Consider the following 144,179-nt stretch of genomic DNA (forward strand, 5'->3'; position numbering starts at 1 on the left):
TTTGTCACCTAAATGTAAACTTAGCCCTGGAATTCATTGGACACAAGTCTCTATGATTCTGAAGAATATCTGCTAAAAACATGATGCATTTACTGACCAGTTTGGCAACACTGTTTTGGTCTGTTTATTTATGCCTGGCACTGACCGTTGACCATGATTGATGGGTTTTGTGGAATTTTTGGATGAGCAACCACTATGGAAGATCTTTACTTGAGTAGTTGGTTGTATTGTATATTCCAAGTAGCTTCATACTGAAACCATAAAAGGCATTGTTAGCTTACTACATTATTAGGAATGGTTTGGTGAAAATGTGGTCAACCAGCCAAGACATGCTTGGTGTCCACATTTTTTTAAGTTTAAGGCTAAAGTTGCTGACAAACACTTGAACTCAATAATCACCCAAATATTTTCTGTATATGCTGACGGTCATGCCAGGAAGCTTATGGGCTCCATGCACCCTCTGAAAAATATTATATTATTGGTCGTCATTCAAAGGCATGTGTTTATGTGTTATTTGTGTTGTTTTGTGTCAGGGAGTTGGTTTAGTTAGTGTGAGTTGGTGGTTACCGTGAGGGTGATGTGTAAGGCTAGTGATTACCTCCCCTGTGAGTTCAGTTCTTTCTATGTGCTTTTCAGCTCTGGTCTTGAACAAAAAGCATTTCTTCTAGTGGAATCATTCCCCCATATGTCTTAATCTCTGCCAGACTGGTGAGGAATGGGGCTTCCACAAGCTCAAGAGCAGTCAGCAAAAGGGACAGATCCTGAAGAAAAACCCAAACAATGGAGGCTCCATGGAGAAGATGGCACAATGAGGCCTGATGACAGGGCCATCATGATGAGAGTTGACAGAGATGCAGGCACGGTGAGGCTCAAGGCCAGTGGCAGCCCAGCGATGCACGATGGCAGAGGCGTTGTGGCAAGGCATCATGCCAGTGCTGGCGAGAGGGAAGCTGGTGAAAGTGAAACCATCAAGGTCTTCGTGGTAGAATGCTATGGTTCTTGCCATCACCCCCAGCTGCATGGGGCTTGATGTGGCGCACTTTGGTAAATTTTGCCAAGCACTGTGCTGGCCAGGATGGTGCTTGTGCCCAGGGTCTTGGCTCAAGCTGGTAGGTCACCGGGGACGATCGACCTTGGTAGGGGAGGCTATGTAGTGATCCTCTGTTTGCTTATTGCTGGCCGCAACACATTCCGGAGGTGTGGCCATGCTCATGGCCATGCCAGGTGCTTGACGGAAGGCACAAACCCTCCGGAACCTTTGTTATCAATGTTTACGTTGTATCTCCAGTTTATAACTAAAGATGAAAAATTTGAACATCAAACATGTCTTTGGTGATCGACTGTATAAAAGCATACAAACGTTACAGATCTCTTATTCAAATCCTTATCTGTTATGCTGTCAGCTGTTTGCGAACATATATTGCAAAGACTTCTGGCCCACTGAACATAATTAGTTTTAGGTTGTGCTTGACCGCAATATCTTCGCTGCCTGTACGATAGAGTCTGACTTTTTTCTGAAAGTTTTGGCTGACTGGTAATTGCGGAGAAGTTGCACTGTATCTTGCATCAGCCCCCTACTACGATATTCTAACGTGGTGCTCTCCTTCCGAAGGCGTAAATATCTTGCCCTGAGGTAGAAACCTAATTTCCATTATCCTTGTAGTGTCTGCCAGTGCCATGCCGGTACCCCCATAAATATATCACGAGAGTGTACCTGCAGTCGCTAGTACACTCTCATGCACAAGGCACAGGGGAGTAAGATTGTTAGCAACTTCCACATTTCTGCATAGTTAGGTGGTGTCACTCATGTTTCATTTAGTATTACACACTGTTACTTGGCCTTTAAATTGTACCAACTGAGAAGAGCACACCCACAGACATACTTAATATTTGGGAACAGTCAATGAGGGACAGACAATGGCAGACACTATGTAACTCACAAAATAAGAGCAACCAGTGGAGCAGACCTTGCTCACTTATCAAACTGGTTAATGCAGATTGGTCACACAATAGCACACCATCTAGATAACAAGAGCTCAGGGATGGATGCTTACAATGGAAGTGAAATTCTGTAGAGAGCCTCATGAATTTTAGAGCAGGTGTAAATGAGGAGAGGATTATGAGGTGCTGGGAGGTTATTTATAGATAGTGCTTTGCAGCCACCATGTGGTCAATATTAGTATTGCAGGGATCAGGAAGAACATTTTTTTCCTGTACATAAAAAAAAGAAAAACGCTCACAAATATGTCCTTCAGTCTCTAATGGTTCACATTTGTGATGCTCTTTGGCTATGACTTCAGCTGACACCACTGGGCGAAGGCCCATACCCCAAGGTTGTTCCAGACTTTTTTGCTGTATCTGTTCCAACTTTCTTTCAGCTCAGAGTTTAGATAATAGTGTGTGTGGAAAAACTAGGATACTGTGACAGAATCATTTTCTGGTACCATATCAAATATTTCCAGTACTTTTACAGTAGATATGTAGATATTTCTGACAAATTATAAAGGTAACATGATATTTACCATTTTCACTAAATTGTCAGATAAAGACGCTGTGCAGGTACATTTTTGTTCATCTGGGTAAAAAATGATGACCTTCAAAGGTACAATAGTTCTCGTAAGGGTCAGCTGGTACCTCAAGGTACCTCAAATTTTTCAGAGGGTAAATGTATGTATTTGTACCTTTTCATAACCTAAAGTTTAAAACAGAACAAGAAAATAAAAGCCTGGAGACGAGACAAGGTGTATGGAGTTAATAGAACTTAAACAATATGATTGTAATGGAATCTGGTACAATTATGTTCCCTGACTAAAGGTGCTGAAGACGTGACCTTGAGGTTAACACCCCAGTGACAAGAGAAGTTCTGTGCCCTGTGACAGTTTAGCACCCTTTTTTTGGAGAGTAAATTTTGTATCCACACCAAAGATTCTGTCTATTGCAAACATACAGATAAAAACACATGTCAGCGTGAGATGTTGTAATGACAAAATGCAAGGCTGTTTGGCTCTTGGAGTTTGCATGTTCTCCATGTGTCTGTGTGAGTTTCCTCTGGGTGTTCCGGTTTCTTCCCACAGTCCAAAGATGCAGCCAGGCCAACCGAAGATGCTAAACTGCCTCTAAGTGTGAATATCTGTGTGTCTGCCCTGTGATGGACTGGTCCAGGGTGTTTTCTGCCTTCTGCCAGGGAGCGCTGGGATAGGTTCCAACACCCCCTGTAACCCAGGAGGATGTGTGTGTGCTTGTGCATGTGTATGGCCATTTGAGGTGACATGCTGGTCAGTCTTACCCCAACATTTTTTAAGGGGAACAAGGGACATGCTAAATTCTTGACCCAACATGACCCACACTGTGGTTGTGTTTTGACTAATTGTGCACTAGTCCAAATAACTGTCATAGTTCTCGTTGACCGGCTCTCAGACTGGGTGAAAGAGTTCTCCTATTATTACAATGTCAAGCCTGTAACAATAGAAGAACCCTTGTTGGTGCTATATAGAACCCTTTTCAAAAAGATTCTATGTAGAACCATCTACTGCATGTTCTCTTCTCTTTCACAATGCAAAGAACCTTTAACCATGCAAAGGGTTCTTTAAGTGTTCATGGTTCTATATAGAACCATATTCTTTACTGAAGAAACCATGAAAAAACACAATTTTTAAGTGTGTATATTTAACTGAAAATAGTACAAACACAACATCAAGTGTTGACATGTAAAATTGTTATTTCTAAAATTTCTTTCAACATCACTCTGTCAGCATTTGGGAACTGAGAAGACCAATTGCTGTAGTTTTAAAGGGGAAAGGTTTCCCATTCTTGCTCAATGTATGATTTCAGCTGCTTAGCAATTCAAGGTCTCCTTTGTCATATATTTTATATATGTTATATATTTTATTTCATAATGTAGCAGATGTTTTCAATGTGTGACAGGTCTGGACAGCAGGCAGGCCGGTTTAGCAGTTGGACTCTCTTCCTACAGACCTATGCTGTTGTAATATGTGCAGAATGTGGTTTGGCATTGTCTTGCCGAGATAAGCATGGCCTTCCTGAAAAAGATGTCTAGATGTCAGCATGTGTTGCCCCAAAGCCTGTACATATCGTTCAGCATTAATGGTGCCTTCACAGATGTGTATGGAGTCAAAAAAGGGTCAAAAAGATTTTGAGCTTGTAAAATGATATTCACAAATGCACAGAAATTTATAGCTGTGTTTGAGCAACTACATACACGTAAATTAAATTAACAAATGCATAAAAATATTTTGAATTTTGTCATGATTGGCCCCTCCCAGTCCTGTCGATGTGCTTGTGTTGTGTTTACTTCACTGTCCTGCCCCCTTGTTTTGTGACTCCGCCCCTGATTGTTTCCACCTGTTTTCCGCCTGTCCCTTGTCATCCCTATGATATATAAGCCCTGTGTTTGCCCTGGTCTGTGCTGGTCTTTGTATGTATGAATTGTGTTGTTTGAAGTATATGTATGGTTTGTATTGGATGTCTTGTATGTACTGTTCCAAGTGTATTGTTTGGATTCTGTGTTTGTTTCATGATGTCCGTCCCGCCTGCTCTCCGTGTTGGCTCCCTGAACCTGGACTGTTTTGACAATGACCCTGGATTTGACCCGAATAAACCTTGCTTTTCTCAGCACATGTGTCCACTTCCTCATCGCTCCAAGTTACAAATTTAGAGAAAGGATTTTTGAATGTGTAAAATCTGAACCGATGAGCTGTTTAGCAGTTTTGTTTTTTATACAATAAGGGGTGTGGCCAGACTCCTCATAAACCAGTTCTGGTTGACCCTGTTTTGACGACAAATTGATGGACCAGCTTGAACTGGTCCAATTAGAAAGTGCGAAAGTCACAACCCTGACTGGTTGTTGTCACTCAAAGTTCTGGTAAGTTGTTGGTACCCTCCTCTAATGGCGCTTCGACTGAGGGCATATGTGGACATATTGTAGTTGATTCTAGCAGTATGTGTACTTGGTAGGTAATACAACAAAGAACTATGGACATTTGGCTTTGCGGGCAGTTATGATAATATAATAATACTGTCAGGCCGGGCCCGAACTCAGAGCATGCACAAAGTCCTGAAAGGATTGCGGGGAGTGGAGAACCGTGAGTGAGTGGGGGACTGCACACCTACCCTGAACACCACCAACAGACGCGAGTGACAGCAGGAGAAGGACGTCAATGATGAGAGGTACATAGGCAAAGTGCGACTCCTGAACTTGACCGCCCAGGTCGAACAAGACGTAAATTAAAATGGCCTGGACTGCAGAGTTAAATGTCCATAGTTCTTTGTTCTATTACCTAACGTACTCATATTGCTAGAATCAGATACCACTATGTCGATATATGCCTATTAGAGGTTAGTACCAACAGCTTACCAAAGCTTTGAGTGATAGCAACCAGTCAGGGTTGTGAGTCAAACTCACTTTCTGATTGGACCAGTTCAAGCTTTCCTATTGGTCCATCAATTTGCCATCAAAACAGGGTCAAAAATCTATACTTCTCAAATGAGCTTCACCAGAGCTGGTTCATAAGGAGTTTGGCCATTTCCTATTCCCCTCATTGTATCAAAAACAAGATTGCTAAACAACAGAGGGCACCTTCAATGAATAGGAGTAAATGGAGCTTAATGGCTAAAAATGAAGAGTGAAAATACTTTCTAATTATTTGCCCAGAACATATCTTTAATTTTAGAAAGCAGAAAGATGTATTTCACTAAAAAAGCTAATAAAACTCACCTGTATGTTTCCTTTTTTCTATAGCAAACAGGTTTTGGGCTAAATTTTCATGCAGTTTTATGGCCTGGCAAAATGTAAATCATTCCATTTACAAATGGCAATCTTTTTTACACATTCAAAAATCCTTTTTATATATTAAAAATATTTTTACGCATTTGTGAATTTGATGTGTATGTAGTCGCTCAAAATCAACTACAAATTTCTGTACATTTGTGAATATTGTTTTACAAGCTCAATCTTTTTTTATCCTTTTTTGGCTCTATAGATGGGCAAGTCACCCATGCCATGTTCACTAATGCACCCCATACCACCACAGATTTGTGGATGGAGCGACGAACTGTGTTCACAGACAACATTTTTCAAAATTGTTCCTGAGAACACTGCTGCACGAAGGCCCGAAGATCACAGCTAGCTACAGCTGTAGTGGTTCTCAGCCTTGTCCTATGCATGTTCTATGAGATTTCTCTGGATTTTCTGAATTTTTTAATGCCATCAAGTACCATACAGGATGAAATCCCCAAGCTCACTGATGTTCTATTTTGAGAAACATTACTCTTGAACTGTTGCACTATTTGCCTACACAATCTTTCACAAAGTGGTGAACCCCTCCAAGCTTTACTTCTGAAAGACTCTGCTGCTCTTTTTATACCCAGTCATGTTACTGACCTTTGACCAATTAACCTAATTAATTGTGAAATGTTCCACAAGTTTTTTAACATTATGCAACTTCACCTCATCTTTTGTTGCACCCGTCCCAACTTTTAAAAAAAAAATGTGGCATAAAATTCAAAATAGTCATATATTTTTCAAAATTCAGTACAATTTCTCAGTTTCAACATTTGATTTGTCATATTTGTACTATTTCTACATAAATGTAGGGTTTAAATGATTTGCACATCATTGAATTCCGTTTTTATTTCATTTTGGCCAGCATCCCAACTTATTCTGAAACAGGCTTATATTTATATGTAGAACTTTACATAAAACTATAGCTGAATATTTTGATAGCCTAAATAAAGATTTCTCAACCTGTGGGTTGAGGACCGCCAGTGGGCTGTGAGGGACCCTGTGATCCACGGGCCTGTACTCTGGGGAAGCAGTAGTTCATAGTGGGCCGGTAACGTCACTTTAAGCAATAAAAACATAAGTGGAAAAAGATTAACGTCCTCATTAATTATTGAATTGTTGAACATTTTCAAATTCTGACCAACAAATGTACAAATAAACACATTGCAGATGTAAGCTAAATAAACGCCTTCAGTTTGAGACAACGCAGCCACGGGCACATGATGCAGACTATTGGCCAGCTAGAGATGGGGAGGTTTCTCAGAGTGCTTTCAAACCCACCTTTGGTGTGGACCTATGAGACTTTTTCTTTAGTACACTCCATGATGGCATCTGTGAATACTCCACCCTGGATACTCAGGTCTGCAACAGACAGATGATATGGTCCAGCAAAGCCACGGGTCTTCGTCAGCTTCCAAGTGAACCCTGGCTCAGTTCACTGCTGGTGGGAATGCATTTAATAAAAAGAAATAATTAATCAATTGAGCTTGCTTTCCTCTTCTTGCTTTCCTCTTCTTCCTGTTTTAATGTCAGACTCTACAAACCCTCAGTTGCTTATATATCATTTCTGCAGGACGAGCTGCTGTAAAATAAAATAATAGTGAAGATATGCATTTGATTTTTGGCTCTTTCATTTAAAGGTATTTTTGGCCAAGCATCAGCGACCTGAGCTGTTAAACTCAAATTGATAAACCAATCCTAAAGAAGCATTACGACGTAAGGTTTATTGTTATGGTTGATTGCGACAATACTAATCCAAAAGCCTGGTGGTGTGCGGTTTGGCTATTTCAAATGAATCACAAAATCCCTCAAAAAAGATATATCTGAAGACCAAATTCAGTGGAGTATTTTCAGGGAAAATGTGATGCACTGCAGCTCCAAATCATAGTCCACATCTACCTTGTACATTTCGATTCTTTTTTCTCCCCGCCCCCCTTTTTGACATCTCTACAAACTTTTTTCAGATGTTATGTTTTTTAACATAACTGCAAATTATGCTTTTTTAAATTAAATATGCTAGAAGGATGCCAAGATTGGCCTTCTCAGCTGCTATAGTTGCAATATTTGTGTAAAACAACAGAGTATTTAAAGCAAAACAGTTTCAAATACCCATTTTACTATGTTTTGTCGGGTTGAGCGCAGCCCAGGTCAAGAATATTTATCACTGAAAGCACACCAGCTTTCCAGCTTTCTCTGGTCTTGAGGTGGGTTTGCTTAGTTTGTCTATTTCAAGGTTTCTGCATAATGTGGACAAAACAGTAATTAAGCTGACCAAGACACTCAACGTTGCCGTGTGAGTTCATTCTGTCTGATAATTACTATAACTAGCATAAGACTACCAACTATAATAGGCTGAATAGATGTCCCTGTTTTTGGTGGTCTATATTTAAGCCTGCGTCGTGTCTCTGATAAAACGTGTCTTTGTTGCAAGGTACGCGCACCTCTTCCGTCTTCATTCACGCAACACTACATGTGGCGAGTGTAATCCGTCCTCATCAAACAGACACAAGTTCAGCTCTATCTCTGCATTACTCAAGACCATCGCTGTAATATTTAATCTGGCGAGTTTTCATCAAGGTTTACACACGGAGGTAACAAGAGGGGACAGTGTCCACAATGTCTGGGATTTTTAAAATGCTGTTAGCTAGAAAAAAAAATACTCAAGTCAAAGCACCGTACACTATATTGACTGTAGGTGCATAAAATAACATTCACAGATGGTTAAAACAGAAGTTAAGAGTGGAAAGACTTTCTTATAATGACTTTGATCCCTTAAAAAACGCTGAACTAACATTATTAACCCACCCACACCCCCATCCAATACTGCCTTCCGGCCCAAGGCCAAAAATCTCACTCTCACATAAATGTAGCTAAAGTTGGCAGAGCTGCGTTTAAAATCAGATCAACCTCAGTGGATCAGCGCGAGCCAGATCTAACTGTCATTTACAATTCATATTTTAACCCATACTCAACTGACCCAGTGGCCAGAATTAACTCCAGCTCATGGTAATGTGTGGTGACGTATTAAAGCTTATCTGCTAACGTTAGCTGGCTAGCTAAGTTGTAACTTGTCAGTCAGGCCGACTCCGCTATGGCGCTAGCCAACTGTCATAGCTGGCATAGTTAGCTAACAGTAGCGGACGGTAACTAAGTAAATGTAATTCATGTCGAAATGAAAGAAGCGCAAAGCCAGAGCACCAATCAGGGCACAGCAGTCACTTTGTTTTGAGCTTGTTTTGACCTGTTGGTCATACTGACCCACTGCAGCACACGGTTCAACATCAGCGCAGCAGCGTAAAATTTTGGGAGAGTCTGTTCAACATAAATGATGAACTAACCTAACTTTGTGTAAATAGAGCACAATATAGAAATATGTCCACATATGCAGTCGTGACTGATCAGGCCCGTAGCCAGGGGGGATCGAAGGGTTCGTTCGACAGTTAGCCAAGTATAAATTATGAGATATTAAAATACTAAAATCTGAATATAAAAAAAACTATTTTAAAATGGTCAGTACCTTTTCCACACATAGCCTGCAATGTCATGAACAACCTCTGAAATATTAGTGCCAGATTCATGCAAATGCAGTGTTGGAGTTCTACCTTGCCTCTAAAAAGGGCCTAACTGTTGAGTTCAATGTTGTTTGTGTACTCTGTAGAGCCAGAAAAGAGCTTTCAAACAGCATCAAAACCATCTGTTTGTAATTTAAATTGACATAATAAAGGTTGAATGTGTAGTGCCCTACCCTCTTACTTAAAACATCCATCCATCCATCCATTTTCTAAGCCGCTTCTCCGTCAGGGTCGCGGGGGGATGCTGGAGCCTATCCCAGCAGTCTTCGGGCGGAAGGCAGGATACACCATGGACAGGTCGCCAGTCCATCGCAGGGCAGACAGACAGACACAGACAGTCACTCACACACAGGGGCAATTTAGCATGTCCAATTGGCCTGACTGCATGTCTTTGGACTGTGGGAGGAAACCGGAGGAAACCCACGCAGACACGGGGAGAACATGCAAACTCCACACAGAGAGGACCCTGGCCGCCCGGTCGGGGAATCGAACCCAGACCCTCCTCGCTGTGAGGCGATAGCGCTACCCACCACGCCACCGTGCCGCCCTACTTAAAATATTCTTAGTCCATTTCTCCCTTTATATTAGTGGCAGATTCATGCAAATGCAGTTCTGGGGTTCTGCATTGCCACTCAAAAGGCACACAAAGTTTGATGAAAATCTGTGTGGGTTGAGTTCCAAAGTGTCCGATTTCCCGTAAAATGACCCTAAAGGAGAGGAAAAACAGACAGACAGTGAAGGCAAGACCCAATTAAAAAATAAAGAAAAAGAAGGCAAGATACAAAAGATGGAGAGGAAAAATAGACAGACAATGAAGAAAAGCAACAGAGACAGACAGCAACAGAGATACAGAGGAGGGAGAGCAACAACAGACCTAGGTGAGCAACAGAGAGAGACAATGAAGTCCCAGCACAGTTGTAGGAAGATTTGAATAACACTTCAATTTATATCATTATTAATTCATGTTTAAGTTTTAATGACCATACCGATAGTGTACCTCATGAAGTAATTCTTATCTATTTATGTCAACAGTAGAGAGACAGGCAATAAAGGACAGCAACATCAGAGACAGACAATGGAGGGCAGCAACAGAGACAATGGAACAAAGCAACAGACAACTGAGGTGAGCAACAGAGACAGACAATGAAGTCACATCACAGATGTAGGAAGTTTGAGTAACACTTACATTTATATCAAATTTATGTTAACAGTGGGGAGCAACAGATAAACAAATAAGGACAGCAACAACAGACTCACAACAAACTTATAATGAATAAAATATGTCTAAATTAAAAGGTTTGAAGTGTGCTCGTGTATTTAGGGGGCATTGGAGTAGAGAGCCAAATGAAGTCCACTTTTGGGGGAAAAAGATCCCCCCCCATCACAATGCTGGCTACGGGCCTGCTGATGCGGCTTTTCTCTGAATTTATACAAACACCATTTTATTTTATAGTAAATTTGTTTTTGCTAGTTTATGTTTATGAACAGAGGCCTACAGATCAACATAGTAAAGGAGCTCATCTGTGATCCTGAGTTTAAACTTAAACTTGTAACTAGGTTGCAAATAAATCTTAAACCGAAGCTTTGCTTGTTTGTAAAAAGTGATTTCAGAGCCACTCGGTTCTTCCTGATGGAAACTGTTTACCTTCAGTGATAATTTTAACAGACATCAGCGTCACTAATTATTCACATTCTATTAAAAGACTGGCGTTACAAGAGTGACACTATAGTATTCTCACCAAAAATTAGTTGATACGTTTTGTTACAGAAATAATAATAATAGGACATTAGTCATAATTAATATTTTAGTACTTTTACTTTCGATACTTAAGTACATTTGAAGGCAAATACTTTTGTACTTTTACTCAAGTGGAGGCCTAAAAGGAGGAACTTCTACTTTTACTGGAGAAATATTTTACCTTGGGTATCTCTACTTTAACTCAGGTACATGATTTGTGTACTTCATCCACCACTGCTAGCTAGATAATTCTACCTTCTGTAGTAAATAGTCACCGTTTTGTTTAAGGTGCAGGCGGATTTGTGTGGTTATTTAGCTATTAAACGCCTGTGTTAACAGCTAAATGTATTAGTGTTACCTACCTGTTTTAGGACAGTGTGTGAGTCTCATCTTGACCCCACAGCTGCTGCTGATTTTAATATTTTGCTATGTAGGCGTTGTTGTCATGGTGGATTTAAGACCTGTGGTTTTAAGCAGTATGGATTGTGCCGAGTAAAGCGCATGTTATACGGCCCCACAAGGGGCGTAAAGTATCTTAACGTTAACCTACATGTCTGAAAAAGCACGGGGGTGCTTTGGCTTTATATGACAGTGTTATTGTTTTTGCATATCTCCCCACCATGAGTGTAGATCACTGACCTAGGGCTGCTTTTTTGGCTGTGTAATACTATGCAAAAACAAGTTTTATGGAAACTTCCAGTTAAACATGGAACCTTTTGAATGAGAGGTTATTGCAGCATCTTAAAACAAACAGATAAATAGTGATCATACAAGTGGAGGTTTATTAGCAACATCAGTGTAAACCAGCTGGTTTAGACAAGGTCACAGGTAGAACGAAATGAATCGTTGAAACGGCTGTTCCGTTCACTAAAAGGATGAATCGGTTCAGTAAACTGAATCAGTTCATTAAACTCCCTGTCAGTGCGGCACGCTGGAGCCCCAAAACCAGAGAACTGCAGAGCCGCAAAACCAGAGCTTCAGCCCCACACTTTCAGCTCCCTGGGCCTCTGTTTAAGAACTAGGCACTTTCAGCACCACAAACTTCCTATCGTTCATGATCACTGAGGATAAATCTCAAACGGCTTCATACTCCCTATGTAGTGCACTACACAAGTCTTCCTGACAACGGCATCCAAACTGTACGTAATATGTAACAAAGAGCCTTTTGAGATTCAGTTACGAGCGCACAATTCCCTACGGTGTGATGTTTTGCGTAGAAGTTCAAATTTCATTGATTTCCATTGATTCATAACTCACATAGTGCACTATGTAGGGACTAAGGAGCCATTTGGGACTCAGCCATAGTGTTTAAGGGTTCTTAGAAACGTTACGCACTGCCTTCCGTGACCAGCATGAAATGAAACGCAGCACGCGGTATCTACTCAGGCTCTCGACCTCTGTGTAACATCCCAACACATCCGCAGCTGAGAGTGCGTGTCTGCACGGAGACCCTTCTCGCCGCTGGAGGGTCTGTTTAAAAGCTCGCCTCGCCCCTGACCACTCCCTCCGTTTCTATGATTACTGCAGCCGTCTCCAGCACTTCAGTGGATCGAGTGGCCGTTAGATGTCTGGGGGAGGAGTTACCTCCTCTAGGTTCATGGGATATGTAGTTCGCCCGAAGAACAACCCAAGCCATATCAGCTGCTTTCACCTGCGCGTTTCACGTTTTTGTGTGTCAGGGTGTGTTTTGCGTGACTCCACCTTAAATGACAGATATAGAGCTTGTGGAGAGGAAAGAATACGAGAAAAATAACTTGCCGTTTCTTTCAGTGCCTCCTTTGGGCGGGACTACGCATCGTGTCAGTGTCAGAATGCTCCCAACCCTTTACTGACCAGACGCCGTGCTGTTGCAACATGTCGGTAGAGACGTGCGGTAAACTCCTCTCGCGTTTAGCCAGAATACGACCCCGTCTTCTTCCTGTTAAGATCGACTGCTCGTATGCGAGAAGGTCTTTCACGTCCGAACTAAAAGGTAACTGTGTCATGACACGAGCAACGTGCTGTAGGCTGGTTTCCTCCACTGTGCCTCATGATACATGTGCTGAACTGAGCGTTTGCAGAATGATCTGTGCTCTGTTATGACTACAGTCTGAAGTGTTTTCAGTGGAATTAAACTGTAGTTGGTCACTGTCGTGTTTCGTATTGCATTGGAAGTAGCAGCAGCATCTATTCAGCACGAATCGGTTTTATGTAGGCTGTATAAACTGTTTACGAGGTTGTGTTTGTTAATCATCCACATAGTACTTTGCCATATAAGGCGGGGCTGCTTGTTTGTGCCGTTTGTGAAGTTCTTATGAAAGTCCAAAGAGTAAAACAAGAACACTAGTGAACAGAGAGACTGGAATTAGTCATTAACAGATATATAACAGATCTTTTTCACCTCTGTGCATGTTTAGGTAGGGAGCAGATACGACCACTAGATGGCGTCAAAGTCTTAGACCTGACCAGGTAAGCTTGGGGATTGAAATTCAATGAGTACGCCAATATTAAAACCTACAAGGCCCTGGTCACCAGTGCTCTTCTTGGAGATCTCCTTTCCTGCAGAGTTATGTTCCATCCTGCGTCTACAGTGCTGCCCTTCCATTCACCCAACACTAATGTATCTGATCTAACCAATGAAAAATGTATGAAGAAGTTAATTAGATGGAGCAGGTGTTGAAGATTGTGGTTGGAACGAGATTTTACAGGAAGATAGATCTCCAGGACCTGAGTTGGTGACACGGTTATAGGGTGAGGGAGCAGTGTGTATATTGGGATTGGATAGGAAATATTAGAGATGATGACCTGTATACATTTTGGTCAAATGCAGAGTACTGGCTGGGCCTTTTGCCACAATGATCCTGGGAGATTTGGGTGCTGAGGTGATCAAAGTGGAGCGACCAGGTGAGTATACGTGAAAGCGGCGAAGGAGAACGGGCAGATCCTCATCAGCACTTCATAGCTCACTGAGAATAAGGACATATTTATTTTATTTAAAACAGTATTGTTTAATTGAATACTGTGAAACATAGCACATGATGCTTATTATGTCTTTGAAAATGTCATTTTCACTTTAATGATAAGGAGGAGCGATGGAAGAATTGGCAGATGGGAGAGTTTTGTCTTTATCTGTAAAAGAGACATAATAGCTATAAAAACCTTCTACAGGCCTTATGAGAGGAAAGATCACAGATGGTACCCGACATCAATGTTTTTTGCACAATTTGCTTGGAACCATATCAGACTGATCTGATTATTAAACAAATGCTGGTATTCTAATATATGAAGGTGACATGTGTAGATGATCATTGACAGACTTGTTTAAACTGTATGTGATACCGATGTTAGCCACTGGAAGGAAGCACTGTGCAAAGTCGTCATATAATTTATCATTAAGGACACTGTGATGAAGTGGTATGGGGACTGTTAGTGTCTATACTGTAAGAGTGTAAAATTAAGTATATAAAACATTAATTAGATGCTCGAACATTTCAGTGTGACTTTCCTCTGAAAGACATTCTGCTAAGAGGTGTCATCTTTGTGTGTATGGCAGGGCCTGGAGATGACACAAGAGCATGGGGGCCTCCGTTTGTGGGTAAAGAGAGTGCTTATTTCCTCAGTGTGAACAGAAATAAAAAGGTAATTGCTAACAGTTTAATAATATTATAGTTTATGTCATATGAAGTGGTTCTAGAGACTCTAGTTAAATATAATTCTCGATTAAGGCAATAATTCATAGTTTACAGTGTTGTTGAATTATTCCTTCATTTAATTTGGGAAATGGCTCAGCATGGCTGGAGCAGAGTGCTACCTGTCACTCCCACATTAGCAGTACATAATGTGCAGCTGATTGATGGAAAAGAGAGACACTGCTGTGTATCACACTCACTGGCCACTTCATTACTCCAGGTCTACACCCTTTGTCCATTTTATCAGCTCCGCTTACCACATAGTAGCACTTTGTAGACACAGAAAATCCAGCTGGCTCTACTTAAAGTTTTAGGCAGCGTGGTAAACATGATGTGAAACACTCCTTATTTTTAATATGTGTGTTTTTAAAAGTTGGTCTGCGTATGTTTTTTCAGTCTGTACTCTGTGTGGAAAGGCCTTACCACACAATTCACCCATGTGCGAATGTACTGACATATCATGTGATGACCCTGCATAAACACGTCCGCAACCCATAGTTTAAGAAATGCTGTACTACATAATACTTTATGGCGTGCAAAATCTGGCTTAACTGTGATGCTGTATATCCCTATGGCAGTAAATTTTGCATTTGTCTTTTCGGTTTATATCACCATTGACACAGTGTCTTTGGCGCTGGTTGTGTGGCTCATTGGTTAGCTTACTGTCAAATTCACACCATTTAATAGTCAGCAGTAAAATTGCACTAGGCCTTTTATTTGTGATTTATGATGCATTTTTTCCAGAGCATTGCTGTTAATCTCAAGGATCCAAGTGGAGCCAAACTTGTAACTGAGGTAAATGTTTAACACTGCTAATGTTGATACAACCTCATATATTGCCCAGTATTTATCCTAAAATGTTTTATGTTGCAAAGTTGTTTGTGCCTTTTTATGCCTGTTGTTTATGCCTGTTTATGCACTTTGTCTTTACTGTCTTTCTGAATCTGTCAGCTAGCCAGATGTTGTGATATTCTGGTGGAGAATTATCTTCCTGGGAAGCTGGAAGAGATGGGATTGGGCTATAAGCATCTGAGTGAAGTAGCCCCTCAACTTATCTACTGTTCCATCACAGGTACCTTTGTTATTTTCTTTTTTTTTTTATTTATTAACAAAAAAGTTATTCTTGAAAGAAAAATGTCAGGAACCTGTTGCTGAAAAGCAACTAGTTTTGGCTTTTCAACACTACTTTTTTAAATTCAGAACCATCAGCCAATTGGGTTTGCACACTGTGGAATTAGACCTTCATATAGACACCCACATACATGCACACTAGTGAACACACACTAGGGGGCACTGAGCACACTTGCCCGGAGCGGTGTGCAGCCCTATCCACGGCACCTGGGGAGCAGTTGCAGATTAGGTGCCTTGCTCAAGGGCGCTTCAGCTTCAATCATAGACTGTCAGCCGAGGGTATTGAACTGGTGACCTTCCGGCCACAGGGCTGGTTCCCTAACCTCCAGCCCACCTGGCTTACATAAACACAGGGACACTGAGGTGGGGTGTAGATTGGGCATGCTTTTTGGCTTGCACATTGCACAGTCAGAATTGTTCTTTGTAAATTGTATTTGTAAACACATCCCAGATGTTCTAATTTCGGCTTTATTGGAAGTCATCCATATTGATGTACTAAACACATTCTGGGCTTGTGAAGAGTGTGATTTGAGTTCAGTATCTGCTTTGTTCTACTTGTAAAGGAGGCAAAGCTTTATTCAAAAATTGCTGTGTTGACACGCAGATTTGTAGTGGATGGGTTTTGTCACTGTAATGGCTGCCGTGAGATTGGTTTCATGTTATTGGGCACCCATAAATCAAGTCAGATAAGCAGAGAGAGATTGTGTTTTCTGTTAACCATTGCATGTACCTCAAATCATACATTCCAAGAGTAGATGCAAAACGGTACACTTCTGAAACAGCCTGGACCCATAGCACCATTTACTTCTTGTGACTCACACTGGGCCTCATTCACCAACCATTCTTGAAGACCTTCCTTCATAAAAATTGTCGGGTAATGTGACCCAGTGTTGTTATTTCCCTGAGATTTTGATTCATTGCAGAAATTCCAACTAGAGTCATCAAACGCACAATCAATGCAATGAGAAAATCAGTGAGTCTTTTGAATGACAGCATTTCACATTTAATAGCTGTAGTTGAGGTCAGTTTAAGTCTTTGGCATGTACATGTGAGAGGGAAATTCTAAACACCTTATTGTAAATGGAGGAAGGGGCCAGATATCTGCTTATGTAGTCACAGTAATTTTTTTTATCATTATTACATGCATGGGAAATATCACATTGCTTTCTTTGCATCAAATGAGTGCTTTCATATAAATTTACCAAAAGCATCACGTTATAATTTCTTATGCAGTGGTTGCTAGCAAGGATAGGCAGGATTGGGATTGGATGAGAAACATATTTACTCATAAACAGTTCAGTGAGAATTAAGTCATCTAGGTACTGGTCAGTTCACTCTGCTGATGTTTGAATAGAACACTAAAAAAGTAACCAGTGCTTGGGCGGGGCTGAGTGTGTATGCTGTGTGATGGGTGGTGTTCAGCCCTGCCAGTTTGACAGAGTGACCTAAACATAAAGTCAGTGTTCAGGTGATGGTTAAAAATAAGGATGGACTCAAAAATGACATCACTGTAGACACAAGTTGGAGCAGGAAAAATGTCAGCAGAACGAGAGCATATTTAACAAGGCAATGAACAACAGAGTATGCAGTACAGTCATATATTTGCATACAGTAATGGTATAATGGGCTTGCCACCAATCAGCTATTTGTTAATTGGTTGTTAAAGCTTTCACTAAACACTGATTGTTGTCGTTTGCAGGTTGGGTTGGTAAATGGTCCAGATCTCTTTTTTATGACATAAGCAGTAGGATGTCTTAGAAATACTGATAATAATGATATCTGTGATGTGCACAGAAAATGCCAATATATTTAAAAAAAATCAAGAATTTAATAACTGCATAAAAATGTATGTGTGTAGACATTTAGTGAATTATTGATGCAAAAAATCTTTAAAAACAAATAAGAAGACTATGGCAGAGTTGACACTGGAATCCGATTGTGATCGCATCTCTCGTGGTGAGTGGTGCATACACATAATTATTCTGTTTTATTTCATTTTTGCTTCTCTTCATGTGAAGGTCACAATTACAGCCAAATTCTTGTGTCCCCCATCCATGAAAAAACCTGGAGGTGGAGCCCATGAGACCTCATTAAATTGTGGATGGTGGACAGTTAAATTAAAGTGATTTACAGCATTCATCTTGCACTGTTTAATTTTTCTCCTTGGGGGAAATTTTTCACTCTTGGCCTTAGTGTGAGACTGAAACCCAGGCAAAATGGTGAGATGAGATCGATGCCTCATCCAGCAATGAACTCAATAACCCAATGAGCCCAAAAACCAAGTGCAGTCGTTTTTAATAGAAAGTATGAGTGCGAGATATTATGTGCATATCCGTCAATGACCACTATCAGTCAGTACTCTAATCTAAATGGCTTAATAACTAGTTTTATGAACAAGTGATGATTAGTATAAGTGTAGATATTAGTGACAGGATCATCATATCTTTAGACAATAGCATTGGCAACAGTTTCAAAGAAAGAACTACACACCGTAATTTTGAGTAGCTTGCAGGCTGAATGTTTATAATGACTGAAAACTACATTTACTAAAGGAGGCAAAATCTGAGCTTACTGTGGACTTACTGTAGATTTCCTAGGCTGGTTTTTGCTGGCTCAGCGAGCACTGTTCATTTGTTCTTTGTGTTTTAGGGTAAATTATTTTTAGGTCAGAACTGCTGATTCTGAGAAATATGACTGGTATGTACCCTATTAAATTGCCTTATGTCACTTTAGTGTTCATTTCAGGACCTTCTTATATTTATATAATTATTTTTATTATTCTGTTTTTCTACAATTAGTGTTTATTTTTACGATTAGTGTTTAGTGTTTTTTTTAGTGTCTATTTAAATTCACAATTTCACAGTTATTTCACAGTTTACCATCTATTTAACATTATTGCTACACCATGGGGTCTGAGAGTGACGCATGTCCTGTACATATTGTAGAATTGACAATAAAGCTGACTTGACTTCACTATTAGCTGTATTTAAGAATATATTGCACTAATGCAACACAACCACAATGGGGACTGAGCTGGATTAAAGACTTTTCTTTTCCGTGAGTTGATGAAAATAAATTCACCACATTTAATTGAGTTTTAGGAGTGATGGGTCTGTTAATTGATGAGGATTGTCTTGGGCAGCAGTTTGTTTTCAGAATCACAGATAGGTGCTTTTTGAAGATTTTGCAGTGGGTTTTATAGTTGTTTATATTAGAAAGCTAGAAACAGCAAAATTTCATAGTTTGAAAGAATCATTTCTTATATGTAAGGTTAGTTGTGTCTTTTCAGTGGAAACAGCAATGACCTTTAAACATTATAAAAATGATTCATTATTTAAGCACATTAAAGGTATTCCATTGTGTCTTAACTGCATTTCCTTAATTGCACTATTGAACTTCACATAACTTAGTTTCAACACCTGCCTCATTAAAATACAAGGAAAATGCCACGGCACTATACAACTACTATTTACAGTACAACTACTTAGGCAATTTTGAAAGTTAGCAACCCCCCCCCCCCCCACTTAAAAAGTTTTGCAATGCCAGATGGAGCGGTCTTCATAATCAGATCAATAATTTTTACCATATTTTTTTTTGACTAATGTCTACACTAATTATGAATTTGAAGGTGTTTTAACGTAAGTGGCCTGGCAGTTACACTTCTCAAGTTTGTTCATTTTTCTCATCACATTTCTACAAAGATCTATTTTTTTTGAGGATTTGCATTATTAAGGCATTTGTGTGTTTTGTTAAGGCTGTTTTTATTTTTTCAAACATTTAAAAGTCGTTTTTTATTTCTGAAAATGTTCTGCAAGTCTACATCTTAAACTGACAGTGGAACCGAGGCATAGCCAGGCCCCAGGTAACCCCCAGCCTCTCCCTTAAGAAAACCTCACTCACAGTCTCCTGTCTTACTGCTTGAGTTAGTAGCATTTTAATTAGTGGATTATTTGGAGCCCACAATCAGGGGTGGAAGAAGCCATTCATTCATGGCTGGTTGACGTGTTGCCTGTACAACTTTAGTGGAATTGTTAATTCACTCCTCACTCTCATGTTATTTGTATCAAACAGCTTCTACATCGCAATGTCTTCATATGATTTACTGTCAGCCCTTTGTTGATTGCTTTAGCCCAAATGGGGCAAGACAGCGCTCTGGTCTGGTGTGAACTATTTTTATTCAGGTCCAGTTTTGGGTACTGAATACTCGTCTACTGATTGCTCATGTAACCATTCAGGTCCCTGTGGGGATCTAAAACCTGTGACTAGGCAGGTTACGTGCAGTTGGAGTGGAGGCATAATTTTCTTGGTGCACTAAAGATGTGGGTCATGAGCAGAGGGTATTAATCAGACATCGACATCACTGTTTTCAGGTCTCTAACTCACCCCCTTCTTTCATGGTTGGTGGCAGGCTCGGCCAGAGAGTGCCCTGGGCCTTTGAATTGGAGAACCTGTTTTCCTTATGTGGTGGCTTCTTCAAGTGCTGCATTTTTCCTGCTGCTCTTGGGGTCAAAGGAGTAAGTGTGCCGATTACTTCACCATCGTGTTCCTCATATCTCATCACATTCTTTACAGATACATGTCTGGTACCTGAGGCTAAACAAATTTCCCATGTGAAGACATGGGTACTGGGAAAGCAAAGTAACAGATTCAAAGTAGGGATGGTGTGGCAGTGGAGAGGTGGCCCACTGATGACTCCCTCACATCCAAGTTCAAGGTGGTCATCTCTTTGATCAAGGACAGGGGCAGCGAATCAAGGTGGGGACACTGAACGCTGGTAAGAGTGGCTCTCTCCAGCAGGCAAGAGAGAGTTCAGTGGTGGGAGAGAGATCCTGGTCCACAGACAGTGACCAAAAGGGCCTTATAAGATGTTATATATGTCTGAACACAAGGCACTACAGTCACAGCTGAACAGACATGGGCAAAAACACCAGTGCTACTGGGTGTGGAAGGAGGCTGAAACCCCTGCTGCACCCCTGTATTGTCTGGAACCTGAGGTGCCTTGTACAGTGGTTGCTGGAGAATGAGAGTTCCATGTCCCTGAGCCCACCCACTATCTCCTGGCCCTTGGTGACTCTGGCTCTCTTTCTCTCCTTCCCCTGCTTCCCAGTGCTCTCTGCTGGATATGCAGGGTTTGCCAGGATACTGTCCCTCCTGCCTTGTCCTTGGCCCGCACCGGTTCTGTTATGGCCCCAAACCGGGTTTATAGGGGTGGGGAGGTCAGCCTGAAGGGGTGGTGCCCATGGCAGAGGGTGAGGACTTCTCCTGGCCAGAATGGCTACAACAGACTGACTCCTGGGCACCACTAGGTGCTCCAGAAAGTACAACAGGAATGCGACTTGTGTAGAAAACACCACCGGGGGCTCTACAGAACACCACAGAAACATTTTTTGGGTCAACAGCATTACTGGGTGATCCAGAGAGCACACCAGAGCCATCACCTGGGACAGCAGTGCTGCTGGGTGCTTTGGAAAGCATGTCAGAGTCACTGCCTGGGTCAGCACTGCCACTAGGTCCTCTGGAAAACACAATAGAGGCGTGTTGTTTTGTGTTGAGTGCTCCAGAGAGCACACCAGAGCTGCCACCTCATGCTGTAATTGTCTGTGTTGACAATGCCACCAAATACTCCAGAGACCGGAACAGAACTGTCGCCTATATCAACAGGGCCATCTGCCGGTTTGGAGTGGGCCAGGGATCCTCCAGCAGTGGCAATGCCATCAGTCAAAAGTGCTACCCATATGTACATAAATATTCTCAATGCTGCTGTTTTTTTTCTTTTCTTTCCAGAGTGTGCACCATTCCCAAATAGTGGTTTTGATCTCATTGTGGTGTGTTTTTTTTTTTTTTTTGTGTGTGTGTGTGTGTTGCCCAAGTGTTCATGGTTTGCTGTGAATTGTGTAAGAGCTCATTATAGCGTGAGGCACACACCACCAGGTCTGCAGTGCACTGAACACTCAGAAATGCACCACTAAATGTGTGAAGCTGTGTTAAGTGTGCTGTGTGTGAGACAGAGGGGAGATGCTACATACTGTTGGTTTCCCTCCTCTGGATGTTTGAGGTCTCCATGGCCCATGGGGACTAAAACCCCCTTATTCACAGAAGCAACCATGCCCTTTCTTTTTCATTTTATTGTTCAGGCTTAATTTCTTTAAAGCAAATTAAAGAGGCTTAAATGGCGTCTGAGAACGCATGTTATTGTCAACACGTGTCTTTCATTAGGCGGGCCCTCACTCTCAAATACGCTGAGGTTTGGGTTAGGATTCCTTTTACGTTGTGTCAGATTTGCCATAGCAGAACCTGGACCGCTTTTAATGAACACTGGCAAAACTGTTTGTTATTGCTTATGCTTTTTGACACAACTATGATGTTTTAGTGTGGTTCTGTTGTAAGCTATAAAGACTATAAGATGCTATAAGAACTAAAATGGGTATTATGAAATAGTGTTGTTTTTGTCGTTTTGCTGTCAAATGTGAGTTTCAGTTGCTGTGTAAGTGTTGACTGGGTAATTAAAGAGCCTGTTAGGCCCTCAGATTTTACAGGATCTGGTGTTACACTGATTACTATTTGTAGTATAATTGTCATAATGGGTGCAGTGGTGGTAGTACTCCAGCTGTGGCATTGCTAGATCTTATATTGTTTATAATGGTGAACAGATAAGAAGGATGGATTTGATAAAATTTGACAACAAAATGATAGACCTTCACCCAAGGTGTTGCAAAATGAGGGATGAACTGATTAGCAGACAAACTGTGCAATTCCACTGATTTTGTCAGTTTTTGTCATGTGATTCAGTTGCTGAGATGTAAACAAAATCAGTCAGAATGATGTTTTTATGTGAAACTGTATGTGGTGAGTTGTACAGACACATACCAGTACTGATTTTTCATCTGTTGAGTTGAGGCAAACGTGTAAATAAAAAAAAATGCATTAATTGTGATGTCAGTTTTTATGAAAATAAAAGGTCTGACTTCTGGCTTGGTGCTATGACACCTTTAGAGGGCAGCAGTGAGCTCAAGCAATGTTTGTCATTCTGTCATCACTTGGGATCATCAACAACTAAGAAGCAAGACAACTAATCAGCCAAATAAATATATATATAATTAGTGTGTAGTGTGCGCACATTACCTATAGTTTATTTTTAACCATTTCATGTAATTCATTTCTGTGAGGTAGTTTTTAGAGGCTTTGGTTCCCATCACCACTACTGTGAACACACACTCTGTGTGTTTGACTGTGTTTACATCTTAACTATTAATTTTGGAGATGGTTTAAAAACTCAACCTATTTCCCCATTAGTTCATTTATAATATAACTTCATTTAGCATTGCTCAGTTCAACTTTGACCTGAGCTGACTGACACATGAATCCAGGTTTGGTCATACATACTATCACATGGCTGTTGTTAGCTTTAAGTTTAAAGCACATGTGTCAGGCTCAAGTCCTCATGGGCCAAAACACTGCAGACTTCAGCACACTGCCTCGTTAAACACACCTGATTTAGCTAAATAGCAAGGCCTTCATGCACTGAGTTCAGAGCGTCAGATGAGAGTGAACGCTGATCTCCACAGCACTTTGGCCCGGAAGGTCCCCAGTTTGTTGTGCCTGTACTAAAGTGTCCCCTGTGTTTCTCAGATTGACCTCTCTGAACACTTTCAAAACTGCCCCAGAAAGTAGTTGAAGATTAGGGAAGGATTCCTGGAAGGCAAACTGCTTTGCTTGTAGTCTATGAGAGTTTATTTTGCTTTGTCAGCCATGGCTTCAGCCTGAGCATTTGTTCTGAATGCCTGTACTGTGGACAGCATGAGAAGGAGCAGCTCGTTTTCCTTCTGCTGTGTTTAGCTTAACTAGCACTGTTGGGGTGGTATGTTTTCCATCTTTTCTTCAGTAAAGCTGATTGGATTCTGGAGGTGCTCAGATTTCATCTGCCTTAATCAGAGTAGTTAATTAATATTCTTGGAATCTCAATGATTGATTAATACAAATGTATTTAAATTATTTTATTAAACCAGGAGTATAGTTTTGACGGCTTATAAAGAGTCAAATTTTCGGTATATTTTCAAGTTTAGCAGCAAAGTATTGACAGTAAACCCTAACTGACTACCCTAACTGTGGTGTTATGCTCTAAAATAACCAACAATGGTAGACTGCGCTTTGTATGTAATTGGAAATTTATAAAACAACACAGGCTCAGATTCTTCAAAAGAGCTAGTTAAATTATACCTAGCAAAATAGTGATGGAAAACAAAGGGGAGAAAAAAATAAACAAAAAGTGACCACACACAATGGTTTAACCAGGGCCACTCAGAATAAACCCATACTCTTGCCAGGGTAGTAAATACAGGCCTAGAACCTTTATCTCTGTAGATTCGATCTCGCAAACCCTACAAGGACTGCTAAAGGAATTCAGTTGGATCAAGATCATTTGACATATCGCTCTGTGGAGTATCTTAGCTGGCTGTTTTCCTTAGTTTATTTCTTATCCTGTGTGCAAGTCCAGATCAAATACACAGAAGTTGTCCAGGAGGGTTGAAGAATGATTTGTGTGCTCACATGAATGAGCGACTTGTACAAGCAACTTGTGTGTGTGTGTGTGTGTGTGTGTGTGTGCGTGCCTATTTTTCAGGCTATGGTCAGACAGGGCCTCAGTCGCACAAGCCTGGATATGACTCTATAGCATCTGCTGTATCTGGGATGATGCACATCACAGGCCCTGAGGTGAGAGCAGTTAATTGTGTGTCAGTCAAACCTACTGTGTCTTCTAGCAGTGGACTGGTGAAAAAAATCGTAGCTGGTCAGCCACTTTGCAGATAACACATGCACTGGTGCTACAGGCCAATGTAGGTAAAAAGTAGTGGAGGGTTATAGCCTAAAATTTACATCATACAAACTCTATGCCTTAACAATCACTCTTACCTCAAAGCGCATCCCATTTTTTAATAGTGCCAAATAGACTTGATTTTGTGGTGTCTGACACTGAATGTCATGCTTTTTCCTTTAGAAGTAAAGCAAAGGTGCAGACATAATTCAGGCTTTATGATTTATGATTGATACAATTCTTTATTGGCGGCACGGTGGCGCGTGGTGGGTAGCGCTGTCGACTCACAGCAAGGAGGGCCTGGGTTCGATTCCACGGCCGGGCGACCAGGGTCCTCTCTGTGTGGAGTTTGCATGTTCTCCCCGTGTCTGAGTGGGTTTCCTCCGGGTTCTCTGGTTTCCTCCCACAGTCCAAAGACATGCAGTCAGGCCAATTGGACATGCTAAATTGCCCCTGTGTGTGAGTGACTGTCTGTGTCTGTCTGTCTGCCCTGCGATGACTTGTCCAGGGTGTGTCCTGCCTCCCGCCCGAAGACCGCTGGGATAGGCTCCAGCACCCCCCGCGACCCTGACGGAGAAGCGGCTTAGAAAATGGATGGATGGATGGATGGATGGACAATTCTTTATCACTATGCATAATTCTTTTGTCCGTTTTTAGTTGAGTTGGGACCACTTTTATGGGACCACTGGAATCAGTTTTTAGGAGAAATATGTCTTTTTTTTTTTAGTTGTTATTTTCCATTTGCCAAAATAACATTGAGGTTCTGTTCAGCTATGCATGACAACCATGAGCTCTGATATGAATGATGAGATCTATTTTTTGATAACAAGATGTCATGATTTTTCATTTGCACAGAAGTCTGATTTGTGAAGCTTGTTCTGTGTTAACTATTTGTGCTGTATATGACATTGTCATTGAATGCACAACTGATGCTTTAGGATGGGGCTCCAGTTAGGCCTGGTGTTGCTATGACGGATCTGGCTACTGGCCTGTATGCTCAGGGAGCTGTGATGGCAGGCCTTCTGCAGAGACAGAAGACTGGACGAGGCCTTCACATCGACTGCAACCTGCTCTCATCTCAGGTGAGTCTTCACACCTCTGTCATGTGTGATATCAGGAGATTAGCCAATGGCTTGTCAAGCCTCAAATAAATTAATTAATCTGATTACCGATTTTTCTATTGACTTTGTCTTTGTTCTCCAGAGAAATGAACTAAACTACATACATTTGAACTAATGAACTAATCTATGTTTTAGAAAAACCTGAAATACAGTGTTAAGATTTAAGAAAAAATCATTCCACCAACACCATTGCTGCCATATATGGGTGCTATATGGCATTGGAGGCCTCTGAAAATGTAGAGCATTTAAATAAATATTCAGCTACATTAGGGTAAGAGGGAACCGAAGTCCCAAGTCTTGGGGTGTTTTGCTTTTTGTTTTTATTTTTTCTTTTGTGTAATTTGGCCTTTATGGGAGGTTTCTGAGTTGGGAAGAATCTCATCTCTCTGAGCATGTGTTTACCATTTGTTTGAAACAAAAAGTGGTGAAAGTTAAGAAGTTTAAATAAATAAGCTATGACTGAATGCACTAAACATTTATCTGGTTGTGTGTTTTTGGTGTTTGTGTAATAAAATTCACGCTGTATTTTTTGATAACAAGATATCATGACTTTTCATTTGGTAGAGATGTGAAATACAGTAAAATGTATTAAATTTGTACATCACAAACGGACACATACTTTGAGGATAATGTGCAGCCAAGATGGTGAAACATAACTTCAATGAAATGGACATAAAATGTTGTGGCACCCTAGGTGGTTTAATTTTTGTTGAAAGGACAAAATGGCTCTTCTTAACATTTGGGTTGCCGAGCCCTAGGATAGACAAACCAATCATGGAAACGCACACCTTGAGGACTTTGTGGTTGCTGTCTGTCCGAGCACCACAAGCAGACAGCTGAGGCGCCAGCACTGTAACTGTAATGCCACAGAAATCAATAGAGTGTGAAGCACCACACAGTTTACATATCCACAGGCAGAAGTGGTCATCACTTGACAGTATGTTGTTGTGATTTTGGGGAATAGTTTACTTTAAAGAAGGGTTTCATTAGGCGCCATGGAAATGTAGGAATCAGAAGGATGACATTGTTGCTGTTGGAGAATATTTTATGTTCTGCTCGTGCCTTTCACACAAACAGAGGACATACAGTTCACCTCTGCTGGAGACAAGTCTTCCACTTCGGTTTTAGAAAGTGTAAAGTCATTGGCTGAACTACTGGGGCAAAATGTAGCCTTTCTGTGTGCAGCTTACCGCAACCAATAGGATTCCTTATTCACTGTTTTTGATTATCTCCTTTGTTTTTTGATTGTGAGGTGCTGAAAATGCAGTTTATGAGTTCATAGATTGGCCTGAAATTTCAGACTTTTCCTGTTAGGTTTTCTCACATTTTCATCACACTGTCAAAACAAATTAAGTTAATGGTTTAACTTCTTGCAGTGGCTCATGGAATGTTATTGTGACACTGCTAGGACTTTATTTAGTGGTGTGAAATATTATTACTATTCTTATTATTATGATTATTATGTGGTCCACTGTAATCTTTGAAATTAAATGACGCTTGCAGTGTCAGATCCGCTACTGGAAAACAACCAAATGAACAAAACAGGAAAATGTAAGACAGACTGACAGGCTCAGGAAAAATAAATAAATATATAATCATATTTCAAAGCTGACCAAGGGCTGACCGCAGCATTGTTTGAGAAAGCACTGAGACTGACTGAATGACAAAGTTCTCATGAAGTCGTTTGTTAAGACTGAGGTCAGATGATGCTTTCTGAGATCTAATGATGAAGTTTGTCTGAAAGGAAGTGGTAAGGTGGAACCTTAAAGGGACTTGATTATTTTCTTGAGAAATCCAGTTTAGGCTAATTTGCAGAACTGACATCTTTTGAAGGGATTGCTATTACAGTGTCCTGAAATGAAGCCGACTGGAAGGCCACCATTCCTCAAATTCGCGTGGCTTTTTTTATTGTTTCCATATAGAAATATATTCTGCGTTCACTAAACACAGACATTTATGCACACACACAGAAGCATACTTCGTCTTCAGAACAACAGAAATCCCTTTGCTCAACCAGACATCTGATTGCATTTAAGTTTGAAGAAATGGGCAAAGAAAATGTCGAAGTACTGCAAAAAGAAATACAACTGTTGTTTAATCTCAGTTTGGATAGAGATATCCATAACACACAAAACTTAGGCTTTCTTCTTTCCTTCTAAATACACTGCAATTTTTTCCAGTAATTTAGACTGAACTAACCCAGCTTTCTAACATAATAAAGACCGTATGGCATTTACTTACACTCGAGCGCTTAGAAAAATAATAATAGAAGAATAATAATCTGTTTAATCCCAGGACTCCAGTAACAATAATCTGTTTCTGTTATGCACAATATTGAACTTATCATTTTTTGCATAACATTTTACATGCACTTCCAAAATCTCAGTCAAGACATTTGAGGAATTTGGGGTAGATTTTTGTGTGCAGTGTAATTATGATAAACAAGATGAAAGAGAGTTTTTCCTGATTCTTTTAGAGAGCCTTCAAACCTGGATCAGCTCCGTGAAATTGCTTTTATGAAATACACCCTTTATCCAGGCACTGATTTTGGTCTTTGTTATATTGTATTTTATCTATTGGTTTAGTTATATTAATCAGTGCAGATAATTTGAGTAGAAATAAGTTGAGTAGTGATTTGCACACATCTCACTTTCACTGTTAAACTCATTGTAACTGGAGCCTTAAGAGGTAATATTGTCATACTCTGAGATAATAACACTAGTCTTACCAATTGTGTAGCGGGATGGTAAATAAGGAAAATCTCATTTAAATAAATAGGGAAAACGACTTTCATTGCTAAATTTCTTTCTTTAATATGACCTCTCTGCCCGTAGCTGTTTATAGTCATTTTTAATAGGAATATGGAAAGAAAGTGCAAATGTTTACTCTTGAGCTGAATTTAGCTTGTTTATCAACTCTGAATCAACTCAAAAGGAGCTAATTACATTAGGACATTTAAATGAAATCTGCCTTTTGAAGTTGTTGCCGGATACTGTGGATTGTATATCGGTCGTGTCTCTGATGTCAAGTCCCGCTAGATTTAAAAAAATTGAAAAAAGAATGTGCTGAAAAGTGTGTGTTCTCTGTTTTCCATGTTCTTGTCGCATTACTGACACGATGCCACTGAACCATTGCATAGAATTACCCAGTGAGAGCCCTCGTCCCTTGGATGATACAAGTTCAAATGAAGGATGTGGTTTCAGCAAACAGTTCCCATAATGCGATTGTTTGTAGCCCTTCTCTTGTGGTTTGTATGAATCTTTCTTGGACTCTTTTCTCCCCTCCCCTTGCTGTTCATGAGTTTTTAATTGTCTGCCCTGTTTTTTAACTTTTTTTTTTGCTTTGTCTGGATCATTGTGCTTGATTTTGAAGCTGGGTGCTTTGAGGGTTGGTACCATGGAGAGAAACCTCTTATATCTGTCTGTTTATTCATTCTGTTGGGTTTTAAAAAGCTCAAGAGGAAGCGTAGGATGCATCGGTTTAATCTGTGGTCCCGCAGGGCTATGGGATCACGCCTGCTGTGGTAAGACCCCTGAGTAGCCCAGGATATGTGACTTGTCCCGTATATACAGCATCTCCCTTTTCCTGCCCCTTGTTCCACATTCCATTCTGCTCCTTGTGACCAGAGTTATCTAACGCTCTTTCCATTTTACGGTGGCCCAGTGCGGTCATCAGTATGACAGATGGAGATAACAGATACAGAAATGGAGCTAGATGGGACAGCATTTATATCTAGAACATCCTTCTATATGGTCTACCATAATGGACTGATTGGAGAAATCACTGAAACCATCTATGTGGAAGTTTCTTGAAAGTTTATATATGATCCTTAAACTCTATGGTGAACTGTTAGTGAACATGATTGATATTTGCTTTGTTGCATTATATGGCGATTTAGTTGTGATAACTGAGCTGCTACGATGTTGGGAGGAAATGGTTGCATAATTAGGACACGGTTAAAAACAAAACAAAACAAGATCCTTGAATTTGAGCAAATCTTGTTTATTTTTGTGGCGGATTTGTTCTTTTCCTGGTACAGAAAGCTGCTCAGATAGTTTTGCTCAGATGTAATGCCAAGTGCAGGCCCAGAGCTCAGAGGAGAAGAACAATATCCGTGATCTGTCACTTTAATTCAACGTTGTGTTTTAACTGGTCCAAAAAAACATGTGTGTAGCAGATTCGTTAAACAGTGGTATCATCATGACGTGCTGCAGTTTCAGATAGACGCCTCATAAAATTTAATTCCCTCTAAACTGAACGAGACGGGCTGAGTACTGCACAAAAAGAGCTGTGAGTGTAATGGGAATGGATGGCTTCTTGACTTTTTGGGAGTCCCCTTGTGAGGTGTGGGGTATTATGGACGTCTGGACGGTTGTCTTGATGTAGTCAGAGTGAAAAGGGTGTGAACTGTTTTCACTTTGCTTGGAAAAAGGACATTCTGTATATCCACATAACTGCTCCCATTGGGAGCAACATTGGATGAAATTAAAAGCAGTTGCGGATCAATGCTAGTCTATTTGAAATGAAAATGTAATAAATATGGACGTTGCTTTGCAGCTTAATAGTAACAAAGGTAATGTGATCTGAATGTAATCTTTTGATTGGTTCAAACCAAAGAGAAAAATGAATATTTTATTGCATAACACTTGCATAATTTTTTCTCACTTGAGGTTTTTCTTGGAAATATACTTGACTGTTACATATTATTTGGCCTTCACAACCTCCTACGGACACAGGTACTGACTTGTGTTATAAGGAAGTTTTAAGTATCCAAATCTTTGTCATCACATCATCCTGGACAAGATTTGTAACAACAAGAAACAGCCTCTCTGTGTTTCTCGCAAAACAAATTAAGATTAAAAAAATAAAAATATAAGCAAGTGACCAGCATTCTTTAAACAAAGAGATGGACAGAATGTTCAACAAAACTCTGAATGTTAGGTGGCCACTTGAACAATGTGATGAATGGCTTTAATACAAGGCTGTGAACCAGACAGGCTAGCTAGTGGAGGTCTGGCCAGCCTTGAGAAAGAGCTGGAGATGGGCCGTGTTACTGGATACTCCATCGTCCCTCGCACTATGTCAAATCATCACAAACCTGCTTTAATCTGTGCAGGTTTTCCGTTTTTCCTTTCAGTGTTCGCGTCCACAGCTTTAAAGAGCTTCAGTTCACATTGCAAAATATTATTTCAGCTGCCTAGGCTCTCTCTTGCTCTCACCTGGGCATCATAAAAACCCTACAGTGCTAAAAAGTAGCTTTTTTTTTATAACCAGACATTTACAAGTTAGTAAATTAAACATGCCTTCATTTCTCTGTGCCGGAGAGGTCAGTGCGAAGTAATTTCCTGAGTACTGAGGTGCTTGTTGTAAGTTTGGATGCAAAAAGATACATATTGCTCTGGATTCCAAGTGTAGCAGCATTTAATACCACAGCTACATGAAACTGCTGTGTCAGCCATGTGAGAGTTCCCTGAAATCACAGAACAGCAGGGTGTAATGAGCCTACTGCCAGATACAGATGTTTAATTCTCTCTCTCTCTCTTTCTCAGGTGGCATGCCTCACTCACATAGCTGCAAACTACCTCAATGCAGGAAAAGAAGCCAGACGATGGGGAACTGCCCATGAAAGTATAGTCCCCTATCAGGTATGAGAAAAATGAGTATACTTTCTATAGCAGGAGTAGCTGCTCAAAACAGATTGCAAATGACTAATTATAACTTTTAAACTGTACTTGGATAAATTTAATTATCACTTCCTGGAAAACGTAATCTTGCTACTCCTCATGGAGACATCTGTATGCACTGGAAAGTACAAGGGAAAACCCAATAGTTCCAATAGTCAGTGCGTAGAAATGAATTGCCAATCACAGTAACATTAGTCAGATAACATGTTGCTGGCTATGCCTGCTTTTGCTCTGAACACACAGGCAGCTTTGCTTTGTTAAAATTATGAACGACTAATGCTGTTTGAAAAATAGAAACTAGCCAGTAAAAACAGCTGCTTTAAATAAAATCTTAACATATTAAGCCTGCAGCTTATGGAGCGGTTCCTTAATCAGCACAAGGATCTTAATCCATCAGTTTCACATTTCCATGATGAGATGTGTCGGCAGATTGCTCGTTGGGTTTATGCCAGCGCTGCTCTCATGTTGTGCTGGTCCCATTCACACAGTTGAAGTTTTACAGTCAGCTGTCCCTGGTAGCACACGTGCATGAATTACTTACGACAAGCACGATATACACAAAATGTATGTTTGAAATGCATTGCATGTAATTAAAAATGTCTAGCGAAAACTAATCGCATTACTGTAATGTGTTTCTTTGTGCCATATCCCCTCTGGTGGTCTTCAGCTGATCAGATTCAAGAAGTTGTTATATCCTTTTTACATTATGTCATCATATCCTCGCTAATATAAAGAATAACACACCAAAACGTCTCTCAGTCAGACTCTGTAAGCTTATGGTGAAATTTGAGTAAGCTGCCTTTAAAGCTAAGAACTGCGAGGAAAAAAATCTGCAGAGCAAAACCATGTTCTAGTTATACTAACCCAAGATAAATGGTGATGTGAGGTCAGATTTACAACTGTAAAACTGTATGTTTTAGTTGGACCCAAACACAGTTTTACAATCTTACAATACTCTTTAAAATACACAGGTATTTGTGTTTTATGATTAATCCCTTTTCACAGTAGACATGAAATGTTTGCTTTTGTTTTGGAGGACTTCCATCAGTTAAACTATGCACCCCCCCACCCCCCTACCCCCTCAGTAACATTGATATCTTAAGTGATACTTTTTTTTTTTTTTTTTTTAGATTAAGTGATACTTTTTTGATCCCCCAACCGGGGAAATTCCACCTCCGCATTTAACCCATCCGTGAAGTGAAACACCACATACACACTAGTGAACACACACACTAGGGGGCAGTGAGCACACTTGCCCGGAGCGGTGGGCAGACCTATCCACGGCGCCCGGGGAGCAGTTGGGGGCTAGGTGTCTTGCTCAGGGACACCTCAGTCATGGACTGTCCTGGGGATTGAACCGGCGACCTTCCGGTCACAGGGCTAGCTCCCTAACCTCCAGCCCACGACTGTCCCCGTCATCCATATTTCCATCTTGATGGAAATATGGATGATGTAGAGAACTATGTTAGCAAGCAATTCAACAATTAGAAAATATTTTCTTGTGTTTAGATGTTATTTATAATGGCAGTTGTACACAGCTGTTTAATGTGAAGAAATTTGCTGTCTTTGTAAATAGATGTGAATTGTTTTCACAGCAGGGGGTTCTCGCCCCTCACCTTTCACCCATTATTGCTTGCTAGCAGCTCAGAGTCACAACCATTCACATTAGTGAAGGTGATAGACAAGCAGAGCTGAGCTCAGTCATTGCCGAGCTATAGAGAACAAAACAGAGGATTGAGGAGCTTTTGGAGCTGAAGGTCCATCTGAACATGAACCACCGTACTTGGCCGGGGCAGTCTGTCCACTTGGACCCAGTACTGAGCCCAGAGGATACATTGTGTAACAAGAAAAATTGGTTTCCTGTCTCAGTCATTTGTTGAGACGTCTCGGTCACATCTCAGCTACTGCTCTGAGTCTTCCTAGTGGCTTGGTCCAAACATGAAACTGAATACGTTGCTCTCCAATGTATTGCTATCTCAAGTGCCTGTGAAACAGGGACTGTGAGGTCATGAGGGTATGTGGTGAAATCTAAAATTTATAGCAAACCAGAGTCTGACTTGTTTTAATTTCCTCCGTTTTGAAACGAGTCAGAAAAGATGGGTCCCTTTAGCTCCTATGTTTGTGTAAAGTGGCGAGTGTTGATTCTACTGGCACAGACTCTAGTACTATAACATTGTTAATTGTGGAATTATTAAGTTAACTCTTTCTCAGATGGATTAGAACTCCAGCATTGACCTGCTGTGGAAATGACTGTGGAAGGATGCACGCATCTAGTAAATGGCTCTTTTTGGGTTCTTTTGGCTTAACATTTAAATGACCCCTTTGGCTGAAGCTTAATCATTGATGACTCATAAGAGAATGTCTATGAAATTGTACTGACGGGGTTCCCCTAGAGCACAAAGACATAGTAGCATTAATCTCTCTTCTCTCTCAGTTTGAATAGGCCTTTTCTACTTATGTAAGGCAGTGGACAGTGGATTCAAACAAGGCCCATATGCTGTAAGTGCTACTAATGCTTAAAACTATATTAATTCCATACGTCTTCATCTTCTGATGGTTCATACTTGTGTATTTATTAGATTGCCACTTAATCATGACCCTAGAAGATGTGTTCCTTGTCTGCTTTCACCTTTCTACAGTAGCCTGGCTTTTACCGTGTGAAATATTTAGTAGCACAGAGTTACTTACTCAGTAGTCATCATTTCTATTATGAACCTTAAGACAGATTAAGTGGTATGTAAGCCTATATTACCTTTCAGCAGTAAAACGAATGTCATTTGACAAGTTTAGCTTTTCTAATCAATTCAGGACCTTTTTTACGACAAAAATTAGATCTTAAAATCTATTCTGTATACATTTCTCATTTCTAACATTTTTACATTATGTGTGATTTCACATTAGCACTAAATTAGCATGAATGTGATTCCTCAGGGATTCGTCCACCAACATGCACTTTATGTGCTTGTTGACTGCTTGCTGGCTGCTTTGGTTGTCCTGCATTACCTGGACCGTTAACTTTTGAATAAGCAAAAACCCTCAGGCAGAGAAGGGATGACAGACTTACAGCGGGCTGCGTGCGTAAGGCTCTCATCTTGGCTGTTTGAGCTGGCGATGGCTGGAGTTTTAGTAGCCTTAGCTAGAGCGTACAAAGGCTGCGGGTTGCTGCTCCATTTTCTCCAGCTGTTCTCTGCCTTTGTTAAGTTTTGAACGGTGCAGGATCACTAGGTACCGTTTATAAACAGAAACTGTTAATAATTCTTGAAATACTTCTTCAGAGTCCTTTTTTGTAGTTCATAATAGTGTGGAATAGTGTGGTCTGGGGGAGTTTTCCTCTGTTCAGCACCATTACGCAGTTGATACACAGCACACGAAATGAAAGGGAACACCCAGTTAACACCACGGATATGTTGGAGCGACAATTTTGACACACCCGTGAAAATAGAGGTTGTAGTATTTCATCCTAGTGTGAGTTTATTGTTTCATCAGTGCCTCTGAAATGTAAAATGTCTTAGTTCTCAGCTCATGAAAACGGAACACTTTTACATCCCTTTGGTCAAAGGAGGAAGAAATATAACATCCTAACTGTTGAACCTTGAGACTAGTTTAGCTGTCAAATATGAATGTAAGAACTAAATGAAATAAAACACTGAACTTTCCCGTTATTGGACAGTCTAATCTGCCAGATGGAGATATACAGAGATTTAAAAGAGCTTTTTACATTTTTCTTGCTGTACCATTAATCATAGTGCGTTACATGGGAATTGCTGTGTAGTAAGTATGGATTTTTCACCCGGGTGTTTCTTTTCAGGATATTAATTTCTTTTTTACTCTATTGTTTTGCTGTAGCTTGCACATTTTGTATTGCACAACTAAATGTTTTAAGGTGCATTGTTTTTACATTCATTTTTAAGCATGCAGTGATATCACTGCTGTCGGAAGAAAAGCTTGTATCTCCATTTTTGTTGTTTTTCAGTTTTTGACATAATTTGAAAATGTCTGTTGCTGTCTACTTTGTATGTGAATTTCATGATGAATGGACCAAAAGAAACGGCCCAAAACGTCTCTGAAAAAAGTCTGGTTCCATTGACTTACATTAAAAGTAAAGTAGGTTTTTTCCTTCTCCTGTAAAGTTACCATTTTGGAGATACGAGGTTTTCTTCTGACAGCAGCGATCTATTTTTAACTTGGGCTTTATACAACATTTTCTTCCAGATTTAGTTCTTACATCTATATTCATTTCTGATATCTGTGTTTATTTATCTTTATTTATCTACTTTTATCACTTCATTCATATAAAATTTCTTGCTCCAAATGAAAAGTTTTTAATTAATATCACAACAAATGCTGTAAATGTGCATTTTTTCAAAAATTCTTTTCTTTTCACCACCCTTTTATTTTAGCAATCTGGTTGCATTCAGTGTTAATACTTTAACAGACACTAGAGGTCAGGTCAAGCACTGCGTTTGAGTTAGACACTGCAATGTTCTTGATATGATCCACTTGTTCTTTTCTGTTTAAGGGCACGTTTTGCCTCAAGGATTAGGCACTGTTATGGAACTTGTTAAAATGTTTTCCTTTTTCTTTAGACTGATTACCTTGTAGGCAACTTTTCACACCATCGCTGACATGCTAGCCCCCAGGCATGATTTGACACTGCTGTAGTATTTTAAGGTCTTGCCATGTGTTCCTATTTTGTCCATAAGACTCCTTTCTGTCCTGTTAGACGAGCGTTTTGTCTGCTGTGTTCTAACATGCCAGGGAGACTCAAAGCCATCACTCATAAGAATAGCTGCAGTGCTGACAGCCCATTCATGTTTGCGCCCACTATTGTGGCCCTACAGCCTCTGTTTGGGTGAAAGGGCAGTAGTGGTTTGGGTGATGGCTGCTCTCTGTAGGCATTGCCTGGGTTCGACCATTAGAGCAGAAGCATGTTGGTTAACCAGGACTTTAATGTAGAGGTCAGACTGCTGCTTCAGGTCCCGTGGCCATGGTCGCTCTGGGACCTCTTACTGGAGTGTACTGGTGGCCTCAAGGAGAGTTCATGCCATTCTAGAACTTTCAGTGACTCGTCAGGGACCTAAAGGCTTATATGCCCTCGTCTGTGCTCAACACAAAGCACATGGAAAGACAAAAGACAAAAGGGTTTATGTGAAATCAATGAACAATGAAAAATGATAAATGCATGTGTTTTATAGTATTTTCAGATTAACCAGATGGCCACTGAAGTCTTAGAAATGTCCTCTGTTGACAGGGCTGCAGAAAATACCACAAAGATATTTGGTATGTGTAAACATTTATAATTTTATTTCTTATAGTTCTTACATAACACTTAGCACATTAGAAAATTATCCCTGTTTACAAAAGTTGGGGTGCATTTCTATTAATGATCTTACCCAATTGGCATATTTTGCTTCTTTAAGCCATTTATTTGTAGATTTCTTAAGTGGGAGTGCCAGTCTTTGATTCCCCTGTTTATGGTGATCTTAAGCACTAAAAAACAGATTCTGGGTCATACTTTATCCTCAAAGATGCTTCGTGATTATTAGCCCAGACGTAACTTGAGGCTAACCCTCTGCAGTGGTGCTGGGTTCAGTTACTTTAGTGGTGGGGTCTCGTGGTGGGTAAGCGGAAAAGATTCCGTTGTACACTAGCCAGAAAATTTGCTCTAGTGGTTTCCTCTGAGACTCTTTTGAGCTTTTTGACGTTAAAAAAAAAAAAAAAACACAGACCGAAACACGCTATGTTCAGCCATCTCTTCTCCCCCAGCTCCAGACCACTGAACTGACTGACAGTGGTCCAACTGCACATGTAACCACCAAGATCAACCCCGGCATTTTAGAAGTGTGAGAGACTCGGATGTAATGCATCATGGCAATGTCAGACTTGTGGAAGACCTCAGCATTGTGGGAACATTTTTGAATCAGTAACCTGGAGGGAGGGATGGAGTGAAAAGTCTAGGCATTTTAGATACTTTACAATGATTAGGTGCAAGAGAGAGTCCATTAAATAGCCCCCCCCCCCCCCCCCCCCTTTTCCATTGGCATTTAGTGAGCACTGATTAACTCATGGTTCCTCACACAAACGAGGGACATTGTTGAAAAGGTAGGAGGTGGAAAATTTAGATTTATGCTGATTGTGAAGCAATAAATAAAATTGAATAAATGTGATTTCTTACAAAAACATTACTTGATCAAATGTTCTCGTTATAACATTCCTTAAATGTTCTTCAATTATTAATAGGATTTGTGATTCCTGACTCTCAAAGAGTCCTGTTTGAGACACAACAATCAACACTGTCCTATTCATCAATTTTGGCAGGACACTTAGGACTTAGAATCACATAGATGAACTATGATTGTATTGCTGTTATTCATTTGATGTGCTGCAAGGCGCCAAGAACAGCTGTGAAAGAGCCGTAAAGAATAATCTTACATATGGCTTTATACTGTTTGTTCATTTACTCATTCACTACTGTATGTTAGGCTCAGTGGCCTGTATTTACATAGAGCTGAGTATCCATATTAAACTCTCTCAACGTTTCCATTGTTCACTGTTCAGCCAGATAACTAGATTTTCTAGCTTGGGCCTACAGCCAGCCTGCTGCCCTCCACTGGCATGTGTTGCCTTTTTTTCATGTTATAGGTCTTGTAGATGAAATAGAAATGAAAGGGCTACAGAACCCCCGCAACCCCCCCCCCCCCCCCCCCCGCCCTTTGTCCAATCTGAGACCATTATTGAGCTGTGTTTGTCAGTCAGGGTCAGTTCAAGGCTGGAGCAGCATGCCAATATTTGTGAAAAAGTTCCAAATGAACTTTGATTAGATTTCATTCAGATAGGAGCTCAACTAGAGTGGATTAATTGTTCTGTCTGTCAGAGATGCTCTTTGGAAAAAAGTAGCAGTGAAGTTCAGGCAGACATTCTTTTCTATGCTTTTCTGGCCAGAATGACAACAACAGCATTAAGTTCTGCTAAGAGAATTTATATATATATATATACATGATAACCATATAACATGCCTGCTATTTCATAAGATTTCCATTGGTTGATATGCAGGAGTGATTCATGACATTTATTGTTCATACAATACTGTGGAAACAGTAAAAAGTCAGCGATCACCCATTACATTCATTTAATTTCCAGTCAGAACCACTGTTAAGTACTATTTATCAGATGGTGACAGTTTTAGTGGTCTGCCAGGTCTTACGCTGTTGTTAAGAGCCCTCTAATTACTATTTAAAGTTTTGGAAACACTTGTTTTTTCCTCTGTCTTTCCTCTTGCTTATACAGAAATGCCTGCTAATGAATAACATGTACTTAATGACTGTTTGGAGTGGAAATTAAATAAATGAAGGGTCTCAGATTTTTGCACAGTGCTGTATAAAAAGCACAAGTTTCAGGTTTTGTTTCAGGAACCTCTTGATAAAGTGTGTTTATATTTTTGCTTTTCTGTCCTCTTCACACTTTAAAAGAAGTATGGCTTTAAAATTTATGTGGAGGGGTTGACGTAAAATCTTTGGATTGTGTGACTTACTCTCAGCAGCCAGCCTCACTGAGCAAGTGCACCCAGCTTTAAAAGGCAGTTGGAAACCATGCTGCACTTTTGCTCCTAGCCGCAGGCTACTTTACATGAACTTGTAGGCGGCCTGGGATGAGAGCGATTGAGGTGTAGTCTTACTCCGCAGGTCAGGCAGGATCCACGCTGTGCCGGGATCTAAGCGTGTGTGAGCGAGTTCAATTGTTGTGGAACACAAGGCTTTCCCTCCCCGCTGCTCCGGGGCATCGGTGCCCGGCTGTGTTGCCTCATGGCCCGTGCTTCATTCCTTCGTTTGAAATCATTTAATCTGATGGGTTACATTTTGTCAAAACACTGTCTCATTAACTGTGGTGTGTGCACTTTGTTCCCCGCTCACCCTTTTGTACTGCCTGTGGGGGCTCCGGCATAAACACACACACTCACACAGACAGACATAGAAAGGGACTTTTCCTAAGTGAGGTTAGAGCCATGAATGCAGGCTTTGTTCAAAGATATGCCACTGTGGCCAGGAGAGAATTCTTAATGTCTTAATTCACCCATGTTAATAGAAGAGTGAATGTTTATTGATTGACTTTGAGGAGGTGGGGATTGGTTTTTTAAGTGTGTTCTGAGAAGGGATTTCTCTTTAAATTCTCCTTATTTTCATTGACAGGCTGTGCATTTAAAGGTTGATATTTTATATTGTTTGCCTGCTTAGAAATTTTGCATTTTTTTAAGTACCTAAACCAGTTGTAATTTGTTTTCCAATTTTATCCTGTAGAAATAAACCTGCTGTTTTTTGTTATTTGACTGATATTGCTTGTGGAGTCCCTGAAGGTTCAGTTTTGGGGCCTTTGGAGTTTACATTTATTTAGGAGTTTACATTTATGGCATTTGGCTGACGCTCTTATCCAGAGCGACTTACAATTTGATCAATTTTAGACAACAAGGCGAAGGTGGTGTTGGGAGTCTTGCCCAAGGACCCTTATTGGTATAGTGTAGGGTGTTTGCCCTGGTGGGAGATTGAACCCCAGTCTACAGCGTTGAAGGCAAAGGTGTTAACCACTACACTAACCAACCACTAACCTTTGCCTTTCTCTTTGTACATGCTACCTCTAGGTGATGTCATTAGGAAACAAGTATACATTTTCATAGCTATAGTGATGACACCCAGTCATACATTTCGAGTCCTCCTAATAATCAAGACACTGTAGACAGACTAACCTGCTTGTTGTCAGGTATTTCTCAGTGGATGTCGCAAATTATTCTGTAGTTAAATCATGGGAAAACAGAAATACTGTTCAATGGTGCAGAAACTCTGAGAAAGCTGCTTTATGAGAGTGGTTTTTTTAGCTTTATATACCAAACCTGGATGTGATCTTAGACTCTGAGCTCTGTTTTATCCCGCATGTAAACACAGTTACTAAAGTAGCTTTTTGTCATTTGAGAGATATTGCTAAAGTTCAGCCTTTTCTATCTCAGAGTGATGTAGTTGCCTTTGCTTTACTGTAATGCTCTTCTTACTGGACTTCCTAAGAAAACAGTACATCCTCTACAACTAGCACAAAATGCAGCAGCACAGATCCCAACAAAAACAAAAAGAGAGATCATATCTGTCCTGTTTTGAAGGAACTACACTGGCTACCTGAATCATTCGGGATAGATTTTAAAGTTAGTCTCCTAGTTTTTAAGGCTCTAAATAACCCAGTATCCACTTACATTACAGAGTGTCTGTTTATGTTCCAACACGAGATCTTAGATCTGCACATATTGACTTTCTGCAAACGCCTTCTGTAAAATACAGAAAACACAGAGAGGCCTCGTTCAGTTATTCTGCTTCTAAACTGTTCCACCTTTTAAGAAGCATCTGAAAACATATCTCTTCAACTTTGAGTTGCCACCAGCATGAAAAGTTCTCTATAGATAAAGATGTTTTTATTATTACTATTATATACATAAGAAATCTCTGAGGACTTGTCTTGTTCTAAAAGCAGTTCAGATTTAAATGTACAAAACAAAGTTTTAAGTTTGAACTGAAATCCTCAGGGACATTGATGATGATACTTCAGCCACTCCTTTCAGATGCATGGATCCTTTGAAAGGCCGCAGTGATGCATTTGCTTCTCAAGAGTAAATATTTTCCCTCACTATAGTCTTTTTGCAGTGACAACACTCTTTTGTCACTTCAGTCTGAATGGCCAGTGTTAAAAAAAACCTGGTGTTAGGTGGAATGGGCAGTCATATTTTACAGTTTTTGTAGTTTGAACATTAAAAAGCATGAAATTAAAACATGCTGTGTTTGCAGCTTAGATTAGTTTCCAGTTATAGACTGGCCTGAAGAGTGAATAGTACATTTTGATTCAACAATGTTTGCATAGTACATCAAACCATGTTATTTAGTCAATGCAAGGAATTTAGTTGTTCCGTGATAAGAATCCTTTGAAATTTATACTGTAGTTTGTTGTGTACACCACCTCTGTGCCTGTTCATCCAAGCCAGGTGATGGATTACAAGCTCAAGCACATCTTCATGCTACCACATTCAGCCACATTCACAGAGAGCCCACATTCACGGGGGGGCCAAAAGTCCGACAACACATTGAAAATATGGGACATTTTATTTATTTCAACCTGGAAATAAACAGCTTCTGCACAGCAGCTCCAAAGTGCCAATTTCTATTGGTAATGCTTTTCTATGGAGATTATACAAGCTTTATTTGTGCAGTTGAATGCAATTGTTCACAATTGATGCATCTTAAAGTTCCTGAATAAACAAATTAGAAGAGATGTCTGGATACGTTTGGACATAGTATAAGTTCCCAGTTCCCTGCCTGTTTAGAAAAGGCTGGTTGGTTCATGAAACTGTCCAGTGTAATGTGATGACATTTCTTATTGTAAAATGTTTAAATGGGAGGGAAAAAAAAATTCATAATATTCTGCTTTTGTATTTTCACAGGGCTTTCAAACAAAAGATGGCTACCTTATCGTGGCTTCTGGAAATGACCAGCAATTTTTTAAAGTGTGCAAAGTAAGCATGACCCGTTGCATCTTTCAAATCGTGTAATTTTATGATGTTAGAATAAAAATATATGCCTATTTATGCAAGCCTTTGTTTATTTCAAATATCAACATTAAATATCTATTTTAATTTGTTTATCACTCCTTTACATTTCTGACTACATCCCTCTCTGTTTACTGTGTCCACATCCAGGTCCTGGGCATGAATGACCTGGCAGAAAATCCAAAGTACAAAACCAACACATTACGAGTGCAGCACCGCAAAGAGCTGCTGCATCTTCTGTCTGAGAGGTAAGCTGACTCTCTTAATAATTGCAAAAATGACAACCGCACAGTGGCCCAGAGAATGATGACCACAGGCATTCCTCCTGTCAAGCCAGAAATATAGTGAAACCCAGAAAGTGGCCAGATGTTCCGCCTCCCTCCTTTTGGAGCACTGGTGATGCTCATTAGGCTGTATCTGTGTTTCCTCTCAAAGGTCAGAGTGTCAGAGCTGGGGAAGTAGGCTGACGTTCCAGACACAGGCATGTCATCAGCTATAAGAGTCAGCTCATGTTGAATAACCTGCAGCCCCGGCCTCTCTGCCGACTGCTACAGCAGAGCAGGCTGTACACTCAAAGCAGTACAGAGCCAGACAGTAACTAAATGACTAAAAGTCTGGCAGCTAAGTGGTTGCCAGGCTTTGCAACCAGGCATCAGGGTTTTTTTTTTTGATGGGCAAAAGTTCCTATGTGGTCACGATTTTTAAAGCCAAAATGGCACGCTGGGGTAATTAAGAAGTTATGCGGGTGCCATTTAGTCCTTGTAACCATTCAAAAAAATGTGCTAAACCACCTGAGTATCTTATATTTTACAAGGCGTCTCTGCTGACAGTGGCTTAAATGAGTAATGGGGTTTAAATGAACAGGGTTGAGTTTTTAGAATTAGCAAATGCACGAAAAGTTATTAACTAGCATCAATACTGATACCATGAGGCTGCTAAAAGAGACAGCAATGTTTAATGCAGAAACTCAACTTGCTTTGAAAGAGCTTTTTGTTTACATGTTAACCCTCCTGAAATAATAATAATATAATAATAATAATAATAATTATAATAATTATAATAATTTTACCCTTGTGATGGGGATTTACCTGTGATGATTGCCTTAAGCTAACGGCTGTTGTATTTTACAGCAGCTGTCTAGATTGATTGCAGACAGTCTTTACTTTGGATGTTGTCTCCTTCAGTGAAGATTTAAACTCAAAAACATTTCTCTGAATATTATTGGAATTATTGTGAGCTTATCTAAATTCCCAGCTTACTTTAATAAGGACAAAATTTCATTTTGTTCAGTTCAGCCACAGAGAGCCTGTTAAAATCCCTAAAAGAGAGTCTGCTGAATCAGTGACTAACACAGAACTTTGGAGTTTGTGATACGTTGCTGTTTTATGCTGTCTTGTAAATCAGAGACATCCGAGTGTGAAGCGACACAGGTGATGGTCAAAGGGAGCCTTTGAGAGCTCAGTGGGCATGGCTATTTGAGTAAGAAAGGGACAAGCTGTTGAATCCCATGCCTTCTCTTATAGACACCAAAATTGCAGCGATTTCCCATTTCACAGTTGTTTGTATGGCAGATACAATGACAGTATTTTTGGTTTATTTGTTTCAGTTCATAATTCATAATTTCAATTCATAATTTCTATGCTTTAGTTACCAGGATTTTTCAAATCAAAGGAATTTTCAAACTTGCCCCATTGGTCAGTATCATGGTAACGTTTGAAATAAAGAAAAAAAGAATGAGAAAATAGTTTTCTTCTTTCCATGATCTTTCAGGAATTCAAATAATGCAAAGTGACTTATACAATTTACTAATTAATGTATTTCCATAACAAGCTTTGCACTTTTCATAACTTATAATAGATGACTCATTGAAAGGGATGCTTCAAGCTTGTGGATGTTAAATGGATTCACACATTAATGCAAAAATGATGCAGTTTAAAAATATTTTAATGGTTTTAAAGCTCCACTTACCATATAGGAGCACTTTGCAGTTCTACAGTTACAGACTGTAATCCATCTGTTTCTCTGCATACTTTGTTAGACCCCTTTCACCCTTCTACTGTGGTGCTCCTGTATTTGTGAGACTTGGGCTACCACTGTTGATCTGAGAAAGTGGTTCTAAATTATGTTTTTCTTTGAATTTCTTTGGTTTTGTTTGGACACTGATGAACATGTATGTCAGTTTCAGTTTGTGGCATAATTTGAAAACGCCTGTTGCCGTTTACATTCTGCATAAATTTCATGAAGAATGGACTAAAAGAAGTGCCCCAGAATGACTTGGAAAAAATGACATTGAAAGTAAAGTAGGTTTTTTCATTCTCCTGTAAAGATGCCATTTTGGAGATACGAGGTTTTCTTCTGACAACAGCGATATATGGTTTGTAATATAATTTCTTGTTTTCCCCCAAAAATACCAGGATAGTCTTCCTCCCATACTTTGACAGAATGATGTTTGGTCATAAGTTTGACATGTTGACATTATCTGTTGGTCACTTTGTGGATTGGTTTCTGAATAAGTTGTTTGTAGTTTTGACTACATGGTTTCAAAATTTCATTTGTTTCACCGTATCTGCATGCAGACAATCTGTGGCTACACCAAAACATGGAAACACAATCTTGCCCTGATCAGACTATGCATCAGAATTACTTTACCACACATTTTATTTAAACAGGAATAGAATCATATTTTTGTTATTTTTTATTAGTGTTACACATTACAGATGGTTCCCACTTGGGCTACAATGCTTATCACTGCTGCTGGGAAGAACATTTTTCAGATTTTGGCACAGTTTGAAAATGCCTATTGCTCTTTACATTGTATGTAAATTTCATGATGAAAGAACCTTAAAGAAAGACTCCTAAACCTAAAGAAATGGCTCAAAATGACGGCAAAAATATATTTTTATATATGTTTCCGTTCACTTACATTAAAAGTAAAGTAGGTTTTTTCCTTTTCCTGTAAAGTTACCATTTTGGAGATATGAGGTTTCCTTTCGACAACAGTGATATACAGCAAATGTTGATAAACTTAATTCAGTTTAAAAATACAGAACTGTAAAGCCATCCAAATAACCTGTACTAATTAGCATTGCAACCTGCGTGCCTAGGCCATCACACACTTTCATCAGCTGTTACTGTGTACTGTTGGCTACCTTGGAAATAAGGGAAAAACTGCTTTAATACAAATAGAAGTGCAGTACATGAAGATGAGCAGTGGGATAGATCAAAATGATGTATTGACATATCAGTATATCTTTCCGCATATATCTTCAAGTGTGGGTGGGTGGTTGGTTGTGTGGGTGGGTGGTTGGTTGGTTGTGGGTGTGTGTGTGTGAGTGCATAAGCGTTTGAGCATGTGGTTTGGGTGAATGTGTGTACGATGCCAGCGCTGCAGGGCTGAAATGCGCAGGTACTTGATGTGCCAGGGCCACATATGCATCGCATTTCAGGGCATGCTGTTGTGTCTATGCCTTTCTTGTTTTCTGTTGTTTTGTAAAGCATGTCATTAGTGGGCTGTCTGTTCTCTGTTCCCCTAGGTTCCTGGAGGAGTCCACTGCCGAGTGGCTTAGACGGTTTGAAGGCACTGGAGTTCCCTGCGGCCCCATCAACACTATCCAGCAGGTGTTCTCTGACCCACAGGTCATCCTCTCTCATACTCAACCTCCATAGACAGTGGCACTGTCACTCACACTCTGTTCATATCCAAACAGATCAAAGATCCTCAAAAACAAATGTCAGTAATTATTTTTTAATACACTGTACTGAGCAAAATTACATTATAATTTTTATTTTTTTATTCACTAATAGAGCTTAATACGTTAAATGCAATTGTATATCATTGTGTTAGCTTAACCGTTCACATCCAATCGTACCAGCACACCACATCAATGTCACATCAATGCAAAGAATGATCCACCCAAATAATACCTGCTTTGTGGTGGTCCTGTGGGTTCATGACCACTGAAGAACAGGGTAAAGGGGGCTTACAAATTATGCACAGAAACAGGTGGACTACAATCTATAATCATAGAACTACATGTATATGGTAAGCAGAGCTAATAAAGTGGACAATGAGTGTAGGTCCAAGGAGCTGTACTTACTGAAATGGCCGGACAGTGTATTTGTAGTTACTTTCCCGCACCTTTTTCAGGTAATCGGTACTTTACTAAGTATTATGATGTATGGTTTGGAGACTGTGGCTCTGTCTAAAAGACAGGAGGCTGAGCTGGAGGTGGCGGAGATGAAGATGCTGAGATTTTCGTTGGGAGTGACAAGGATGGACAAGTTTAGAAATAAGCAGATCAGAGGGACAGGGAAGGTGGAGTGGTTTGGAGATAAAGCCAGAGAGGCCAGGTTGAGATGGTTTGGACATGTGTTGAGGAGGAATAGTGGATATATTGGACAAAGAATGTTGGATATGGAGCTGCCAGGTAGAAGGAGAAGAGGTAGACCTCAGAGAAGGTTTATGGATGTAGTGAAGGTGGACATGGAGATGGTTGGTATAAAAGTAGAGGAGGCAGTGGATAGGGCAAGATGGAGGCAGATGATCCGCTGTGGCGACCCCTAAAGGGAGCAGCCGAAAGAAGAAGAAGGTACTTTACTAAGTATAATCAGATTCTCTGGTGATCGAATTGAGTGAATAAATTGAATGGTTGGGGTAAAATAAAAAGAAAAGCAACCAAAGGTTTTTTTTTCCATCATATAACAACATATCAGTTATAGAACATTTTGAAAACAACCTTACTACCCAGATAAACACTGTTGAAGATTTTTCTAATATTTTTGCACATTACTTCATTCACTTTGAACAGTTTAGTGTTGAGTTCCTCACAAACATTATAGCACAGAGATCACTGTAAAATATCAGAGTGAGTGTCACTTTAAACTTGTCTAATAGCCACAGTCTTAACCCTGCGGCATTTTTGGGAAACTGAGCAGACATTAAAAGAGTGTCTGCTGCCACTTTCCATTATTGCAGTGATTAGTGAAGCAGGGGTAGTGGAAGTAAGAGGGGCCAGGTCGAGTTTTTCACTCACATTAGTTGTTAATAGAATCAAAACAATGAAATGTTACTGGGTATGCACTGCCCCAGGGGATGTAACTGGGCACCACTGGAATGTGAACCTGTTAGATATAGGGGCTCCTTACACAAAATGATGATTTAATGGAAAACACATGTTGTTAAGGAAAGTGAATTTGCAGGTTTCATTGCAGTTGTGAGGACTCATTGGCGAGTTGGGACGCACCCCTAAAGCTGAGAGATAAAAATGAGGGGGGTGGACTTATTTTGACGGGGTGGGGCTTATTTCTGTCTTGCCTGTAACAGTTAACTAAACGTTGTCCTGTAGCACTTCCACATTCAGCTTCCTTCATTTAGGATGCATAAGCACATAACTGCTGCTGCAGGTGTGCATGAATGCTGTATTATTACAGGTAAATGGGAAAAGAAAGGATAGTGAAATGTGGAATAAACAGAATATTGGAAAAATCAGGCCCAACTGAAATGAACATTTTGTCACAGATACCAATACCAGTTTTAAGGAGCAGAAGTCCAGATAATCGCTAATATTGATCAATATAATGTAAATTTTTTACTAACTAATAGTGTTTGTCATTTGTCAGCTGTGAATTATAAAATAAGAATCAGTTGACATCTTTAATGAAGATGGGATGTTGTCCTATCAGTGTGCTAAAGCTTAGGTTTTGGTTAGTTTTACATGCTGTTTTAACCATGATAGTATTTTGTGTTTATTAGTTCAGCTTGTGTTGCTATGAGAAACGGGAACAACTTGTGACTCCCAGTATACACTGTAAACAGAAAATTTTACAAAACTAAAATTTTCAACCCTAGAATTTCAACAGAATGTCAGACACAGATTTTTGTTCAGCTAACTTACTGTTACGAGTTCAAACACAAAATTCCAGAAAGTAGCCAGAATGATGAAGCATTCAGATATAGGACCAGCGGATGGTTCCTCAAGAGAGAGCAAGCAGACCTGACACTATTGATGCCTTTTTGAGTTCTCAGTGTACACATTTGGCACAGTTATATCCTCTAACCTGGGTGACTCGACTATGAGTCTGAACTTTGAATAGTCATGGAAGAAAAAAAAAATAGTAAATTATTTTTTGGGGATAAGCAAATTGTCTTCTTGAGAGTCCAGGACAGAGCAAGAATTACTTAGTCATCAGTGATTCTAGTCAAATTGTGCATGTGTGAATCTCACATGTACAGAGGGAACATTCTCTACAAATGAGTTATGGAAAACATCAGTGGCATGTCCCACTTGTGATGGGTATATTCCTGGTTCTAGTTATGCTGCCAGAGTTAGCCAGGTCTAAGTCATAGGAGGTCTGTCCCTAAAGTATCAAATACATTTTTTTTTTTTCTATTTGAGCTACTGGACTCCACACATCCACCAACGCCGCAGTCGTACTTGATGTTATATCAGTGTAGGATCTTATGCTACTTCTTAATTTTTGAATCTGGCCTGATTCCCTCAGCAATCAAATAACTTTTTTCTTACAGTTCTGATAATCTCATAACCCTATGCGATACCCCAGAAACCAATAATTTAATATTTTAGAAAAATCCCAACCTACCTATGATATTTCAATCATATTTAGCATAAATAGCAGTACTGCTCAATGATCAACATGCCATCCCTGGCATGAAGTCTCACTGAGATATGCTATTAGTGCATATAATGTTAAAGTAATATAATGTTAAAAACCAAAGTGATTTTTGTTTATTTATTTGTTTGTTGATTTTTACAATTACAAGCAACCTCTATCCACCTCACTGGACTATTATGCCGTACACCACAGGCTGTGTCTGTATGGAGTGATGTATCACTAGAAACACTCAGTGGAATTCTGGTACTTGCCAATAATGTCTACATCTGGTCATGTCTGTAGGAGTCCCCTTCGGTCTTTCACTCCCAACGCCAACACACTCAAGGAAGAATAGCTCTGTGGAGAGATCAGCAAATCAACACTAGCTTCAGGGGCAGGGAGGAAATTAGCCAGCGGACGTGAAGAGCAGTCTGAGTTGACAGTCCAGAGGACAGACCACACCAGTGGCAGACAGAAAACCAGATGGAGAACATGAGTGAGAGGAGATGGGGGGGTTAAGAGGTGAGGAAGAGAGAGTGAGATGGAAAGACTGTGGACGAGAGGAGCAAGGTGAAGACAAATGAGGAAAGCAGACAACTCTATTCAGGGCAGAAATGAAGGTTCAGGTCATGTTTTCCTAGAAAGCAGAGTATTTGTCTGGCTTGATGAACTGACCCACTACATTATCATAATGGACACTTGTCTTCCCCCATGCACCTTTTTCCCCCAGATACTTCCTCTTCAACTGGATGGTTAGAAACTTCAGGCTTTAGAAATCCCTACTATATGTCAGCTTTTTAGACAGCCTATAACTCAGGGTGCTTCCTTTCTGTCTCCTTTACATCTTCTCCCTTTGAAGGCAGAGGTGATTAAGTATCTTCCTTGAAATTTGTGTGTCACATCAGGTTTCTTGGCTTGTTTTAGAACCCCAAACATACCTTAGAGCCTCCACAGATGTGGATAAATAACAATGCGTGTGACAATGCGAACCTGCATGTTTAGATAAGGGCAACTTCTTTAGATATTTGCAATATTTCAGTCAGGAAACAGTGTAAGACTTTGTTTCACTTTTAACAGATGCACAAAGAGTGGCTAAATGCCTCTGATAGAATGGCATACCTTGAACATTTATGATCGGGTTTCACTGTATTTTTCTTCAGCATCTAGAATGTTCTAGTATGTCTGATACTGCACACAAGCCGTTATGGTCTACCTTCATGAATAACTTGTTTCTGGTAAAAGGGCAGGTGTAGGTATCAGTTATATGAACCGTCATCTTTGCATAATCAGAAAAATTCTGAACCAAATCATTATGGCCTTTTAAAGTTTACTTTTGAGCATCTAGAACACTGGTGGGGAACTGATTTTCTTGCTCTAACACACCAGCTAAACCTTGAAATTAGTTGATAATCTGAGTCAGGTGTGCTAGAGTAGGAAAATCACCAAATGGTGCAAGAACCTGGCCATCCAGGACTGGGATCCCAACCCCTGATCTAGAGGAAAGTTGCCTGGAATTGAGCACAAGGAATTTCAACACTCGCTTTATGAGATTCATCTCTTTGAGGCCTGTTTGGACTTGGTCAAATACTTTTAGCTTGATCTGATGCCAAGTTCAACTAAGTTGCTTATGTGTTTGTAGAAACCCAAAGCCATGTCTTCTTCTTACACACCCCTCATGCTATGACGACCAAAAAGGATTCAGTTTTGAATCTGTGAAATAAACCTTAACATTGCTTCATGAAAACTGCTCCCAAGAATGATTTCCAGTGACGCTCGCTCATATTGCAATTACATTTTCCTCTGTGTTTGGCATGTGCAGTGTATCACATTGCTTATCCATCTCCATAAATCACAGTGGTGACAGTGAGGTTATGTTTTGGTCTGGTGCTGCAGTTGGTGTTTCCTGGCCTCTGAATCGTCTATCAGTGTCTTGACTTCAGAAAGCCAGTGGCTGTTCACAAATGAGCAGGTTATCGTCCATCTGTTAGCCAAGCTGCACACCTGGATCCGGTCCTCAGAAATATTAATATTAATGTTGATGTTTCCAATGCACTGTTGCACAGATGTTGGACTTGAATGAAATAGCTAGCAGATGTGAAAATGGATGAATGTTAGGTATTCTCACGGACAGAAAGAAGGCCCATATTCCTTTCCAGAGCTTCTAGTAGTTGATAACTAGATGCCTATTACTGCAATGTATATGAGAGAGAGAGAGAGAGAGAGAGAGAGAGAGAGAGAGAGAGCGAGAGCTTAAACAGGGATCTTTGTTTGCTCAAATTTTTCAAGTCAGTTTTATTTTAGGGAAGTTCTGTTTACAGTTGACTTTTTACAGTTGATAGTACCCAAGTTTCTGTCCAGCCATCAAATTAAATTCAAGCTAGGAACTGAAATGTCACAATAAGTTAGGCAGACAAAATTGCATCCATCAGTTTTGTACAAGACAATAAAACTCTACATTATACTCGTTAAAAACATTTCTATAGAGATATATAGGCAAAATGCACAAAGAACATTTTAATGTTAAGCAGCTTCTCATTGCTTAGTTTAATTGCTATATTTTACATTATAAGAGTGAAAAGGTTTAACTCTCTGACAAATTTAATGGGTCAAGAAATGTCCAGTAATCAGCACCAGGAACCTGTGTATTTATATTGTTGTGTATTTATATTGTGATATGACATTTACTTGGTATATGCATTTATATCTTAATTTTTTTATTTCATTTGCCAAAACATGCACAAAAATATGTGGATGGAAACCTAGCTGTTGTCCCAAATCGGCATTCCAGAAATCCAGAGCAGTTCTTTTAGAGAGTAAGAGAAAAATGAAAAGAAACTGAGACCCAAAAAGGAATCCTTTCTGCCCTGGACCTCAAAGGATAATAGAATAATAGTACCAATAATACAGGTATATATTGTCAGCAGCATAATTATTGATAAAGTTGAGTAATAAAGTTTATACAAACCTGTCTTTGTTGTTATTTAGCTCAGTCTCCAGCTGAAAAAATCCAAAGCTGTGGTCTCCAAACCTGGTCCTAAGGCGCCTTCCAGCAGTGTCTAGTTCCAACCACAATCTGCCACATCTTCTCCAGGTAATTAACTTCTTCAGAAGTTCCTGATTGGCTGGATTGGATGTATTAGTATTGGGGGGAGGAGTAGGAGCATAGCTCTCCAAGGCCAGGCTTGGAGACCACTGATCTAAAGCCCATCTAGAGTAAAATCTAACCTTTATTTTAAGTCAATTTAGTCTAAGACAAGAAAAACCTTTATCAAGAAGTAATGTATCATGATGAATGGCACCCATGTTGATTCTTATGAACAAAACTAAATCAGGACCTCTTCAGTAGTCATGTGTGATCAACTAGGGAAGATGAGAAAAATACACAAATAAAATGAAGTAAAGTGCAGTGACCTTCAAGAATCAAGCGATGTTTATGTGTAAAAAAGCTATGTGCTTGAAAATGCCCATATCTGTGAGGCAGTAATTAGCAGTTTAACACAGTGATCTGTAGCAATTCGTTTTATTCAACTCAAAAATTACACTGATTGAAAGAATTGTTCATTCAGAGTATTTATTTAAGTTGAATAAAATTAGTTAATTTACTTGTTACCACATGAAGTAATATTTTCAGTTTGATCTGACCAGCTGTTTTTGTATAGTGTTATACGTGGCATCATGGACTCCATAAAGTACCAGCAGATTTTAAGTGAAAACTGACCACCTCTGCCCAAAAGCTTAAACTAGATTGTAGTGATGGGGTGAGCCACATTTTTTTTCAGTTCTGATCCAATTCCAATACTTAACTGGCAGTACAGACACAGATTGATATATAAGAACTATTTTTACTTTAATATTATCGTTATTATTGTTGGTATTGTGTTTACGGTGTAAACACTAAGCATATCTGTAATGGAGGTTGCAGCTGAACTGCTGGTGTGTGACCCCCTGCACTTTTTCACTTGATGCAGTCCATATTTTTCCCCCAGTGTACAGTGAGACTTATAAGAGACACTGAGCTCACATCTGAGGTTCAAGTGTCAGCTGTGAAGCTCATGGCTTTAACATCTAACTGCGCCGCTAACTGTGATGACACCCAGTTGTCCAGTTCGGGTATAGCCGTCTCTGAAATGTATTGGTTGGAGGTTATACCTGGGCTTTAAGTGCTCCAACGGGCTGAATAATCCGACATTTTCCACTACAGATAGCGGTTGGTCATTGAGTATAATTAAGTTAAGCAATTCTCTGTGATCCCTTTAGCCTTTGGGTTGTCTGCTGGAAACTTATCGCGTTTCTGGAAAGCATCAGCGAGAGTAGCAGCGTCTTCCTGTCTGTTAGCCAGATCACGTGAAACCTCTTCAAGCGATTAAACTGGATGCATTGTGTGACGCGGCCGTACTTCCACACTGGCCTTACACGTGTCAAAGTAGCGGCCTTGCTTTTCAGCAATTTCAGACTAAAATATCTACAAACAACATTTTAGTGAAACAACTAACCTAATGTTATTTGTTCAATCAGTTACAGTCTGAAGTTGCCACGGTTTTATAGTAAGATGTGGAATGGAATCTGTATAGTGTTCAGGGTCCAGTGCAAGGCAATTGAGGGAGATCTAAAGATTCTAAGGAGTGGTCTCAGACACAACATAGTAATTGTTGGTGGTCCTGTAATTGTGACATGAGTAGTGTTTTGTTTTTTTGTTTAGTTTTTTTTTAAATCAGGATTTTTGTAGAGTAAATTGAAATTAGCTAAAGGTTAATTTTTAAAAAATATTTTCAATGTAATTGAGGAAATTAAACTTTTTTTTCTTTTTTTCTTAGTACTTTGTACTTTTTAATTACCTTTTTACTCATGTTTGCCAAAGGTGCCAGTAATTATTGATTTCACCGTTATAGTATTATAATAATAATAATAAAAAAATCTTGTTATTTGGACCCTCAGTAAAAGCAATGGTTCTAGCTACTTTCATCTTGAATCTCCTATCAGAGCCTCAGTTTATCTTTTCCAATAAATCACTTTGTGTTGATTTTTTTTTTTCCTCATTTCCATAACACAGTGGCTATTATATGGCTAAACTAACATTTTTTTTCATTTAAACAGTTTTGCTTGCCTTAACATTTGCTTTGATACACATGCAGCAAACTGACATGAATAACCTTTTATAAATAGCCTGCATGAAAGGGCGTTGCTTTTTGCCAGCAAACATAACTTCTACAGCAAGCAATTTTCAGCACTTTGAATGATTGCCAAAGGTCTTAAAGCCTGTAAGTTTTCTCCCGTACGCTCATCTTTAGCCAACAAGAGGGGAGCCTTTAGACGTATCCAGCTGCACACAATAACAGATAATTACTGACCTTGGTGGTGTCTCACGGCAGACTTTTCCACCAACCGTTTACAAGCAAAGGGATGTTTCCGGGCCCCGCGGACCTTCAAATGCACCCAAATGAGCCAACAGCCAAGCAGCCGAATTTAAACAGATGTTGCAGGCACCGCTGACTTCCACAGGTTGCAATGCTCTTATTGTTCTCTATAGTTCAGGCCTGATTTTGACCCCAGTGATGGCTTTATCTATGTCCAGTAAGGGATTGTTTTTCGGTGCAGTATCTGCATGGCCAACCTTTTCCATCTTGGCTTTTTTATAGGCTCATTTTCATTTGCATAGATTGTCTTCTTGTTTGTGTTGATTTTACTGCTTGTTCCCAGCTTCTGTTTGCTTTGAGTTTAAGTGGTCAGCATGTTATTTTCTGTAGATCTGTCTCTCCTTTGAGTGAAGCACAGCACAGTACTGCATGCATAAAAATCAGGGATTGGTAAATTCTCTTCGCTAGTATTTTGCACTGGACCCTCCTGACATGCAAATGTGTATCCGTGTCACAGAGTGTAGACGTGACTTATGGTAATGTACTCTGAGAGCTAGCTACAGTATTAATTTGTTGGCCAAAGATATCGGGCCCAGGTCCATTCTTGTGGTCTTGAGCTTCTCTGAAAATGATAATCCCATTTTTTGGAACCAGATTAGTTCACTTGTCATACATTTCTTTGGATCCCAGTGCTCAGGACACCAAGCCTCCCCGATCCACACTACCCTCACACATTTACACTCATTCAGACCCATAGTGACTCTGACAGCTGGAAACTGGGAAAGATCTTGATGGGCTGCTGGGCTTTTCTGTCTGTGTCATCGTCAATAACAGAGAATTATGGATGGGATTAGAGAAGAGAGATGCAGAGGAGAGAAGGGTGACAAATCGATTGGAATCATTGATTGATGGTTGCAACGATGTGCGACAGGTTTTCTCATCAGTTCTGTTTGAAAATATTCAGTGTTCAGCTGACTCTTCTAATCCCTGTCATATTTCTCTTTACACAAACAAAATAAGCTATAGCCAAATGATACTAGAAGAAGGTTGTTCTGGTTCAAGAGCTTTACGGTGGATACATTTCAGAAAAATAACCTGAATGACTTTCCTCCTCTGGGTGTTAGTTTTCCGAGGTTGTGGTTGTTCTTGGACTAAGCGGTACACTTTGGGGAATGCAGCACAAACATAAAGCAACGAGAGGCTACATGAGTGTTAGAGAAGGGTCTGGTGTGAATTAGCGTGGAATTCCCAAATAATCGATTTTCCCAAAAGACCGAATCCAAAATCTACCTGACCGTAATGCTGTTGTATTGTGTTACTTTCTGTGAACTGGCTTATAGATAAGATTTCTAAATACTTAACATGTGGGATTAGGACTGATGAGAGTGTGTGAATCTGCTGAAGTCATCTACACAGAGCATCATTAATGGTTTAATTATATGCTTTAGTTGTATTTTGTGTCTAATAACTTGTATTTTTGACTTGACGTGTAAAAGCATTGGAGTCCTATTATTTGAAATTTTGCCTGAATGTTAGTTGTATGTACTTTGAGTTTAAATCAGTTTTAATCGATGCGCCATCCCTCTCTAACCTTTTAATCCCTCTATTTTCTCGACCATTCTCTTTTCTACATCCATGTGTTCCTCTTTTGTGAGTCACCATACTGACTGCGTGACAGCAGACACTTGGGGCTTTTGCTCCGACTGTCTGGGGAAGGAGCTCTTCAGCACTTCCTGGAGAGGAAAAGAGAGGATGAGGGAATGAAAAGAACGAAGAGGGAAATCGTGAAGGGGTGATTTCTCTCGTGAACACTTCAGCAGGACCCACCCAGTGGTCATAGTCAATTAGCCTGAGCAGCTGCTGGATGGAATCAGCTGATGTAAAAGTGATACATAAGGTTTTGCTTGTCGGGCTCTGCTATGCAGAGGCTGAAAGACCAACGTCTTTTGTAGGCTTCACCAGAACAGCAATCACAGGCTTCGAAAACTTGTTGGTATTTTTTATTCTTTTTTTAATGAGTATTCAAATGCTTGTTTTCAAACTCACACTAAATAATAATAATGTTTGAGGTGTTTTTATTTATTTTTCTTATGGAATATGTATGCTTCCATTTTTTCAGTGTTTTAGTTCAGACTGCCTGACACATTTCTTTCTTCAGTCACAAGATGAGCCTTTTCACCCAGACGTATTTTTTACGCATCAGGTTTTCTTCACTTGGGAAAATGTAGAAGCAAAAATTTTGTAGAAATCCAGTCAAAACATACACTGCCACTCTCTATAGCACCCACTGTAGAAGCTTTTAGACATTCATTTTGCATTTATTGTACATTCAACTAAGTATCCATTACATTCATCTTGATTTTTCCCTAGACCTTAACCCTAACTTTAACCTAAACCTAACTCTCATCCTGGACCTAATCCTAACCCTAAAACTGTTGAGTATCAACAGTGTGATAATTATTTGAACATGTATAGGTTATCTGTAGGGCAAGGGACTAACTTAATAAAGTGGGATCAAAATAATAATTTACTAAAATGACTTAATTGGCCGAGCAGTTGCAGAGTAGCTCCTGTGCTGTACTAGTAGTGTGAAACTTTCCAGTGTGTCACATGGACAGCAGCGTAGTTTCAATTGGAATCAATTTATGATGCATTCAACCAAACCAGCTATGATTCGTTTATTTTCAACATTTTCCATGTATTGAGAACAGTTGTATCTGGCATTATTCCTCCTAGATTCCTGAAGGCCACTGCTAATGTTTAGACAGACACATTCAACACCACACTGTCACAGGCCACTGTCCCACTCAGGTCTAAAAGCTCCACCATAATAGCAGTCCCCAGAAAACCTGAGGTGCCCTACCTGAATGACTATTGGCCCCTAGCCCTCATCTCAATTGCCATGAAATGCCTGGAGAAACTGGTACTGAGGTATTTAAACAATCTGATGGACCCTGTACAGTTTTCTTATCACTCTAATAGATTAGTGGATAATGCAAAGTTTCATGGAGTACAAATCGCTCTTCAACACCTGGTATATCACAGCTGTGTCCACCTGTTGCTCCTAGACTACTGTTTGGCATTCAGCACCATCAGATCAACTAAGCATGCAACAACACTGAAAGGTTTAGACCTGCTAACCTTAGGTAACCGAATTCTAGATTTTGTAATGGATAAGCCACAGGTAATGAAAGTGGGGAAAAGAACCTCAGCAGTACTAACAGTCAGCGCAGGTATGCCACACAGCTGCTGCGTAAGTCCCAGAATCTTTTCACACTATACTCATGACTGCCAACAACACTGGGTCTCATTTAAAATAGTGACGGGTCTTCATGCTGGCATCTAGCTGGCAGCTACCTGAGAACATACAGCCAGGACAATGACTTCATCACTGAGTGTGTTGACATGCGCTTAATAATCAGATCATAAAAGTATTTCTTCAGTTATCTGATTCATCATGTGATCATGGTAACGGTATACTCCAATATCTTAGATTGGAGTAAGGCCTACAAATCCTATTAAGAAATCCAGTAGAGCGCTGGATTTTAGCTGTGTAATCAGATTTTTTTAATACATGTAAACGCTTACTCTGATTTATTTTGGTTTTCTCAGTCATGAGACCACTGTACCAGAAGTAATAAGCAGTGTTTAACACAACACCAGTGAGATGGCAACAAAACACTTGTGGAATAACGCTAAAACCAATTACATGCTTGACGAAATCAATGATAAAATATCGCTGTTGTCAGAACAAAAATTTCCAAAGTGGTAACTTTACAGGAGAAGGAAAAAACCTACTTTACTATTGATGTAAGTCCATCAAAACCAGATTTTTTTATAAGTACTTCTAGGCCATTTCTTTTGATCTACTCTTCAAGAAATTTAGACACAATGTAAAGAGCAACAGACATTTTCAAATTATGTAAAAGAACTTAAAAAAATGAAATGGAGAGGTTTTCTTCCGACAGCAGCGATATTTTTCATCTTCTAGATAATGTATATTCATATTTTCTACTAAAGTTACTTAATGGTTAATATAATAAAGCTGTGGCATGATGCTGAGTTTTACATTTTGTTTGTCACGTCCTTTTGTTTATGTCACGTTCTTCTGTGAGTTTATTGGCTGGTTGCAAAACATCAAATGTAATTACTGCCTGACTGCTGTAGACCCGAAGTTTTTCCCAGTATCTCATTGCCCAATTGCATGTAAATGGAGTACTGACAAAATCTAATTTTCTTCAGTTATCAGATTATTAAGTGCATGTAAGCACAATGAATGACTCCAAGACAAAAGAACTTAATGTACACTATTGACACAGAAATAGAACGGGCCAAAACTGCAAGCTTTCTGGTTCTACAAATGTCCAACATCCCTAGCTGGACAGCAAATAACAGCAACTTTGTGAAGAAGGCACAACATTCGTACTTTCTACAGTGCCTTAAAAAGAACAGACTCTACAAAGTAGTGCTCATTAGTTTTTACAGCGGAACCATAGAGAGCATTCTGGCTGGTGGGATTATGATGTGTTTCGATAACACCTCGCAAAAAGACAAACAAGCCCTTGAGAAAATAGTTAAGACGGCTCAGAGGATCATCAGAGTAGAACTCGCGACTGTAGGGACACTGGACGCAGAGTGCTCTAGGAACAGAGCCCACGCTATCCTCTGTGATTCCTCACATCCGGGTCATAATCTGTTCACCTGGCACAACACCAAATACAGTCTCAGATGTCACCGACCCAAGAGCATCATAACACAACACAACAGACTTACTAACGGTTTCTACCCCAGGACAGTCTGCCTCGTTCTTTAATGACATGCAAAGAAACTATGTCACAGACTTTAAGCCTCACAGATGCCATCCACTTACACACGATCACACATAAAACCATAAACACCTGCTAATACATTATGTTCGCACCTATACAAACTGTTTAACCTTGTATGTAGTTTTTCCTGTATAGACACATAACACGTAATCAGTCTTTGAGTCTATCCGTCCAGGTTCTGTAAATCTTGTCTATCATAAACATATTCACTCCCTGTCAAAGTGCTATATTTATTTGTGTAGTCCTGGGCTCTGGTGTAATGTCACCACCTACCTCACTCATTTTTCCACTAAATCTTTTAATATATACTTAACTATTTATTACATTTACCACATTTCTTCATGACTGAGGGACAATTCTCTCTGCACCACTGTAGTTTACGCCCTGTTGCCCTGTTTATCATTGTATGTGTTTAACTGAGAACGGTATAAGAATTTCAACACACCTGTGCTGTACATGGCAATAAAGGCATCTTCAAATCTTAAATCTTGAAATCTAAAGGCTTTGGCTAATGAAGTGTAGTTTAGGCTACAGTTTTTTGTGGCTTAAATAAAGACAAAGCTTGAACGCTAAATAGGAAAACAAATACCATCGTAACAATCCAGTAGCTGAGTATTGAAATTATTTGGGCCAGCCCAAGTCATAACAGTTCCTCCATTCTTGGCATAGAGTAAGACACAATGATATTCCATTCAACATTTTAGTCAGTTTCACATGATTAACCCCCCGCCCCCCGAGGGAGATACACAACTTGTCCACAATTATTTGTCATCATCTGTAGCACTTCGTTCAAACCATAAAGGGCTTCATAAATAATTAACAAGCTTTAGTCATTTATGTTAGAACAAAAGAAACACTACACTGTGTAGTGGTGTAGCCCTCCAGGATGGGAGCTGCACCCCTGATTTCGTCTCAGCATGCTAAAATTTTTATTTCAGGTTTTGTTTTAAATTATATGAGCACAGCGGGTGTCTACAGTGCACTAGGAGAGGTACAGTGAACATAAAATGGCTATAAATGTGAGATCACATCATGACCCTAAAGTACCAACTGATGCCAGTGCAGTAGTTAAAGGGTCATTGAAAGTGGGCCCATTGCGGCACACTATTGGCTCTCAGTAACCTCACTTCCCAGGCCTGTGTGTTTATTTCCTCTCTGAAGGAAACATTCAAACTTGGGAGATGGGTTGAAAGCAACTGCTGATATATTGTGATGGCTACACAATATGGAATAATTTATGCCCCCCTCCTTGAGGGAGGACGTTTATGTGTCCAGGTGGCCCCCAAACCTTTCCCGCATCCCATATGGAGGGAATGAGGGTGGAGGAAACGGCAAAACTGATCTGGAAGTCGAATTTGTGTGTCTTTGTAGTGCGATAAATGTCAGTGCATGTCCAGCATGCGCTAACCCCTGAGTGCGGTTTCCTCTCTGACCACAGGACCTTTGGACGTGTCCGTGCTCTTTCTAATGATTTTGAGGGTTCTTGTCTCATCTGTTATGTGTCCTCCAGCTTCACAACCTCTCACGCCCCGCACCACCCCACCCCAGCCGACCTTACAGAGTAGATGAAGGCCCTGTTTTAATGATTCTGGGTGCTGGCGCTGACTAGCACAGCTGTGCATGGCTGCTTCATGATGAGCTACAGGTGGAGATCTTCAGCAATCGGTCTCTCTCTCTTTTTCTCTCTCTCAGTATTTCTGGCAGCTTCTCACTGTGAAAGCCCACCAGATCTTCCTGTTTCTCATTCAGATACTTTATTAACGAAGAGGGGTTGTGTGGACGTGCTTCTTCAGAAAGGCCAGGGGGAAGAAAGACTTATCCCTGTTCTTCTGAAGGTCTGGGAGTGGAAGGGAGTGATTTAGGAGTTTCCTTCTTCTTCCCTGTCCCACATGGCACCATGGGCTACAGGACGTAAAGAGCAGAGAAGAGGGGCCTGTCACACTGCTCTGTAGCATCCAGGGACGCGTAGGTGAGTTGTGGGTGCAGCACCTTCAGCTTGATGGAAAAACTCAGTGACCCTTCTGCAAAGCATTAATTTGTACAACAACAAGGTGCTATGTTGTAAAAAAGTCTTATTCATCTGATCATTACATTATTTCAACCATTATATATCACTATCAGAACCAGAAACAGGGTGCAAATAATTACAACATTGATTCAGCGAGTTTAAATGTAGCATAAGACAGTGGCCTTGGAAGCTTAATGATAACCAGACTGCATGTCTTAAACCTTAAAGAAATCAAATATGTTGCCCCAGCAGGGCTTAAGATACCTCATGCTGACAAATTATAGGTGATTTTTGTATGATGTTGTTTTTGTCATGAGAAATGAGAAAGGTATCAGAGAAATCCAGCATTTTCATCCCTTTGGGGATTTGTGGTTCTAAGCAGTTCAGAAGTTCAGAAACACTGCGCAGATTGCAATCTGTTTTCTCACTACTCTCAGACATTGACTTTCCTTGTAATCTTTCAGTACCTTTGAAGCCTGTAACTCATGTTGACAGTGACATTGAGTTAAACTTTTTTTTTAGAGGGAATAGAGATGTCTTTTCCCAAAGGAGTGCTGCCTTTGCTGTCATTTGATGCATGCTGTGACTCATCCACATCTTATACAGATCTCAGCGTAGCACACCCATCCACGTTTGCCTCTTTGCCATATGGATGGATGTGCTGAGTGTTTTTGAGCTTCGCTGTTTACAGCCCATGAACACGCAATCTAGTTTGGCTTGGGTGTTCATGGGAGTTGTCCTTGAATGACCTTCAGTCGATGCTGCCCCGCCACTGCATTTTTATTTCTCATGACTGTTTCTCAGGGCACCTGGGAAACATTTGCATCCGTCGACAAACATCTGCTGAAGCCTTTATCTTTTCATCCTCATAATCTCAATCTCTCTCTCTCTCTCTCTCTCTCTCTCTCTCTCTCTCTCTCTCTCTCTCTCTCTCTCTCTCTCTTCTCTCTCTCTCTCTCTCTCTCTCTCTCTCTTCTCTCTCTCTCTCTCTCTCTTCTCTCTCTCTCTCTCTCTCTCTCTTCTCTCTCTCTCTCTCTCTCTCTCTCTTTGACTCTCTCTCTTTGACTCTCTCTCTTTGTTCTCATGCAGATTTGCAATTTTCACATCAAAAGAGCCAGATCTCTTTGTGGGAATGTTTCAGAGATGTTGTGTTTGACCCGTCATCATCATCACATCCCCTTCTGAGTGTCACTTTGGCATTTTGTCTGGAGTTTTTATCTGGTTCATTTAAAATGCATCTCATAGTAAGTAATACTGACACATGTTTGCTCTTGTGAGTTGGTGTTGTGATTGGCTATTGTTTAAAGTTCTTTGATACCATTACTAATATCATGACATAACTTTGATATTGATAACAGAACAACACTTTTTTGATACAATATTTGAATAAGAACTCAATTTAAATGTAATATTATACAATAGAACCTGCAGTCGTATGCAGAAGTTTGGGTGCCCTGGTCAATCTTGCACTAAATTAATTTGCCATTTATCCATTTATCCTTACAATAAACAATTGGTAAAACCCATAATGCCAGCTCATCACCTACTAAGTGCTTAACTGTTATATCCTCATTAGAAGCAAATGTGTTGTGTGTTTGGCCCAGGAAGGGAATGAAGGGGGAAAACATTATTTCAGCTTTGTTTTCAGTATATTTTATGTATGCAAGGTATATAAGCTGTATGTCCAAAATGTCCACACACCCCTTCTAAATAGCAAATTCAGCTACTTTAAGGTGCGCTCATTGCTGACGCAGGTATTCAGTTGCACACTCAGCTAATATTTCTGTAGAAAAGCATTTCCAGTAGAATGGAATGCTCTACAGCAGCAGCATGTGAGGGTAAGGTCACCATGTCCAGTGTCAGTCTTCATAGTTATTAATCAGCTTTAGCTGAAATATGGTCTCAAAACATGATCTCATTTTCAACTTTTGGTCCAGTTGGACTATTACAAAAAGTTTGAGGTTAAGAAAAAGCTGCAATTAAAGCCTGTGATATCAGCCTTGCCCAACCATAAGCTCCTCATAGTAGTCGTAGTGGGAGCGGAGGAATGTCTGTGCACATGAGATGTAAACAAATATCTGATTAAATCATTTTGTCTTACAGAAAAGGACACCCGTATATATTTCTAGAAAGATGTATTTAAAAAGCCATATTTGTGTTGCTTGCTAGGTTAACAAGGTAGCAAAAAATGGAGACAGGCTATTGAAGTGGATTTACTTCAGTTTTTCTCTGTGAGTTTCCTTAGAGCGATCATGGTGGTATTTCCAGTATTTTTTTACCCTTCAGATATGGGGAGATGCAGTCTCACCTTCTGTCCATAGAGGTCTCCTTTGCACTGGAATCCAGCCTGATTTGGAGAGCGCCTGTCGCTTTAGTGCAGATCCTGCTGTGAACTTCAGAGGAAAACTAAAAATAATTCATAGATTTTTTTTTTTCTTTCTTAAAACATGTCCTTTACACACAAGGTCAAACCTGTTACAGTAAGTGAATGGAAAGATTAATTTGAAGCCTAATTAAAACTGATTGTTTGGTGCCAGTGTACTAAATAAAACCAAGCTGCCACAAAACCTCTGGACACTAGTGTTATAACACACTGTTGATTTTCCAGTGAGGAAGAAAGACCCCCCGTGTATTTGAGTCCAGGCAGTGAGGTGAAGCATGTGAGTTTGCCTTGTGGCTCAGCAGTGGCCTGTTGGTCAGTCTTTGGCCAGTTTCTGGACACTACCCTCTGAGAGGCCATTGTTAACCAATTATGTGCAATCAAACTCAATGAGCTTGCACTCATGCAGTTTGACCTGCGGCCCAGAGATTTTGAGATTCCAGACACTAGAGCCTAGAACATTACACTACTGAGAAAGAATGAAAATTGAAGATACTGTTTGTAATGTTTTATAAGAGTTTGAGCCTTTGAAGGTATCACTGTGGAAAACTGAGAGGGATTAACGATCAAATTGTTTTGGATAGAGCCTGTGGTCCACTAAAACTATGCTCCAAAAAGGCCTTTAACAATGTTATCTTGAGAGCTGTTGCCTTTCTGCTCCAGGTGTGCTCAGTGTCAACTTCTTAAAAGGCCTCTTTGTATCATAAGTTCATTGAATAGTAATGTATTTTGAAAGGCCTTTATTGAACATGAATACAGTGAAGAATAGGATTAGGCAGTATAGCGATATTTATAGGTAACTGTCACTCTTATTAAGAATGCTAAGATTTATGAATATGCACGTTTATGCAAATTGTATACGCCCCCTTTCTTTTGGATTTACAAATCCCACTCCTGCCAACTAAAGCTACCCTGCACGCGGTGCTTTTTGCCTTTGGTGAATAGGCAGGGGCACATTTGGAGATTTCACAACCAACAATTTGTAAATCTCAACAACAACTAATCAATGTTGAACAGTAAAGTGGAGTTGGCTATGATAGTGCTAACTTAGGAGGTTGATAACTTGGCTCAACACAGCAGAGGTTAGATTCTGCCTTTCTGTCACTGCAAAACCAGTCGCTTTATTCACTCAGATCCACTCAGGTCTATGAAACCGTTTAGCCTGCTCACCAAACTAACACTAGAGTTTACTGCTGACAAGGGCAGTGTAGTGGAGTCAAGAGTAGCTTAGCATGTTTGCTTCCTCACATTGTGCTCCAAATGTTTCAATGGAGCATTTTATTGAAATCAAACCTGTGGTATATGCTAACGCACCACTCCCTGTTACCTGGACAGACAGTACTGTGCAAGTTTAGCCAGAATTCCATCATATTTTACAGTTTATTAGATCAATGTGGACACCATCGCAAGTCTAAATATCACATTCTTATATCTATTTATTGGACCATGATTGGTTCATTCCATGAATCACTTTTTATGGAAGTGCTGTGGAACCCTAAGTTTTCAATGGCCAAAAACTTTGGCATAACACATTTGACACACAGACCAACCTACATAATCATAGTAGGCCATCCAAAATAAGTTAACAATTTAAAAAACAGTTTTTTGTTTGCAGGGAATGTTTAAAGGAAACTGACCACCTGCGTGTTTCATTTCAAAGATAGCATACTTAGGACTGTTCAACTGGACTTATTGCAGTTTAGTATGTAAAATGTTTTCAAAATGTGGCACTTTTTTCCTATTCCAGTTTATCAAACCTCAGAGAAATAAACTATTGTGATGCATATCATGTACAAAAAGTGTCTTGAAGTAATATGATGTTATATTTTTTATCATATTGCCCACCCCTAATAAAGAATCCAAAATTGTAGATAGTATAACTACATATCGCTGTTGTCAGAGGAAAACCTTGTATCTCCAAAATGGGAACTTTACAGGAGAAGGAAAAAACCTACTCTACTTTTAATGCAAGTCAGTGGAACCAGATGTCTTTCCAAGCCATTTTGGGCTGTTTCTGTTGGTCTGTTCTTCAGGAAATTTACACACAATGTAAAGAACAACAGGCATTTTCAAATTTTGTCAAAAACTGAAAAACGACAAAAACGGAGATACAAGGTTTTCTTCCGACAGCAGCGACATGCAGAGCTCACGAATGATGGAGACTGCCTCTTCAGATGAGTTAATGAGCTAACACAAGAGCTACTCAGTGCAGTGGCCGATGATGTGTGCACATGTTCATTTATCGAGGTAACACTGAGAACAGAGAAATGTCTTTTAATTGCTTCTGGACCCATCTAAATGGTTCCCATCAAGCCAAGAAGCCACTGAAAAACAACTAGTACTGATAGATTCTGGTACTGATGACTGTAATATGTACAACTTTGCTGAACCAGATAAATTGCTGTATGCTTACGTGTGCACACAAGTTTATCTACATTCTAGTGTTCATTTCTATTTTTAACTGTTTTACACAAAAAAATTACTTTCCTTCAGTTGTTAAATATGTTTTTGTTACTAGTTATATTAATGTAAATACTTATTTGATATTGGAAATAAATTAAATTGATTTTCATACGCACCTGACATGGTTTACCAGTGACTATTAAAGCTAGGCTTTGGTCTTAACAGGAGCAAAAATGCCTCTGTGATCATTTTTACTTCTGATAGCAACTCTAGGGGATTCAAGTAGTTTGTTAGTGTCAAGCTAACAGAGATTCGCTTTAACCTGTTTTGGTCATCTGTTCTAGATGAAATAGATCTTTTGAAGCTTCTAAAAGACATTCCAAGTTTTAGTTAAAGCTTGGGACCGATATATTAGTGCATACTTTACTTTATTGCAGTTTCACAATGACTTTTTCAGTTCTGAAATAGAGCTGCTGCTGTTTCCATTTCAGACCCACTGATTAGTCTGCCGCTCATATTCACAATCATTGACATATCTGTGACTTCCAGAAGGCTTAGATTTATGTTCTACTCACAAAATCGGTCCTTTCTGTTGGTTGATTGATTGTTTGATTGATTTCTCTGTAACTGCGTAATTATACTGATGATTAATCGAATGTGTCAGGGCTTCTCTTCTCTAGTCCTAACCAGGAGGAGAACTCATTTACCTACATCTACCTAGATATCACAGAGAAAAGAATTTTCAATTGGCCAATTTTTTGCTGGGCATTTGACATATTAAACCCTTTTGTTTCCACCCTAAATTTAAGAATGAAAGAACTGTGGTTGTAACACTTGGAGAGTTTAAATACAAACATGATTTTATTGAATAACAGTAAACTCAATTTTTTGTTTTTTTTGTCCCCAAAAAGTTTAGTTTTTTAAGCTTTGTCTACCTCTTTTTTGCAAGTTGTGACTGCAAACATGTGACATCCTCCTGAGTTTTATGTTTCTTCTCTAAATGACGGACAGTAAAACAGCTTGTGTGGTCGTAATGCCCTCTGCTGGAGAAACTTCACACTGCTAGAAAGGAGTTCTCAAAGCCTCGTCTATGTGCTTTGAATATTAAAAAAAAAAAAAAGATGTTTTCAATTACCAAAGCAGAGGCGTTTTGAAAAACATGACATATTTTTATAATTTTACAACTAATAATATATTTTTTTTAAACAAGTTATTTGAAATTAATTTAGTCCTTTTTCTCTTTGAGTCTTTTTTCTGTCCACTGAAATTATTGCCTTTGAAGTATCGTCAGCACTATTACAATAATTCAAAGGCATAAAAAATGGCAAATTTTATATAAAATAACGGTTTCTTTTAGTTTTTGGCTCACTGTGTCCTGAATTTCAGTTTCAGTCATTTCTGTACATCACTAACAAAGATTTAATGAATACTTGGGCTGGTATAAAAAAGTAAGCAGAGCTTGGTCTAAGTTTAGCTGAGTTGAGACAAAGCCTCGTCACAGAGCAGGCATTTCAGAGTTGTCTCGATACATGCATGTCTCACTGCCTCTTCCATGTCCTCAGTTCTAGACTGCTCCACAGTCCCCTGTCCCAAATGTTTGTGGTCTGAGGAATGAATCTTACACGAGCTCCAGGCACTTAAAAGCTGGTCACGTGTTCCGGCAGCCTCTCATGGGAAGAGGGCAGAGACTGTTATGAGAGACTTGGTCCAGTTCCCTTCTCACAGATCCTGTCAATGTCGATGCCCTCTCATTGGGCACAACATCTGAAATGACATTAAGTGACTAGACAGTGCAGGACAGTTTGTTCTGCCTCTTCGTATGAGAACACAAGAATTTGATAGTATTGGGCGAAGAAAGCTTTTTTCCCCTCATTTTTCACAAAACTATAGCAAAATTGGTGAATTTCCAGTACTGATCTTATCATATAATTGAAAAGTATTCAACAGGAATCACAACTTTGCTGGAACCTGGGAAATCATTCTATGGTAGCAGCACATTTTACCAAGGCTCTAGAGATATAGAGCACTGAGGCAGGTTTCTACTGAGGTGAAAATAATGACCCCCCCCAAATGTCCTATAGACTCCTTCTTTTATAGGAAAGGAAAAGAAGGGTCATTTTTCAGTCTGAGAGCAGAAGCCTTACTGTCAGACTCTTCCTTGTCAACCGAACCTTACCATGAGATCTTGTGGATAGTGTTAGCGGTTGAATCCCTATGTGTGTAGAGTTTGCAATAGCATAGTGGTCAAGAAATGAGTCCAGAGTGGTTCACCCCATGGATAACCACGTAAACAAAAATTCTCCTTGACAAACGGATTGCAGAGACCAGTTTGTACCAGCAAAGATGAGCAGAGGCAGCTTCAAATGGCTGTTTACTTAAAATGGAGTCCCAGCACGTTCATGCTCTAATTATCAAATTGAGTAATCTAGCTTCATGCTTTGGTGGACACATGCTATTTGTAGGCCTAGTCTTTGCAGTTTGCTTCACCAGACCAACATCCATTGTGCCAGCAAACCAACTCTGTTCAACAGATTTCTGACTGGCTGGTGCCCCCCTACACTCTGTGGGATGAGTCATTTATACCTCGGCCCACTCTGGGATCTTGTGAGCCGCGCTTGGCTCTCAGATTACTCATTTGAGCCTCAGCAAAGTTCACATTCAGGAATAGAAATCTTTAATATCTTGAAGGTAAAATAGAATGTGCTCTCCCTATTAACACCGTCAGGTTTTGAGTGATGATAGTAAAAGTCTTTTTATGGTGTGCTCTTGTAATATCGCTAATCATGATTGAGTTGAAACAGAAACGGCATCCATATCCCTGCAGACATTTCTTATGCTACCTAAAGGCTTCCGTTGTCTCCTGTTAATATATATTGACTACTCTTGTTTCAAAATGCTAAAACACAATATATTTGAATGCATTTTTTGTTCATTTATTCATTTGGAACTATAATAATTAGTCATAGTATTGTGACCACCTTTCATTTGTGGGCTTTCTAGGGACATTATGTATTTTTCAGTGTCAGGAAAAAAAAAGAAAATTACACAGAAGTCTCAGCTACTACGTATATTAGGACTTTGTTCAATGTTTAGTGTGTTTACTCTTTACCTTTACTACATCTTTCAGTCTTTTCCGGAGACACGCTTTTAGTTTTTTGAAAAACTCTGCAGGGATATTTTTCCACACATTGAAAGTTCAGTCGTAGAAGAAGGGTTGCATTTTCTGCCTCTTATAATCCAAGTACACATGATGTTGAGCTCTGCACTCTGGGGTGCCCAGTCCATTATTTTGAGAAAACAAGCAGCTTTGTTTGCTCATTTTTTTTGTTTTCAAATTTATTCCTTTTTTTTTTATCTTTGTCTCAGTGGCTTCCTTTCAGAGCCATAGTACCAAGTTGTCTCACAGTGGACAGGATGGACTGAAACATCTCTGGGGTTTTTTTTTTTGTTTAGATCTGAATCAAGAGCAGAGCTTGATTTTCTCCTCTCTCTCAAAAGTGAAAAGGTGAAAATACTGTTAAGTACTTTATGTAATGCTTATCTGGTAGTGACAGTTTTGGTTGTCTGCCAGGTTTTGCATAATTGTTAGGAGTCCCATTTTCTCTGTATCTTTTAATGTTGGTTTTCTTTTTGTTTCTCCAGTTTTGAGAACTCCCTTCTTAATGCAATGTGAGTGATTTTATATCTAATTTCCAAAGCAATATATCTTAAAAAAAGTATAACTTGTATACTCAGTGGGCATTTTGAATGGACATTAAATGAATGATGGTCTTTGACTATTGCACAGTGCTGTGTATGCTACCTGCAGATCTGATAATGTAATGTATTTGATTGAACAGTAGTGCTTTTGGTTGAACTAAAATATAGTGTCAGTCATATATGTGACCCCTGAAGCAAAGGTTCATGTGTTTTAGTTTGTCTGTATCCTTTGCCATATTCATATTTTCATTTCAGTAAGGTGGTGGCCATACTGTGTCCAGCGTATCATGAGAATAAATGATTCAACAGCTCATATATAGACTTTCAAAGTGTTAGTCTAAGTTCACACTGGGGGCATCATAGCCTTTGTGCTGTGCTGCAGATGTGAATTGTGGTTGCCAGATCCCGCTCTCACAACTCAGTCGCCCAGGCTCATGGGTCGCTCTCTGATCTTGGAGTTAGTGAAACCTCAGTCGTTATCCGGTGTATCACCATTTGGATTGTATGTATAAACCCCAGTGTATCACCGCACGGTTTCATTTAGAACCGATGTAGTTACGAGCAATTAGCCGTTTCCGATCTAGGCTTCTCTCAAAGCAGTTCTCCCTCACACACTTCAAAGTCAAAAGACAGCCAATCATAGGAATGTTTAAGCTGGTTGCTTTGCATTTTGATGACATATGATGCCAACACCACGTTCTTTCTGCAGTAGGTGTGGGTTCATACTTTGCTCCAACGGGCATGCAGGTAAAAAATGTAATTCTGCCTTACAAATACTAAAGAGAAACAAAGCCAGTGGATTATGTCACTGAACATTCTTGAACTTGCATAAGAGCTGAAGTCTAAACTCCACATACCTCTGCAGTTTGTCGCCTCAGACAGTCTTTGTTGAGATATTTTTATTAGCGTTTTATAAGGTTTGGTCACACACTTTTTAAAAATCATATGGCAACAGAATTTCCTACTATTGCCACTCTGCTTTTCAGGTATCATGCCATTCCTGGAAATATAAATATATGTAATAATTCCTTTCATAACAGAATCTCAAGTGTGTTCTTAAACTGCTTATTCAATATCCAGCAGGTTAGAGAGAGCTAGCTCATTCATTCCAGAAAAGTGCTCTTGCATTGAACAGGGGCCCGTCAGTGAAAACTCCAGGAGTGCCTCCCAGCAAGAAGTGGCCTCAAAGAGAGCATTAATCTGTATCTGGGTCAGCCTCCTGTCCTTAGCTCACCTCTATGATCTGCTACACATTCACATTCCCTGTCGTCAATCTCTCAAACAGCCTGCCGACCTTGTCTAAGAGCCAGTGAAGAGAATGTCTTTGTGTGTGTCTGCGTGTGTGTGAGCTCCTTGCTGTAGACTTTAGTGCTGGTATAACTTCATTTGTGCTTTAGAAGATTCTGAGGTTGTAATTATTTATAGCAATGCATATATTTGGAGTATACAGTTTGTGGGCAAATATGATAATTATTATGGCTGATACTGATATCAATAACTGATGTTTATTTATGTAGGTTTTGTTTTATTTTATTTTTTTTATTTTGAAACACTACACTATAATCAATACATGAAGTGTAGTAAGTGTAAAACAGATTATCCAAAGCTGTTTACAATAGTAAAAAAGGAAAAGTGAGTGTAATGTTAGGTATAAGGACAACAAGTAGTGGTGTTACTGCCAAGTTGGAGAATAGAACCCTGGGGCTGTGGTGTAGAGTGGTAGAGTGTTCATTTACCTGTTAAAATTACTATTTATGATTCCAGTATCAGACCAAGAATGATTGTTTTTTTTATTAGTATATTTCATTTATTATTAAAGCAAGTTCACACTATAATCAATAGATAATTTACTTTTCCCCACTTGTCAGCACATATTGTATTGCCTGCTAATATGTGAACTACCATTGGTTTCTTAAAAAACCTTTCAAGGATGGCTCCATTTTTGTACATTTTTAACAATTTAAAGAACCTCCATGTAATGTTGAGATTTTATACCAATTAAAAGGTCTTTTTAGAACCATGCATTCAAGCCAAGAACCGTTTCAGGGCCGCTATTTTAGTATACAAGGTAAAGAAGTCACTGACTGGTGTAGTCCAAACTGAATGCATGAGAAGTGAGATATTTAATCTACCTGCTGAAGCAAAATGGCAAACATGAGTTGTCCTGTCCTCTTTGAAAGAAGAAAGGCATGAGATGTCTACAGCAGTAAGAAGTGGTCTTTTGTATTGGTCATTGTGTCTGTAGGCACTGTGAGGGCCCCAGGTGATTGTAACAGGGACTGATTTAATGTGGCTGTGTTTTCATTTTGCTGAAGACTTATTTTCGCTGGAATTATTTTCCTGTTATTTCCAAAGGAAACACCTAGAGTGCGGTCTAAGAGAAATCATTAAAACAGTGGTCACATTGTGAAGTGAAGTAAAAGCCTGAGATGAGTTAGTTATTCATGCTGTTGCTAGTGATTTCCCCTTGTAAACCTATGAGCTCATCATCTTTGTTGAGGTATTCAGAAAGCAGTATTTAGACTGAATTATTAATATAGTCTGACATCATCATGATTCAAGCGTTTTGTGTGTTCGTGTGTGGATGCCTAAAATAAGTGAAGTCTGTAGTTAGTATGATCTCTTCAGTTGAGCATCATACTGAATAGTCATGCCAGTTCCAACCAGATGACACCTTCAGAGTCCACTGATGGGGGAGAAGTGATGTGATATGGAGAGGAGAATGGTGGCCTGTAATTGGCTGTGTGAACGGAACTCTCCCCGCAGTAATTAGAGGCCGCACTGACATTCAGCCAACTGATGAGGAGGCGTGTCTTCGCCTGTGGTCTCTCTCATACACACACAAACACACGCTAGGATTTTGAAGACACATGGCGTTGGCCTCTAACCCCTAAACACACACACACACACACACACACACATGCTCACCCACTCTCAAAAGGCCTGCGTGGGAGTGTGGTCACAGTGGGCCAGTGGTTGGATGCAAAGATGTCCGTGCCTGGAATACCAGAACATTTTCCTGTCAGAATGAAGACTCCAGTGCCTTTGGTGGAATCATGGTTAAAGAAGAGGGGAAACGAAGAAATTACCACACACATTTTGGCTGTAGAGCTGACCTCTAAAGCCACTTAAGTGGATTGAGCTAAAAGACTAAAAGATCCTCTCTAGAGGGACTATGTGTCAGTGAATCAATTACCTCCACCCAACTTCCTAGCTTTGCTTTTCTGCTCCTAGTTACATTCCACTTTTGTTCCATAACTGTCTGGTTCTGTCTTTCCCTTTCCCATCTTTATCTCAATGTGACTTCTTGCTTTTCCGTCCCAGACTCCCCTTTTTCTTTCTGCCAACCATATGGCTGAATGGAAGCCCACCTGTGTAAACACCAGGTAGATCCTGTCTGTGCTATGGCCTCTTGGACACGGCTGCCCATTTTTGTTTTCTTGGGCACGATGAGTTGAGGAAGTACAGCTTGACGAAGGAGTTTCCCTCCCCTTACCCCAGGCAATGTGTTTTTGTTTTATTTTCTCTTCTCCAGAATTCACTTTCTCCCAGCACTCTTGTTGCTTATTAGCTTCATGATTTTTGTGGAGTTTTTGGAGAAAGGCGATCAGGACTTTTTGATGTTAGTGGTTTTGATAAGGATGTAACATAAATCACAGTTTTTTTTCTTCCAGTTGTGCTTCTACAGTATCACAGTTTAGGACTCCAGCACACCTGATTCAACCCTAAACATAAAACAAGGCTAAACATAAAACCATCAGCTGGCTCTTCAAGACTGGAGTCAAAGCCAGCAGTGGAATGTTTTGAAGCAAAATTACATCTTTTTGGCTAAAACATCACTAGGCCTGTGCCCAGTGATGGTTAATTAGGTTACTGTGGTAACAGCCTCCATTGACAGTAAAAACTCAGTTACTGCGAGTTTGAAAAAAATGTTCATTTACTGATTTAGTTTGTGCAAATACACAAATATATATATATATATATATATATATATATATATATATATATATATATATATATATATATATATATATATATATATACATTATATCTGTCTACCACAATATTTTTAGATAAAATAACAGAACATTTCATTGGGTGGTATGTTTTCCTACATGAATAACACATTTTTTATGCCTACATTTTAGGACATTCTCAAACCATAACCTCAGGTTATGTGAGTGCATTGAGTGGAAAGAATGAAACATGTCTCAGCTCTCGTTCATCAGGCAAAAATAGGTCGTTTCAAATGGCCCCAAGTGAAATTTACATTTACATTATTTACAGCATTTAGCAGACGCTGTTATCCAGAGCGACTTACAAGAAGTGCTTTGTCAATCTAGAGAAAGTATCTTTGCTAGTTACCAATAGCTTAGAGAAAAGACCGTCCTGAGCTCAGATGCTGTTAGAAACAAAAAGTCACTTTTGATAGCGAGAGAAAAAGGAGCAAAGTTGAAGACAGAACTCTGTGCCATTCAATGCAATACAATTACAATAAAATACAATACAATGAACTACAATACACAGTGCAATACAATAAAATATAAGTGCAGCTTATAATTCAGTGCTCATTTTAAGTGCTGTGTAAAGAGATGAGTCTTCAGTCTACGTTTGAAGACAGCAAGAGACTCTGCTGTTCGGACAGCCAGTGGGAGTTCATTCCACCACCTGGGTGCCAGTACAGAGAACATTCTCAACGCTCGTCTTCCACGCGCCTTGTCAAGCCGAGCTGTACTTGAAGCTCGAAGGGCTCGTGGTACAGTTCGAGATTTCACCATTGCCATCAAGTAGGTAGGGGCTGGTTCATTTTTGGCTTTATAGGCAAGCATTAGGGTTTTAAATCTGATGCGTGCAGCTACAGGAAGCGGGTGAAGGGAGCGCAGCAGTGGGGTGACGTGGCTGAACTTGGGGAGGTTGAAGACGAGTCGTGCTGCCGCATTCTGTATGAGTTGCAGAGACTTGATGGCCTGCATGGGAAGACAAGCCAAGAGTGAGTTGCAGTAGTCAAGCCATCAGATGACAAGAGACTGCACTAGCACCTGGGCGGCCTCTTGGGTGAGGAAGGGTCAGATCCTTCGGATGTTGTACAGGAGAAACCTGCATGACCGAGTCAGGTTCGCGATGTGAGTTGAGAACAATAACTGGCCATCCAGACTCACACCAAGACTTCTTGCCTCTACAGATGGAACAATCAGGGAGTTCTCGAATGAGATGGCAAGATCATGATGAGGACCTGTAGTTGCAGGGATGAATATCAGCTCAGTCTTGCTGGGATTGAGCTTCAGGTGGTGAGCTGCCATCAATGAAGAGATGTCAGACAGGCATGCCGAGATGCGACTGGTAACCTGTGTATCAGAGGGTGAGAAAGAAAGCCTTAGTTGAGTGTCATTAGCATAACAGTGAGAAGAGAAGCCATGAGAAGATATCACATCACCAAGAGAGCTAGTGTAAAGAGAAAAGAGAAGAGGACCCAGGACCGAGCCTTGTGGGACACCAGTGGAGAGCCTGCATGGAGAGGATGTGAACCCTCTCCATGTTACCTGATAAGAGTGATCCACCAGTTAGGACTTGAACCACTTCCACGCATAGCCAGTGATTCTAAGGTTGGTGAGGATGTCCAGAAGGATCGTATGGTTGACTGTGTCAAAAGGTGCTGAGAGATCAAGAAGGATCTCTGAGACAATGCTTTCAGAGACAAAAGTTAAGGGCTAAGCTAAACTCTGATTCTCTCAATTCATTCTTTCTGACTTGATTAATTACCATTTTATAGCTAAATGAAAGATGACGATAGATTACAACAACTACTTCTACTATAATGTGCTTTATTATTACTTGTCAAACATGTAAGGCTCAACCTACATAGTATCACTGTGTTTCCTCCTCCATCTGCTTCAGGGTAAAGGACCATTGGAAAATTTCATGACGAAACAGTAAAGCAAAGAAAGGAATGCCCTCCAACAATCCAGTTTAACTGTTTACCGCAGTTATTTTCCACACAGTAGTTGAAGAGGACTCACAGTGGTTTTTTAGTTTGTATGTGTGCCTGCTGCTAAACAGAACTCCTAATCATCATATTGTTTGTTCTGGACAGTCACTGTTATTGGTCCAAGATTGCCTGCATTTCTGAAGAAAATGTGCCTCTAGTGGTGAGGAGTACCTGAAAGATGTACACTCTGTTCTTTGCAGGATACTTAATGGCAATGTGTTTGGTGGTAGTTTGATTAAGGTGTACTGCATGCTGAAGAGAACACTGGTCTAGAAAGACTTCCTTCCTGTAGCTCATCTAAATTCAATCTGTATTGCAGTACGTCAAGTCCAAGCTTAGCTGCTTCAACCCCCTGAGGTCTGTCCACGTTCAGTCTTTCATCAAGAATGACATTAATAAATGATGGCCTCTTCTTTTACATCTATCAGCCTTGACTGACAGATAATAGTAGACGTTAATAGGTTTAATACCCTCCTCTTTCGCAGTGGGAATACATTTAAAGTGAATTTGTCTTGCTCTCTATAGAAGGAAATGCATGCATCATTGACTACAGTGTCAAATCTCATTTTGTGTATAATGGCACAGATCCATCCACACATGTTTGCTGAACGTGTCTTATTGGAGATGACTGATTTCACAAAGCCTCATATAACCTGCGACTAAAGAGTTTAGTTGTTCCAACTTTTTCCTTGGTCTTAACTCAGCAGATGCCTTAACTGATGATGGATCATTAACCATCTGGAGGGCAGCAGTAGTATCAGATGATGTTTTGACAGTCATTATTCAACAGTAGCTTTCACATCCCCCACACACCTTTTCTTGTCAATTTTTCTTAGCCTGGCGCCTCTGCACTGACGTTTCTTCAGGCAGCAATGACCCAGTCAACCATATGGACCATGCAGTACTCCAAAACACACACCTAGTAGTCAGCTTGGACTGCAGTTACCCTTTTCCTCAGGTCATCTTCTGTTAACCATAATAGTAAAGCTGTGAAGTACTCAATCCCTGTCCCACAAGAGCATGGTTGGACTTCCCGGATGCTTCACACCCATGCACGTCCTGCCGAGGTCACAGCTTGAGTCCCTAAGCTACTAACACCATTGCTGTTTTTGAAACAAGAATCACCAGGAATGTGTCTAGTGAACGGGAAATTTTAACCACAGAGTCAAAGTTCAGCCACGGCTCGAGGACTTAATATACACCTGAACCGCACAAGCCCTGCAGGTCATCATAGAAATCTAATGGGAAGTATCACTTGCTGTCGTTGGAAAGTGGATATGTTGTGTAGCCCCTCTAAATGTTATACATCAGCCAAAGCTTTTTAGTATGAAGGCTTGCTTCAGAGAGGCAAATCATGTTTCTGTCCCTCAAAATTGGCATCAATAGAAACTTGATACTTTTGGTTAAAAGTGGTTTAAATGTGCAGTGGAAAAGGATGGAAGACTTCTGTATTCTACATCTAAGCCAAGTGTGCATTTCATGTGTCTGTTCCTGCTTTAAGAGCATGTTGAAATAGTGCAGCCCTTTCTTTTGTGAAATGCCATGTAGCATGCTCTCTTTTACAATCTGTCCAAAACTGTATATTGTACTTAAAGGTACAATATGTGTAATGGTGCTATCGTACACATGTTAGAGCACTGTATTTCAGCATTGCTCTATTTGTAAATCATGATCAAACATGAATCAACACATTTGTTCACCAGAAATCCTATTTTTTGTTTTACACCATGGCAAACAAAAGCATGTTTATTTGCTTACCTCAACTTCACTGTCAGTCAATACATCATGAGATGAACACGCATTAAAATTCATACATGTATGTTCTGTTCATGGGTTCCATTATTCACGACAGCTCTCCAGTTTCACCCACCTTCATTAGCTTGCATGGAGAGCCACGGTTTATCCTTCAGCACAGATGAATAGAAGGCCTGGGCCCAGGCCCTTGATGTACAAACGAGAGAGTTATGCAATGACCCACAAGTGATTGGGCTTGCTCCTCCCTACCAGCCCGTACCACATGCTCCCTGATGAGGCCAGCACAAAGCCCGGGTGGTGTCTAAGCTGGAGGAATGAGCAGAAATCAAAGGAAACTCAATGAGTGCGCCTGTAAGGTTGCAAAGTACTTATCCGCTATCCACTTTCATCTAAGCCAGTGTTTTCAAGACCTCAGTGTGACCTCTGCAGAAGAGTTGGTGCTTGCCCTTTTTGGAAGAGGAAGTGCTGAGAGAGAAAAAAACACCAGCAGGTCTACGCCCTGCTTCTTTCCACTTATATATTTTGCATATATTTGCATATATATTTTTGTCTTTGTGCATTTTTCATTCAAATTCTTCTTAAGAGTCTAGAATTGCTACTGTTGGTGCCCATGGTATGGGTGAGTTGAACATCTGTGAAGGCATCATGAAGCACAGAAGAAGTAAACTCTTTTTAGACAAAAATATGCTGCCTTCTAGACAGCGTCTTTTTCAGGGATGTCCTTGCTTATTTCAGCATGACGCCAAGCCACATTCTGCTCCTTACTACAGTATGGCTGCATAATCAGAGTGAGCGCTAGATTGCCTGCCTGCAGTCCAGACTCCATTTGAAAGTGTAGAGCAGTAAGAAGCATTAATTATGACATCAAAGGCCCCATACGGTTGTACAGCTGAAGGGTTGTATAATAGCAGAATGGCAAAAAAAATCTGCTTTCAGAAAAGATCAGTTGGTGTCTTCAGTCGCCAAACGTGCTGTTTAAAAGAAAGGTGATGTAACAGAGGGGTAAACATATTCCTGTCCCAACTGTTTCAAAACATTTTGCAGGCATTGCATTTGGGCCAAGAATATATTTACATCAAATATAGTGTTTTGTACTGTTTCACACTCAATACAAGTTTAACAAAATAATAATCATCTGTTTTAAATAGCATTCCACATACTCTCCAAATGTTTCTGGAACTGAGATTTGTACTTAACAAGAAAAGGAAACCAGTTTGGCTTTGGTGTGGCATAGAAAAATGAAAGGGTTCAGGGTGGAGCATCAACAGTGGAAAGATTGACCACAAGAGAAGAGAGAGATGGAGGATGAGGTGTCTAAGCCTAAGCCCTAAGAACATGACATTCTCATCACTGTATTGCATCTTTTTGATTAAATATTCCCTTTTTCCTTCCATCAAAGAAAAAAACTAGATGGCCTGGCAACCATAGAGACAAAAAATACCCATGATTTGGATACTGGACATGAAACTCACACATCACATGCTCTTGCAGCTTTTGTGGAAAGCAGCATCTAGGAGACTGTGAACAGATGCGTTCATGACACATTGTATTCATACGGTTGCAATTAGGTGCAACAGGAGCTTAAGTAGGCCATCTGCAAGAAATATAATAAGACTGGTTTAGACAAGCATTTGTTTGAAATTTAAGCTTGGATTACAGTGTAATCACAGTTGTAAACTATTGTAAATGTGATTCATTTGTGTTCATTAAGGTGACGTTGGTGAGGGAAAGAAATTAGGCGGAGTGTTGAGATTAACCCGAAACAGCGTTTTAGCCCATAATTTACTTCAACTATTCAACTGAAGATGAATTTGATTCTTGTCATCTCAAAAGTAAAGATGGTATTTATGACCATGGTCAGTTCGTAAATTGGGACTTTATTCGCCAAGTTCAGAACAGAAAAAAATTCATGACGTAATGATAATAAAAAGAAGAAGAAGAAGAAAAAGAAGAATTTTATTTATATAGCACTTTTCATGCCAGTGGCAGCTCAAAGTGCTTTACAGACAGGTGATAAAACAGAGATCATTAGTATTTAATTCTAATCAGAAGAAAATGAAGATTACATTACAAGATAAAGATAAACACCAAGAGACATTCAGTTTTAGTTAAACACTAGTTTAAAGAGATACTTATTTAGGTGCTTCTTAAAAGTGAGCACTGGGCTTGACTGTCTAATAAAAGGTGGAATTGAATTCCACAGTTTGGATGCATAATAACTGAAAGAGGCCTCTGCATGTTTTCTGTATTTTACAGAGGGGGTCTGTAGAAGGCCACTATCTGCAGAGCTTGGATTGCAAGCTGGAACATAAACAGATAGACACTCTGTGATATAAGCAGGTGCTAGGTTGTTTTGAGCTGTAAAGACTAGGAGTAGAACCTTGAAATCTATCCTGAATGATACAGGCAGCCAGGGCAATTCCTTCAAAAAAGGAGTGATGTGAGCTCTTTGTTTTGTTTTTGTTAGGATGCTCGCTGCTGCATTTTGTATGAGTTGTAAGGGATTTGTAGTTTTCTTAGGATGTCTGGTTAAGAAGAGAATTACAGAAGTCAAATCTACTTGTAACAAATGCATGAACAGGTTTCTCTGTATCACTCTGAGATAGAAAAGGCATAACTTTAGCAATATTTCTTAAGTGATTAAAAGCTACTTTAGTGACTGTGTTTACATGTGGGGTAAAACAGAGCTCAGAGTCTAAGATCATAGCCAGGTTTTGTATTTCAGGTTTGGTATATGAAGCTAAAGAACCAAGTTTCTCATAAATAATTTTTCTGTACCAACGATCAGTAATTTAGTTTGTTCATGATTTAATTGTAGAAAATTTTGCAACATCCACTGAGAAATATCTGACACACAGCTGGTTAGTCTGTCTACAGAGTCTTGATCTTCAGAAGGAATAGAAATGTATAGCTGGGTGTTGTCAGCATAGCTATGAAAATGTATACTGTGCTTCCTAATGACATCACCTAGAGGTAGCATGTACAAAGAGAAAAGCAAAGGCCCTAAGACTGAACCTTGGGGGACTCCACAAGAAACAGCAAGTCATTTTTGATGAATGATTTTCAAGTGAAACCATAACCTGTCTATTACTTAAATATGATTTAAACCATTCTAAAACTGCCCGACCCAGCATTCAAGACGCTGGAGTAAAATCTTGTGGTCAATGGTATCAGAGTCTGCATTAAGATCTAATAAAACTTAAATAGAAGGATTTTGTGCATCAGCACTGAGCCTGAGATCATTCATAACGCGAATCAATGCTGTCTCTGTACTATGATTGGAACAAAAACCTGACAAACTTCTCATATAAATTGTTTGATATTAGATACGTCTTTAGCTGTTTGAAAACCACTTTTTCTAAGACTTTACTTATAAAAGCTAGGTTTGAAATTGGTCTGAAATTATTTAGTATGGAAGGATCCGTGCTAGTCTTTTAAAAATTCTTGTTGGCAGAGAACAATTAACAATAGTTAAAACATCGTTGTGCACGCTATCAAAAACCATCTTAAGGAATGAAGTAGGAACAGGGTCAAGATCACACATGGATGAACTTAGTTTGTTTAAAATAGTTGTGAGCTCCTCATAGTTGATAACAGAAAAAGATGTCATTACTAATCTAGCTGGCTTATCAGGAACATTATAGGAGCTTGTTTGAGTCTGCTGAGCTACAGCCTGTTGTATCGGGCCTTTTATTTTGGTAATGAATTGCACATTATTAAACACACTAGCAGACAAGTTAGGGTTAATTAGTTGGTCTATGGTGGAAAAAAGAATTTTGGTATTATTTTTGTGTCTATTGATTACAGTGGAGAGATATGACTGTCTGGATATTTTCATAGCATTATTGTAGACTGAGATCTGCTCTTTCAGAATATTTTAATGTACCTGCAGTTTAGTTTTCTTCCATAAGTGCTCTGATTTACAACAATTTCTCTTAAGTTAGCGTATTTCCGCATTCGTCCATGGATTTTTAAGAGTGCGCAAGCTTTTCTTCCCTTTTATTGGGGCGAGAAGGTTAAGGCTTTCCCGTAATCTAGCACTTAGATTGGAGACTAGATCATTACAGGATGGGGTTGTCTGTGTATTCACTGAACTATCATAAACAGTATCAGAATTTGGGGCAGTCGTGGGCTGGAGGTTAGGGAACCTGTCCTGTGACTCGAAGGTTGCCGGTTCGATCCCCAGGGCCGACAGTCCATGACTGAGGTGTCCTTGAGCAAGACACCTAACCCCCCAACTGCTCCCCGGGTGCCATGGATAGGGCTGCCCACCGCTCCGGGCAAGTGTGCTCACTGCCCCCTAGTGTGTGTGTTCACTAGTGTGTATGTGTTTCACTTCACGTATGGGTTAAATGCGGAGGTGGAATTTCCCCGGTTGTGGGATCAAAAAAGTATCACTTAACTTAAACTTCTCAACTACGTCTGAGTCAGTGTAGCGTTGTTTAAAGTAACTTTCAGGTACTTTCTTCTTTACTTCTAATTTCTTTACTTCTTCTTTACTTCTAAATTGATTTGTAAGAAAAACAAAAGTGATCTGATGTGAAAACATCTGAGATTTGAGACAACTTTGTGTTTAAACCTTTAGTGATGACCAGATCCAGGATGTGGCCTAGCTTGTGGGTAGAGCTGCCCATGTGCTGCTTAAAATCGAATGTCTCTAGAAGTCTAATCAATTCTAATGAATCACTACCTGAAGGACTGTAAGTTAAAGTCCCCCAACAGAAGGAACTTATCCTAGTTTGTGGACGCTACTAATAATAATTCCACAATTTGTGACATAAATTTACTATTTTGCTTTGGAAGTCTGAATATTACAATTATTACCACAGGTGTATCATTAAAAAGGTTAATTGCAACATGCTTAAAAGATATGAATTCACCAATAGAGGTACGTTTGCAGATAGGCACTATTATAAATGCCAGCCACGCCCCCTCCTCGTCTGCCCTGTCTTTCTTGTATGGATAAATATGTACTTTTCAGGAGCAGCTTCAAGTAGAGTTGCTGTGCCATCATCACTAAGCTGTGTTATTGACAGGAACATAAAATCTAGCTTATGGTCCTTAATAACATCTTGAATCAGCAGCGTTTTGTTATTGAATGACCTCACATTGAGTAGACCAAGGTTTAATTTTCTCCTAGTTACTGGTGGGGGGTACTGGTCTTTTTAATGTCTGTGCAAATGAAATTATCAGGGTTTTGACCGCACTTTTTTATTTTAATTACACAGGGTTTGATGACTCTAATAATGTTTTTGGAGCAAAATCTCCCTACACAACTAGCTTAAGACAGCAGAAACAGAGAGGAATGGTAGCAATTAAGGGGACATTACTATATCATTAAAAGCACTTACCTGTCTGCTGATGCTACTACTTACCTCTCCATTGTTTACTACAGTTAAGTCCAGTCAGACCTGGTCTAGTACTTTCTTGATATTCCCATATAAGATAACAGACACATGGTGACTCGGGTGTAGTCAGTCACTGCAGTAAAATGCTGGTCGCTCCCAGAAAGCACTCTAGTTGCTCACGTAGCCGACGATGTTGTTCTTACACCAGCCTTGGACCCAGCAGTCCAGTGCCTAGAGCCTGCTGAACACCTTGCTTCCTTTCCGGGAGGTGGGCAGCGGCCGCGAGATGATGACCTTGGCCTTGGTTCTCTTCTTAACGGTGTCTAGAGGTAATCTGAAATGCTTCTTGAGGGCTTCCCTCTGATGGGATGAGATGCTGCGTGAATTACTATGGTGCCAACATCCCCGTGTTTGCTCAGAGCTGCAGGAAACCACTTGGAAATATATAAGAAAATAACAGAATTAAGGAATTAAGGAAGAATTACTTCCAGAGCAAGTCACTTTATGATGTCTCACTATTGAATCTCCAATTATAATAACAGTCTCCTGACTCTCTGTCCGAGGCACTGAAAGAGGTGACGAGCTTTGAACCGAGGGCTTTGAACCGGTCACTGGAGGTGAAACTCAGCGGGGAGGAATTGGTGAAAACCTTCTCTTTCCCCGGCCACGCTGGCATTCCCAGCCTTGCTTCGGCGTGGGCATGAAGACGGGCAGTCCTGGTGTTAAACGTGGTAGTCGCGCTCCATCCGATGGAGCAGAAGTTGCCGTTGGGCTTGGTCTTGAAGCAGCCGTGGCGGCCGCCAATTGGTCAGCGTCCAAACAGAGAAATAAGAGTTAGTTAAAACTGAAAACAAAAAACAAGATTGTAAGGGCAACGCAACACAACACAAAATAAATATTTAGATAAAGCAGGTAACCAGAAGGATTAATAGCAAGATAAAAGAGCAAAAAATAGCTATCAGTAAATGAGCAAACCCAAACGTGCAAAACATGTGACCTCAACCATTTTTTAAATAAAATACGAACCGTTAAAAAAACACCTTTTAAAAGACCTTTCCTTTCATTTTTACCAATTTATCACCTTTTACATTTTCACATTACACTCCTTTGCTGCTTTGACTCAGTGAATAAAAACTATATAATATGTATAATATGTCTGTGTTGCATTAGACTTTCATTACTATAACTTATAGTTTTAAAACTGCTCTTAAATCGACTAAGCACAATGCAATCTAGTACAGTCTGTGTTTAACTTCACCCTTCACGAAAAACGGTCATTATTTTATGGACCAGTACTTAAACTCCTGATCAAAATCAGTGAAATGAATAGGAGCTACTGTGTGTCTGCTGATGGCATGCTGCATACTGCCAACAGAATTTTTTCAGTGATCAAACCTCAAGTTACTATCATTTACATCTTATATATATATATATAAACAAAACCTGCTAAGTTCACAGGAGAAGGAAAAAACATACGTTACTTTCAGTGTAAGTCAGTAGAACCAGACGTTTTTACAAGTAATTTTTGACCATTTCTTTGTTCCGTCCTTCATGAAATTTACACACAGTATAAACAGCAGCATGCATTTTCAAATTGTGTCAAAAACTGAAAATCCACAAAAATGGAGATACAAAGTTTTTTTTTTTGACAACAGCGATATTTTATATATATATATATATATATATATATATATATATATCCAATGACTTGCATTAAAGTATGAATTTTCCTTCTGCTGTAAAGTTACCATTTTGGAGATACGACAACAGTGATATATTCAAAAGTGTAGAAGTGTATATGTCCAGATCCAGATCCAAGGCCATCTGCTCTTCCAAAGTTTTTTTCTTTTTTCTGAAATGACGAAAATTAATAGAGAGTTTGTCCCCCCTTGGCTGCAGTAACGGTCTTTACTCTTCTGGGAAGACTAGACGTTGGAATATTGTTGTGAGAATTTGATAGTGTGTATGATGACAGGTTGCTGTTTCCTGCTTCAACCTGCCTTCAGGCCACACTCTTCACTTTTGCCTGTACCACAATGATTAAGATTAATGATGGGATAAAAAGTTCCACAGCATGTTTCATTGTTTTACCACTAAATACTCGTTCTGTTCTCCTTCTGTGGAAGTTGAGGTTTTCCCTAGAAGACGCCACACGTTTCACAAGACATAATCATATGCTAGATTAGAGTAGTTAAATGCTGTCTGCTGTTGGATGGAACTATCCATTGTGTTTAATCAAGAGCTGTTACACACTGTTTGCTTAGGTACATGTCAAAATTCCACTGGATTCAAAAGAATATGCCCATTGTTTTGGGATTGCTGTATGTTACTGCTGAGTATTTTACATTAGAAAGTAAGAAGCACAATGCCACAATGTGGATCCCCTCAACTTTTTCTGAATTTATGACTCAGTTATTCATTTGGGATTAATTTCCAACTCACAGCATGGATTTTAGCCCTGGCGAGTGAATGGTCACACAGAGCAGTGCTCCACTGTGTTCTCTCTTTTACTTCTTGTTCCAGACTTTCCACACCACATCCTTCATGTTAGAATTCATACTTTTGATCTGAAGTTTGTTTTCTAGACCTCTTTCACTCATGAGTCACACGGTCATCTGGGTTCCATTATCCTGTCACATTTACAGTACTTTCAGTGTTGGATGCATGTGCACCCTCCCAGATGCCACTGTGTGTTTGTTGGTATTCATGGCTTTCCATATAACAGATTCCTCAGAAACATTCTGTAGATTATATAATGCCACTTAGGATAAGGGTTAAAGATTTAATCATGGAACTGCCTTTGTCTGTGCATTCAATGAAATGCCACTGAATCATACAGTCTGAGAAGTACCATGAATTACTGAAATCCATGTCTCTCTGCTGACAGAAATGGACCTAATGGCTTCTTATAATAGTTCCAGCCTCTGTTATATATGTGAGCGTTCTAATGCATTTGACTTGGTCTTGGTGCCCAAGCACTGAATTAGCTGCCCCAAAAAAATAGAAAAAAACATGTAATAAATTTTGATGCACCAAAAAGACCACATGTATGAAGTTTAAATTAAAGCCATCGATCAATGTGGAGGTCCTATTAATGTCCCCAGCCCTCTTCTTCCACCTACACAGCTACACAAAGCTTGCCAGCTACTGTGCCTTCGTATGGAAAAGGGAACGGCAGTCAGGACAGATCTTGCAGGATGGAAGGCGGCCTCAAAGGCAGCCATTAAAGAGTGCAAGAAACACAAATAAACATGGCTTTTACTGCACTGCACACTGAGGCCCTGAGTGCAATCTGGTTTTTAAGCTGTTCGGCAGACACATATGGCCGTGCTGTGGCTGTGCCAGTCACTCGCTGGCATTCAGGCTTTTATTGCTCTCCAGAACAAGAGGTTAACACACAGTCACAGGCTCCGGGCTGTAGTTTTGCTATCCACATGTCTCACTGAAGTTTTATTCAGTCTGACTTTGTGGTCATAGTGATTATGCTTGATTGTTTAATGCTGTTCACCAGAAAGTCGGAAGCTCCTGGCACATTTAATATTAGCCTATGATTATGTTTGATTTATTAGGACCTTATCTCATTCCTTCTTACTGTATTGCTTAATTAAGCCACATCTTTTGGTGTTTATTTGTGATTGCAGAAACACTTTAGACACCTTTTGAATTGTCCCCTTAAAGCGTTTCCAAATGTCTCACAGTATTAATACCGTACTCTAAGCAGACAGAGTGTGCTGAGGCTTTGTCTTCAGCAGTTAGTGAAGGGTTCTCCCTGTAAATGAACACTCTTAAACATGAGGGATCTTTTACATCTTTCCAGACGTTTATCTCTTCATTAAGAAACGTTTTTGAACCCCACTACTTTGCCCTTTATTTAAGCTTTGTGTCTTTCTTTCTTTCAGTCTGTCGTTTCAGATGTCTTCTAAAAACAGACATAAAGTAATGAGATTCCACAAATGCAGCCTCTCCTCCTCCCCATTCCAAATCATGGACACCTGAGGCAAATCCAAGCCTTTCACCTGGTGCGGGTCAGCATGCTCTCCCTTCTGACGAATAATTTATAAAGGAAGAGATATCACTCACCCAGTCCTTACGTCCAGAAGAAGAGAGAAAGAAAGAAGCAAAGCGTCATAGCCTTTTCTTACGTGAAGTGATTGCTATGGACACGCTGTTGATCTGCCTTTGGGAGCACTTTCCACCATTTATCTTCAACCCAGACACACACTTCTGTCTGTTGAATTAATAATTTCTGTCTTTAATCAATGTCTGAGGCTGCTTCTGTGCAAACCCTTTCTCTCCATTGCCAGTTTTTTTTATCTGTTTTAATAACAAGTGATGATCAGTGTGTCAGTGATTTTATTTTTTTTCCCTTCTGCAAGATTTATAGCCACAGTTCTGTTCAGTAATTACCAAATGTGCAAAGCATTTCTAATAAATGCACTGCTTTTGAGACACAGTGACCTTGTCTGACTTGTCAAACATTACCTTCATGTTGTTTATGAACAGACACACAGTCAGAAGTGTGTAAGTGTTGTAGCATATGGTCGATAAAGCCTTGTTGAAAGCCTGAGAGGCTTTTGGCATGGTTCTTGTGTTGGTTAGACGGCCTCTGATGGTCAGTCTGAGGCTCGATCCCTCTTCAGCATTGAGCTTTGGAGACTCCTCTGTTTTTCTTTCCTGAAAAACACAGAGCCAGTGGGTCTTTCACTGGGCTCTCCTGTTGCAGAAGACGCATTGTTATGTCTGACCTGTTCTCTCGTGTTTGCTATCTGGGTCTGTCCTCTCTCACCCCATATTTCTCCATCATCTTTATGTTCATTTCTTTCTCTCGCTCATGTCTGACAACATCTAAATTCCCTTACTTTTTTCCCTCAAGAGTACTCAAGCTCTACTCTCAAGCTCTATTACACGGGCAGTAGAGATCGTTCATTTAAAAAATCTTTTTAAGTCTAGGCCTGGGGTCAGTCTGGGCAAAACCAACCCCAATTTCTACCCATTTTCTTGCTCCAGTTCATATTATGAGTATTTGTTTTTCTTTTAATTATTTAATGCTAGTGTTTTGTTGTTGTTGTTGTTGTTGTTGTTGTTGTTGTTATTGTATATGTTTCTTCTGTAAAATAACCAGTTTGAGAGAAATGTGATGTACAAGACTGTGCAAAAGTCAAAGATTTTTCAGTCCATCCTTTCACTTTGAGAAGACAACTGAATGATAGGAGTCCACAAACATGTGTAGCTGTCAAGAATCTGTTATTGAAAAATGGAAAAAAATGACAAAAAGAAGAAATTTAGCAAATCAAATAAAGAAGCTGCTGGTGTTCTCAGAACAATGGACTGACCTCCCAGAGTCCAAACCTCAGCATCACTGAATGTGTTTTGGGATTTCTTGGATAGTGAGAAGTATGAAATGCAACCAGTTTCCAAAAGGCCATTACATACCAAACGTGGCAAGTATGAACAAACAAAAAAAAAAAAAGTGGAATATTCCCATGTGAGGTTTCTACATTATAACACACAGGACGTAACACTTTTTAATGCCAAGCTTTGCCACACTGTGAAATAAAACGATAGATAGATAGAAAAAGATAGAACATCTGTCAAATAGTCCTTTGCTTTTCATCCAACGGGCCAACTGTGGCATTGTGCAGGCTGCTTTCCATTTTGGAAGCAGAAAAGGAAAACATGGAGTTTCTCCCTCTCATTCAGCAACTTAAACATTATAAACTCTTTCTTATGCAACTCAGAGCTCCATAACTCAGTTTGGAGATGCATCTATCCACACGAGATGATGCACAAAACAATAAGACATCCTTTGCTCCTCACAGAATGGGCAAACAATCACACTGAGCAGGCTTCACACCATTTTGTAAAAGGAAAGTGGAGTAAAGAACTTCATTGCTTCATTCGTAAGCTGAAACTTTTAGTTTAAGCCCCAAGACACTTAAGGAGATGCAAGTTCTAATTGCGGGTGCACAGCCTCTTGGTTTCATCATCTTGGTTTTCACCATGTCAACACTTTACTGTCCTCTGAATAAATTGCCCCAAAAAAATAACTTTTAGCATGTAAAGGCCTTAGCATCGGACCTAGGAAGTGTGGAAAAATATCTCGGAACATATACAATTTGTACATCGTTTACTGAAGAAAATAGATGGCAAGTGGGCAGTCACCGATGGTTTTCTGGCCTGGAGCCCAATGGACTGGTCAAGCATAATTATTCTAGTAGTCCAAAGCCTCATGCATTTCAAAACTTCATGTATGTTGACTCTGTAACTCTTGTTTATCTCCACTTGGCCTCTGTGACTTTGATTATCATAAATGTTTATGTACATGCGTATATGAAGTAAATAAATAAGTGAGAGGGAAAGCAAAAGATAGGAGTGTTGTTATATCCTGGTCAAAAACAGCATTGCCCATTTCCCATGGTCCCATGAGTCCACTCGTCAGGATAGCTCCTAGCGATGCTCTTCATGTGTCACACAACCATACAGCCTTCCCTTTACACACTGAAGTGACATGCTCTCTGTGCCATGTTCTGGAACTATGTTTTACTTGAGTCAGGATAAACATGGAGTCACAGGGTGGATAAAAGAGAGAGAGAGAGAAGGAGAGAGAGGTCTTCATGTCTTGTTACGTAACTGTCTGGCTTCAACTCACTGACATGTGCATGTATAGTGCTAATGGCACTAATGCTTTCTGACAGACTAGATAGAGAAGACTTGGAATCTTCTGGGAGCAGTAAGGGCCTTTGAAGGGCAAAAAAGGGGAAAAAACCTTTCTTAAGTTGATGTGATTTGATCTTATTTCTCCTGGTTCTCATCCACTTGTGTTTCTGAATTGTCACAACAGTTTAACACTCTTAGAAGTCCAAGTTTATTATAGTTGTTTTGTTATACTATTTAAACATAATTGTAGAATTTTCTTACCTAGCCACACAATGAATTGCACTCTGATTTGATTTACATTCTACATAGGGAGTTTGGAGTCTGCACTCCTGGAATAGTTCTTGATTCTTGATTTTTGTTGTCAAGAAATTAAATTATTTTTTTTATCTACAAAACAAGACTATGCAAAACGCTAACTTAAGTCAGCTGAATTATCTAGTACATTCTCTGCTACTTAGAAAAACAAATTTGAAATGGATTAAAAACGTACTTTTGACAAAATTTCATTGCTGAGCAACAAATGAGAAGTATGGAGGTATAAAAAAAGGTTAATGACGTTGCGTTCAATTGCAAATGTTTTGCATTCCCTCTCAAACAAAATGTTCCCTCACAAATATTTTGCATTGATGCAACGGTTTGCAGTTGCTTGCAAAAGCTGTGCTTTGCATAAGCTCAGACATGAAGCAGCTCATTGAATTTTACGTTGATTTTGGATTGAAATATAATGACAGTGTCGCTTCCCAAAATCAAACATGACTCAAACTGAAACTGAGGTCGAATGTCCTCATATAGTGAAAGCTACATTTACAGAAACTGCAGAGAACAACTGCTGAATAAACTCAGCGCAGACTGGCGAAACTGGGAAAGCAGCTTTTAACACTAACTATGCTAAAAACAAAGCTCTAATATAGGTGATGTGGTTGGGCACATCTGGTCCTACGTTTGCTTGCTGTCTGAGCATATATTTTGCGAGGGAATGCAATGGATGCATAACCATGGCCGCTTAGGGGCTCCATAGAGAAGTAATGTAAAACTGTTGTAACTTCTAGGGCTTAAAGGGTGACTATACTGCAGTGTTTGTTTTTGTGAGCCAGGTTAATGGTGCAAGTGCTCCAAATGAAGATGTTCCTCACTTACATTGCTGGAGATCTTTGAATTTAGATCTTTGAGTTTAGTGGTTTCTCTGTTCCTTCACACTTGAAGCTAAAGCTCATGGAGTACTTGATAATTAGCTGTTGGTGTTGTAAACAATTTTCCTCCCTCCAAGACTGGGAGGGAAAACTAGTCTAGGAAAAAAAAACATTGTAATGTCTTACTCTTCCAATTTCACACGGCAAGGAAATGTATTGCTTGCGTCAGCTAAAGTTCTATAAAAAGCTTGTTTCACAAGGTCAGAGTGACTTGAAGAAGCACAAGTGCTTTTTAAGGACTTATGATACAGAATGTTACCCATCATTAGCTCTGGTGTTAAAAAAAAAAAAGCTGTTGTCATGTCATTTTGACCCTGTTTTCTTTGGCTAGAATCAGAGCGGGACTTAAGATAGAGAGGTTATGTAGCATTTGTGAAAATGTGTTTTATACTTTTTGAATGATTTGAAATATTGAAAGAGTAGTGTAACATTTTTTCCCCCCCATTCATTTCCATTAGCTCTTTACTCGTTTGCTTCGTCTGTCCTCAGGTTGCTCACAATGGTCTCATTTTGAAGATGGACCACCCGACATCAGGAAGGATCACAGTGCCAGGTTTGTGAAGACTATATAATTGTTAACAGCATCATATATGTCTGCTCATTTTAAACCCAGTTCTTTTTGCCCCCCTTTGGACAGTTGAAGTAAATAACTGGGGGTACAGTGTGTTCTGTTGGTCATTTAGCTTTGGAATGCTGAAATCCCTTCAACCTCTTTAGAAGTTGTTCTCCTAGCTCCCTATACAACCTCCCAATCACCCATGAACTTCTTGCTTCAAAGGGTTGTTGTCATCCTTTGTTTTGTTCCATCGAATGTGTGATGTATTATCTCGTTCTGTCTTTCATGTCCAGAACAATAGAATATTATTTTATTTTTCTGTGAAAGTGAACCAGTTTCCCTATTAGCGAGGAAGTTGACCCCAGGATTTCTTGATTTTGGCAGTCCCAGTGAGACAGTTATGTGAGCAAACCCTTTTCATTCCAAACATTCACATATGCAAAAGAAGCATTTATTGGTCTGTGGTTTTTTTTCTACCATCTATGTCTCTAACAACTGTCTTCTGACTTTGCAAAGAATGCTGAATATTTTTCTAAGACATACTGTGCAGAAAATGTACTTCTTGACTTCATCTTGACAGCGGTTGATAGTGGTTATAGATACATGTTTAGCAGATGGATAAATTGTCCATGTCTTTGGCTCAGAGTCTGGGTTGGAAGGTGTGAATTTGACCCAGCGACACAAATGGATGTCATAGCAGGCAGAAAACAAAGGAAAGATAAATATGTCCTACTTCTTTGGGTTGGAAATATACACTCTTAAAAAGGGTTCTGTAGTAAAGTTATATATAGAACCATGAACGCTTGAAGAACCCTTTTCACAATTGAAGGATTCTTTGCATTGTGAAAGCGTTGTTTAGGTTGAAGGAGAATGTATTGTAGATGATCCTATATAGAATCTTTTTGAAAAGGGTTCTATATACCTTTTTGGTGCTATGTAGTACCCTTTCCAAGAAGATTTTATATAGAACCATCAACAGCAGGGGTTGTCAACCTTTTCTACCCCAAGGCCCACCTGTCTATAACTACACTGAATAGCAGCCCACAGGAAAACTAAAACTTTTTAAAAGTTTTAAAAAAAACTTTTTAAACAAATGCTGACACTGAAAACTTGAAAATTAGGCCCTGAAAAAGATCAGATCAGCTATTTTGGTTGGCCCTAGGTTTGCAGAATTTTCAGGCATGTTAAAAAAAACATAAAACACATTTAAAATAATAAATAAATAAAAATAACATGGTTGTAGTGATGTTAAAAAGAGGAAAAATAATAAAAAAAGAATAGAAATGTACAAGGTAGATGTGGACTGTGATTTGGAGCTGCAGTCCATCACAATTTAACTGAACATACTCAACTGGCTTCTCAAAAGAGTAATTGTTTGGTATCAAGATGTCTCTAGTTTTGAGAGTTTTTATGATTCCTTTAAAACCGCACACCATTCACTGGTCTTCGTAAGGCATCATAAACATGGCTATACATTTTTATAAAAATGCATTGCATATTATAGTCATGCTTATTATGCATTATGAATGTGTTTACAGATGCTTACAAATGTGACATTCATAGAAAGTGTTACCAGAGCCCTTTAATCATGCAGCTCTGAGTGTTAATAATTCTGTATAGAATTTTTTTTTTTTTTTAATAATAACTAAAAAACCCTAAAAGAACCATCTTTTTAAGTATTGTACTGTCCCTGAACTTTATCTTATGGCCGCAAAGTCATCCAGTTTCAACCATTTCGTGAGGAATCAATTTGTTGAGTGTTCCAGCGTAAGGCTTTCATGCTTCATGTCTTCAGACAGGTGGCTTTACGACAGCACAGATTGAGTGGAAGTTTTGTACCCTGCAAACACACAAACATGGACTACTTATAGAGATGCCATGGGCTGAACTGTGCTAATGGTCTGTGTGACTAAACAGCAAACATTGACAGGAAAAAGCTTTAATTGTTTGCCATGGCTAGTGGCTTCATTCCTTAAAAAACACTTTTCCTTGCTTCCAGAGCTCCATGGAAGCATTTACTTCTGGAGTTGGGCTTCATTCCTTGCTTTCTCTGACTCTTTGCCCTTTTCTATACCAAAATAGCCTTTAGAGTTGTTTAATGAAGAGCGGTCCAGCGGATTCCAAATGGTTCCAGAACTGTGAGGTAAATGCATTGTGCGTCAACAGGTCTCTAGAGTGATATCCTGAACAATCAATCAGGCTCTTTGATGGCTCTGATTCTGCTGTTTACCATTTCGTAAATTTGCACATTGTTGCTGCTATCCAGGCTGAATCCAGAGTGATTGTGAAGAATGGCCCACAAAGCAGGGGGCAAAAACCACAACAAACACTTTTTTCCATCCCAGAGGTGCTGACCCATCAACTCCCCAATGTATACATCACACTCCAGTACCTACCCAGAGCCTCTAATCTTCCATAGCCATTTGTATAGGAGCAAACAGCTAATCAGGCCTCCTTTCCCCATTCAAGTGCAGCAGAAGTTCAGGCCTGTTGCACATGTGGGCAGTGTGTTGTTTTTCAAGCATACTACAGAAAGGACCCAAAAAAGCTTGCCTCTCTTCACTTGAAAGCTTGCCCAAAGTAATTGGTTTGCTGGTTTTTTTTTTTTTTCTTGTCAGTTTTTGTCTCATGAGCAAGACAAGTCTGAATTGCATTCATTCTTTCTCAGCAAAAAACGTGCAGTCCCAAAGAACACCTTCATTGTGTTTTTTAGAAGGCAGAACCAAGGAATGAAATCCCAACAAAAGCAACAAAAGAGCAAAATTGGCCATTAGCTGCCTGAGAGAATGCACTTGTTAACATTATGTAATGAGTGTCAGGGTGCAGACTCTGTGGATTAATAAGAGCAAAACTGTTCGTCCAGGACAATCTGACAGCTAAATATCAGATTACATAATCATTTGGACTGTTGTACCAGTTTTCCAAAAGCGGAATCACTAATTACATTAGAATGGACATAATAATAGAGCCAGATAAACTATTGTTGGATCTCTAACATAGAAAGAAACACTGAGGATACCTGTTAAGCACACTGCAGATTTCTTTCTTTCTTGTCTGTCTGCGGTAGGGAAATGTCACGAAAAAGCACGGCCTCGGAAGATGTTTTTGTGCCGTTGATTGCGAGAAGCTTCCTCATTAGTGAGCATGCAGAACAGTTTATTGTGAGGCATTTCCCAAAATAAACCCCTTTATTTTAACTAAAGGGCCTTGGCAGAGCCACCTTGTTAGCTGGGTTTGCGGCTCCCTATGAAGTCTACTGCAGCTAAGGTGAGGGTGCCATGACCACACTGGGTTTGATGTTTAGTGTTTGTGCACCATTACATTTTTACAACAGTTACGTGATGCAGTTTAACAGTGGGTTTGATTTTTAACGGTGGCTTGCCTCAAATTTCTTTATACCCTGAATGTTCTTGATGGTTTGTTTTTGTTTGGTTTTTTTTTTTTATTATTTTCTTGCTAAATTTACCAAAACAGATGCCGATTAATTGCCTGCAGTTCCAGACATTTGGATATTTTACACCATGGGTAGGGGTGGAGCAGGACAGGTTTTCAGACTAGACAAGCTCACCTCAACTTGTAACTGTATTTTCTCTGCTAACTTCTGGCCCTGTCTCGTCAGCATCACGGACTCTCTTCCGTAACTGCACTAACAAACAAGAACAACAATACAAACAGAAAATGAAGAATTAAAAAAAAAACTGTTGGGTGCATGAACTGTACTGGCATGCAAGAAAGGCAGCATATTAGGTTACATAAATGCCCAGTTACTTAAAGTATAACTGAACTGAACTCACACACGCACAAGAACACAAACAAAAGGTATTGCCTTTTTCAATAAATAAATAAATAATCCAATCACTTTTCTGAAATAAGATGACTTATTAAGTTGTCTTGAAAAAGCCAACTTACTGTTCTTTGCAATCTTCTTCTTATTATTATTCTATGCTCCAAAAACTAAATGCAACTTATCCTACAGTTTTCGAGCTAGAGGCATGAAAGTTTGCGGGATCGTAGGACCCGTACCCGATTAGGTTGCTTGTGGATTACTTTTATAAGCAATCCGACGTACGGTTTCCGGAAAATTATCGTTCAAAGTCGTTATTTTTTCTCATAAGGAATGAATGGGCGGAATGTTGGCAGCATGCCACACGTGATGTCACAATGGCTGCCTCTCTCACACAACACATACAAACTCACGCACGGAGCACAATGTCTCACATGCTCCCAGCCTAATGCTCAGCAGTATCAGCACACATAATGATTTTGTTAAGGTGGAACTGCTTTTAAGGTGGAACTGCACTTAGATAGCACTGAATTTAAGGCAGAATTTCATTTAACATAGCAGTAAATTTAAGGTGGCACAGAATTTAAAGTGGAACTTCAATTAACATTGCATTAAATTTTAGGTGGAACTGCTACAAACATATTACTAAATTTAAGGTGGAACATCAACTAGCATAACAATAAATTTAAGGTGGAACTTCAATTAACATGGTAAATTTAAGGTGGAACTGATATCAGCATGTGACTAAATTAAACTTGGAACCGAAATGAACATAGAACTTCAGTGAACAAAGCACTAAATTTAACATGGCGCAGAATTTAAGGTGGAACGTCAATTAACATAGTATTAAATTTAAGGTGGCATTGCTATTAACATATCACTAAATTTAAGGTGGAACTTCAATTACCATAGCTTTAAATTTAAGGTGGAACTGCTATTAATAGATCACTAAATTTAAGGTGGAGCTTCAATTAACATAGCACAACATTTAAGAAGGCACAGAATTTAGGGTTTCAAATTAACATAGCTTTAAATTTAAAGTAGAACTGCTACTAACATATCACTAAATTTAAGGTGGAACAGAAATGAAGGTAAATAAAAACACAGCACACACTCAACACACCCCATAACACACATACTCAACGCACCACACACACGCCAAACAATAAGCACACAAAACATTTTGACAACATGTTAACAACTATCAACAGTCTTCATCCATTCATTAAGGAGGCACAAGGTTTAAGGTTGAACTCTTTTTAAAGTAGCACTAAAATTAAGATGGCACAGAATTTAAGGTGGAATTTCAGTTAACTAAGCGTTAAAATGAAGGTGGAACTGCTATTAACATATTTAATTTAAGGTGGAACTTCAATTAACATAGAATTTAATTTAAGGTGTAACTGCTATTAACATATCAATAAATTTAAGGTGGAACGGAATTTAAGGTGGAACTTCAAATAACATATCACTAAATTCAAGACGGCACAGAATTTAAGGTGGAATTTCAGTAAACCTAGCGTTAAAATGAAGGTGGAACTGCTATTAACATAGCACTTATTTTATGGTGGAACTTCAGTTAACATAGAACACACCCCACACCACACACACTCAACACTACACACACTGTCAAAAGTCTTCATCCACCCATTAAGGAGGCACAGAATTTAAGGTGGAATTCTTTTTAAAGTAGCACTAAAATTAAGATGGCACAGAATTTAAGGTGGAACTTCAATTAACATTACCATAAAATTAAGATTGAACAGAATTTAGCAAGCAAGCAAGCAAAATGTATTTATATAGTGCTTTTTACAACAGATGTCACAAAGCAGCTTTACAGAACAATCAGTATTACAGAAAGAAAAGAAAAGAAAAGAAAAGAAAATCCGGGTCCAAGCCTCCATGAGCAAACCAGCGGCAATGGTGGCAAGGATAAACTCCCTAAAGAAGAAACCTTGAGAGGAACCAAGACTCAGAAGGGGAACCCATCCTCCTACGGTCGACACCAGATAGCAAACATTATTAGTATAAAGTATTATAGTACAAAGTGGGAAAAAGAAATGCAGTGGTTAATTTATGATTATGCAGCAGCATCTGAGGGTGAGGATTGCCCAGCATTGTGAAGCAAGAAGCTCAGTGGTGGTAAAGCCAGTCCAGAAGGCTGGTGAGCAGTGGAACCTGATCAAGGCAGAAGAGGCAACAGCATCAGACGGACAAGATGCGCAACTATTCAGCTAGGCAAAGAAACGAAAGAAAAATGCAGTCAGTTCTGTAAAGAGTGACTGACCACAGATTACAATATTAACAGAGCAGCAGAGACTCTAGCAGGTCTAGTCTAGTGCAGCGTTCTGCACTAACTGAAGCTTGTTAAAACTTTTGCTGTGACATCCAGACAGCAGGGCATTACAGTAATCTAGCCTTGAAGTAATGAATGCATGAACTAGCTTTTCTGCGTCCTGTAGAGATAATGCATTTCGTAATTTAACGATATTGCGAAGATGTAGGAAAGCTGTTCTAGTAATATTAGTTGTGTGTCGAAGTACAGATCAGCATATATCACGACACCAAGATTTTTAATAGATGAGCTTGATGCAACTGAGAAATTGTTAAGTTTAAGTGTTAAGTTAGATAATTTGTTTCTAGCTGCTTTTTAACCAAGAAGGAGGACCTCTGTTTTATCCGAGTTAAGTAGCAGAAAGTTACTTGACATCCAGTCTTTTATGTCTGTTACACAGTCCTCAATCTTGCTAAGTTTAATTTTATCATCCGGTTTGCTTGATATATATAACTGAGGGTCATCGGCATAGCAGTGTAAGTTTATGACGTGTTTACTGATAATGGTGCCTAATGGTAGCATATATGTTGTGAATAATATAGGTCCTAAAACAGAGCCTTGTGGAACAGCATGCTTTACTTTTACAAGGACAGATGATTCACCCTTTACATTAACGAGCTGGTAGTGACCAGTGAGGTAGGACCTGAACCATGAAAGAGCTGTTCCTGTTACCCCTACAAGGTTTTGTAAGATAGAGTGGTCTATTGTGTCAAATGCTGCACTAAGGTCAAGGAGGACTAGCAAAGACACATTTCCTTTGTCAGAGAATAATAAAAGATCATTTACAGTTTTTACTAGTGCTGTTTCTGTACTGTGATGTGGCCTAAAACCAGACTGAAATTTATGTTGATTTATGTTGATTCAGAATAGAAATAAAGATAAATGCAGGCTGTATCTAAACCCAATAAAAACATAAATAGTCTCATCAGAATTTGACAATATTTCAAGCTTTAGTTTGAGGGAGTATTAAATGTACCACAGTTAACTTTTACATACAATTCCAATGTATGTGAAGTGCTAATAAAAATGACATTTAGAACAGTACAGAAGCATTATATTTCATGTTTTATTAAGATTAGATTAAGTGACACTTATTAGTCGCACAATGGGGAAAGTTCACCTCCACAATCTAACCCAGGCATTCAGTGAAACACCACATACACATTAGTGAAGACACACACTAGGGGCAATGAGCACACTTGCCCAGAGCATTGGGCAGCCCTGTCCACAGTGTCCAGGGAGCAGTTGGGGGTTAGGTGCCTTGCTCAAGGGCACCTCAGTCACGTCCTGTCGGCTGAGGGGATCGAACCAGCGACCTCACGTTTTTTTTTGTCTGAAAGGTTGACTTGTCAGACCACAATACACATCTCCTTTTGTGTATTAATTTATTTTACTTTAGCCCAGAAAAGTTGGTGGCGTTTCTGGATGTTGTACAGCTTTTGCTGTACACGGTACAATCTTAACCTGCTTTTGTGAATGCATTGATAAACAGTGATTATTAACAATAGTTTGTCAAAGTGTTCCCAGGCCCATGTGGTAATATCCACCACATAAACATGCCGGTTTTCATTACAGTGACATCTGAGGAATCAAAGGTTTTGCAGCATTCACTTGTAGTTTTCAGCCTTCTCTGAATTCTCTAAACCTTTTGACCTTTACATGTTCTGAATGCTCCATTTTGAACATTTCACGGCATTGCTAGTTTTGAAATGTTCATTTTTTTTTCCAAGAATCGATTTAAGAATTTACATAAAGCTGATAAGGTAAAGGTTTCTTTTCTATTTTCATTTAAACGCTGATCAAGTTGGGTTTTTATTTGCGTTTCTGCCCCATCCGAGGTTGCGCCATCATTAAACAATGTTTTGGGACCTGAGGTTTGTATTTTTTGTATTTATAGCAGTTGGTTTAGTCATGTATCTGAATGATATAGATACCTGATAAACATAGTTTACTATGATTTAGCAGAAAACAAGCCTTAGGGAAGGTGCTTCATCATCCATAATGCACTTTCACTCAATCATAAGCCATAGAAAGAGCAACAACCTCCCTTTTAGCAGCAACAGTAACTCAGGGGTGTATTGAGGAAACCATTCCTATGGGAAATTTCACTAGGTAGAGGGGAGGGTCGTGAGGTGGCGAGAAAGGCCCTGGGCAGAGGACAGCACAGCTAACATCAGACAGCCAGAAGCCGTGGGCATTCTCCCCTGTCGCACATCAGGATGTCATGTGAATTGACAGGTGATTTTTTTTCCATTCAAAAACATACAGGAAAGAAGCTGTGCTTGTCAGCACTGTTCATATTCTCATCAGTTATTCAGCATTTGAAGTGTCACTGCTCTGCCGGTTTCGCTCACTGTATGTGACGTGGGTCTGCCTGTGATGAAACAAGTGGGTAGTTGAAAATAGAGTAGGTGTGCACTCAGAGAAGAGATTTAACGAAACTTGATTGTCTTTTTTTAAGCAATCTACTTACCCATTTATGTAACTTTAGTCCTCATAAGGATTGTAAACAAGCTGAGTAACACAGCTTATTTAGAAATCTGTGGAGTTAGTGAGACACATCTTCAAATAGAAATACAATTGCTGTGGAAGATTATTACTTGTTTTCAAACCATGCCTTCAGCATGGTTGAAATATAAGAAGAGGCTAACTGTAGAATAGGAGGGAACTATGAGAAGTCCTGGACCTTCTGCTTGAGCTAGAAGGCTGGTTAGCCCATCATAATGGGAAAAGGAAGGTAGAGATGGAAATTTGTGGGACATTAGATTAGAATGAGGAGGAACTGCATGCGTGGTCATCCTGTCAAACTTCAGTTATACCATAACTCCATTAAGGTGTTGTATTTTGATGAAGTAGTGTGTACACTACAGGGTGAAGTACAAGTTTCATGATTTTTACCTGGGGATTCTCTGACAACTCAGAATTTCTCATGGTAATAAATGCAAGAAATGTCTGTCACATGACTTTGCCAAAATGGACCCTGAGCAGTTCGCTGTTGTCGTATCTGCGTTCATTTATCAATGACTTACCCACCTCTTTTCTTTCCCAACCCACTTGTGATCATTTTCAGACATCAGATTCAACCAGCACTCATTTACATTTACAGCATTTAGCAGAAGCTCTTATCCAGAGCGACTTATAAGAATAGCTTTGTCTGTCTAGAGAAGGTATCTTTGCTAGTTACCAATAGGTTAGAGAGAAAGACAGTCCTGAGCTCAGATACTGCTAGAAACAAAAAGTCACTATTGATACCCAGACAAAAGGTGTGGAGCTGAACACAGAACTCTGTGAAATACAATGCAATACAATAAAATACAGTAAACTACAGTACACAGTGCAATACAATAAAATATATTATATAAGTGCAGCACAATATATTGCAATCAGTACTTAAATCAATGTTCATTTAAGTGCTGTGTAAAGAAATGTGTTTTCAATCTGCATTTGAAGGCAGACTCTGCTGATGATGCTGACTGATGCTGTTCGGACAGACAGTGAGAGTTCATTCCACCACTTGGGTGCCAGTATGGAGAACAGTCTCGACACTTTTCTTCCATGCGCCTTGAAGGATGGCGGGTCAAGCCGAGCTGTACTCGAAGCTCCAAGGGCTCGTGTTACAGTTAGAGATTTAACCATTGCCATCAAGTAGGTAGGGGCTGGTCCATTTTTGCCTTTGTAGGCAAGCATTAGGGTTTTAAATCTGATGCATGCAGCTACAGGAAGCCAGTGAAGGGAGTGCAGCAGTGGGGTGATGTGGCTGAACTTGGGCAGATTGAAGACAAGCCGTGCTACCGCATTCTGGATGAGTTGCAGAGGCTTGATGGCCTGCATGGGAAGACCAGCCAAAAGCGAGTTGCAGTAGTCAAGCCATCAGATGACAAGAGACTGCACTAGCACCTGGGTGGTCTCTTGGGTGAGGAAGGGTCGGATCCTATGGAAGTTGTACAGGAGATATCAGCATGATTGAGTTAGGTTCGCGATGTGAGACGAGAATGATAACTGGCCATCCAGAGTGACACCAAGACCTCTTGCCTCTACAGACAGAACATTCAGAGAATTTTCGAATGAGATGGCAAGGTCATGATGAGGACCTGTAGTTGCAGGGATGAATATCAGCTCAGTCTCGCTAGGACTGAGCTTCAGGTGGTGAGCTGCCATCCATGAAGTGATGTCAGACAGATATGCCGAGATGCGACTGGAAACCGGTGTGTCAGAGGGTGAGAAAGAAAGCATTAGTTGAATGTCATCAGCATAACAGTGATCAGAGAAGCCTTGAGAAGACATTACATCACCAAGAGAGCTAGTGTAAAGAGAAAAGAGAAGAGGACCCAGCACTGAGCCTTGTGGGACACCAGTGGAGAGCCCGCATGAAGAGGATGTGAATCCTCTCCATGTTACTTGATAAGAGCGATCCTCCCGATAGGACTTGAACCACTTCCACGCATAGCCAGTGATTCCAAGGTTCATGAGAATGTCCAGAAGGATCTTATGGTTGACTGTGTCAAAAGCTGTTGAGAGATCAAGAAGGATCAGGACAGATGACAGTTTGGCTGATCTTGCTGATTGAAGCTTCTCGGTCACTGCTATGAGGGCATTTTCTGTTGAATGTGCTGGTTTGAAGCCAGACTGGTTCTGTTCCTGGAGCTGGTTCTGTGTGAGAAAGAGAGAAAGTTGATTATAGACTTCACGTTCAAGAATTTTTGAAAGGAAAGAAAGAAGTGATAGCGGTCTGTAGTTGTTGACATCAGAGCTGTCAAACATGGGTTTCTTCAAGATGGGAAGTACTCTTGCAGTCTTGAAAGTTGATGGAACTTCACCTGATGCCAAGGACTTGTTGATGAGAAAAGTGATGAAGGGCAGTAGGTCCTTGGAAATTAACTGAAACAATGCAGATGGGATGGGATCCAGTGGGCAGGTGGTTGGGTTACTGCATTTGATCAGTTGAAGGACAGCATCTGTGGAAAGAGAAGAAAAAGTTTAAGGGATTGAGAACAAGAGGAGGCGATCTAGTGGAAGGAGTGGGGAGAGAGGGTAAAGACTGGTGGATTCTATCAACCTTCTCCTCAAAGAAGGTGACAAAATCATCAGGGTTGAGAAAACGGGGTGGACGGGGAGGAGGAGGGTTGAGAAGAGAGGAGAAAATGTGCTTGCGTAGATCAGATGATGATGCTTCCAGTTTCCCTCTGTAGAAAGATGACTTTGCAGCAGTAACTTCAAGTGAGAACTTGGAAAGCACTATTTAGCCAGAGCTATACTGGTTTTCTTCCATTTTCCAGATCTTTACAGAAGCAAGTGGCATTTAGCATCATTGTCACAGTGCTTATTATAGTTATTCCCACCTTGTCCCTCATGAGTTTCGTCTTGCATTCTCACTGTCAGTTGCCCACTGTTGTACTTCTTACTTGGTGTATATGAGCTTACATGACCAGATTCATCACCAGTAATTTTAAACATGCTGGAAAGTGTGGAGTGCCTGCAACAGCTTGCAAACTGGGTAAACCTCATATCTGAACTGCTCACACTTAATAAATGGTCATGATGTGCAAGAGCAGCAATTTGATGTTGAGGGAGTGATTGTTGCAGCTCCGCAAAATGTATCTCAGACAGTCCAAAACTGTTTGAACAGGATTAGTTTTCCATGGGGAGGTGGGATAATGCCAGATTATCACAGGATGCACATTGAAAACTTATGATCACTTTCGCATGGGATAAAAAAAAATCTCTGGTAAACACTAGTAAAAATTACATTACCTCCTGATGTAAAACTAATCCAGTTCAAATAGGGCTTTGATTAGTTTCATTAAGAGACTAAATAAGCTTTTTGAGGATCAGGGGAATAATGTCATAAAGTGAGATGTGATACAGGTAGGTGTACAACCTAATTCACATGTCAGATTTGTCCAAGAGGAGAAGAGGTCATGGATGTTCCTGCTGTGTAGTCTTTACATTTGCATACTGAGGAATTTGTGCCTGAGCCTAATTGAGCTATAGGATTCATTGAATATGTTCCATGGTTGTATTAGAGGCTTGGTAAATTATTACCACTAACATTAAATGAAATATGTGAGACTGTTAATTGAAAAGATTAGTATGTTTTAATGCTAATGAGAGAAGATTCAGTTACAATGTGTTACAGTTTACCAGTAGGAAGGGTGGTTGTCCATGCACTGCTGATTTTGGTTAGCCCTCTGGATCACAACTATAATGACTTGTAATGAGCACCAGCAATCAGTACACTCTCAAAAAAAAGTACACTCTCAGTACACTCTCGGGTACTAAACTGCCACATCACTGGGTTATATTCTCAGATCCACTGTTATCCACAAAGTGGCCCTTGCAAAGTGTGGATGCATGTTTTCATTCCTACAAAGCAAGATCTCACATGATCAACTGTTAGAAGACTAAAACCAGCTGATTAAGCAAGTAGAAGCAGGTGGAATGAAAACCTGCAGCCGCACTGGTCCATTGCGGATAAGATTGTGTTTAGTAACTTTAGTTAGGTAACATCATTGTACCATGCTCTATTGCAGTTTAATGTTGTATTGACTCCATGTTCTCTGTCTTAACTCCAGGCTTATTTACATTTTCTGGTACCACTTTAAAATAAGATGGCTCTTATAAAGGCTTTATGAGTTGTTTAAAAACAGTTTGTTATTAGTTATTAGTTAGGTCATAAACACTTCATTTATGATTAATAAGCGGGTATAACATATTAACAAAAAAGGCAAATCTGAGCTGTTATATCTGATGAATGTAAATATGTTGTGAAGCTGACAGGTTTAATGCTGGCTGAAGAAGAAGACAAAGTAAGTTCAGTAAACATCAAAATCTGAGGTTTAACTGTATAAAGGAATTTGGATTCACTGTTAGGCAAACAAAATGTCACTGTTGCCGTTTTTATTCATATATTGCAAATGCTTATTAATGATTAAGCTCTTTTAGGTCTTTTAAGACCTACTTAATAACCGTTGATAAACTCTTGTTCTATTCATGTGTTCATTCAAAGTCGTGCCCTTTATGAAATGCATGTTTCCCTTGGTTAATGTGAGTGTAGTGTAGCTTGAAGACTTATTTAAGGTACTGAATTAGCCATTGTTAGCCGATTAACCATTGTTTTGGGGTAATTTTACATTGTTTGTGACTTACCAAAACTGTACCAAGACACAACCCTTTTTCTGACAGTGTAGATAAGAAATCAGGGTATTTTGGCGAGTACCTTGCAGAGAGTATGGTTATAGCTACTGTGAGTGCTACAGTAAGGGCTGTATGTTTCAAGACAGAATTTCCAAGCTTTCCATTCATGTAGCTCATTGCTGCTGCCTGAAAGGCAAACACCACCTCTTGCTGTTGTGGTAAGACTGAAAAGTAATGGATATGCCTCTTGGTAGACTACACTTGAGAAAGACTGAATAAACCCCTCAAACACAAAGACTCAGAGTTCATTTCTTAATGTAGAGAATCTTTCGATATCTCCAAAGGTCAGGTAACATAGGCTGCCCATTCTGAAATGCTCCTGCTATGCAGCCACTCCAGTGCTGTAGGGAGCACTCTCGAATCAAATCCCTGTGAATCGCTTTCCCTGCATTTTGATTCTCTAGGAGTATTTAGGTCGTCCCACATCTACTTCTCACAGGAAATCTATTAGTCATGATACAGGGTCTCAGACATACGATGATACGGCATTGTCTAGCTTTTAATTTGTGATTCTTCAGTTACGTTTTGTTTTTCTTCAATGCTCTGGGTATTTTAGGGTTAAAATGACAATTGTGCCTTGAATGATTTGTCAGGGATCGTTTCAGATTAAGTCATTCAAGACAACTTCTTTTTTCTTTTGTTTTGTACCGAGGGCTACAGAATTCTGTTTTGACTTTCAGTGGAGCGTTTTCCTTCATGAGGTCTTGGACAGTTATAGTTAAAAGGGGTGTTAGTGTTAGCTTGGACTTTACTCTTGTGGAAATGTTTGCTTTCCCCTATTCCTCGTTTGGCACATGGTTCTGGAGTCATTATACACAAAATATGGACCTGAATGAATGGAGTTCTGTTTCAACCTTTATAAAAGAGCATCAGAAGTGACTCACCGTTTCCAGATCATGAATGAATTCATCTGGTTCTAATTTTTACATCCTCGCCACCTACACAAATACTTTACTTTGGAACCTGGTGCAAAAAAAATAATACACTGTAGCTTTAATCTTGTAATACAAAATTAAACTGATGTGCTGAACAGTACCGTTTAATTGACTTTTTGAAAGCCCGCAATCTTTTCTTCTCTCTCTTTCTCTCTCTCTCTCTCTTTCTCTCTTCCCTTGTTATGCCTCAGTGCCGCCTTTGATCCATTTCCGCACTTGTCTTTCTCATACTCTTCATCTCTTGCTCACTCGCGCCCATTAAAGATGCAGTGAGCAGTTAAAAAGAGACAGGGTGGCTGATTAAAGAGACTGTGAGGGGCGACTTGTTGCGTGGGCTCAAAGCACCTCTGATGAAGATGTTCACCCTGGACTGACGGCTCTAGTCATCGCTGGAGGCTGTGGGGAGATCGCGGTGAAGCCTCACACACGCTCCCCTCCCCTTCTCCTGTCCCTCTGCTGTTTGATCCTGGGAAGCGAGCCAGTGGAGAGAGGAGAAAGACATCCAGTTGTACAATGTCTTAAAATGCTGTTATAGTTGTCCTGAAGGTAAAGTAAAGGTGTAGTGGAGAACCTTGCATTTAGTCCTTAAAGTGTATACAGAAAATTAGTTTTTGTATAATAAATATAAAAAAATATTTTTTTAGAATGATAGAAGGCAAATTGGGGAGCGTTGGAGAATGATTGGCTCAGACTAAGTTGGAAAAAAAAGACCTTTTAATGCATAACAATTTTATAACATTATTTTAAATGAGCAATGACTGCAAAGCATGTATGTGAAAAAAAAAAAATTCACAGTGCAATAATTAAAAATTCAACCCAGGATGAAATCAACAGTCATTTTTCACTGTTCATGGTGGAGCCAAAGCATTTCTTAGATTAAACTTACAGCCAGCAAATTTCCAAAGCTATGATAAGGCACCACCTCTTTGCAAACCACCTATTTGGAAGGTTTGGCTGAAGAAAAGCTTTCTTTGATTAAACCTCAAAAGTAAGTGCCCAGAATTTACGCAACTTAACATTGGGACTTTGATTGCAGCTGGGTTCCATGATAAGATGAGACCAAAATAGTGCTTTCTGGCCACAAACAGTGAAGGTGGGTTTGGCGCAAAAAGAAATATGGTCATGCAGAAAATACCCTAATCCCTATGGTGAAGTATTTTGATGGCTATGTGCGGTTCTGGGGCTGTTTTGTTTCCAAAAGCCATGGTTTGCTGGGATACATGATATCATGGACTCTCTGAACTTCCAGGACATTGTAGAGTAAAATCTATTCTCCTTTGTCATGAGCTTAAAACTGGGTCAGTGTTGGATCTTCCAATTGGATAATACTCCAAAACATTCCTCCAGATTCACACAAAATAACTCACTGAGAGCTGAATCGAGGCAATAGCCATCCCAGGCTCCTGACCTAAGACCAACTCAAAAACTGTGGGCTGAGTGCAAGATTCACCTGAGGATCAGGACTGAGAGGAATGTGGTGATTCTCTACATCCAGTATTAACATACTTATGACCTATGAGTAAGTCTTTTGTGGCTTTTTTGGATGGATTTTACATTTACATTTACAGCATTTGGCTGACGTTCTTATCCAGAGCGACTTACAGTTTGATCATTTTACACAGGTAGGCCAAGGCGGTGTTAGGAGTCTTGCCCAAGGACTCTTATTGGTATAGTGTAGGGTGTTTTACCCAGGTGGGGATTGAACCCCAGTCTACAGCGTAAAAGGCAGAGGTGTTACCCACTACACTATCCAACCACATTTTGTCCACATTATGTGTGGAAAACACAAGCCTAAACACACAGTGTGCCTGGAATAAAGCAAAATGCACTTCTTGATTCATAAGCATTTGAGGGAGGGCCATGCAAAACATGAGAGCATGGAGCAAAAATAAAGATGAACACATACAGCTGACAACATATTTTGCCAAAGTTTTACAAGTTTGAGCAGCTTGTGGTGGCCAATTCTGGATTCTTCTCTGCCTCTTGAAACCAGGCTTAAATTTCTGTTAGCGTCTTTAAAATCACGTTGCTGAGAGAATTCTGTCAACAACGGCAGCCAAAGTAGTGACCAGACGAAAGGCACGAGCCTCGAACATGTGCTGAAAGTATATTTACCAAAAGAATAACATTATTTAATCTCTCCAGATTAAATGTACAGGTGTGAAAAGGCGCTGCACAAAATATGCACAGAAAGTATGTCTGTGTTTTTGCTCTAGTTTATTTTCTTAGAATAAAATATCTCCCTGTGAAATGTTTTGGTGGAAAGGAGCTTCTTTTAGTAATGTTGCTTTCTCTTCATCACTGAATTTCCATTTTCTGTTTGGTCTCAACCTTGTGATGTCTCAATTATTTCACTGCTCTATTTATACTCTTTTCTCCATGAATGCACAGTTTGCATGATAAGCTGCAGTCATAGCACATCAAGACACATTTTGTGCTGTGCACTCATAAATACATCTTGCTTTCCTTGCTGGTATGTGTAATACTAACTACATATCTTTTTCAGAAAAAAGAAATGTTAGCTAATTTCTTCAATGGAAATCATAACAAATAATATGGTAACACTATTCTGAGTGGTCCTTCATAGATGATTAATAAACTCTTAACAGAGTATCACTAAAACATTGACAGCATAGTAGTGAAGTAGTGGTAGTAAAGCATCTGAACACAGGTAGATATTTTTAAGATGTACTGTTGATACATTACTTACATTACTTGATGTATTGTTAATATGTTACATGAAGTGGACTTTATATGGTATGGAACACATAAACAAAACCTAACCTTAATCTCAACCCAAAACCTAATCCAGTTAACCTCCACTTACAGAATGGTGCCAGCAGCTTATCTAGAACAGCTTGCTGATGATGTTGAAATGGACTGGTCATATCTATAACATGTTCAGTGACCTCTCAGTTTACATCTACAGAGATGAACTTGGACACTCCGCATGAAGTGAAAAACAACTGAATTCAGCAGATTATAAAACAAATTTTATTTATATAGTTAATTATAAGTCTATTAAAAATCTACTGAGTCTACTGCTTCTATATCATTGACATGTTGCTGATGTTACTGAGAATCAGTTTAGTGTTTATATCATCTAAAAACTGCTCAAACTAAAGTTTGACCAATAATATCTTTTGAATTGTTTTAAAACTAAAACAATAATAGCATTTAATGAACTGTGCAGTAAATTTTCTCCAGCATGCCACACTCATCATCTTTCAGGGTGCTAATGCTTATTGAAGGGATGATAAATTTCACTTAGGAAATCTCTTGCGTTTTTTTTCCTCAATTTGGGTGAAAAGATTCTAATTCCCTCCTTCACACTGATTTTGTCATACCTTTGTCATATCTTCCAAATGCATTTGTCTCCCCGGCCTTGTCAGAACAGATTTCTTTCGCTTAGTCACATTTAATGCCAATGATGCAGAACAGGAGATGAGCCTCGCAGGTAGTTGTGTACTTCTTCATGCCAGCCAACAAATAAAATGGTAGGAGGAATAGTTTCCTAGAAATCTTTTCCTGGACATAGTCTCTTCATAGCTTTCTCTAAAATCCGTGTGCGTTTTTGCTGGTCTTCAACTCTGAGAATAGCCAGCCGAAGCCCAAAACTTCCAAGTATGAATTCTTCTGAAGGAAACCCTTCTCTCTTTCTTTCTCTCTCTCTCTCTCACTTCAGAAGCCTCATAAAACAAGAGTTTCTAAGAGGCATGGTTTGTCCTGGCTCAACCTCTACTTTGTGCTGTGTTGGATGTTGTCCTGAGCCAAACACCACCCAGGGATTCCAGTTTGAGAGCCGTCAGGATTTGCCATCAGGGTTTTGTCAAGATTTGGTTGGCAGTTAGAGGATTGGACAAGTGTGTGAAAGCTGTGCATTGTGTATTAGACAATGGAAATGATGGTAACCTCCACCAGATCAAGTCATTACTGATATTTACCCACACTACCGGAAAGAGTCCAGCATTGGTGTTCCTCACGCCACAGGGAATTGCTATGGAAACACCGGAAAACTACACTCATGGCGTTTCCACTCAGGAAAGGCTTGAATGTGCTTCATGGTCGGATGCTAATATTTACATGCAATCAGAGGCCCACAGATGACCGGTTTCCATATCGCTCACAAAACGTCAAGGGTTGTTTAGCCCAGCTAATGAATGTCCAATTTAGAATATCAGAGAGACACAATATGACCTGTTGACCCCCCTGTATGCCAATACAAGGGACCTCTGAAGCTTTCGGTTTGGCTTTATGGTGTAGAAGAAAGCACCAATAACAGTTGAGGAATCTAGCAGTGAGTTGGTGGAGAGGACAGAGAGGGCTTTGTTACGGAAGAAGGAAAGGAAACCCTTGAACCATGCCTGCGGAGGAGAGAGGAGTGTCTCCCTCCCTCGCCAGGCTACGGGCTGAGGAGAAGCAGATGTTAGCGCTGGAGACAATGAAGAGCCCGTGGCGCTGTGAGCAGAAGCAGAGGAACGAGGAGCAGGGGAGGAGTGAGGGAGGGAGAAAATGGAGGATGTGGTTAAGGCATCGCTCCTAACTGCTGAGGCTGCGAAACCGCACACACGCACACAATCATGTTCGAGTTCTGCGTCTCCCTCCCTTTTCTGTCTTTTACTTTAATGGCCGTCTCGTCCTCATCTGCATCACCCAGCTGCTCCTGGTTTTGTTGAAGCCATCTTCGCTTACCTTTTTCCCACTCAGTGTTTTTTTTTATTTATTTATTTAATGGAAAACATGTACCCTAATTTTTAGCGTAGCACTTCAAGAGTATTAATTCATAGTCCTTGTATGGGCTCTCTGTGTGTATTACTGAGAATCAGCTTGACCCTAAAATATTATCACGTTATTATGTTACCCACATAAGAATAAATCACTGTCATGGCCTATGTATTGTCCATGGTACAACTGGCTTACTGGTATTTCAGTAAGAGGTTACTAACGGTACTGATGGAACTACAAATTTCCTGTGCATAATTCCAGATTCCAGCTGGTTGCTCCGTAGAGCAGGGCTGGATTTCAAACCAAGATGTTAACTCTTGTGCTGGGCTTTAGGCCTTAGAACCTGACTCTACTTCAGTGCACGTAGCCCTTATTAAACATCTTGATTTATTTGCACATTCCCTTGCCTGACTGAGAATGTTTGAATCAACGCTACCAGTAATTTCATCTTCCTGGCACCAACCCCATTTAGCAATAATGAACGGCAGCGTCTTATGCCAGGCCAGAACGTATGTTTCCCTGTGTCACATGAGAAGCACAATCAATCAAAAGGAACATCGGGAAACAGTTATAAATGGCATGACTGGTTCAGAGACAGAGAAATGTGGCTCCTTCTCCTTGGATGCTTCTTTAACCCAAGTTTTCCTCTAGTTCCTGTCTGTTCCTTGTCTCACTTCATGTGTTTGAAATAGTACTTTCCAGTGGGCCATTAATAACAGGCGACAGGCCTCAGCTCTGGTCAACATAGTCCATCAGTATTTTGAAAACCTTGTGTCTTTGTGTAGAAAAGCATTAAGTATGGAGATCAAACATATTTTAGAGTGCCATTAAGAGTCTGTAGCAGTTCACAGGGAGTATGACCTCCAGGTGCGAAGGAGAAGATACGCTCTAAGCCTAGAGAAAGGAGCTGCTCAGTTCTGCATGTTAAAGCAGTACGTGGGTGGGTGATCACCTTTTATTACTTGAACCTATTTTTGAAGGTCAGACGTAACTGCTTTTTGCATCTGTCTCTGCTATGTTGTAGTCAGAACCGTGGAAGATGATTGGTGATTAGTTTCAGCAAAAGTAATTGGCCTTCAAAAAGACAGGACTGAAATACATGTAGATATTCCAATGCCGCTAATGATCACAGCAACTTTTTTCACGGAAGTGAGTCACACAGTGTAACTACCTAACTGTCATCTGTTTTTATCATCAGCTTTATAGTTGACATTTGTCTTTATTGGAATTTGAGCTCAATATTATTACAGTAAAATAATGATCTAAACTGATGGCTTTATAGATCTTTAAAGAATAGCCCTCATAAAATAGCAGGTCAGAAATCCATGTACAACCCCAATTCCAATGAAGTTGGGACGTTGTTTAAAACATAACTAAAAATAGAATATGATGATTTGCAAATCCTTCTCAACCTATATTCAACTGAATACACTACAGAGACAAGATATTTAATGTTCAAACGGATAAACTTTATTGTTTTTTGCAAATATTCACTCATTTTCAATTTGATGCCTGCAACACGTTCCAAAGAAGTTGGGACAGGGGCAACAAAAGACTGGGAAAGTTGAGTAATGCTTAAAAAACACCTGTTTGGAACATTCCACAGGTGAACAGGTTAATTGGAAACAGGTGAGTGTCATGATTGGGTATAAAGGGAGCATCCCTGAAAGGCTCAGTCGTTCACAAGCAAGGATGGGGCGAGGTTCACCACTTTGTGAACAACTGCGTGAGTAAATAGTCCAACAGTTTAAGAACAAAGTTTCTCAACGTGCAATTGCAAGGAATTCAGGGATTTCATCATCTACAGTCCATAATATCATCAAAAGATTCAGAGAATCTGGAGAAATCTCTGCAAGTAAGTGGCAGAAAACCAACATTGAATGCCCGTGACCTTCGATCCCTCAGGCGGCACTGCATTAAAAACCAACATCATTCTGTAACGGATATTCCCACATGGGCTCAGGAACACTTCAGAAAACCACTGTCAGTGAACTCAGTTCGTCGCTCCACCTACAAGTGCAAGTTAAAACTCTGCCATGTAAAGCGAAAACCATATATCAACACCACCCAGAAACACCGCCGGCTTCTCTGGGCCCGAGCTCATCTGAGATGGACTGATGAAAAGTGGAAAAGTGTCCTGTGGTCTGACGAGTCCACATTTCAAATTGTTTTTGGAAATCATGGACGTCGTGTCCTCCAGGCCAAAGAGGAAAAGGACTGTCCGGATTGTTATCAGCACAAAGTTCAAAAGCCAGCATCTCTGATGGTCTGGGGGTGTGTTAGTGCCCATGGCATGGGTAACTTGCACATCTGTGAAGGCACCATTAATGCTGAAAGGTACATACAGGTTTTGGAGCAACGTATGCTGCCATGCAAGCAATGTCTTTTTCAGGGACGTCCTGCTTATTTCAGCAAGACAATGCCAAGCCACATTCTGCACGTGTTACAACACCGTGGCTTCGTAATAAAAGAGTGCAGGTACTAGACTGGCCTGCCTGCAGTCCAGACCTGTCTCCCATTGAAAATGTGTGGCACCTTATGAAGCGTAAATACGACACGGAGACCCCGGACTGTTGAGCAACTGAAGTTGTACATCAAACAAAAATGGGAAAGAATTCCACCTACAAAGCTTCAACAATTAGTGTCCTCAGTTCCCAAACGCTTACTGAGTGTTGTTAAAAGGAAAGGTGATGTAACACAGTGGTAAACACGCCCCTGTCCCAACTTCTTTGGAACATGTTGCAGGCATCAAATTGAAAATGAGTAAATGTTTGCAAAAAACAAAGTTTATCCATTTGAACATTAAATATCTTGTCTTTGTAGTGTATTCAATTGAATATAGGTTGAGAAGGATTTGCAAATCATTGTATTCTGTTTTTATTTGTTTTACACAACGTCCCAACTTCATTGGAATTGGGGTTGTATTAGTAATTATAAATTAAATTTATAATATTAGATAGTGTGTGTATATTATAGTGTGTTATGCATCTTTAGTTGCTGTGTTTTGTATTTAGTTACTTTTTATAGCAAAAGGTTTTTTCTGTTTTTCTTCAGAACAGCATCTCTCTTCAAATGATATATACATCTCAAACAATTTCTTGTTGGGTATTGGATAATTCCTCCAAAAAAAAGGACAAACCTCATGCAATATTGAACAGTTGGGAGTAGGCAGTGTGATGTTAATGCAGAAATGCCCATTTCAGCAATGATCTCCAGCCCAGTACTTTAATTAATAATTAACCAATGTTGACTTTCAAAGATCTCCTTTGGTGATATTACATGGACATTTGCTTGCCTTTAAATTTAGAATTGCCAGGACATGGCAGTATGTTTTGGTCTTGATGATTAGGCTTTTATGTTTGCTTATCTTTGTACATCTTTGCTAACTCTGTAGTTATGTCGCCTTCATCTGGCCTGTGGTGAGCAGACATATGCTTTGTTATGTTTGTAGGACAGTACGATCTCTTTTGCAGTGTCGGTTGTGTTTATGTGAATCCAGTATTGGGGTTGTGATATTACCATAGGCTGGAAGCATTGGAATAGGTAGTGTGATGACTGCACATTTGGCAGTTTTATCTAATAGGAATGCATCAATATAATTTTTTAAGTCCAACTATGCAAATAAGTACATGTGTTTAGTACTCACCAATACCAAATCTGATACCATACTGAGTAACCAAGAATTTAGTAGTTGTTAGGAAATGAGTGAAATATACCTTAATGGTTAAATCATTGAAATCTGGCTTTACCTTGGATTGAGTAGCACTGAAGAGCAGGTTTTGTTCCACATCAGACAAGCTTCTCTGCTGAGCTGTAGGCACGATGGATAGTTTTATTCTCATGCTCCTCATCTGTCTCTTTCAACAATAGTCTCTGTAGCACAGTGACAGCAGGAATCACATCCGTGGCTCAAGCATCCAAGAAGCTCACTTGTGGCATTTTGTTTTTTGATTGGCTGGTTGAGCCAAACAATATTTTCTCTGGTGACTCACACTATGGGTTTAAAGTGGCTATTATGTGTGGACAGAGTCTATGATTTATATGCTTATGTTGTGTGAAATGCTCGGCCCGACTCACAGGCCATGTGAAATGGAGAATCTAAAGACAGCTTTGTCTGTGAAAAAATTCCAAAAAAGCTGTTTCATTCAAAATAACACACTGCACGCCAAGTACTGAGCAAATACCCTAAGAAACTGAGCTACAGCAGCTCGGATAACCGCACTGTGCACTGAAATATACATGGTCAGACAGTACAGTCTCTATAGTTTTACAAAGACACTTAAAAAAAATTCAATGTATTAATGTTTATACCTCTTAATTCTGTTCAAACATCTGGCACACAGCATGTACAGACTTTGTAATTAGGTAGCTTACATGTTTCCATCTGTATTGGGGAAATGGCTATGATTGTAACAAAGTGTTTAAAATGAGCTAAAATTGCACAGCAGGTTCCTGGTGGGAATATGTCAAGGCAGAATGTTTGAAGTGACTGACGATGTTTTATCCGACCTCCACAGCATCAGTAACACTTCGCAGTGTGAGCAGATTCTCATTCACTGCCAGATGGAGTTGCTCGTAAATGAGGACAGTATCAGGCCGATATCCAATAACAGTATTGGTATTGTTGCATCTTTAGTATCTACCAATTTTTACAGTAGTATCTACTCACTTTTCCGCAGAACTACCCAAAAACATATTTCTAACTATGCTGGGTCTGTGTGTCTTTTGGTCATTCCATTTTCATTTCAAACCCAGTATTGAAAAATGGGAAAATGGGTCAGTTCTCGTTTTTGATTCCGTTATTTTCAGTGGCAAAATCAAGAAATAGCTTTAGAGTTTCACAGTTTTTTTATAGTTTTACAGTTTCACAAACTAATCGTAAAATAAATAAAAACAGAAGTAGAATAAAGGGTCGTGTTTTATTTATTTAAATTGTGAAATTTCCTAGCACTTCCACTGGAAATAAACATACAGAGGACATGTATGGTTGCAGAAGCTCAGAAATAAGGCAAAAAAAAAATGATAAAGACACGAAAGATCGGCCATGGGTGTTAAGAAGACATGGTCCTGACATTTTAGCAGACAATGACATTTTTATATGTGTTTGTATATTTGATGTAGCTAACATGTTGCATATGTTTATTTTGTTTCAAGTGATAACAAGAAATTGCTTTGTTAAATGTCAGCTTTGTGAAGCTAATGTTGTATAGCTTTTAATACAATATTTCAAGTACATTCCTCCAGGTCTATAATACTTTCATACAGGTGTCTAAAGCCTCATTTTTGAGATCATTGCAGGAGGTGATTTTTAACACTGGCTTTTGTTATGAGTGAGTTTAGCTTATACTTTTGGCTGAAACAGTTTATTCTTAACATTAATTTTTCGTTTTTTTTTTTTTTTTTTTTTTTAAGTATTCTGTTTGTAAATCCTTTTTATGAGCCAACTCCTTTAGTCACTGCTTCAATCAAAGTCACTCATTCTAGACTTCTCCCAGCTCCCATGTTAAATCTGTCCTATGTTTACAATGGGTGTATTAAAGGGAGACTCCACAGATTTTGCAAAATTCAGATATTCAAATTCAAAGGGAACATGCATTTTTAAGGGGAAATTGAATTGAATGACACCCGCCAGCATCAAAGCAATAGAAACCAAGGCGAATGGAAATTGATGGAGTCAACAACAAACTACTTGCTACTCTGTTCACCAGTTTATGGGGTAGGACAGCTGTGATCTGTCACAAATCCTCTGATGAATAACGTTACTCACATAAGCTCTGAGTTTTACTGACACTGTGTGACACAACGCCAGCAAACCAAATAACACAAAACGTGACCGAGTGGAGAGGTACATACAAAAAAAAGTACACAAAAAACTTTTTTTTCAAATTGAACACTTTTACCATTATCAGCGTGACATGTATAATATATATATTATGATATATGATATAAGACACATGTAAATTCACTGGTCATTTTGGATAGCAGATAAAATGGTGGTATTTCTAGTGTAGATATATGGACGTCTTGTCTTCTAGTATTACAGTGGTGAACGATTCCGACTCAGTAAATTCCTCTTGAATGGCACATTTCACACTAAACCACTCTGAATGATTTTATTTGCATTTAAACCGTTGAATGATTCAATACATTTGCATAATCAGTGGAGTTCCCCTTTAAGGAAGGGAACACACTGAAGTAGTGGACCGAGACTGTGAAGCACTGTTTTGGTGGGCTGTGTATTCAATGTATATCTAATATCTTTGGATTTTCCAACATTTTCTTCACTGCAGGATGTTGTATCTTACATAATAGCTCTCTTTAAAGTGAACTCACCAGTTGCTGATCTACAGAGACTAGCTGAGTAATGATTAATCTACTTAAATAAATACTATTATGGTTTGACTTTTGCAGGAACATTTTTATCAATTTGGTGATTATTTGTTCACACAGGTCCTGCTGTCCGGTTCAACAGTTTTGAATTTGACAAGCCCACTCCACCCCCTGTGATCGGTCAGCACACAGTTGAAGTTCTGAGGGACATCCTGGGATATAGCGATGAAGTCATCAACAATCTTCTGGCTTCAGGGACTGTCTTTCAAAATGCAGTGCACTAATGTAGAGTCCTGTCCCAAAATATGACCAAGGGACCTCCTTTCACTAGATAAACCTTTTAAAATACACACACACACACTAACATGGCACTTTGAGAGAAATACTGTGCTGCCTCCCACATTCAGTGGTTATGTTTTTGTAATTAATCTGTTGAATATCCCTTGAAGACTAAGCCACAAATGTAACAGTAACGACATAATGACGCATGCGGGTTAGGCTCAAGGGTCTTGTGCTGCCAGTTGGCGGGTCCTGTGAAGGGCTGTCTGGATTTCCAACCCTCTGTCACATCACCTCAGATAATTCTCACTTTTTGATTGATCAGTAATGCACGCAGACTTAGTGCCAGATAAGGTTTCAGATCTTTCAAGTCTTTAGGCCCAGTAATGGGAATAAGGAAAAGCCATTTCTGAGCTCTTCAGGCAGCCTCTTAAACTTTCAAGTTCAGTTTCCATCACCGTATTGGCTAAACTCACATCTTTATTGGATGCAGAGACTAGTGGGGAAATACCCTACAGAAGACCATCACTAATCATGTGCTTTCTGTTAGCAACAGTACAATTCCATTTCTTACTTAATCCACACTGTCAGTTGAGCAGAAAACATGTTCTTTCATAATTCGACAGTATTGCCAGTGGCCTCAAATACTTCCAAAAAGGATTTTAATCCACGTGTTTCAAATCAAATATCAAACTTCCATCTGATAGATCTGGTGCCTGAGATAGAGTTATTACTAAACTGTGGTCTTCAAGTACATCTCGGACACAACCAGACAGTACTAAACATAGTACGTATAATAAGGCCTGTTAATTTTGCTATGATTGATGGCCCCAGAGGAAAAGAATGCAATTGTGTGGGTTCATTGCACTTGTCCATAACCTGAACGCCAGCAGTAAGAATGTTATGGTAATAAAGAATTTATGTAAGAAGTGTCTGCAAAATAAAATTACACTTTACTCTCTTGGTACGACCAGATGTTTATGAGCGTTGCTTGACTCCACCTCACTGTGAATCAATGAATATGTACAGATGCAAGGTCCTAGGTCATAGCCCAGTCTGATCTGAGAGTTTCTGAGTCTGCAGTAGCCCACAGCGGAGTTCTTCAGTCCCTCAGTGGAATGCGCGTTGTTTCGGATGTCGGTAATTGCCAGATTTTTCATGTCTGATTTCCTCCCGTCTGCTCTGCACATATGACTTGATGTCAAACACAGACTAGGTCATGGCAGGACAGCGTCATGAGCTTGACCGCAGCAGAGGACACACAACTGCTTTCGATTGTTTATTAGTGGAAAAAAGTCTATCAGGTTCGTTCAGCCCACGCCTGTCACCTGATTTTATTACCCACTCTGCGTGATTGGTTGTAGCAGGTTGTTTTGATAGAGACCTAGTCTTGTTCGGATTTAATGGCAAACGCTTTGAGTCTTTCTTTGGACACTCCGTGAGAAGCAGTCCCGCTCAGTTCTGAGTTAAAGGGAGTTTTCCTGAATGAGTCATCTGTTTATATGGTTCCAGTTCATTTCACTGGAGACATTTTTAAATAAGTCTCCTGGATGAAGCAAAGCTCAAATCATAATCTGCCTTCAGACATGTTTTTCTAGCCTTAAGGTCCTTTACATTTGTTAAATTGGGCAGTTAAAGCGTGCAGGTGTTAAGTCTGTAACCTGTTGCTGCCCTAGAAATATATTGTGGTTCAGACTTAGGATGTTGGCACACATTGCAGGATCTAATTTACTAAATGTGGCAAAATGGCTGTGATGTATAAGAGAAAAGAGGAAATATTCCATCAAGCCTTTATAGCAGTATAGAAAATGCTTTTGGAAAGACAAACCAAGGCATATGGACCTGTCTCATCTTGTGCCTTTGAGAGATTTAGCATGAGTAACATGCTTAGTAAAGTGAATTTACTAAGAGACAGCACACATCAGCACCTGATGGTTTTGTTTCTATGCCTGTTTCAATGAAGCCAATGATGCAGACGACTTTTTGGGTCTGCGTCTGCCTTCAGCTGCTCTCTCATGAGAGCACTGGCAAAGAAAACACTTGGAAATAAACAAATCAATCTGACAGTGAAGTATGTGTCCTGCCAGCTGGTTTTACATGCAAGTTTATTACTCCCATGGAAGTAGTTAGGAGGTGTGAGTGACTTTGATAACTGCTCCTAATCAGCTGCTCGGGAGACACTTGTTTATGTTTACAGGTCCTTGCTTGCTTGTTTTCTGCGAGGGACTTCAGGATGCACGGATATGGAGTCCTGGGAGAGCACTGGGAAGTGCTTTCCTGTTTTCACTTTGGGTTCCGCTGACACGTTCAGAGAAGGAAACGGGTTATCCAGCCCAGCCAGCTGCACTTGACATTAGCCCCCTCCCTGCGTCCCACGCTGCATCTCTGCAGCTCCAGCCAATGGGAGGTGACCCGTACCACCGTCACTTCCAGTTGCACGTGTGTACGCCGTTGTCGTGGCAACTGAGAGTTTCCGGAGGAACGACGGATGAAGCGAGAAGATGAAATAAGCAGAGCTGGAGTGAACCCCTCAGTTTCTGAGCAGGATAGAGAGAGAGTGAAGCAGGCTAGAGGCAGAGGTGGGATGGGAAAGCCATCTGCGTGGCTGCTGGAGGGGCTATGTTAGGCTTTGGGTTTTCCTCCTCAGCGTGCTGTATGCAGGGAGAGACGAGAGCTTTCCAGTTGAAGCCCATACTCCAAGCCTGTACTAACTGGGCCTAGAAAGCCTAAAGAACCCTCTGTGAACAGTGAACTTTTTTTGTGCATCTCTAACGCACAGGGATCATAACTTAAAGCACTTCCTCTAGTTGAGGGTGGCAGCAGTCATCATCTACAGTACTGTAAAAAAAGCATAGACCACCCTTTATTTTATTTCTACTCAAAACAGACATTAAGTACAAGTTATTTATTTTTCTTATTTTCTTTGCAGGCAACTTGCTTGCTTTTCAGGCATAAACACGGATATTGTTCCACACTCCAACTTCTTAGTGGGCTGGAGGTTAGGGATCTGGCCCTATGACCGGAAGGTTGCCGGTTTGATCCCCAGAGCCGACAGTCCATGACTGAGGTGTCCTTGAGCAAGACACCTAACCCCCAACTGTTCCCCGGGCGCCGTGGATAGGGCTGCCCACCGCTCCGGGCAAGTGTGCTCACTGCCCCCTAGTGTGTGTGTTCACTAGTGTGTATGTGGTGTTTCACTTCACAGATGGGTTAAAAGCGGAGGTGGACTTTCCCCGGTTGTGGGATCAAAAAAGTATCACTTACTTATCACTTACTTACTTCAAGTAAGCCCAATGACTTACAGTGATGTTGAGGTCTGGGTTCTGGGGTGTTCAGTCCATTGCTCTGAGAACACCAGCAGCTTTTTTGTTTTATTTGTGATTTTTTTATTTGTTTTTTCCCTTTTTCAGTAACAGATTCTTGGCATTTACACATCTTTTCAGATCCATAGCATTGAGTTGTCCTCTCACTGGAAGGGTGGACACCAATGAACTTTTCAGTCCTGAAGCATTTAAGAACTATTTTGTGACAGTTTTTTGGTCTTGCTCAGTTATTAGGGTTGTTTTCTTTACATATTTAAAAAAAAATTTGACCTTCAATTTTGGAAACTCACTGACCGACATAACGTTCCAGTGAAACTCATGTTTCAAGCCCTGAGCATCCTTGGGCGTTATGAACATTCTACAGCAACCTCTTTAACCCAAACCTAAACTTGCCTCTACCTGAATTGGAGCTTACTGCACCATGCCAGCTGAATATTCCAAAATATCACAGAATCTTTGTTTGACATTTTCTGGCATCTGTATACAGTTGCATAAATTTAGGTTATGTAAAAGGTCCAACTCACAGTTACTCAGCTGGGGGAGGTTTGTCATTTGGACCAACTTGAACCACAAACCACATGGCCACTGTACAGTGTTAGTTATGACAAATGGAAAGTCAAGGCAGAAGTTGTACCCTCATTTTCTCAAATCAGGAACAACCTGAATTTCTGTAGGGTGGCTTAAATGGCCAAGTGCAACAAGCCTAAGCAAGGTAAATAACAATGTGGCCCAAAGCTGATTTATCCCAAATCTGTTGTTCTCATTCGAGTCCTGAATCCCTCATGCGCAGGTGTTCCCAGGCTGTGGTCTAGAGTGACAGAAGCTAAAGTGAAAAAAAGTGCAGTTTCAATGAGTTTGAGCCACTTATGAGTGCTCACTACTTGTGGGCTTGGGCCTGAGAGGTTGTAACCCAAGTGTCCAAGAAGGAGATTCAACTGTATGTGAGTGTGTAATTTAAGAGGAGCATGTAGGAGTGCTGTGAGGAAATGATTACAGCCCTGAAGGTACCAAAGCCTGATGACAATCTCACGCATGGCAGAAGCCACCTGAAAACCACTGGGGTGTCTTCTCCAGCAAGCAATGACAGGTGTGAACTGTCTGCATGGAGATCTGCACAAAAAATGTGTGCTGGCCTCTCGCCGCAGTGACCTGGATGTGTTTGATATTGAAAGGGCTCTAGCAAGTGTAACTTCATGTCAACTGATGGGTGAGGTGTGCTAATCATTACAAACAGATCCACAGCTGTTGCAGAGTACTGTTTTGGATCTGCCTCAAACAGTGAAGAGGATCATCGCTTCTGTCTACAATTTAGATGTCAAAAGAGTGTGTTTGGATTGATTTGCTCCACTGAACAGCGAGATTTAATACAGTGCAGAAAGGAAGCGCTAAATGAAGTATTTGTTTTTAAAAGGCTACTTTCATTATCATATAGGGAAACAATTATGATGTCACAAGAAATATTTATCTCATTTATAATAAATGCTCCTTTTGAGTTTTAGTCTGACAGTTGGCTGTTACTGTTGCATTTTAAGGGATTAACTGTGCTTTAGAGTGATGTGAAATTCAGAGGCCAAAGAGGGGTGGGTGGTGTGAGACCCCAAATTTGTGCTCATGTAACTGGCTGATTACAATTATTCCACTCATTTAGGAAAACAGCATGACGTTATAGACCGTTTGATTAAAAACTGAAGCAAAATTAAGTTTTGTACAGCTTCAACATGTCTTTTAAAAGCTTCAACATCATTTTAAAATCTCCTGCTATTATCGACCACTCTAATAAAGCCAGGCTTTGCCACAGTGTCACATTCCTTTTTTGGGAACTTAGCTGAACATGTGAGCAAAGTAAGAGCCTACGTAGTTGTTGTCTGACTAATGAAGGTTGGCTGCCCTGTTGCTCTGTTAATTGCTTATGTCGGCAAATATCCAGAAGGAGGAACACTTGATGGTCTTGCTTGTCAGTAAAATTAAACAAAACAGTTTAACACCATATTTCAATAAAACCACCCCAAAGCAACAGTTTGCAGAAAAGCAACCAAGAAGTTCTATAATTAAAGCCTTCTATGACTAACATTGATGCTAAAAGACAAGAGCGAGCTGTATGCTGCTCCTCTGGCACTGGACAGCTTGTCTCTGACACACACTGCTATGTCACACACTCATATCAATAATCAGATCTGTGCTGGACTGAGTATAGTACATCTTTATAGTTCAGAATTTTATTTTAGCCAAAATCACACCTTATAAAACCGAATGCTACAAAGACCTTCTGCATGTCAGTTACATCCTAATGTTGAAAATGCCTGTGCCGAGTTGACAGTTTGTCTGATGCCCATATTATCTTTTTCCTTGGGTTTAGAAACTTTGGACCCCTTCAAGTTGCTTTACCTAATGGCCACCCTATATTATTCTATCCTTGAATCGCCACTGGTCAAATGTTGGCAGTCTTGCACTTGACAGAGTCACAAAGCTGCCAGACATTTGTTTGTGATAGTATAGCCAGTCGTTAAATTCAAGAGGGGTGGTGGGTTCAAGCAACATGGTGGGCTGAGGTTGCTAGTGTAGGAGGAAGCATTCATGAATGCCTCTCAACTTATATTGTGATTCATTTGTAGAAGCCATTCTAGGGGACCTGCACATTTTTGTGTTTTCCCTAGTCTAAAACACCTGAGCCAACACATGAAGTTAATGTTAATTAGTTAATGAGTTCAACTAGGTGTTGTAAATGAGCACCAAATGTACAAAGTACAGGCTTTCCAGGACTGGGATTGGAAGATTGAGAGCTCCTGGCCTACACAGCAATCATCAGTCATTATGAGTAATTTAACAAACTACAAATATAAACAGCATTATTCCATCAATTTTACAGTGGCATTGTGTTGTTTTTGTGGGATTTTGTGTATTTCATGCATCCAGGACAACTAATATAAATCTCAAATATGGGTGAAATTGAAATATCAGTTGTATAGATCTTATCAATATATCATAATAGCATTAATCCAAAGATGGGCTGGCAGTTTTACAATGGGCCATTTTTGTCATTTAGTTTGAAAAGATTGTCATTTAGTTTACTTGGACATCCATTTGCATTTCCTCTGAAATCAAGCCCTGGACTTAGGTTAAGATGAGCTTAAGAGCTGTTGCAATTAGTCGTTTCCCCTCTTCTCATTGTTGTTGCCAGCTGTGCTGTCAAATCTAGATAATCCCATGAAGCACAAACAATCCTAACCTTATACCTTCCAAGGAATGTTTTGTTGTTGTTGCTGTTATTTTTGCAGCTTGTGGGCACAAATGCTCATTTACTTAGAATGTGGCATTACCTGTTTCTGATGAATGGCATTTTCATGATCTGATTGTTTCTCCAGCATTGACCTTGCTTAGATCCAGCTGTTTACTGGGACAGGGTTGTGCATAACCGCAAAACCCAGCCTGCTCATGAAACTCTGCAGGCTGGGGCTTTTACCTCTATCCGTTCCTGCTAGCCAAGTCCTTCCTCTATTTTTCATTGCTTTCAATGGCGTCATGACCTTGTTGTGGCATTTTTCCCTGTTATCATGTAATGAAACAGGCATGTTGTTTTGTGCTTCTTTGTTTTCATGGTGTCCTGGAGTTCCTGTGTGCGTCCTCCCATGCACTGGTCATTCGGAACCGAGAGAAATGCCGCAAACGTGTCCTTTCGTTAAAAGGTCCCCCTCTCACCCGAGCCTCTGCGGCCAAGCTTTGTTCCTCCTTTGTCTGGAGAGGAGGTCATTATTTGGTTAAACAGGAAAAAGAAGTTGACTTTAGAGCTCCGAGTGCTCCCTTGGGTGCAGAATGTCTGGGTAACAGGTTCTCAACTCGGCAGACAGTAGACATAGGTCAAAAAAGAGAGACAGAGGTAGAGACAGAGAGAAAAACTAAGAGACAGAGAGATGGTGAGAGATATATTAAAGTTTTCCCTTTGTCATTGTTTACTCTGAAACAGCCTTTGAAACTTTGAAGATAACTTGCTCTTACTTGAAAATTTCAGAATCTTTTTCACTGTCACTGTTACTTATTTAAATAAGCAAGAAAAATGTTTGTAAAGGGTTTATTAATATAAATCCTGCTTATTGATACTTTTAGTATATTTTGCTTCAACAGCTCAATGTACATAAAGTGTCTTCCTTGGAAGAACAAGGTTTGCGCAAATGATGCTTTGGCTCTTATTTTTTACAAACTGTTCTTAAAAGCACAGATGATCCCAAAGTGTCCTCTTTCTATCTACTCAGCATTTGTGATTGATATATTCAAATAAAATTTTCCCCATAATTCTGACTCTGACTCATGACTCAACTTTCTTGACATGTTTTGGACATCATTTGAAAGTGTTTGTTGCCCTTTTCATCATTTGTAAATTTAATGATCAATGGACCAAAAGAAATGGCCCAAAATGACTTGGTAAAAAGTCTGGTTCCATTGACTTACATTAACAGTTAAGTAGTTTTTTCCTTCTCCTGTAAAGTTACCATTTTGAAGATACAGGGTGGAAGAAACAACACCATGTATTTAATTAATGTCACTAAAGATGACATACAAGAAATGTGTAGTTCAACAGAGGGACATTGAAAACTGACAGAAATTGTATTTTAAAACTACTGTGCAAAGGGGTTAATAAAATGTGTGAGGCTTGCTTTATTTTTAAAGTCACTCACACGTATTTGTGTTTAGTGCAAACCTATTTAGTATCAAATATGTTTATTTAAACCAACAAAGAAATGTTTGTATTAATCCAAACTTGATGAGCAGTGTGATTTGTGCTATGGGCTTTGCTGGCATGTTAGGATGCTGAAATGGAGACAGGCAGAAGGTTTGACACAGTCTGTAAATGCTCAGCCTGACAGTTGAGCCAGTGAGTGATGTCTATTTACTGAATGATTTCTGTTTCCAGTCTAACAGCCTATAGTTGACATATTTAGACAAGAAGTCATTGTACTGGATAACCTTTTTGTTAGTTTGACTGACAGCCCTTTGAAAGGATTAAAGGGCAGTTTTCTGTAGAAACATTATCAGTTACTTTCATTGTTATTTCTAAGCCCCAAAATGTCTAAGCGCTAAAATATTTGGAATTCCACAGATCTGACATTTGGACATGAAAGTCTGGAAACACGTGCCATCTGCCTCAGTCTCAATATAGCATGCACAGACACAAAGACCAGCAGTTCTGGCGTGTGCAGCCCTTCCTTGTGATATCATGAACATCTGGTCACCGGTCCCAAATATACATACATAAAAGAGCCAGCTCCTCCAAAACACACTCATTGTGACTTCTCCCCAGCTGTCCTTGATCATCCAATGCCACGATGCAGTCACAGTCACAGAAACTGGATCTGAACGAATCAATGTTATTTCACAATAGAATTGTGCACAGGTGTTCCCGTTGGACCTCAAACTGCTGTTAAATTGCTACTTTTCATTAAAATGTTTCTTAGACACAGGTGAAGTTTGCTTATGATTAAACTCTACTGACCAACACCTCCCAGACCTCATTGTGGTCAGTGTAATCATAGATGATGCAGACCATTTCAAAGCATGTGTAGTGAGCTGAAGAGTAGCCTCAGGCAAGCACTAAGCTTCTTTTGTGTATAAACAGATCCCATTACATAATTGTGATATAGGCAGGATTTGCAGAGTGCTTTTCATGATATGCAGCGACACGTGCATGGCAGCCTGTAGGATGTAAAACAGATGTGTCTCCTCTCTAGAGTAAGAGAGAGGAAGAGGTCTCTCTCTTTCAGCCATGCCCCTGAATGGACTACAATACCCTCCAGAGTAATGGGCATCCTTGATAAAGATAAGCAAATAAATAAATAAAAGTAAGCCTGATCTTACAATAGAAATGAAAGAATATTAACCTTTCAGTAAGGTCGGTTACTATTCCAAAAAAGGCACACATGTTATAATTATTGGCCTAATTGCATTACATTCAGTGCTATACCTTTTCCAGGAAAACAACACAGAGTCCTCTTATAATGATTTGTCAGATGGAAGAACCCATCATACCAGACATAATCTCTCCAGATCCTCCTTGGACCTCACTTTGTTCTTACCACATTTTTAAATGGGATTCAGGGTGAAGGAATAGAATGGCCTCTGTGAAAGCTTGATTCTGTAGTAAGTGAACCATTTCAGTGTAGATTTGGATCATTTGGTCCTGCTGAATGATCCAGCCATCACCCAACCTCAGCCTCATAGCAGAAGCAGCTGTGATCCGGTGTATTCTAACAGGATTCCTAGAAAATTTGGAAGATAAACAGCCCCACAATAATCACAAATCCACCTCCATACTACTACAAGACCTTCATTCTTTGTATGCCAAATGCACCTCCGGTGCTTATTACCCAAAACTATTCTTTGTCTTCTCTGACAATAGAACCTGCTCTGGGGTGGACTGGTGATTTGTCCATGGTGTTTCCTGCCTTCTACCCAGTAAACACTGGAATGGGCTCCAGCTCCCCCCATGATCCAGAAGGATAAGCGTGTGTGTGTGTGTGTGTGTGTGTCACAATAGAACCCATTTCCAAAGTTCAAGAAATGATAGTGAGCTCCAGGTGCTTATGTTTGTGGACTGACTACAGCAGATATTGTCTTCTGTTGTGCTTTTAAGTAGTTTGTTGATATGGAGATGGTGTCTTATTGCAATTTTGGAGACTTGGTGACGCCAGAATGAAACCAGCATATACAACTGTCCAACTCCAATCCTTGGAGAAACCTGAGAGACAAGTGGCCCATATGCTTCTTTATGCCATGGCATTTCCATTGTTGTTTTTCTCACCACATATGTTGTCAAAGCTGCACATTTGGGACTGAAGTCCTGAATATTCAAAAATCCAAACAAGTTGTCCAGCCCAGGGTTATTACTAGAATGCACTTTCCTTAACTAGGGTTCTCACTTTACCCAATTATTGCAGCACCCAAGAACCCATCACACCCCTCACCGGAAACCATATCTGACATTACGCTAGACATCAAGTTACTGTGATATGAAGGCATGGAAATTGAGAGGTAAGTTAGTAGAGTGCTGTCATTGTAATTTGCTCCCTCAGTGGTTCTAACATTAATCACTAGAAACATTTACTTTGTAACCTCACTACACTGCACTACAGTGGAGTTCCCTACTGGTTTCACCTCCTAAAGTTAAGGGTTAAATACTGTTTTAAAAGCTGATAAAAACACAATTTAACAAATTTAAAGATCAGTTAAGTAAATAGGTCATTGACAGCTGGAACAACACTATGGACAAGAATGTAGATATTTACCAGAATATAGTTGTATAGAATATAGTATTTGTAAATATACACATGATCTTTCTTTCAGTGTTATTTTATGTTATTTTATGGTTAATGTCCTACTTTTATTTTTCAGGTTCCATTTTTTGCGTTCTCTCAGTCTGTTTTTGTTTTATATGAATTTGTGTTTTGTATGACTTATTTTGTTAATTGTTACTGCACTATTTTTTTTATGTATGATATGTCTACTGGACTCCAGGAAGAATAGTGGCTAACACAATAGCAGCTAATGGAGATGCTAAAAATAAATAAAATACACAAAATACAGCAATGCAAATTTCTGCTAGCATTCTATTGGATATACAGTGTTAAGTTAGCACCAAGTGAAGAGTGGTGCACATTGACTTTCCCACATTAGGTAAAATACTACTGATGGCAGCCCTAGTTTAAAGTCAGGCATTTGAAGCTTGTAATGTGCTTTACTTTGTATTTTGCAGTGTTTCAGTACATCATTCAGTATATACTTCAACTTGAAGCCTCACTCTTAATATTGGAGAAGCCTTTAGTACCGTGTGCCTCGCTTTACTTATAGCTCTTATAACATGTTATTAACACTACTTATAATGCATTACGTTAACATAGTCATAGTGCATAATAAGCATGGTTTTGAAGGGTAATGCTTTTTTGTAAGTATTTACAAATTTGTGTATGATGCTTTATGAATGTATTATAACAGTTTGTAAAGTATTACTTTATTATTTAACTAGTATTAAAACATTTTCAGGTGGTAATTTTTATAGCCATATAGTCATTTTGTAATTATATTTTTTGATTTTCATTGTGTTGAAGGATGTAAATTCCACACATGTAAATCTCAGTAAAAAAGAAGACCTGGATGTTAAAATGCACTCAAAACTGAGAACTGTAGCCACTGCTACTTCTGTTGGAAACTACTTACCTACTCGCCTACTGAAGTGGTGCCACAAGGGTCTTGAGAGTGAGATTTTCTGGTTCAAAGCCTAGGAAAACCCCCTTCTTTAAAGCCAAAGATTACATATTTATTTATTAACCTCTAGATGAGTTGTACGTCATTGGAATTCTTTATCAATATCTTTTGGGGGGATTGGGAACTCTCAGTGCTTGTTGTGTAATGCCTGCTGGGTGTTGTGGTGGGAGAACATTTCTCAAGCCAGACTTCTGCTGAGATTCTGGTGCTTTTCAGTGCATAACGTGGCCAAGAACCACCCACCTTGTCAGGAAGAGGCCATTTGACTGACGTGCAAAACAACCAGTTACAATGTTCCGGTTTGGAGTGGCATGTAGGAGGAGGCAATATGTGAATATTCCACAGATATAGCTTGCTTTGAAAGGCTCCTGTTTCATCCAGAGTGCAAGCACCTGTTTGCTGTTAATGACTAGAATTTAGCAACAGAAAATTTTGTTCCGGCTAAATAATAAAGAACAATGCATGCAAGTACATACAGACAGAGTGTGGATAGCAAATTAGAATACAACTAACAACATCCTGATAGTTGAGTCCAGCTTTGCGTGCAAAACATATAAGACTGAGAAGACTGGACGAAAACACAAAATACTGAGAAGGTGCTATGCTTTTGTGAAACATCTGATAGAGCAAAAACATTTATATATTTTATCTTTGCCAGAGGTAACAGTATCATTAACAGACACTAATCATCTCATGGATCTTAAGCTGCCTAGTGTTTCATGAATACATACTGTATATTTTAGAAGTTCTATAAGTGCATGAGCACAGCATTTCTGGTGCCCACCTAATGTTTAAGTCTCAAGCGTTGCTAAGCTGCTGAAAATGGTTCATCCATTAAGTTTTCATTACTCTGTTTTCAATTATTCTTTATCTTTGTTGCTGTCCATCCCTCAGTTTTTTTGTGATTCAGTTTCATCTAGTATTTCAGTCTGACTATTACCAGTGTTCTCCCTCTGGTTTATTTAACTAGTGATGCTAAACATGAGCTGTTTTATGCAATCAAGTTGATGTCATGCTAAAGTATACAGAGTGGGCTCAAATGGAAGATATTGGCCAATGAACCTCTAGTCTTTTCCCCCCACACTCCCCCATCTATGAAGGTGGTTCCATAAAAATTCCTCCACCGTGTTCTGTAAACATTTTAAATTCCCTAATGTCTCTACTAATGGAGGAGATATCCCCTGCTTACATTAGTGTAAAAGTGTTGTAGCTTTGGAGGATGATTAACTGCCCTGTGGTGTTTTAGAATGAGAAAGCGGGGAAAACGGTTTGGAAAAATAGGCTGTTGTGTAGCTGCAGTCTGGGTCTCACCAGACCTCACACTGCAGTGATGACTCTTGAGTCTCTCTCCCACCCTTGTGTGTGTGAGCGAGTCAGAGAATGTATGTGCATGTGTCTGTGAGTGTGTGAGGCTGTCTGTTTCGCTCCCTCTGAAGTCCCGCCATTGGGTGTGTTCTGTTTACTGGGAGATGAGGGAAATGAGGGGTGGGCCGGGACGGGGAACAATTCTTTCGGACAGCAGAGGAGCGGCTGCAGTCTAAACACCCAGCCCAGCTGCTGCAGGGGCGCTGCATAGGCCAGAATGCGCACTGTTACATCATGCAGAGGTCTGTGTTGCTGCCTTCCCAAGTTCTGACCCTCCTCACTCACTCCACTATATGTGCGCACAGCAGCAGGTTAAACATTTGTTCGCCTGGGTCATGAACTCATCAGCGTTTGGCAGGATGCTGTCATGGGGTATCCGTCTGACGTGCTCTGAGTGTACCGTCAGACCTGTCTGTGCTTACTGAAGTCAATATTGCGGTGCTGAAGCCATTCCCAGGTGGATAATGATTGATGCAGTCATTTATCAAGTATTTCCATCAGCCTTCTCTGTACATCACTAGGGAGAGAGTGTAGCAACGTCACCAAAAGTAATGAGTTGGACTTTCTCCAGCAAAAAAATGCGGAACACAAAAGTTCCAATAGGGTCATGTGTATGTGTTTTGCGCTCTCATGTGTGTTTCCGATCAGAGGCAGAAGCCAGATTAGGACAGAGACCGGATACCCCCTGAGTGCTGTAACAGGAGGAAGGGCAGCGAGGGCCGACGGCCTGAGCGTTTCTGTCAGCCGACGACACTTCCTATGAGGATTTTTATTGCTTCTGCTTCCACGGGGGGAACTTAGGCTCTGGGACCTGAAGTGATTTTACCCCTGCATTCCTGATGTGTCGTGGCGTAGCCATGATTACAAACTGTTCCTTTTCCAGCTGCAGCAGTTGCTTCCTGTATTTCCACATGGTTCCTACGTCTACTCTGTATGTTTGCATAATGTACTTATAGTCATTGTTTCACAAGCAGCCAGTGAAACTGAGAAGGATATTTACTGATGAATATGATACCCCAAGTGAAGGCAACTGTGGTTCCTGCATAAAGCATTTGTAACCACCCACTGCTGTCCATATAGAGCATGCTGATGCCCGGTCCTAAACATATATTATACATAGATTTTCTTTCATTTATTACCACTGTGATAAATGAAAGAAAATATAGTTTATAACCATTTTAAACATGGCCACCGGTCATAAAGCAGTCCCTCTTTTTTGTCTCAAAAGCAGAATAACATCCGCCACTTGAGGAAAATCCTATTCCTCATTACAGTGACTCTGAATGACACTGTTTCCCTTGGGTGGATGAATATATCTTTCTCCTGTGTGGTCTCTGAGCCCAGCCAGGATGGATAATGCTTGCCTCCAATGGGCCACTTGTCTCTCAGCCTGTCAGCAGAGCCGACTGAGGCTTCCAAACCTGTCCGAGGCGAGCGGTGCTCCCTGTCAAACAGGAGGATGCACCTCCTGATGAATTGGGTATACAGTGAAAAGGGATTTAGATTTGTTTAATTACTTTTGGAATGAAGTGGATGTAGTGTATATTCAGCATTATGCTCAGTGTCCCGGGAAATGAATATGGGATGGAGTTAGCTGATATTTGGACATTTAGGGGGCACTCATTTGTTGACTTGTATACATGAATACTTTGCCATATTGATTTAGAATAATTTGCCTGCTTTTCAGCTTTAAATTCCTCTCTTGGATACTATGGAAACAGAGATTTTTTGTCATTTAAAAGAATGATCCATTATGTATGGAGGAACTTTCACAACTTATTGTGGCAAATAACGTAGATGGTCACCATGTTTGTCTGCTGTAACTTTCCTATAATGTTATTTTAAAAATCAAAATGGAAAGCTGTAAAGCAAAGAGACACCTGGCCATGTCTTAATCCAAGGCAATGGCTGTCTTTTTGATATAAGTGAACATCCATGTTTTTCCAATGTAATGGCTGCTTTTGTTGCATCTCCATACATCATTTTTGTGGCTCGTTCATGTGGAGGAGACATTCACTTGCGCCGTGATGGATGGCTCCACTTTCCATGAATGAAACTTCCCTTTGCCCCTGGGCAGAAACAAAAGCTGACCAGACCTGCTCTGTGCACAGGGTTATTTTCAGGCATCGTTCACATTCACTTCCTGTGGATGGGCCTGAGTTTGTGGAAAATGGCAAAGACCCTTTATATGGTTGTGTTCCCTGGGCCCCCTTTTGCTGCTGTCAGGTTGAGGTGTTAATTAAAACACTGCCTTATTTGCATGCATGAGTTTGAGGAGCGCATGCATATGTAGGCGATGTTATGAATGAAAAGCATTTAGCCGAGAACTCGCTGGCCCCTCCGAGCGTGGCTCATTACGTGCTACCTCCTGGTGACCTTTCAGCCCATCCGCGACCCGCTATTGTATGGTGAGTGCATCCCACACACACTCACACGCACACACACACACATACAGTCACACACTCATCTTTTATTCCTAGTGTCAGGAGGTAATTTGTGGCTGGAGCGCATTCTGCATGGCTCCTCTTTTGTAGTGGAAGCAGCAATCCTATGGCGGTGAGTCACGGTGCTACGGCCAGGCCTATCGGACCCGCTAATTAGCTAATTAACTGGAGAGCAGCTCTCGTGGAAGAGCTGTCACCCCGGGCATGCTGATGACAGAGGAGAGGGAGGAGAGCGGCATGTGCCGAGGCTTTTCGTCAGTGTGCAGATGTAGGGAGAGAGAGGAGCTACAGAGCGAGGTGAACGAGTACATCAGCAGCACAGTATACGTTGACGGTGGCACATACACGCAAACGTGCCTACAGCAGAGGTGTGCAAGAGAATGTGTTGCACGCGTACATACGCACATGAGAAGCCACGAAGCAGCAGGGGGAGATATTGAAGACAGAGCAAAGAGAGATGGAGATAGAGATAAAAAGAAAACCTTGATGTGACTGAAGGTGAACTTAACATCACAAAGGAACCAAGATGAAAAAATAAAACGAGACTGTCATCAATCCACACTCACCGTGGTGAGGGGGCGGGCTGAGGGGGGTCTCTGAGTCATAATGCGCTGGCTTTCATACACTTTTGACCCCTCAAACTGAGATAGACCTCTCATAAGGTGCAATGAGAACAAACTTTTTTCCCCTAGCACTTCCTACTAAAATACTTTTTAAATGTCAGGGAATTCAATAAATTTGACAAATTGAGAGTCTTCGATAAAACCGACATGCTATTTGCAAGCAACGCCTCGAAGTCTGTGAACCCTAGACACCAGATATGGGTACCTTACCTGCTGATTATTTGTCAGGCATAAAATGACTTTTACTTATTTCAGGCCCTTTAACTCTCAGCCTAGTCTGTAATGAGTGAAATACATGCTCAGTGGAGTTTGTTCTGACAGCGGCTTCCCAGTTACTTTATTTAAACATATTTTAGGTCATTGTCCTGCTGCAAACTGAAGCTCTATTGACATTTGAGGCGATTGGTTGGATCTGAGCAGTTGAGATGCTCTTTGTGCTTCAGATCCTCACTGCTCATAAATCATGAACAAAAACAAATGAACTAGTTCCTTTGGAAGCATACATGCTCAAGGCATAATTCTTTCCATAGTTTCCATAGTTTATCTCTCTAGTACAGGTTAATTGTCACCTCAACTGTCCATAAGACATTGTCTCAAAACCAGTTTTTATATACTGTTTTGCAGACAGTACCCTATTCTTAAGTCTTACCAGTCTTTTATATTTTGTGGTTAACCTTGCAAATGTCTTGCTAGTTTCTCTTTATAGAGAACATTTTTCACAAATGCATGTGTGTCAATTATGTCACGTTGTCATTCCTATTGTAAAATAAAACCAGCTTTTGATCTACAAGTCTTCTTTAACTTCTCGGTTAGGAAAATATCAACCAGAAGCTTTAAGATTTTTTTTTTTTTCCATAAAGGTTTTATTTCAAGGCAGCCATTTTTAACTGTTTCTACTGGCTACTTTCTAGGTTTTTCAAATAGCAGCAGCTGTTCATTTATTTTAGTCATTATAACAGCTGTGTCTTCCAAAATGGCAGATATTTTAAATTGTGTTTACTGTGATTGTTTACTGAAAAGCACTATTGGGTTAGACCCTGCATAGTGCAGAGTAGTGCAGGCGTAAAGGAATGAGTAATGAGAAAATAATGTAGGATGGAGAAGTAATAAGTAATGAGTTTACTTTTAATAAGGTAAATAATAAGGAACATAGTCCCATTACATTCTATGAGAAGTAATTAGTATTTAATGGAATAGATGTTTGCGTTTGTGTATGCTGGACAGACAGGCAAGTAATGGAAGCCAACTGGAACATCCAGGTGTCATTATATTCAGTTCTAAAACAATTTTTTTTCCAGTAATCACACATCCTTGTGGAGCTCAAGGCGTCTTCTACTGAGACTAGCTCAGATATTATGATTACATTATCATTTTTCCATATACTCACACCCACAGACAGACACGCACACATTCTCACAAACAGCTGGATACTCTGAGTATTTCTTCCATGTCACTCAGTGTGTGTGTGTGTGTGTGTGCGCGCATGTGTGTGTGTGTGTGTGTGTGTGTGTGTGTGTGCGCGCGCGCAGCTCTGTATCTTCTTCTCAAGTCCTAAGAAATGAAGACTAAGGTCAATCAAAACCAATGGCTATAAACACCTGGCTGTCCAAAAGCCACGGGAGGGTGAACTGTCTGCTGTGTTTTCTGTTCATAACCATTATTCTGGAAAATAGGAGAGGAACCTCTACTGCCTTTTGTAGGCAAAACACCATTGAATACATGCTGATCGCATAGTACAAAAGTGTAAAAGGGAAATTTCAAACACAGATGCACATCATGCCACATTATAAACCTTTTTATTAACCATTAAAATTAAAAGGGATTTGTCGTGTTTGGCCATAAAAATGTAAAGAAAATTGTAACACTTTTGACCACATGGAGAAAATCTGGTAAATCAATAGCTAAATATGCTTTCTGAAATAATCTCTGAACCTGCACTTTAATGACAAAACTTTGGACCTCAGCTGTCATAATTGGCCCCTCCCAGTCATCCATGTGCTTTTGTTTTGGTTTTGGTCTTGTCCATGTGCTTTCGTTTTACTTCCTTCCTGGTCCTGCCCCCTTGTTTCCAGACCCTGCCCTTGATTGTTTTCACCTGTTTCCCTCTTGTTAACCACCTGTGTCTCGTTGCCTGGCCCTGTATTTAAGCCCTGTGTTTTCCTTAGACTCTCACTGGTCTTTGTTTGAATTGTTTAGTCTTTGTATTGGATTGTTTGGTGTTTGTATTGTTTAAATTGTTTGAAGTGTTTGATGTTGTTTGTTGTTTGTTTCTTCCGGCCTCCATTGTGTTTATCCTTTGTTCCTTGACCCTGGACTGTTTTGACCCCAAGTTTAGATTTGCCCATAATAAATCTCGCTTCTCTTCACACATGCGTCCGCCTCATCGTCGATCTCCCATGTTACATCAGCAATGAAGACCCAAACAGAAATGTGCTGTTTAACTTAAGGCTGCTTCTCAACTCTTCTGCCTTGAGAATGTGAAACAACCAGTGAAATGGATCAAATCATTTCACTCAAAGGAAAAGATAAAAGAAACATCATATGAAGCCTCATAAGTAGGGATGCAAGGTATAAATGCTTTGTCAGTCACAAGGTATTGCAAACAAATTGCAACATGCAACTGGTCACTAGGTGGCCATACCTATATTAAAAAAAAATCATGGTGTGAAGAGCAACAGAAGGGGCCTTCTATACTCTTTCTCTGATTGAAAAAAAAAGATAGTTGGGCCATTATAAATATTACCAACTACCAGCACTATATATAGTGTAAAGCATAGCTGTAAGGTTATAAAAAAATATTTTTTGGCCCTGTGTGATTCAGTGGGTTAACTTTGTGAGCTGGCATCTGTGAAGAACATTAAATCCTAGCTTAGCAAAGTAGCATAAGAAATAGTGCAACTGACATTTAGTAAATTTCGCATACCTTGGGGACACGAACTGTGATCAGTTGTATACATTTTGGTTTGTGTATTGAGATAAAAAGTTACAAAATTATTGAGCTCTGCAGTTCCGAACTCAAAGTTGTGCAAGCTTCACTTTTTGGAAAATGACCCAACTCCCCATCTGAAATGGAGATTTTGTTTGGTTCCAGCATTCAGTTTGACTGTCTGGCTGTTTGTGTCTATAAGTCAGTTAAATCAGTTAGTGATGTTTTTTTTGTTTTGTTTTGTTTTTGTTTTGTTTTTGTTTTTTGGTAACACTTTATTTGGAGGGTCCACTGTAGATTCTTTGTAAATGTTAAGTATATCTTTAAGTAATATTCAACTAAATAGCCATTAAATGCAACTAATTGTTAAGTGTTACTAGGATGGTCCACTGTAGGTGTTCTGTAAATGTTCAGTTGGCCTTTAAGTAACATTCAACTAAATACCCATTAACTTCATCTGCACTTTAAGTTCAGTGTGAAAGAGTTTATTAAATCAATCCCTAACGGTAAACCTAACCTTAAGCTCAAGGCAAAACCTACACCTACTTCCAACCCTAACCATAATGTTGTGATAATCAACTGAACATCACCAGAAAGTTTGTTAAAGATTTACGTATGTGTAGAGCTTCTATAGAGGACCAACCAAGTAAAGTGTGACCATTTATTTCTTTTCTAAACAAGTAGCATGAACTCACTTGTGATGACACAAAGTAGTCAGGCATTGTCTTAATGAGGGTTCAAATACCTACTCACCGTGTTTTGATGGTCATGAGCAAAACAGCAGTCAGTGGTCCCATCAGCAACATAGTCGTTCTAGTGACATCGATCATGAACATGCCTAAAGAATCAACACCACAAAAGCAGATACATCTTCTTATTGTTGGCTTATTGTGCCTAAAAGTGGATGTTTTACTAGCTAAGTCCAAAAACATGCAATTTATTGTCTAATTTAATTTGATAATTATGAATGGTTGAGTTAAGCCTGAGTGTTGAAGGTTGGAATATAAAGTGGATACACATTGTACTAACCTGCCTCAAACTGGGCATGAGGAAGAAGTTGGAAGAATCAATGGCAAACAGATGAGATGTTCATCCTCACAGAGTCATCACTTTTAAACAACACTGTGTTTGAAAATGATTTAAATTCTATTCCGCTTACACTATTATAGTCATAATATACAAGACATATGGACTGATGAGTTGCTGTCACTGGTCTTAGTGGATCTCCTGATACTCCAACAAGGCACTATTAAACACAGCGAAAACATCAGTGAAAACATCAATATGTATGTGTTTAACGTGTTGAAATTTGAGCCTACACAAACCTTTATCATCTGACCTTTCACACATTTTTATTTTATTTCAATTCCTCATCAACTTTTTATTGACTTTCATACTTTTGCAGCTTCATCCTAACAACTGCAGTAAATATCGAATGACTATATGCGATGGAGGTGGGAAATTTGTCTCATAGGTCTGCATTACAATCATAAAGTTGTTCAATAGGATGCTATCATTGACTTTGGCTTTGGCCTGTTTGTGCTCCACCCCTTAAGTATTACACCCACCTGGCCGATTTCAAAGACTGATTAATATATAGTATAGCTGTTTGTTGCAATGAGTGGGTGGAGCCATGGTGGAGCCAGATCCAGAGCAGCGCTATCCCAAACTGGAGAGCCAAAGAGCTGTCTTCCCTTACCATGACAGATGTGATTGTGAATCCTCGCTCTGGAAGCGTCCTCTCACCTCACTCTCTCCGAGTGCATTGACATATCCTTAAAAATGGTGGACGATCACTGAACGTCGGAGCGAGGAATCATGGAGGCATCGATTAATGAGATCCACTCTATGAACAACCTCCAAACCCATCTAATCATAGCCCCCTCTAGTGGTGCACTCAGAGAACTGAAATGCTTGGAAAGAATATCAAATAATACCATGCTCTTGCAACACACATATATTTCTTTTTTTAAATAACTTCAGCACAAAATTCAACAATACTTCTACCTGCATCACTCTAGCATTGAATAGTCAAACTTACAGTTCATGCCTCTAATGTGTCTGGTAACCTTTGGGACCCAAACGTTCCAGATGACACTCTGTATTAAATTCATCTCCACCCAAATCACAGTGCCTTAGCGATAATATAGGAAAGTCTAACTTTTTTTTCTTAGAAGAGCCAGTGATGCGAACGGGTTGGCCTCATGCTGATCCTTTTCCTTTGCACATTGAAATTGGATCAGTGCCTCGACATCGAAAAGGTCACATTGAGCTTGGAGGGTCAAAGCTGAATGCTGTCAGGCCATACGGAGCTATACACCATTCCCAGCACATGGGCAGGTGCATAACGTGACTCATCCCAAGTGCTCGAAAACATCAAGAGCACTTTATAAAAGCCTCTTCCTGCTTCTTATTCTGAAAGATCCCTTTTGTATATAAAACAATTATCTTCCAAATATGCACACAATTGCTTTCCATCCCTTTAAGCAGAGGAGATTAAGGGTCGAATGACACAATAGATGAATGGCATAAAGAACACTCATAAGATCCAACAACTTTTCCTGGGTTATAAGGTGATAGGCTGACTTGCTATTTTTACAGGTTTTTGCGTCAGTGGGCATCGTGTGACTACACTTTACTTGTCATCCCTCCCGAATGCTCAAACAGACACAGTCATAATCAGAGGTGACTTATAACTTGATTTCATTGTCCACTTCCTCCCAAATTCCTTCGCCTTTGTTGTGTTCCTGTGCGTCATAACCAGTGGGCTTTTGTCCTTGACAGGGCACACATCTTTTGAAGGTTTCCCCATGCCATTTGAGAAAAAACACTGAAAGAACAGATTGTAATCCTCTAATGAAACTGACATCACCTGGTGCTTGTTCTTCCTGTCACATCTAATTTTGGCCTACAATTCCAAATAGTCTTAGGAGACTCTGGTGTACGGATCTGCCTCCTCTACTGTATGTTCTGGCTGTCAGAACATACATGTGTGTGCTTCTTTTAAGAGGGAACAGGGGCCCAAATGTCTCAGGTCTGGAGATCTGTCACTTAAGGTCTGCTATGAGCAAGGGAGAGTGAAAACGTTTGGAGACCCAACAGGGCCATATCACATTAAACCAAATTTTCCAGCGTGTTTGAAAAAAATGTTAACGTTTTAAAACATGCTGTTTAACTCCTGCCTAAACTCCTCGTATGCTGCTGCTACTACCACTACCACTACTACTACTACTACTACTACTACTATTAATAATAATAATAATAACAAACATTATCTAAGCCATTTTCCATCCTGGGTTCTGGAGGGGTGATGGAGCCTATTCCAGCAGTCTCTGGATATTGATGATTAACAGCAATTATATACACAATAAATCTACTAAGTATGGTTTAATGTGGTTATGCACAATGGTAGATGTAAGTAGACTCATAGCTGCATTGTGCACAAGTTTCAGGTCATTTTTAATGTGGAATAGGAGACCAATAAGGAGAACATTCCAAATTCAAAACATGCTGTCTAATGCTGTCTAATTTGGTTAACATGTGAGTCAAACAAAAGTGTTTGTGTCCAAGATCACACCAGCATTTTTAATCTGTACATTTGGAGCAAGCTTAGAATTGTCAACAGACAGGGTAACATGGTGAGTCAAATCAACAAAAGAATTGAGACCAATCAGAGTTACTTCTGTTTCAAAGTAAAGTTTAAGGAAACGACTTCACATCCTTGATTTAATATCCTGCAAACAATTTTCACATCGATTTAAAATACACTGTGTGCACAATTATTAGGCAAGTCTTATTTTTGAGGATTATTTTTATTAATGACCAGCTACAGTGCTCTGTTAATCCAAAATGTTAATAAACCTCAAACATGAATGTTTAAGAAAAATAAAGTGAGGTTTTGTTTTTCTTAGGAGAATATCTATATGTGCACATTTATTGGGCAACTATAATGGTGCAGAATTATTACGCAGCTAAATGAAAAACATTTTCCCATCTCACTTTTTTATTTTCATCTGTTCAAGTGAGAATTATAAACAAACAACTCAAAACTTTCCAATGAACATTTCTGAGAAATAAAATTAAAAATCAGTGACCAGTATAGCCACCCTTCTTTAATAACAGTGATAAGCCTTCCATTCATGGAGTCGGTCAGTTTCTTGATGTGTTGACAATCAATTTTTTAGGCAGCAGCAACCACAGCCTCCCACACCCTGTTCAGAGAGGTGTCCTGTTTTCCTTCACTGTAAATCTCCTGTTTAAGAATTGCCCACAAGTTCTGAATTGGGTTCAGGTCAGGTGAAGAAGGGGGCCATGTCATAAGTTTTTCATCTTTAATGCCTTTACTGGCGAGCCATGCAGAGCAGTACTTGGATGCATGTGATGGAGCATGTCCTGCATAAAAATCATTGTCTTTTTGAAAGATGCAGATTCTTCCTGGACCACTGCTTAAAGAAAGTGTCTTCTAAAAACTGGCAGTAGGCTTGGGAGTTGATTTTGAGCCCATCTTCAACCCGAAAAGGTCCAACCAGCTCATCTTTAATAATACCAGCCCATACCAGTACCCCACCTCCACCTTGCTGGCATCTGACTCGAAGTGGGGCTCTGTCCCGTTACTGATCCAGCCACAGGCCCGTCCATCTGGTCCGTCAAGAGTCACTCTCATTTAATCAGTCCATAAAACCTTTGAAAAATCTGTCTTCAGATTCTTCTTGGACCAGTCTAAATATTTCAGCTTATGTGTCTTGTTCAGTGGTGGTCGGGTTTCAGCCTTCCTTACCTTGGCCATGTCTCTGAGCACTGAACATCTTGTACTTCTTGATACTCCAGCTAGGCTGCAGTTCTGGAATATGACAGAACTGGAAGATAATGGGTTCCTGGTAGCTTCACGCTTGATTCTTCTCAAATCCTTGGTAGTTAATTAGCGTCTTTTTTTCTCAGCATGTTTCTTGCGACCCTGTTGACTATTTCCAACAAAACGTTTGATGGTTCTGTGATCACGCCCCAATATCTTAGCAATTTCAAGAGTTCTGCATCCCTCTGAGAGACTTATCCAGCTTGGAGTTAGAAAATATGCCTAAAAATGATAATATGGTCAAAATACTCACTTGCCTAATAATTGTGCACACAGTATAGATGGAATATTAGGCTATTGCAGGTATACAATGGTTGCTTAAGCCATGCTGATGAACAATTAACAAACATGGTCCAAGTATTGACCCCTGTAGAACACCATATGAAAACTAAGCTGCAAAAAAACACTTGGCCCCACTTGTTCACATTGAATTGAAAATGGCTATAGCTACTGCAGACAGTCTGTAGCTGTGTTATTGGAATTGAACACATGAGCAGAAAGCAAATAACATGTGAAGAGTCAGAGTTTTCTTTCTACACTGTATTTCAACCTCTGGTCATTATATTCCTTCCTTGTGCTTTGTGCTGGCACTTTGTGTGTTTTCCCTGTTTTATGTGCATTATGTGCAGGTCAGTGATTGGCCCAATGGGCCACCCTCCTGTATGTAAGAGGTCACCAAGCCACTATCTGGGAAACGTTCACGGCTCTCTGCCCTCTGATATGACCTGTCCAGACCAGCCTGACACTCTTCACTTCACTCTGCTTTTCTTTTTCACTTCCTTTGTTACAGTTCATAAAAGCCTAGTTAAATTTTGTGAAACTCTCCATGAACACATGGGAAGTTTGGAAGGAGTGCTGTGTGTTTTGGTTACCCATTTCTCCTGGTGGGAGTGAGGGTTGCTTCTTGTATTTTGTTTCTGTAATTTCAAGCCTATTTAGTTTTATTTAGTATCTTTAGTTGTTTTATTTGTTATTTTGGGCAAATGCTGGTCCCTAAAGCTATCCTCCCATCCTCTTATCATAATAACAGTGAGATAATTTCTAGTTGAATGGTGTCCGGTGTTTGGTCTGGCAACAGGTCGGAGTGAGTGCACTCATTTTTTTGTTACAGCATGACCCTAGGCTATGTATTTCCAAGTGTACACACACAATATCAGGGAGGGTCTCTGAACAAGCATGACAAGTATTGTCACTTGATGATAGATGAGGTGGTACAGTATGATACTATTACTTAATATTATTTTTTCCCCACCCACTGGTGTATGGTGATGTAGCCAAAAATCAGAAGATTTTATAGGAGGAGGAGCATTTTATTGAATGAATAGGTTATTTGTAACATTTCAACCCAAATTGCTTATTAAATGAGGTAAAATACATTGAAAGTACACCAGTCTTAAAGGCAAAGTAAGAAAAACAATCTGTTTAGTTTTAAGGGGGTAGCCATCTGTTTAGGGCAGGACTGGCTGCAGATCTTCTTCCCAGTCAAGCAGAAGTTTCAGTTGGTCTCAGTCTTCACACAATTGATTAGTTATATGAGGCATCCTTTGTGGTTGGAATGAAAACCTGTGGTCATATCAGCTGATTTTGGACAAGACTGGTGACCCCATTTCTAAGATATAAAGACAAAATGGGAAATAATCGTGCTAAAATCAATTATGACTATTGCACAAACATGATATGGAATCCCAGGGAAGAACTTTGTAGTATATTTAATTGTAGGATGACCACCTCTCAAAGAGATGGTTCTTTGTACCTGCCTGCTGACCTGAGTTAGAGTTTGCATTTCTGTACTTCCTTCTACAGAGGGGATGGAAACTCCTCATGCTTTGTGCTGCAGGGTCCAGTATTAATACTTACAATATTAAGCCTAACTCTCTGGGAAACAGCAACACTGAGTCATTCCAAGTATTTAGAAATGAGCAGTGCTAGGAATCAGTAAAACATGATATGTTATGATGACAGTGCCACACTCTTGGATCGCTCCATGTAGTATTTCTTGTGAGTGGGCTTGTGAGCCAGCAACTCTTGCTTTATCCAGAGGCATCCTTCAGGAGTGTTTGACATCTGCCCTAGCAAAACATGCCTCCAATGTCATCAAGTAATTACTGTTGACTTAAGTATATGGAGTGTTTGTTCTCTCAGGGGCTCCCATTGAATGAATGATTGGTTCACAGATCTAGTTAAATGTATCTCCACATAAACAAATATGTAAACCCATTGGGAGTGATAAACTGCAATGTGCTCTGTCTTGATACACTAAAGGCCTACGCTCAGGCAAGTTTGAGCAGTGAAAGCTAAGTTGGCCGAGGTGGTTTTGTCGTACATTTGTGAATGCAACACTAAATATTACAAAGTAAGCCTCCGTCCCTCAGGTGAACCCATTTTGCTCGTAATTTAATGCAATGTAGAAGATCGTTGCCTTTCTTCTCTCTCAAGAGGCAAATCCAGCTTCTCAGAAAGGTTCTAAGTGTTAGCGTGGATTGAGAGCCTGTGGAGCTTTCTAATGTAAATGAGTCAAATGTTAGCCTGTGTTTAAGTGCTTTTATGTGTTAGTATTAGGTTCATATCTGAAGTGAGTTAGCGCAGAGCTGTGGAAAGTGAGGTCAAAGTGGAAGGAGAATGTTTGAATGTTTCAGAGTTGATGAGCCCAAAATAGAATCATTACTCAAGGTGTTTAGAGTCGTAGACTGTAGTCTCTTCTCTCAGTCTCTCTTTGTTTCCAGTTTCCAGAGAAGTGGTTTGGAAACAGAATGGGTGTGCTCATTGACATCTTGGCCTGTTTAAGGTATACGACACATTGCTATCCAGGCACATCCAGGTGAAACCAATTGCACAACAGCTAATAAGCTTTGCTTAGTTCTGGAAACCCCCCTGTGGAATGAAATGGTCCACCTAGAGTTTTTGTTGCGGACAGACATGCTCATGTTATCTTGAAGAAAAAAAAGAAGAAAGGAAGCAAAGCTGTGTCTTTCAGCTACTTTGCTTTTCCTCCCAAAAGCATTTTGATGACAAAACAGTGTTCTGCCATGGAAAACTGCTTCTGAGAATATCAGCACAATACCAAATCACTGCAAAACAAATAAAATAAATTAATGGGGTATATCAAAATGTTCCCATGCTGTTTTGCAGCAGAACAGGTTGCGTTGCCAACACAAGTGACTCCAAAATTACTTCAAAGACCTATACTTGTCTATGTCTTTTTGTGAATATTCCAACCGCACTAATTTCTTCCATGCTTTGCTTCAAATGAGCCAACGTAATATATAATCATTGTCTTTTACCGAATCTTCACAGAGCGACGCCACTCTGAAGGCCAGCAGAGACAAAATTCCATGCAGACATTGTTTCTCTTGTCTAAATCTGCTCTGCATATGACACCACAGGATCTTTTTTTCTCTTGAAAATTGGAAATCCATTCTTGTTGACTTTAGTCTATTGGGTTGGGAATGCAGGGCTTCAGGAAGTCATTTAGTGCTAACAGACCCATAGGTCTCAAGTTCGTGAGCCTCTGTGAAGTTGTCCCTCATCTTAGCGGTCGGGTCAGTCGTGAGTGGGCCAAACTTGGATCCCACTCAGCAAAGTCTAGACGTTTTAAAGGCCGGGGATTAAGCACACAAGCAAGTGGCCACAAACAGGAGGAAAGCACTCTTGGCCTATCATGTGATTCACATGCGCCTCTGGCCCTTTAAAAGAGACTGCAGGAAAGTAAAGGCTAGGGAAAGCAGCATCCACCCTATCCTCCTGTTGACCATGAACTACTCAAAGCCACCAAATCGGACTCATTGAGGTCGTCACTACACCCATGACTAATTCCTGTCTAGTCAGTCAGTCCCTTTAAGCAAACGAGGGTGTGCATTTCAATTATTTTGAAAAGATGATAATAACACAAAGATTAATTTAAAATTTGATTATCAGATGATAACCAAAGAATTCTCCTT

The 144,179-nt window shown here is 39.8% G+C and overlaps 1 protein-coding gene across 11 annotated transcripts; it reads left to right on the top strand.

Annotated features, from left to right (window-relative positions):
* The first annotated feature begins 12,790 nt into the window (after nt 1-12,790).
* Nucleotides 12,791-117,431, top strand: sugct (succinyl-CoA:glutarate-CoA transferase). 11 transcript variants are annotated; one of them, XR_005130109.1, is made up of 16 exons: nt 12,791-13,082; nt 13,507-13,558; nt 13,920-13,993; nt 14,643-14,728; nt 15,523-15,573; nt 15,730-15,850; nt 24,530-24,621; nt 25,660-25,803; nt 31,392-31,487; nt 41,995-42,066; nt 42,250-42,347; nt 45,633-45,717; nt 45,807-45,829; nt 60,405-60,539; nt 60,644-60,863; nt 61,992-62,145. XR_005130109.1 is itself a non-coding variant. In XM_017704786.2 (14 exons), the coding sequence occupies exons 1-14, from the start codon at nt 12,965-12,967 to the stop codon at nt 116,461-116,463; spliced, it is 1,317 nt and encodes a 438-aa protein (XP_017560275.2). In that variant the 5' UTR covers nt 12,793-12,964; the 3' UTR covers nt 116,464-117,431. The 11 variants fall into 11 exon arrangements, 5 of the variants coding, with proteins under 5 accessions (XP_017560295.1, XP_017560275.2, XP_017560304.1 ...); XR_005130108.1 differs by having other exon boundaries at nt 60,405-60,863; nt 61,992-62,146; XR_001858158.2 differs by lacking the exon at nt 45,807-45,829 and having other exon boundaries at nt 45,633-45,735; nt 61,992-62,141.
* The last annotated feature ends 26,748 nt before the right edge of the window (nt 117,432-144,179 follow it).

Source organism: Pygocentrus nattereri, chromosome 3, assembly GCF_015220715.1.
Source record: "Pygocentrus nattereri isolate fPygNat1 chromosome 3, fPygNat1.pri, whole genome shotgun sequence".
Lineage (NCBI taxonomy): Eukaryota > Metazoa > Chordata > Actinopteri > Characiformes > Serrasalmidae > Pygocentrus > Pygocentrus nattereri.

Bases quoted from the DNA above. Each gene is read 5' to 3' on its own strand.
- sugct (XM_017704778.2), top strand. From the start codon at position 12,965: ATGTCGGTAGAGACGTGCGGTAAACTCCTCTCGCGTTTAGCCAGAATA. The intron at 13,559-13,919 runs GTAAGCTTGGGG...GGTCAAATGCAG, and splicing joins AAAGTCTTAGACCTGACCAG to AGTACTGGCTGGGCCTTTTG. The intron at 45,736-90,809 runs GTCATCCTCTCT...GTCTGTCCTCAG, and splicing joins AGGTGTTCTCTGACCCACAG to GTTGCTCACAATGGTCTCAT.